Source organism: Gymnodraco acuticeps, unplaced genomic scaffold (genome assembly GCF_902827175.1).
Source record: "Gymnodraco acuticeps unplaced genomic scaffold, fGymAcu1.1, whole genome shotgun sequence".
NCBI classification, from domain to species: Eukaryota; Metazoa; Chordata; class Actinopteri; order Perciformes; family Bathydraconidae; genus Gymnodraco; species Gymnodraco acuticeps.
Window position 1 is genome coordinate 128,064 of NW_022990957.1, and position 142,651 is coordinate 270,714.

At 41.0% G+C, this 142,651-nt stretch overlaps 5 protein-coding genes across 7 annotated transcripts; 2 read left to right on the forward strand and 3 right to left on the reverse strand.

The window, feature by feature from the left end:
* The first annotated feature begins 3,383 nt into the window (after positions 1 to 3,383).
* LOC117558763 (cohesin subunit SA-1) lies at positions 3,384 to 91,810 on the forward strand. 2 transcript variants are annotated; one of them, XM_034235148.1, is made up of 32 exons: positions 3,384 to 3,569; positions 55,214 to 55,445; positions 55,789 to 55,909; positions 56,104 to 56,259; positions 58,213 to 58,309; positions 58,404 to 58,480; positions 60,366 to 60,570; positions 61,453 to 61,604; positions 64,642 to 64,715; positions 64,931 to 65,054; positions 65,719 to 65,817; positions 65,935 to 66,014; positions 68,076 to 68,183; positions 68,339 to 68,453; positions 68,661 to 68,778; positions 72,007 to 72,110; positions 72,732 to 72,824; positions 75,110 to 75,403; positions 76,010 to 76,080; positions 76,198 to 76,366; positions 77,177 to 77,269; positions 78,130 to 78,304; positions 79,167 to 79,306; positions 81,469 to 81,570; positions 82,327 to 82,475; positions 83,787 to 83,915; positions 84,469 to 84,671; positions 85,316 to 85,484; positions 87,098 to 87,214; positions 88,609 to 88,723; positions 88,844 to 88,924; positions 90,417 to 90,440. In XM_034235148.1, the coding sequence occupies exons 2-32, from the start codon at positions 55,417 to 55,419 to the stop codon at positions 90,438 to 90,440; spliced, it is 3,783 nt and encodes a 1,260-aa protein (XP_034091039.1). In that variant the 5' UTR covers positions 3,384 to 3,569; positions 55,214 to 55,416. The 2 variants fall into 2 exon arrangements, with proteins under 2 accessions (XP_034091039.1, XP_034091038.1); XM_034235147.1 differs by lacking the exon at positions 3,384 to 3,569 and having other exon boundaries at positions 55,417 to 55,445; positions 90,417 to 91,810.
* A 1,625-nt stretch (positions 91,811 to 93,435) lies between these two features.
* On the reverse strand, positions 93,436 to 102,007 carry pccb (propionyl-CoA carboxylase subunit beta). Its single transcript, XM_034235161.1, has 15 exons — positions 101,721 to 102,007; positions 100,537 to 100,656; positions 100,372 to 100,440; positions 100,220 to 100,276; positions 99,733 to 99,846; positions 98,942 to 99,052; positions 98,007 to 98,115; positions 96,911 to 97,031; positions 96,743 to 96,824; positions 96,533 to 96,656; positions 96,325 to 96,432; positions 95,802 to 95,902; positions 94,631 to 94,729; positions 94,444 to 94,543; positions 93,436 to 94,316 (listed from the first exon to the last, which is right to left on the reverse strand). Exons 1-15 carry the CDS (start codon positions 101,961 to 101,963, stop codon positions 94,195 to 94,197), a joined length of 1,680 nt encoding a protein of 559 aa, XP_034091052.1. The 5' UTR covers positions 101,964 to 102,007; the 3' UTR covers positions 93,436 to 94,194.
* Positions 102,008 to 103,297: 1,290 nt separating this feature from the next.
* Positions 103,298 to 109,342, forward strand: LOC117558766 (E3 ubiquitin-protein ligase MSL2-like). 2 transcript variants are annotated; one of them, XM_034235152.1, is made up of 3 exons: positions 103,298 to 104,332; positions 105,700 to 107,111; positions 107,475 to 109,342. In XM_034235152.1, exons 1-3 carry the CDS (start codon positions 104,191 to 104,193, stop codon positions 107,775 to 107,777), a joined length of 1,857 nt encoding a protein of 618 aa, XP_034091043.1. In that variant the 5' UTR covers positions 103,298 to 104,190; the 3' UTR covers positions 107,778 to 109,342. The 2 variants fall into 2 exon arrangements, with proteins under 2 accessions (XP_034091043.1, XP_034091044.1); XM_034235153.1 differs by lacking the exon at positions 103,298 to 104,332 and adding an exon at positions 105,308 to 105,323.
* A 136-nt stretch (positions 109,343 to 109,478) lies between these two features.
* Positions 109,479 to 115,712, reverse strand: LOC117558767 (tumor necrosis factor ligand superfamily member 10-like). The gene is made up of 6 exons (XM_034235154.1): positions 115,517 to 115,712; positions 113,287 to 113,427; positions 112,749 to 112,794; positions 112,529 to 112,636; positions 111,291 to 111,520; positions 109,479 to 110,597 (listed from the first exon to the last, which is right to left on the reverse strand). The coding sequence occupies exons 1-6, from the start codon at positions 115,628 to 115,630 to the stop codon at positions 110,388 to 110,390; spliced, it is 849 nt and encodes a 282-aa protein (XP_034091045.1). The 5' UTR covers positions 115,631 to 115,712; the 3' UTR covers positions 109,479 to 110,387.
* A 12,599-nt stretch (positions 115,713 to 128,311) lies between these two features.
* Positions 128,312 to 133,479, reverse strand: nceh1a (neutral cholesterol ester hydrolase 1a). Its single transcript, XM_034235156.1, is given in 6 exon segments — positions 128,312 to 129,027; positions 129,498 to 129,669; positions 129,854 to 129,923; positions 130,304 to 130,559; positions 133,307 to 133,324; positions 133,326 to 133,479. Coding segments are annotated over 6 exon segments (1,260 nt in total). The 5' UTR covers positions 133,449 to 133,479; the 3' UTR covers positions 128,312 to 128,406.
* Between the last annotated feature and the right edge of the window lie 9,172 nt (positions 133,480 to 142,651).

Below are 142,651 nucleotides of genomic sequence, written 5' to 3' on the forward strand. Positions count from 1 at the left end.
TTTCTCAATAAATGCATCGGGTTATTTGGGGGGGAAAACTCAAAATAAAACGACGTTATAACATTATTTTCATGGCGTGTGGTGCAGTGGGATAGTGCGTTGGGGGTTACAGGTTCAAACCCCACAGCAGTCAGCATGTCGTTGTGTCCCTGAGACACTTCACCCCAAATTGCTCCTGTGGGGATTGCCCACAGTATTGAGTATGTAAGTCGCTTTGGATAAAAACGTCTAACATGTAATTTGGTTTGTCGAAATATACACATAATTCAAATTTTACAGAATGCTTCTCTAGAAGATCATCTGGAGGGAGTTTTAAATGTTTTTGTTTTTCACGTTGATGTTGTTTTGGTACACATGGCACCAAAATGATTAGAAAATAATTGTGTGTGTGTGTGTGTGTGTGTCTGGTGTGTGTGTCTGTCTGTCTGTTTTTGCAAAACAACCCTGAGGGGGGGCTCTGGCGGCAGCTTTTGTGGGGAGGACGTGCTGTTGCTATGGCGAACAACAATGTGTCCATCAGATAAAACAGCACCAAGTACATTTGTGTGTGTGTGTGTGTGTGTGTGTGTGTTTGTGTGTGTGTGTGTGTCATTGCTTTAGCTAGTACAGATTCTTTTTTTCAACACAAAATCATTTTCTTTTAGTTTTTTGCTCTCTCTCTCATAGATGTAATGCAGGAGTTTGATTTCCTCCTAATGACTCTCAAGTGGGGCAAATGTAATTAGCTAAACCCTTTCCCTTTTCTTTTTTTCCGTCTCTATCTCTATCTCCTGGCAGTAGTGAGCAGGAGTGAGTAATGTGAGCACACCGCGGCTCTGTAATTGGGTTTATGCACGTCCAATCTCAGCCCAAGGACCTGATGGAGACAAATGGCATAGGAGTTTGTCCGTGTGCACACACTCACTCTTCCTCTTCCTCTTCCTTTGTGTAAGCTAGAGAGCTGGAGATTTAAATAAAAAGTGTTTGAGAAAAGCAGGACAAGTTCAAAGGTCACTAATGACTTTCAGTCTGATTGGTGTTAAGTTATGCATACATGTCATTTGTTAGACGCTTTTATCCAACAATTTGGGGTGAAGTGTCTTGCCCAGGGACACAACGACATGCAGTGAGTCTCGAACTTGCTACCCCCTGAATCGAAGTCCAGCACACTATCCACCGAGCCACAGCCTCCCATACATGCGCTCCACAGTGACTTTACTAAGAGCTAGTTGATTTAAATAAAGTTTTGATGATCACATTTGCATTTTGAGGCAAAAATATCAAACATTTTCTGGTTTCCAATGTGAGGTTTTGTTGCTTTTCTTTGTCGTATACAGTATGATAGTAAATACAACTTATTTTGGGTTGGATGAAAACAAAAGATCTTTAAATTAAAATATTTTATGTGTTTTTCAACTACTTTTCAATGTTGAATTGATGAAACAATTAGGAAATAGACAAGAACAAAATTGGTGTAAATGTTAATATATATATATAAAAGCTTAAATGAATAAGAAATAAAATAAGCAATACACATTTAAATATTATATAACAATGTATATTGTAAACTCCTATGATATTGCTTAAGGATTTTGTTGTGTATTTTACCTCATAGTTGTTGCATTTAATATATATTGCAATGTAGAAAGTGTGAAATAATGTGTATAGTATATATATATATAGGCCTATACATAGTAATTAATTTACATGTTGTTTTTAATAATGCATTTGTTTTAAATCTAAAAGTTTATAAATGTTTTGATGTCGCCTCGTAGGTTGGTCTGCTATTCTAACGTATTCCATATATGTTATGTTGCATGTATATATATATATCTTTCTAATGTTGAAATGGATATTTTGACAATTTCTAAACATTTTTTAAATTTGGGATCAATTAAGTTAACCCTGAGGAACCTTGATAACCTTGACAATAACATCTCCCTCATACAGACGCCCACTGTTTAAAACACACATCACATACTACATGCCACACACACACACACACACACACACACACACACACACACACACACACGCACACACGCACACACACACACATACCATGTATACATCACTTCAGGGGACATTACATTGACTTACATGCATTTCCTGGAGACTTAGGAACTCCCTGAGTAACAGAATCAGTCCAGGAGGAAATAAAAAAAACACAGGACACTACTCATCACCGCAGACAATTTATAATACATACGATGAGGTAAAAAATAAATGTGGTCTTAAGTAGAATATTCATTTCAACCTTTTTCTCGTCTGAAGTAATCTCTGCATGAATTAACCAAATGATAAAAGGATTTTTAATGACTATAAACACTGACAATTCCTAAATGAAGTTAAAACAAATGGGATCCTTGGACAATAATTGTCTGTGTTTTAGCTGCTGGCACAAGCAGGATAAATTGTAAACAGTGTTACGGTTTGTATTTTTTGGTGGTTTACCAGGAACTTTGTTAGTTGTACAGTTATTGTGTCTATATGGATATTTGTATTCTAAGCACATCTTTACTTCAACTTTCAAATCTGACTCAAACCTTTACGTCTCCTGTAGCAGGGATATTTAGCGTTGATTATATGAATATTTGTATCATATATTATTTAAAACAACCTAATTCACCCCCATGATTTAAAATAAAGTATTTTGATTATCTCTGCTCTATGCACGTACTCACACATATTTACACATATACACACATATTAAGCGGCAATAAAGTTTAATAAAAGTACATTTTAAAAAGTACACACGTCATCCATGGTCAGCAGCAGCAGCATTTACAAAAGTCAGTGAACTTATACAAAGTATTATTGTTTCATTTGTATTGCACATTTTCACTTTCAAATCTGATTCAAACATCCTTTATGTCTCATGTAGATGGGATATTTACAGCATTGATTATATGAATATTTGTATCCTATATTATTTAATAAACCTAATTCACCCCCACACCTCTTGTTGTTAAATACCAACTGTGCAATATGTGCAATATATATATATATATATAGCCTATGCCATTAAAAACTGGGCAATATATAGCTGGCTGCTAAATCCTAAGTATTGTTATAGGATGTGTATTTTGTCAAATGTAACTTTTTTCATTAGGCTATCATTTCTTTTTTATCTTTAATACTTTTGTATGCATGCTTATTAAGCTGTCTTTTGCTCTTTTCTGCTGTAACAATGTAATAGTCCCCTCTGTGATACAAATAAAGGTATTCTGATTCTGATAAATAAAGTATTTTGACTCTGATTATCTCTGCTCTATGCGCGTCCCCGTGAGTGTTGTGCTGGCGGGGTCTCGCGGTCCCTCCCCTCCCCTCCCTCGCCCCCCGAGGCGCGCGCCCACCTCTCCCCTCCGTGTCCGCGAGGGGGCGCTGCGTGTCGGTCTGAGGCTGCGCCGCTCGCCCTGCATCACGAGAGGAAAATACCACCAGATGGCGGTTTAGGATTGCTGCTCTTCTCTCAAGGCGCGGTTCCGCTCGCACGGCCAATTTTCAATATTAAAATACGCACTATATTAAAACGATAATCGATTTATTATTTCGGAAGGTGATAATCGATTCGGCGATGTTCGTTAGAGGTGAGTGTCTTATGTTTTTGTCGTGTTTTGTGTGGTGGGGAAGGGAGCACAGATTAAAGATGGTGGACACAGACAGGGAAGACTGGTTAGATGGGGGGATGGGCGTTAGCGGCTAACGGAGGTGCTTTCTCTCTCTTCCTCACTCTCACTGTAGCCTAGCAGAGCCATTAGCTTTGTGAGCTAGCCACACAAAATGTCGCCAAGACAACTTGCTACAGGGTGCAAGAGGCTGTCGCAGCTCCAGCTTCCAATTTCTATCCGGCTCTTGAGTTTGGCTTGTCAACAAATAAAGAGCCATGCGGTGTGACGTGTTTTCTTGCTCCTTGCAAGACAGGAATCACCTTCTCTCATTTGCACAGCCCTATTATGATACAGTATTGCTCTGCTGTCATTTATGCAAATTCCACGTTGACTTTGTTGTTATCATCCCGTGGTAGTTTGTCGTTTTTGTTTCATGTACAATGTGATGTATGAACCTAGGAGCGACTTTTCCCCCTGTGTCAACATCGCCACCCCTTTCAAGTTTCTTAGGAGTAGTGGTGACTTTTGACACGGCTAATAAACGTGTTGCTTTTGTAATGAATGACAGCTGGTGGATGCTTTTTAATACGTTTGCAAGGATCGTCTCTGTGCATGATAAACAATATTATTATGGCGCTGCTTTCCCCATCTCCGCCCCCTTCTGTGCGGGAAGCAGGCAACACTGAGCGGGGAAACATGAGTCACATTAGGGGGGATGGGCTCCAGTATCTCCTCCATCTCTAGTACACAGTCTTCAGTGCTGGCTGTCACTCCTCTCTGTCCTATGAGCAGCTCAGCCTGTGCAGGATAGTCAGTGATAGTCGATAGTGGGTCAGAGAGCCTCCTGCAGTCTGCATGAATCTCACATTGTTGCATAACCGCTTTGTTTACAGTCGGCCATGTGATTGTCTTGGATTGCAATCTGCAGCCTGCTCGCCTGCCAACCTATCTTCCATTATCACTCACTGTTTCCACTTCATACTGCACAGGCCATATTTTATACATCCCTCAGAAGCTAGGCAATACATGGTTGAGATTGTTAGAATTACTGTTGTATTGATTTCATTTGTGATGGCTCTAAACCAGGGACTTGGTTAGATGAACAGTTCTTGTGTTTATATGAATATTTGTATTCTGTTTGCACATTTTTACTTAGACTTTAATATCTGAATCAAACATCCTTTATGTCTCTGGTAGCTGGGACATTTACCGCGTTGATTATATGAATATTTGTATTCGCCTGCCAACCTATCTTCCATTTTCACTCACTGTTTCCACTTCATACTGCACAGGCCATATGTTATTTTATTTTATTTTATTTATCCTTTATTTATCCAGGAATGTCCCATTGAGATACAAGATCTCTTCTTCCAGGGAGTCCTGACCAACACGGCACACAACAAGTTTCAACATAAAACAAGGGCATTAAACAAAAAACATACAATTCAAATATAAATACAGAAGGCCATTTGTGCAGTGGCAAGAAGCATAATCACATCAGCAATAGCATCAGGTAAAACAGTTACATGTTTCATGAAGGGCTAATCGTAGCATACCTTTAAAAGCATTTTTTTTAAAAGCAGTTATACATCCCTCAGAAGCTAGGCAATACATGGTTGAGATTGTTAGAATTACAGTTGTATTATTTAATGGCTTCAAAGAGATCTTATTACGAGCTATTGACTTTTTCTGTGTGAATGGAAGCGGAAATGGTTGGGTAGAATATTTGACCCATAACCGTATTTCGAAAGCACACAAACATTGAAGCCTCTTTGTATTAAATACATTATTGTTAGAATTACAGTTGTATTGATTTAATTTGTAATGGCTCTATAGAGATCTTACTATTGACTTTTTTTGTGTGAATGGAAGCTGGAAGTTAAATATGTGTGAGTATTGTTTGTTGGGTCGAATGTTTGTCCTAATGAATGGAAAACATTCCCATAACCACATTTTGAAAGCACACGATCAATGAAGCCTCTTTGTATCAAACGCACCAGAAAATATGCAATCTTCATGCATTTCATTTACCGAACATTACCGGGAAAAATGGTAATATACAAATTATCCGTCCTCATTAAGAACATTTTAATTGATTGAATAATAACAGGTGTGCATATCTGCTTTTGGCAACGCTGTAAAAGTTAACATATTGAGTACTTGATGCAAATATCATATATAATTATATTTTGAGTCATTGATTTGCAGCATAGCACACAGAGACGTTGAATTCAAAGGTCTATACTCTGACACATATTGTCTTTTAATCGACATATTTAGAATATCCCAAACCTTGTATAGAGATTAGTTTTCATGCCTGCTTATTTTTATATATGTATTCCACACATTAATGTGATTTACACTAACAAATGGTCGGGCGCAACTACTGTTTTGCATGATTGTTGAAACAGATCCAGTTTTTATGGGAGTGTTAAAAAGTTAAGAGCATGCAGTGTTTAATTTTTCCATACATACATTTTATTTTGGTGACCTGCCAAAAGAGATATTTTCCTCTCCAAAAAAACACATTTTCGGTGTTATTATGTCTTTCAAAATGTAGCGTGGAAACGCAATTGAAGGTGTGAGTTTATTAACAACTGTTTGACTGGAAAATATGACTTCTTAGAGTAGACCTCCACATGACTTTGTTAGCTGATCATATCTAGTGTGCTCTTTTATTACAACTTATCAGATACTTTGTAGTTTTATGTATGTCATTTCATTTCTCCCACACACATTGTGACCTTTGCCCTTATTCTATGCAAGTAGGTCGGACTTGTGTTTTAATGCTAGAGCACGGGTTGCTCAATTAATCGCAATTACGATTATGGCTTGCAACGATTACGAAAACAACGTAATCGAAATAAAAACGATTATTTTGTTATTATTATAAAAAAAAAAGATGTTTTTTCAGATGAATTGTTCTTAAAGTTCAGGGTAATCAACTGTTAAAACATTTTTTCTCCAATAAATTGACGTTTTCAAAGTAAATGGATAATCGTTTTTAATAATCGTGATATCAATTATTGACCCAAATAATCGAGATTATGATTTTTGCCATAATCGAGCAGCCCTACTTACAGGTATATTATAGACATCCACCATCTATTCTCATGTACTATTTTATCAGATGATTGTGTCGCACTGTTGGAGGAGCCTGTGACCTAATCATCGTCATATCTACACCGTGGCTATGCACACATGACAATAAAAGCCTTGAAACTTGAAGGAACACAAAGGTCGTTTAGCTTGGAAATCGCTGGTTTAGACATATCCACGTTAACAAGAATGTATATAGTTAGTCTGACGCCCAACAGAATCGCTCTGTGTTTTGTTTTGTCATAGATACACATATCTTTGGACCAGATACCTGAATGTAGCCCAGAAGAAAAGATAACCACTTTGAGAAATGTTCGGTAATCTACCACACTGTACTTTCCTCAGGTGATGAAGCCGTTGACATGCAGTCCCATTTCTTGTACACTTTTTTAAACAGTTACTGATGTAAAGACCATTTTGTTGTGTAATCCTTTTCGACAACATTCAGGGTTAACAGAAATGGTGAATAATCGCCCTGCTAAATTGTCTCTTTCCATAATAAGCCAATAAAAGGCTAAGAGTCACATCACGTATCATGCTAGTAGTGTACATACTGCACTGTGTTGGGTAATGGACATACAATAGTTGTTTGTTTTAAGGTAATTGCTTTCAGGCAGTTAAGCAGGCCTTTCCCCATGTTGAATAGTATTGTTTGACGATGAATCCAATATTAAAGAGCAGACCTGGACTGTGTTATGAATCGTGCCGTATAGTGGCGACTTAGCTGGAGGCGCTCAATTGTAGAAGGCTTTTGTCCGAGCTATACGCTTATAAGGATACAGCTCAAGAGATTATGTAATGGGGTTTGACATTTGTCGAAGCCCATTACACGGCAACTTTGATTCAAGATGTTGGCCGTAGAAAGACAATATTTCCTGGTCGTATTATTGGCTTTTTGCACCACAGTGAGAGGCATGTCAAAGCAACATTAAATAGGCCTTCATTAGTTTGTTTTAACATCTAATATATTTAGCATTTCACGCATCTAAAAACAACAAAACTCACTTTTGAAAAGCAGATTGATGAGTCCACTTCCTTCATAATGATGTTGTTAAAAATATGGAATAAAGCAGATTTACTAAATGCATTCAATCAAATGTTCTTGACATACATTCCTAGCAATCTCCCTTTTTAATATATTGGTCGTATTGAGCTGAATGATGTGTTTCTACTACTTGTTAAAATGACTCAAGTATATGAGTGAGATCATGTAAAACAGTAGTGCGATCTTTGTGGGTTTGTCTTCTTCAGGATAGCCCTGCTCGTGTTAATATGCAGAGAGAGCTGCGTAACACTTTCTGAAATAGTTTTGTCACCCGTGGCTGAGTTGAGGTTTTCATTGTGATGTGGTTTCCTGTTATGTAATTAGCTGCATAGCTGGTGTCAGCTGTTGTCTGTCACTTTGTTTTACACAGGGCAAGTAAGGAGTTAGATAACCGTAAAGTCAAGTGGATTTAACTTATCATTTTATGTATTTGTACTGCTATGTTTGTCATTTTTATTTTCTTAATGTTTTATGTGAGGGACTGCGGATGGAAAGTAGCTCAAAGCTAAATCCGGCATATTTACACTTGGCATATTTCATGTTTTAAGGGTTCATTAATGTCCTCGCCAAATAAACAAACAAATACAAAATAAATCTAAAGGCTGTTGAGATGAGGTCCTTCAGGGTGCGTTCACACTAGGGTTGCCAGAAACTGACCATGATCAAAATCGATTATTCGGCAGCCCTGCCGAATAATAATCGATTATTCGACCGACCGTACCTGCCGCTTTGTTCATCTTTAGTCGCACGTGTGAGGGAGAGGGGGGGGTGGGGGCGGGGTCGGTGTGTAGCGTGCTGCAGCAGCAGTCTCCTCTGCACGCAGGCTTCCTCCAAGTTTACAGTAAAACAAACTGGTGGTGTAACCAATGGCCATTTACAATTATTAATACTATTACTATTATTAGCATTAGTCTATATTTTGGTTGAAACTAAGCCAGAAAAAATAATAAAAAACATAAATAATAATAAAACAATATATAAATAAAATCGATTTTTAAAAATAATATTCGATTATGGAGACTGTAACGAATAATCGAATAATCACTGGCATCCCTAGTTCACACCAGCCTTGTATAGTCCGGTTGAATCGAACCCTGGTGCGTTTAGCCGCTTGGTGCGGTTCGTTTGGGTCGGTGTGAACGCAATCCGAGACCTCTGAGGTGAACTAAACAACCGGACTCTGGTCCGCTAAAATAGGTGGTCTCGGAGCGCTTGCTTGCGAACTCTAGAGCGGTTCATTGCTGGTGTGAACGCAGTCCGCACCAAAACATAGGAAGCGTAGTATTTACGAGTCACAAGAACGCGGATGTCTTCAAAATCTTTAGCGAAAGAGTCTTTCAAGACATCCGCGGTTGTTCAGTTAAAGAGTGAAGCAGAATGAAGTGTTGAACAGTGTCGTGTAAAGTAAAAATTCTCCGTCAGCTACATAAAAGTAAGAACCTCTGTCGTCTGTGAAACGCCCCTCCTTACTGCAGAACGTCTCTCATTATGTTATAATGTTTTTAACGCACGTTGTCTGATTATATAATAATATGCGCGGGCCGCTAGAGTCTGTTGATCTCCAGATTAACAGCAGCATGAGAAGAACCTGCCGAAAGTGCCGATGCTCCATGGCGGAGGCTCCGGTAGAAATTGCCGGGATTCGCGTTTTTACCCCCTTAATGTCTGACCAATGGTTGAACAGCATTTCCGTGCACATGACTTGTGTTTAAAGTTTATAGTCCAGTGATGACCATTAGGTGTGAATGCACCCTCAGTATTTCTGAGCATTTGCTGCCTTTCTTTAAGCCCGTAATACGGTGTAAAACATTTGTAAAGAAGATGCATTGCAGGCAAAATAAACATGCACGAATAAACACAATATAACATGATTTTAAAACACTTTATATACCATACAATTATTCTAAAAAAACTACAGCATTCGCGACTTTTAAAGCTGGACTTATCAATTGTTGACAAAGCTCTTGGTTTTAAAGTTTCACAGTGTAATTTACAGATTAATTTACAATACAAAGGCAAGTTTATTTATATAGCACATTTCAACACAAGGCAATTCAAAGTGCTTTACAAAAATGAAAGAAATTAAGAGCATTAAGAAACATATTATGAAATGACATTTAAAAACACTAATTTAAAGGCAAAGATACATGAATAAAAGTTACAGTGCAGTGTGAGATACACACATCTGAACAAACAGCCTCATGACACAGCATTAGAGTGATGTATGTTCCTGCTTTAGCCATTACACTCACACAGAAAGCTCAGGCACCAGTCAGTTAAATATTGATTAGTGTAGATGCGATCCATCTGGTCGTTGAGTAACTTTCATCCCAGTGTATCGCATACATTTTAAAAACATTTTTTTTTTTTGGTTGTCTGATGGATAGTGAGGTGGGCTGATGATCGGAAGGTTGCGAGTTCAAATCCGCCTGGAACACCACCACTAGTGTGTCCTTGAGTAAGGCACTTAGCCCTCAGTCACGGCCCGTCCACACAGCGGCGTTGGAAGAAGCTTCTGCCCATTCACTTTGAATGGGGTGACGTCACTTTTTGCCGAACTGCATTGTGGGAAGCAGAGCGTATCAAATCATATGCCAGTACAAGCTCTAGCCAATCAAACCGCTGATTGTGTGTCAGGGGCGGGAGATTCATGTGATTGGTTGTTGGTCGAGCTTCAGACACGCCCAGCTCCAAGCTTTTTTTGAAGCTGTAGTGTGGACGGGCCGTTACTCCAGGGAGAATGTCCCTGTAATTAGGTCATCGTAAGTCGCTTTGGAATCAGGCGTTTATGCTAAAAGCCTGAATTATATCTTTGGGAGAATAAAACAGATCCTGAACTCCGGTGTGTCTCACTCATTAACAACGCAACACAGAGCAACAAGAACGTTGTCTACAGTAGCCATGAACTCGCATGTATTTTGTTATGTGAGGGGGGGGGGGTGGATGCGTGGGCCACCCGAATAGGTTAAGGGGCCTTTGGCTTTTCTTGCCCCCACAAATAGAATCAAATTCTGTGGGAAACACTGCATCTATTAGGAAAAGTGCATATTTAAGGGAAGGAGATGACCGTCACTGTTGAAGTTTTATCCAAGTAATAACATACTTATGTGCAATGCCTTGTTTTTTTAGCTGCTGCGACGCAAAACTGTTCCAATTCGGGATCAATAAAGTATATCTTATCTTATATACGCATACAGCTGCATTATAGTGTGATAAACTCCTTATGATGTGCTTCTTAAGTACAGCAGAACCATATAAACACTCAAATGATTTGAGATCTTGCCAACAAGAAAGAAATAAAAACACTATGATGATAAAGTGAAATAAATACAGTTACATTGACTAAAACAATGGCACTGAATACATCAAATGGACCAATTAATGGCTATATAACATTTGAATCAACAGCTATTTCTAAGACATTTATTTCTCAGTGTGGAACTCTAACAGTATGTAAGTGTTTATTCTTAATGAGAAATGTGAATTGTATTTGTATTCCCAGAAAGTGCAGTCTCAGAGTCTTGTAACAATGGAAAGTTGACGAACAAAGCCCTTAATTGTTTATACAAACGTTGTTACGGTCACAATAGTTTCAAAGTGCTCAAGTATACGGTGGCAGCATGTAAAGAAAACTTGATCATCGTAGATTTACTGCATTCAATACAAAAGACTCAAAAAGGACAACAAGGTTACAGTATCAGCTGGCGAGCGCTGGGAAGTAAATGTTTACTCACATTTCACAACGGAGGGATTTCCTGCCTTACTGCAAGAGGTTGAATTGTATGTGCTAAATCAGGGGTGTCAAACTCAGTTTTATCGCGGGCCACATTAGCATCATGGACTCAAAGGACCAGTTAAGACTATCTAAAAATACATATATAAATATTTAATATATATTAAATAATGTATTATATTACATTATTGCCTCTGCATTGGATTATTATCAGATAGGGTAAACACTTCATAATTAACTACGCCTGAAAGCAGAAGTCTAGGGCAAATAATTGATAGTCTCTTCAGTGAGAATGTCACAAAATGATTTTAAAAAGTAAAGGCAAATTCTGGAAAAAAAGTCAAAATCAAAAAAAAGAAATGACATTTTTGTTTAATTTATTTTTTTGGGGAAAAAGTAACATTGAGACGAAAGTCAAATTCTAAGAAAAAAGGCATATTTTGAAGATTTTTTTTCAAATTCTGACTAAAAAGTCAAATTTGAGATGCATTGTGGGACATGTAGTTTATGGGCGATGTGCTTCTATAAAGCGGCATGTAACCGTTTAATAAACATATATTCTTTGCAAGCTCTTGTGGGGCCGCATGAAATGAAGTCACGGGCCGGATTTGGCCCCCGGGCCTTGAGTTTGACACCCCTGTGCTTTATGCTAGCTGATGGTTTGCGCATGGTTTAGTGGTGTAATGATGCAGCATACATCTAGGTTGGGTAGGTTAGAGATAGAAAGGCTGTCTGCAAAGTAAAACTGCATGTTGTCAGATAACATAGTGAAGCATTGTTGACATAATGATGAGTCAGAATCAGAAGAATCACACGTACAAGGAATTTGACTTGATGTCGTGGTGCACACATAAAAAAAAAAAAATGACAAACACAGATAGAGAACTAGAAAAATATAAAAAAAATTATAAAAATATAGTAAGAATATAACAGTATTTACATAGGAATGGAATGGAATACAAATATGGAATAAAAATCGGCAGTCAGATAACATAACGACACTCAACGAGGGACCAAGATGAGTTGTAGGTTGGTTTTAGTTTAGGTAGCCTAATGATATTCAGCTGTCAGGTTGAGCAATAATTGTGTGTGTGTGTGTGTGGGTGTGTGTGTGTGTGTGTGTGTGTGTGTGTGTGTGGGTGTGTGTGTGTGTGTGTGTGTGTGTGTGTGTGGTGTGTGTGTGTGTGGTGTGTGTGTGTGTGTGTGTGTGTGTGGTGTGTGTGTGTGTGTGTGTGTGTGTGTTGTGTGTGTGTGTGTGTGTGTGTGTGTGTGTGTGTGTGTGTGTGTGTGTGTGTGTGTGTGTGTGTGTGTGTGTGTGTGTGTGTGTGTGTGTGTGTGTGTGTGTGTGTGTGTTGTGTGTGTGTGTGTGTTGTGTGTGTGTGTGTGTGTGTGTGTGTGTGTGTGTGTGTGTGTGTTCTCCCTGGTTCTCCTTCACGGCTCAGTGTTTTCTCAGCTGAACAACCTGCTCTACCTGCAGCTGGCAGCTAAACTAACACCTGGCAGAGACTGGTACTAGTCTTATAAAGAGTAAAGAATGGAAAGACAAACTAAGCCTTTGACTTTCCGAAGTAAAAACACATTGACTACTGCCTACATTTAAAAAAACATGCTGCTTCTTTAGTGGAATTATAACCGTTAGCTTCTTGAGCTAATCCTTGGTTCCTTGTACTGCTTTAAATGAGGCTGATTGCACTCTTGTAGAATTGAACATGTGGTGTGTACTACTGTAGTTTTACACTGATCTCTCTGAAAATATGTTTAAAGTATCAGTCTGACTGAAATTAAATGGATTTATTTGACTCAAATAGGATATGTTCTGCCCTGTATATCACTCTAGGGTCGCAGCGGCCAGTTTGAAGAAATACAATCGTATGAAAGTGGATAATTGTTTATGATAATTTGATATGGCCCGCAAGAGCTTACAAAGAATATAACACGTTTATTATACGGTTACTTGCCGCTTTACAGAAACACGTTGCCCATAAACTCCATGTCCCACAATGCATCTCGTTTTGTGACATGCGCACTGAAAGAGACTTGCAATTATTTGCCCCAGACTTCTGCTCTCAGACGTAGTTAATTATGAAGTTATTACCCTATCCGATAATAATCCAATTCAGAGGCAATAATGTAATATAATGCATTATTTTATATATATATTATATATTCATATTTATATAGTTACAAGCAGCCCTTTGAGTGCAACCATAATGCTAATGTGGCCCGCCATGAAATTGAGTTTGACACCCCTGCCGTAAACAATTGCTTTTTCTCTGAGATTTATATCGTACCTTTTAAAATGTCCCTCTGTTGCATCCCAAATAATCTTCGGTTAATTTCTTTAAAAGACAAAGGTTTCGGTTTTAATATCAGGGATCTTATTTCAGTAGACTCAACAACACAAGTCACAGATTATTGCACAAACAAATCGGAGCTTACCTTCTGTATTATTCCTCTTAACTAACTTATAATTATTGTTCCTATTGTTCTGCACCTAAGCGGGTTGAACATATTTTTATTATAATACATTTTACAGAACTATAAAACCACGCAATTGTATTATTATGTGGGCTAAAAATTATTATTCAAGTATTTCAACCACAATCATGGCAAGATTTTATTTCTGGACTTTTACAATTAATGCAGAATTTTTTATATCTTGTGTTAGGGCTGTGCAATTAATCGTATTTACGATTTTGGCCTGCCACAATTACGAAAACAACATAATCGAAAAAAAGGATTATTTTGCTTTGCTAGGTTGTGACAGTGCTGCAACATATTTGATCTAATTTATTTGAGTCTAATTTATTTTAATTGATCATATTTATATGTTTAGTAGCTTGTGGAAGTGCGCTCCAAAATATTTGTTGATCTTGTTTATTGGTATTTATTATTTTTGATATTATTTATTTAAATGTATCATTTATTTTTGTATTGGTTTTTCAGTTGAATTATACGTTCAGGGTAATCAACAGTTAAAAAGATACTGTTCAAATTATTATTTGTATTTGTTTTAAAGTTCAATAAATGGATGTTTTCAAAGTCAATGAATAATCGTATTTAATAATCGTGATATAAATTATTGACCAAAATAATCGTGATTATGATTTTTGCCATAATCGAGCAGCCTTATCTTGTATTTAAAAATACCCCCCCCCCCCCCCCCCCCCCCCCCCCCCCCTTGCCTGTTCACTCTTAAAAGCATATATTGAAATCATAAATCTCGACCACACAATGGCTCAATGGGATGTGAATCCATAGCGTAATGCAAGAGCACAAAACAACGTAATTACTGTTATTCTGAAATATGTATTTTGTGATATTATTGCTTCATATTTTTCAAGTTGAATGCAACCACCATCTTTCCTCTCACTGGGAGAATAGGAAGTGAAACATGACTGTGTTGTTATTTCCACTCTTGAAAGTCATCCAATTAAAATGCTGAAGGCAGGAGTATTTTTTCACTCAACAATTCTGTCTATAAAGGAATGAAATCACGGCTAAAATAAGCTCATAAATGTGATGGTATTTCTGGAAGTGTTTCTCCACATGAAAACAGATGGTGTGAACATATTGAAAAGCTAGTATTCATCGAAAAAAATCCTATTGTGTTTTTTGGCATTTATTGTAGAAAAACTCAGTGAACTTAATTGTTAATCTCAAAATATGTTTGTACACACAGAACGATCAAAATACTATTTCCCACAGTCCCTATGTATAAAATAAAAGGATATACAATATATATAACATACCTATACCCCAACTTATTTACATAACTATATATCCATACACATTCAAGTACAAGAACACTCAATAATTACAAAAAACACTGTTTACTTTAAAAGTAAGCAGGATATATATGGAAAAAGATGATGCAATGAGAGTGCAAATTGAACTAGTTTAAGATGGATGTTTTCTTCCCAGCTGTTAGGACAGTGAGGAAGGCTCGCTCTGAGAGGTGTTACTGACAGCGTTTAATTCTTTAACTTCAAAGTGGAGCTTTGTGGGCGAGAACACCTTTATTAAAGAGCTCAAAGGACAGACTGCCACCAGGGCTTCACTCAAATTAATCTCAGGGGAGAGCTTAAGGTGGTCCGAGCAGTAGGTCTCTGTGTGAACTATACTCTGTATATTATCCACATATTAAACTGCCGGCTTCTGTCAAATATGCTTTGGAAAAGACTACCGAGACTGTAAATAAAACATTTGTTGCCTAACACTTTAATTAATACACTGATTGTTTACGACATGTTATAATTTGTTGTCTACAGCAATTAGTGTTTATTGTCTTAAGAACTATAACGTCACCTGTGAGGCATATATAAGTGGCTGCTGGTGTTTCTACATATGTGCGATGCCTTGTTTTTTTAGCTGCTGCAACGCAAAAATGTTCCAATTCGGGATCAATAAAGTATATCTTATCTAAGCATACAGCTGGATTAAAGCAGAACCATATAAACACTGGAATGATTTGAGATCTTGCCAACAAGAAAGAAATAAAAACACTATGATGATAAAGTGAAATAAATACAGTTAAATTGACTAAAAACAATGGCACTAAATACATCAAATGGACCAATTAATGGCTATATAACATTTGAATCAACAGCTATTCCTAAGACATGTATTTCTCAGTGTGGAAATCTAACAGTATGTAAGTCTTAATGAGAAATGTGAATTGTATTTGTATTCCCAGAAAGTGCAGTCAGTCTTGTAAGAATGGAAAATTGACGTTATGATAAATTATTGATGTATTTTGGGGGCATTAAAGAGTTGCCTCCAGTTTCAGAGGTAGACATTGATCTCCTGCTGATAGAGTCTCTAGGGTTTCATGTCTGCAGGATACATCCATTCTCACCTCTGCTTCGGAGGGGTTTGACTTATGTGCTCTCATAGCAGCCTGATCTAAATGTGGCACAAAACGAGACCCGCAAATCCTTCAGGTTTCCTTTATACAGTCGCGGTAAACAAACAGCTTGAAGCATTGGTTGTGTGTGTCTTGGCGGTCAGTGTTATTTGTACACACTCCTTACTTAATATTGATTTACTGGTCTGTGCCAAGTCAATTCTGTGGCTCTAATACAGAGTGGGAATGAAGTAAGTGGTCGCAGAATGAGGGAAACATCTGGGCAAATTAGCTACTAGACAGGGCTTACACGCAGATCAGGAAGTATGTGTAAAATGAGCTGATCAGATTTGAGCCACTTTATGATGTCATAACGATTTTTTGTCTTGTGTAACCATTAGCCAATCACCAACCAAGGTAACCCCCCCCACCTTATCACCTGAATCTCCTCCTAGAGCACCATTGTGTTCTCTTTAACCAAATGTTTCTCAGAGGGGCGTGGGGAGGGGCTCCTTATTTTCATCTAAAGTCACAGACAGAGAATCAGCACTTTGGAAACGGGGCTGAAACAGAGGGGATTATGGGATGCTGCAATGATATGTTTGGTGTTTGGAGCCAATCAGAGACATGTTCTGTATATATCTGAGACCTATACAGGGGGTCCGCGGGGTCTTAAAAAGTATTAAAAGTTGATAAATAAATTTAGCGAAAATGAAGGCTATTAAAAAGTATTAAATGGCATTTTCCAAGGTATTAAATGTTGTAGCTTGTTTTCAATAAGTATATAAATGGTCCAAAGAGGTTGTGTTCTACAGTCTGCCTGAATGTAATCATTGCGTAGGTGTGTAGTGTGATTCTGTGTAGTTTATTGATGGCATCCCGTTGGATTTGACGTCATCTGAACAGGACATCGCACGCTCACTGCTTGATAGCGCGAAGGTCCGTTTACGCCGGTTGCTAAACAACATCGTTATGGGGAAATGCAAGTTTGCGTCCAAATGGTTGGAAGATAAGGAGGAAGGACAATCAATACTGTATATAGTAAATGTGAGGTAAAGTGTGTCGCCAAGGTAACCGGTTAAAACTCAAAGTGGCGATGAGGTCTTAAAATGTATGGAAAGGGTCTTAAAAAAGGTCTTAAAAGGTTTTACATTTGACTTCAGGATTCCTGCATATACCCTGAATAATATATTGATGAAAAACAGTATAATAGGGGACCTTTCAAGTGGTACTGGAAATGTTTTACCATGTTAAAAAAAAAACGTCTCTGCATAAAAATCGAGGTCTTGAAAAGTAATTTAAATCCTGAAAATGACTCTAAAGTTACTGCGGCATCTATGTTTCCATGGATTTCAGATGAATCCCATCGAGGTCTACTACAAGTGGAGATGTGGCGGTAGATTTGCTCACTGCGCCGCCCTGAGACATCATTAGTTTGTATCACTCAAACCCGATCTGCTCCTTCGGTCAGTGTGCAGAGGATTAAGGGTTTTCCCCATCTGCACTGTCTCACTCCAGCAGATTATTTACCCGTAAACCTCTCCCCTTATTCCCCACTGACTGCGTATTATCATGCCAGCGTTATCCACCACATGTAAACAAAACACAGAGTCAGACAATCCCTCGACTTAAAGCGGCTGGAAACTGTTGACGCTTGTAGTCAAGCTTGGACGGATGTTTATTGAGCACCATCTTCAGCTGTCGATGGACTTTAATAGCGCTTAGAAAAAGATGAATGTTCAACTAAATGGGATTCATCATCAAACCACTGCTATATGTTTCATTGATTGATTTAGCAAGAGGAGAAAATGTCCTTAAATCAACACAAATAGTATAATCGTGTAGCCCACATGCTTCTGATATATTTAATTAAAAAAAACTGTGTCTTGCAGCGTTTCCGCCAGGGGGGCGTCTTGCCGTCATTTGACGCCCTTATTCAGCTCGGAACGCCCTGAACTCGAGCTGAGAGAAGATCGAGTTTTTATCGCTTGAAATGACGAAAAGGAAAAAGGACAAGGACCCCTCTGTTGGAGGGGCAAAGGAGTCTGGTGGGATTCTTTTCGCCGCCAGCAAAGCGTGTTCCTGTGACGGAAAGTGTACTGCCGGCTAGGGTTGGGAACCGAAACTCGGTTCCAGATGAGAACCGAGAAGAAAATGCCGGGTACCGGGTACCCTTACAAAATACACTTTTGGTTCTGCTTAACGGTTCCTAAACGCGGTAGACGTTGAATTCCACCGGGTCCGTCTGCGCTGCGGTGACCCGGTGGAATACATAGCGGACTGGCCATCTGTGTGTTCAGGAGAATCACAGAACGGCCGGTCGTCAGCGGGCCGTTGACGGCCGGCACCGCCCTTCATTTTTTAAAACGGCATCATGTAAGTTGTGCTGACAGGCGACAGAGGTCCACAGTTGCCCCGCAGCGAGGCTCCCCCGCCCTCCAGTAGACAGTTCACGAGCTCAGTCACTTCATAACACCAAAGATGGGTCGCGGTAAACGCTCTGAAGTGAGGCTCCACTACACTAAAAAATAAAATGACAAGGCAAAGTGTAATGCCTGTGGCAAGTTAATAGCTTGCCAACAGTCATAGCTCAGTTAAAATAAAGCACAGCTATTGTGCAATACATTTGTATTGCATGTATATTTTTTTATTTGTAAAAACGTCAGTTAAAGCTTAAAAGAATAAAGATATTTTTGTTATCTAAACGTTTTTACAATTTTGGAATCGAAACGGGGAATCGATAAGAACCTGAATCGATAAGCAGAATCGGAATCGATACATTTCAAACGATACCCATCCCTACTGCCGGCGAGCCTTGACGGGGGGTGCTAGTGAAGCACGCGCGTGAACTGCGAGCGCCGGAGCCTCGCAGCGGCGAAACTGAGGCTCTGGTAAACTGGTAACATGAAGAGGCTCTTCTTAGTGAGCCGAGCCAAATGATCCGACTCACTAAAAAGAGCCGGAATTCCCATCACTAATACGTAAAGAGATATTATCTATACGGGACGGCTCAATTCAAAATTCAAGTCAAGTGACACAACGTGACGTCACATTTTATTGCTTATAGATTATCAGAACATTTCAAAGGGGACACAGTCACATTGGATATTAACCTATGGATTAACTACATCATCGTTTTTTATCGTTGTAATGCCATTGAAGACCAGACAAAGACCAAGGTAAGCCATGTTAGCCTAGCACATGTTAGTACCTAAAGCCACTTGTCTTGTTTTGATGTACGTTTTTGTTGATAACGTCGCGAGTTTGTATCTTTCAGTGTTGAGGTGAGCACAGTTAGATTCTGTGTCTTTACGATCATAAACGATGTGTTGGATATGCAGCTATGATTAGTAATAAGGGAGCTAGGAGTGATTTTCGGTGCAGTAATAGGTTAGCATTTTTCGCTCGGGGCTAATTCAGAGGCTCACTGTTAGCATTGTGTGTTTTTTTTGAAGAAAAAAATGAAAAAGATCAGATAAATTAGTTTTTTTTCCCGTTATATGGATATAAAATATTCATAGTTTATTAAATAGTAAGGTTCCTTAGACGTTGTTTCCTGCAAATTACACAATTTCGGCCCCGGAACCGGGTCCGTGGGGCCTAAGAGGATAACAGAGTATGTTTTTTATTTTTTTTACAGTTGTATTTGGATGGAATGAATACCTATAGTGATAATTCAAAGTAAGTCCGCCTGGACTTTATTTTTCTAAACTTCTTCGTCGGCCGACGAGTCCGAACTCAAATACTCCGCCATGTTTTCGTTGTGTGTTTACAAAGTGAACGCATAGATGACGTCACGACCTAGTTTTTCGGATCATGTGACTACTGAAAATGGCCAAAATGGCAGCTGCCTGACGGAATATACAGGTTTTGATAAAAAAGAGCTATAAAATCATTATTTACCGGGGAATATCGCTGATTTCTTCAGGGTATGGTTTACACATAATGTTTCACTAAATACTGAAGTTTTTAAAAAAAATCTAATGACTGGAGCCTTCCTTTAATGTCCCTACAATATAACCTTAATGCCTCACAGAATAATGCATATTCATGATGTTAACAGACTGTTAGTGCAGGATAGGAGGGCAGCTAACAAATACCTATCAATTATTCAATATCTAGAAAAAAAAGTGCATTTTGAGGAGACAAGGCAGCATCCTGAAATGTCTTGCTTTTCCAACATTTAAAGTTATTTAATTTGAAGCAAACAACCAAAACAACCCACACAGTGTTGCCTTCGAAAAGCTGGTAGCAGACATGTTTGATTTAAAAACTCTTACAGTTAACGCATCCCTTTAAATGATTATCATAAACACACATTTATATTTCTGCGAGTGGAGGACCTGTAATACTTTATGTAACATTTTACATTTATATATTTAATATGTAATATTCCATCCCTCACATACTTATGTATATATAGTACCTTGCTTTATATTTTGTTTTTGTTATTGTTAATTTGTAAATTCAACATGTATATTTTCTACTTTCTTGTTTATTTCTAGTCTTTTCCATTTGTATTGTACAATGCCATTTCAATCAGGACAGACTTCATTTTGTTTAACGAACATTTATTGACACATGTCATATGATAAATGTTAAGTCTTTGGCGATTAGACCCCGATCGTGAAATCGTATATCTAAAGGGGGAAATGCAGCCGTGAGCATATAGGGAACCCCCCGGGGTCTAGACACTGGTGATGATGATGAAGATCTGGATTTGATGAGGAGATGGGATGAAGAGGGGGTGTGATGAGGTCTTTGGATTAGCTCTCCTGGATGAAAGGAGGTGGATGGGGAGGAAGCGTGACAACCTGGAATCACAGCTGACTGCAGAGGAGAACCATTTTAAAGTTTGGCTGCAGCACGCTGATTGGCTGCTGGGGAATGAGGTGAAATGTAATAGGTTAAAAGAAAGCCCGTGATGAGCTGATTATAAGCAGCTGCGGAGTGAATGTATCCCAGTCTTCCTGAAAGAACTTGCGCTGAGCTTCATGTCTTTTATGCTGCTGAAACACAAACATTTCCCAAATTGGGATCAATAAAGTACTATCTATCTTAAAAAAAAAAAAAGATTATCATGATAGCGTTTTCCGGTGATCACATTACATGTCACTTGTTAGACGCTTTTATCCAAAGCAACTTACTGTGGGCAATCCCCAAAGGAGCAATTTGGGGTGAAGTGTCTCAGGGACTGCTGACTGCAGTGGGGTTTGAACCTGTGACCCCCTGATCCCAACACCAACGCTGAACCCACTGCACCACACGCCCCCACTCATGCAGTGATTCACATCCCTAATCTGCACTCATTATTTACCTTTCTGTTGATTTCCCTCAGCTCAGCAATTTCCAAAATCCACTCAACATTCAACAGAGCAAGCAGCTTACAACTATTTCTATTACTTTTCATTTTCATTCCTCTCTTTATTAATCAGTCGGTTTAATACATGTCCTTTTACAAGCTTGTACAGCCCAAGGTGATGTTTTCAACGGTCCATGTTGTTCAGCATTCTAAAACCCAAAGGATATTCAGTTAACCATCTCAGCTCACAACAGAAAGAAAAGCAGCTAATACTCACATTCGAGAAGCTGTAACCAACGAATAACTGGCTTTTTTGCTACTTAGAGGATTATAACGACTAATATCTTGCATCTAATTATCTTTCAATGTCAAAAAAATAATTAAAAACTCAATCCAAAGTCAATATAAGATCAAAATGTTTTAAAAATGCCTTTTTCTGTTTGAGCAACCGTGTTAAAAGACACGCTAGAACAGTGGTTCCCAACCTGGGGGGCGCGCCCCCATTGGGGGGGCGCCAAAGATCGCAGAGGGGGCGCCAGGCCTCAGATGATTTGAGGCCAAATATCATATTTAGACTTTTTTTTTTTTTTTACATATAATTGTAAGGCAATACATGATTGTGACTAAAAGCCTTGTCTCTACATTACAATAAAATATAAAAAATGATTGATTAATTAGAATAATAATTCAAGTTAATATATTAAAGGCATAAAAAGACAGAAATGTATAATTCTTTAATATAAATGTTTCTTCTGCCCATAAAGTGTCCAAACCGGGCTTTTCTGGATAAGCGCATTTTTAAAACAGTCATTGTCCATGCCGGTTTCAGTTGGATTATTTGTCAGTTGCTCCAATCAGATCGGTCTCCTCCATTTTGTAGATTATTTACGACTTTTGAATCCACATAAACACATCGGCAAAATCCGGCTTACTTTGAGCATGTGTTTTAAACACTTTAATCCCTTTGTGAATTGTTTCCACTTGCGCCGTCCTTTAATTACTTCATTCAGCGGGAATCCAAATGAATTAATCCTGAGTCTAATAACCATCAAAGTCACTCAATAGTGCTCCTTCATTACGCTTTCATCCTCCTTTAACAACATACTTCACATTCATCCAGTTTGTGACAGTAGTTGTAGCATTTTTGAGACTTTTAAACTTTAAATACCGCTGTTGCGCCCCCCCCCCCGTGTGATGGGGGGGGGGGCGCAACTTCCAACAGGAGTCATTTGGGGGTGCTCTTGGGAAAAAAGGTTGGGAACCCCTGCTCTAGAAGTCATGAAACGATTATTAAAATGTAGTTCATTACATTTTCTGAAAGCTCTCTAATTGCTTAATCACATGTGTAACGATGTGTTGTCTGAAACAGTCCACATTACACAAAGCTATTTGAAGGAGCGATGAATCCCAACACATTACTGAATGCTCGTCTCACTACGAATCCAGCCTGATATATTACCTCTCGTTGTCTTGCCGTTTGTTTCTGACACTTGGCTGAGATTTAAATTCACTTTCTCCTTGAAGCACAGTTTTAAATGAACCATCTGCTCCCGTTGCAGCTCTCGAGCCTCTTCTTCTGATTCCCTCACTTTATACCAGGAGGGCCGTCATTATTCCCTTCAGCTGTCCGTACATTATTGCTCCACTTAAAATCACCTCGCTTTGACATCTGCCGACACCGATATGACGGATTCTCTCGTGATCTTTGATGTGCCGCTAGATCATTAGCAAGTAATAATGGGTTTAGGGGTAATGGCCTCCGCAAGTGTGTGTGTGTGTCAGTCTCTTGTGTGTGTGTGTCAGCCTTGTGTGTGTGTCAGTCTTGTGTGTGTGTGTGTGTGTGTGTCAGTCTCGTGTGTCTCGTGTGTGTGTGTCAGTCTTGTGTGTGTCAGTCTCGTGTGTCTCAGTCTTGTGTGTGTGTGTGTCTCAGTCTCTCGTGTGTCTCAGTCTTGTGTGTGTGTGTGTGTGTGTGTCTCGTGTGTGTGTGTGTGTGTGTCTCAGTCTCGTGTGTGTGTGTGTGTGCTCCCTCTTTCTCCCCCGTTATTAGGAGGGAGGCAGACTGAAAATGTGGGCCGAGGTGAGGGAAGCAGCCCAGACGGATGAGAGAAGAACAAATGAGTCTCTTTTTCTGCCCCACTCCCTCCTGCTGCTCTCCCCCTCTGTGCTGCTGTCACACTTTTCTCCCCCATCGTTCCCCCTCCTCACCCTCCTCCCATTCACCCCCCACCATCACCACCACCAACTCCTCTTCTTCTCTCGGCTCCATTTTGCATCAGCTGCAGCCGAACAGGCAGGCAGCCATTGCACAGACACATGGCTTGTTCCCTGCTTTATCCTCCTCTGTTATGCCTTTCCACAGCCTAGCCCTTTTTTCTTATGATATCCCTTAGAGGTAGTACTCGGGAGAATAGGAAAGAAATCTATTTTTCAAAAGAAATCTTATCGGTTTGTGCAGTTCACACACAAGCATCCTTCCCCCTCCCCTCCCCTTCGCTAGGATCAGGCTTTGAGCTGCAGAGATTCCAGCGTACAGTACTTTGTGGCTATAACAGATGGCTGTGTGTGTGTGTGTGTGTGTGTGTGTGTGTGTGTGTGTGTGGTAATCTCCCGTGTGACATAATCTTTTTAATCATAATCTCGTTAAACCAGACGACGACCACAGTTGGCCTCGGGCGGTTCAGCGTTACAGGGCCGAGGCTCTTTGGTCTCAGTTGGTATGGAAGCTGGCAGCATGATGATGAAGTGCAATTATTGTCTTGGAGGTTTCGCTCGTAGAGACGGACCAGAGCGACCAATTGTGGTCAAAACTCACGAGTTAAGTTACTGGTCGGCGTCATAGCGGGGAGGTTTGAGATGTTTCTCAGATTCCTGTTGTTCTGTCTTCAACGTAGTTCAGAGTTTTCAAGCTTTTTTTGCTCTTTGATTATAAGTCAGCATTTATGTTTCCAAACTCCTTTGACGCAAAAAAAGGGAAATGTATTTGCATTTAAAACACACAATTTAAATTATGAATGAATTGATTGTATTTATATTAAAGTATTTGCTTTAATAAAACAAAAATCTAAGCATTAGTTAGCTGCTTAGACCTTGTGTTAGGAAGTTGCAGAAGTTGTTAGCATGTCGTTATTCCCTTCCTATTGCTTTGAAAACAACTATTTATTTGTGTTTCATCGCCAAAAATGACATTGAACAATATTACATACAACATGATAACTTGATGTTTTACTGAATAAAGCTTGAAACATTCACAATGAACCTCAACAGAAACTTGTTCTGTTCACGTTAGGCATTTTGTATTTAGCAAAGCAAGCCTGAGCTGCTAACAGCTAATGCTAACTAGCTCTCCTCGTGTCAATTCAAACACAGATTTGTTGTAGCGTTATCAGGTGGTTAATAAACAGGGTGTGGCCTCTCAGCTTTTGAGTGTTTTCTTGGCTCAGGTCTCAAACAAAGTAAAACATGATGCAGCGTGCACGTGGAGTTATGTTATTATTGTTGGCATGCCAAAAACAACAGAAAGGCCTCTTGTATTTCTTGGAGCCTAACCACTTCCAACAATACAGAACACACTGCAACGACAGGAGCACTTTTATTCGATTGCACCCGGTGACAGCGTTATCGTAAACTCTATGCATTACATTAATTGCATTAATTGCTTACTGCACATATTTCATATTCTATAATTACTTTACATTACATGTCATTTGTTAGACGCTTGTATTGGGGTGAAGTGTCTTGCCCAGGGACACATGCTGACTGCAGTGGGAGTCGAACTTGCTACCCCCCTGATTCCAGCGCACTATCCACTGAGCCACAGCCTCCCCCTAATTTATTGCATTCTATTTCAATGTAAATGACTGATTTATTTTATTACTATCTTACTATATTTACATTGCAGTCTTCTTAATATAGTTTGCTATCTGTGTACTTTTTTACATTTTTGTTGTTTATTTTTATGTATGCACCACGACACCAAGTGAAACTCCTCGTACGTGTCAACCTACCTGCTAATAAACCCGTTTCTGATTTTGATAGTTGCGTAAAAGTGAGGCTTTTAGGGAACCGATCTAAACGCAGGTGGTTTCATATATTATATAGTCGACACATTGTGCAATCAACATTGACATCATAGTTATACAGGAAGTAAAAAACGTTTTAGTTCTTCTTTAAATAAAGCTCTGCAGTCAATGGCGTACACGTAGACATTTTCAGGTGCTTGTTAAGTCAAAGTCAACTTTATTGTCAATCTCAAAATATGTTTGTACACACAGAAAGATCGAAATACTGTTTCCCACAGTCCCAAGGTATACAAAAACTCACACATTAAAATGCAAGAACACAAAAAAAAAACGCAAAAATAACCGTTTACTTCAAGTAAGCAGGATATATATATAAAACAAGATGATGTACATAGTGAAAATGGGAGTGCACACATTTCCATAGCAGCGTAAAAGTGATAAAACATCCTTATTTCTTCCTTGTTGAAGTCCGACACCTTTTATATCAGTAATGACACATTCTCCCCTTCCGGCGCCTCTGGCTGTAAAGCGCAGAGAAAAATATATTAAATAATACACTGTCTTTATGTGATGATGTCGAGTTGAATGAGCCTCTCGTGCTGGTGGAGTTCAGTAAAGTGCACACGATATAATTTAATTATGATCACCACCCATGGCTGATATGTCACCCGTCCTTATGTCTGCCTTCGGACTTAACTACATGTTTCTGAATTGTCAAGGGCACGTATTTCATATAGTATTAGTCCACGGTGGTAAATGCGTCACTTTATTGCCATTTTAATTCGAGCCGACACGATTCAACTCCCAGATCCTTTCTGTAACACTTGATTCAACCTACAGTAGAGGCATGATAGGTAAGTATGCAAGGCTTCGTCTAATTTAAGTTGAGATGTGCAGATAAATCGAAGCTTTTGCTCCGACATGATGTAGGGGGCGTGTGGCGTAGTGGGTTGTCCGTAGGCGTTCGGATCAGGGGGTCACAGGTTCAAACCCCACTGCAGTCAGCATGTCGTTGTGTCCCTGGGCAAGACACTTCACCCAAAATTGCTCCTGTGGGGATTGCCCACAGTATTGAGTATGTAAGTCGCTTTGGATAAAAGCGTCTAACAAGTGACATGTAATGTAATGTAATGTAATGTAGGAATTTGTGAGTTACAAAGACGCCTACATTTCCTGTTTGTAGTTTTTTAATAGTCAGGGTTCATACACGTTTTCACCAATGATTTTCATGACCTTTACCTAATTTTCCATGACCAAATAAATGACTCTTTCTCAGCGGTACCACTGAAAATGTTTTATTTGAACATGGAACAGGAAAATAAGGTCTGCATCTGAAACATGTTGTGCCTATCTAAAACAAATCAAATAGTAGGCTTACTAGCTTCCACACGCTAAAGCCACTAAAATCTCTCACCAGCAAAACACCTCGTCAGTTAAATGCCATTTTACTTTCATTACTATACGATACAGTATTTATCATCATTATAGTATTACTATTTCGGCGATTAGATAAAATATAAATTATATTTGATGCAACTTTAGTTACATTTCCATGACTTTTCCAAAACTTTGTGAAAATTATTGTTTTCCATAACTTTTCCAGGGCCTGGAATTAGCATTTCCAGGTTTTTAATGACCGAAAGAACCCTGAATAGTGCATCTACAGATCAGACAGGGTATCACCTCTGTATAATCTCCCAGTGTGTCATTACTTCTTGGTTTCATCTGTCTCGATATGTCTTCTCTGACTGCCTCTTAGTCTCAAATGTTTCACTCAGTCATTTCATATGAAGCCTTTTCCCAGTTTTATTTCACACATTGACAGTCTGAGTTGCCATCAGATTATTTTAAAGGCTGCAGCAGCTAAAGCGGACAGAGAGAGAAGGAGAGACACTAAATGCACATTGAATAAACTTAGAAACCTTGTGAAAGAGCCAATTTAAGGCGATCTTCTCGTATTAGATGAGTGTGTAAACACGATTTTCCTCTCACAGTGCACCCGGCAACAAATCCTCTCATAATAAGAAGATTTACAGTCTCTCCGTGTATTTACAATGTTCATTCATGCCTGTCTGGATGTTTGAAATGAATAGCCGGCAAAACGTTTTACATACCGCATGTGGGCAGTAGGGATTATCTCAACTCTTACATAACTATCATTCATGGTTTGTTGTTCTGCTATTCACGACATACCAGTCACGCATGTTTGAACAACAAAATGCCCTCACTTTAACAGATAACAAATCGACGACAACTCGACTTGAACCTGAAAGTGTTAATGAATATCTTCCGGTTTGCTTCATTTAGAGTCATTATGTATTATAATTCAATTAAAGGAACTACTCTGGTTGTTCGTGGCGTACCCTATCTTTCTCCGTCATTTGTTTAAACTAAAATGTGCATAGTCAGTTGTTCCAGGCTGCAAAGAACTGTTTTTATTGTCGATTAATTTGCAGATTTTGAAGGTAATGCCTTTTAAAAGTATTTTGTTATCTGATATAAAACAGTAAAAGCAGGAAATCTCCACCATTTCAGACGCTGAAAACATTTTGACATGAACATTTGCTTTAATAATTAACCAGTTATTTGTTATTGACTTATGATTCCAGCTTTTATGTATGTATGTAGTTAATCAAGGAACATGCGGTGAGGTGACGTACAACAACAACAACAACAACATTAACTTTTCTGTTGGTCGCTTGTGAGCAGACCCTTCACGCGATGGCAGAGCGAACAGGTACAGCCAGGGCCGGACCGAGACAATAAGGCCCAATCCCAAACCGCCCCCTACCCCACTACCCCTCCGTTTGCGCGTTCACGCGGAGGGTCCGCCACATTAAGTGCTGTTCCAAACCAACGAGTGTGGAGCGGTGTGGAGGGGAGTGGGCTATCAAGCCCTCAAACAGCAAGTCTGCAGCGGTGCTGACTGGAGACCGGACTCAACGCTGTGTGTGTCCGTCAGGAAACACGCTGTTCACAAGTAGTTCCAGCAAACATCCACTGATAAATTGCGATGTTAATAACCTCATATGTTTCAACACAATTAAAGATGTTTAGAGTTTTATTTGAGTTATTAATTTAAAAAATATTGTCTAAGAGATGCTGATTTGAAACCGTTGTTACATACAGTTACGGCATTTCCTGTTTCTGCCGGAGAGAGGGGAGTTTGTCCCAAAGGGAACCTGACGCGAAGCGGAGGGATCTTGATGAGCCTGAAGGGAAAACACCAGGCTTACTAATCTACCCGCACAATTTTTCTCTGGTGTCGGAATGTCTCACGACGCTAGTGAATTCTTAAAAAACAAAACACCATTTAGTTTCGGGTTAAAATGTGTTGCAACTGCGTTACTGAGAATTGTAACGGGTAATATATTACCCAAATGTCATTAGTAATGCGTTTTGCTGTAACGAAGTAATGTAATACATTACTGTAACTCCGTTACTTTTGTAACGCGTTACACCCAACACTGGATGGCTCACGCCGGATGTTTCCAGACACAACCCTGAAATATTTGAATTTGGCCTGTTTTACTTGTCGTACCATTGAATGGACCTTGTTGGTGTTCAACCCCAGTAAAATAAATATTAGTCCAAACTGAGAAACGGCTCTTATTCAAAGTTGAACTGCTGACTGGATGTTGGCCGCTCGTGTTATTGGAACAGAAACATCCTTATTTCCCTGCAGTAGTTTGTGAGTACAGGGAAATTACTGTTATATTTAATTACTGAAGTAGATGGATAGATAGATGGATAGATAGATAGATAGATAGATATAGAGATGGATGGATAGATAGATGGATGGATGGATGGATGGATGGATACATAGATGGATGGATGGATGGATGGATAGATAGATGGATGGATGGATGGAGAGATGGATGGATAGATAGTAGGGGTGTAACGGTTCACAAACATTTCGGTTCGGTACGTACCTCGGTTTTTTTGGTCACGGTTCGGTTCGGTACGTTTTCGGTACAGCAGAATTTTTTTTCACAAAATAAAACATATATATATATTTTTTTTAAATTATTATTAAACTGTGAATAATGTATTCACTCAAATAAATACAAAATATAATAAAATAAACATTAAGGTGCAGCATTTCGATGAACTGAAATAATCTGTATTTGAACTTTAATGTAGGCTACTAGTACTCACAAAACATAAACTATTAGATTTGGGTTTTTTATTTTTTATTAAACTGTGAATCTTCACTACAAAAAATATAAAATAAAATAAACATTAAGGTGCAGCTTTTCGATTCACTGAAATAATCTGTATTTGAACTGTACTGTACCTGAGCAGCCAGGTTGACATTAGGACTTGCTTGTCATTGTATTTTCATGTTTTTTTAAAGAAAGATGAACTTGTCCACATTGCTTGCCGAAAGGGCAGATCTGCTGGCACTAACAATGTCTCCTGCTGTGGAGAACACCCTCTCTAGGGACAGAGGTAGCCGATACAGCCAGGTAGCGCTTTGCTAACATGGCAACATAAGGATATTTGGTGTTTGTAACAGCTTTGGCTCGGTCTGAACTCTCTGCGAGTGGTGGAGGCTTACATGCTAGCGGGAGTTGGGTTTGCACTTCAGTCTTTTTTTCTTTTGGTACCGGTGATATTCACGTTCGGGTGATGCCTTTTCAAGAGTGTGCTAGCTTGATGTATTGCCAGCCGCGTAACCAATTTTAGTTGAACAATGCCGACAAACAGCTTTGGTTCGGTCCACCTGTCTTTGTCCTTCATCCTTGTACGTAACTGCGAAACCAAAATGTTCTCAAACCGGAGACTTCAATGATGCTGGAGGATTTTCGAGCTCAACTTTATCTGCGTTTGCCATTAATTTTCGACAGTTCCTCAAATTACTGACTACATTTGAACGCATCCCTCTGACCAGCTCTCATAGTATGCCTCGCATCCAATTAAATGACTTGCTCGCTCTATGACGCGTTGAACCCAATGTGAGCAAATTACTCTGAATGCTGCGACGCAGCACCTGAGATTACTTCCAAAAAGTTGTTCACGTTCTCAATTTTTTACGTTTAACGTTATATTCGTTCGGTACACTTCGGTACACACCTGTACCGAACCGAAGGGCCCGTACCGAATAATTTCGGTACGGGTACGTGTACCGTTACACCCCTAATAGATAGATAGATGGATGGATGGATGGATACATAGATGGATGGATGGATAGATAGAGAGATAGATGGATGGATAGATGGATGGATGGATAGAGATAGATGGATAGATAGATGGATAGATGGATGGATAGATAGAGAGAGAGATGGATAGATAGATGGATGGATAGAGAGATAGATAGATGGATGGATGGATGGATGGATAGATAGATGGATGGATGGATGGAGAGATGGATGGTTAGATAGATGGATAGATGGATGGATGGATAGATAGATAGAGAGATAGATGGATGGATAGATGGATGGATGGATAGAGATAGATGGATAGATAGATGGATAGATGGATGGATAGAGAGAGAGATGGATGGATGGATGGATGGATGGATAGAGAGATAGATAGATGGATGGATGGATAGAGATAGCTGGATAGAGAGATGGATAGATGGATGGATAGAGAGAGAGATGGATAGATAGATGGATGGATAGAGAGAGAGATGGATGGATGGATAGAGAGATAGATAGATGGATGGATAGAGAGATGGATAGATGGATGGATAGAGAGATGGATAGATAGATGGATGGATGGATAGAGAGATAGATAGATGGATGGATAGAGAGAGAGATGGATAGATGGATAGATGGATGGATGGATAGAGAGATAGATAGATGGATAGATAGATGGATAGATGGATAGTTAGATAGATAGATAGATGGATAGATGGATAGTTAGATAGATAGATAGATGGATAGATGGATAGTTAGATAGATGGATAGATGGATAGTTAGATAGATGGATAGATGGATAGATGGATAGTTAGATAGATAGATAGATAGATGGATGGATAGATAGATGGATGGATGGATGGATGGATGGATGGATAGATAGATAGATAGATGGATGGATGGATGGATGGATGGACCTTTATTAATCCCCGCAGGGAAATTCAGTAGTTTAAACAGCAACAGGGTAAGATTGAAAAACAGGACAGCACAGATTCACACAAGATTAAAGATTAATACAATTAAAGATACAACTAAACTGATAGACAGTTAAGTATCTTTTTAAAATAAGAAATGAAGTACATCATAGGTTAGTAACAACCAGTGATTGATGTTCACTTCGATCTGAAACCATTTCTCTGATCGTTCTCTCTGGGTTTTACAGCCTCTCACTGAGTCTCACGGGCATAATGGAGGCGACCTTGGCTAGCTTATAAAATGTAATCTATAATATTCAATCTTAATGTAGCTGTTAGAAACTGTCTGAAAAATAATCTGTTTTTGATTGCTTTCTCTTTTCTTGTGCGAATAAACCTCATTAATTTACATTCTGTCTCGAGCTCAGAAACATAGACGTTTACAGAAGCTGATTGATGTACTGAATTCAGCAATACCAACAGTTTACCCCGAGATATATTTGATAAACATGCTGCTTGTTTCTTTAATAAAAGATTACAGGTGTATACTCAACATTACATTGTTGTTAAAACCCTACTAGTCGCAGTTGGTTAGCTTAAGGTCGTTGACTGTCTCTCTACGCTGCATTTTTTGGAAATATAGCATGAATTTAAAGAATATAAATTGAATAGCAGAATAGTTGTTTCCCCTCTGTGTTGAAAGTGTAGATCTGAGTGTTATATAAACACGTCATTATCAGAACACGCCGTGAGGAAACTGGCACTTCCTGATTTTTTGCTTCATTTCAGATCTACACATGCAGCTGTCTGACAGTTTCTATAATGTACTTTACACCTCTCTCATTGCAGGATATGTATGTAGGGCAGGTGGTTGAGACAGTTAGACATCCCAGGAATCAGCACGACCTCAGCTGATGATATGTGTCACTCATTAGAGACTTATATACACTCTAATAGGGGATATTTGCCCATAAATTTAAAAAAACGTCACATTAAAATCAAGCAATACAACAACAATCACACATTAAAAGCCAGATTGAAGAGGTGAGTTGTTGTACGTGTTTTGAAGGTGGTGAGGTCAGTGCAGTCTCTGATGGGTTGAATACATTAATTGGACAATGGGATAAATACATAATTGGGATAAATACATTCATCTCAGAAAACAAAATAGATGTTTTATGCCAGATTTGAGCTAATGGCTAATTTCCATCTGCACTCCTGAGCCAGGTAACAATCAATAAACACTAAAAACATTGCATAATCTCTATCTCACAAACAATTATAAAACAACATTAAAGTACTTGTAGCTTGATCGTGTAGTTTGAATTTTCACAAATGCTCCAGAAGGATCCTTTATTTCTTCTCTTAGCACTCCACGTATTATACTCCTTGTAGACATCTAAAAAAAAAAAAAAACGGAGCTTGAATTTTTTTGAGACCGCAGAAAAACACACTTTAACACCTCAGCCTGATTTGATTCGATATACTTTATTAATCCCCGTGGGGAAATGGTTTCTCTGCATTTGACCCATCGTAGTGTTAGGAGCAGTGGGCTGCCATTTTGAACGGCGCCCGGGGAGCAGTGTAGGGAACGGTGCCTTGCTCAGGGACACCTCGGTAGCACTTGGTCTTGCCGGGACTTGAACTGGTGACCTTCCAGTTGCCAAGCCAAGTACCTATCGACTTCGCCACCACCGCCCCCTAAACTTCGCCACCACCGCCCCCTAAACTTCGCCACCACCGCCCCCTAAACTTCGCCACCACCGCCCCCTAAACTTCGCCACCACCGCCCCCTAAACTTCGCCACCACCACCGCCCCCTAAACTTCGCCACCACCACCGCCCCCTAAACTTCGCCACCACCGCCCCCCCCTAAACTTCGCCACCACCACCGCCCCCTAAACTTCGCCACCACCACCGCCCCCTAAACTTCGCCACCACCACCGCCCCCTAAACTTCGCCACCACCACCCCCCCCCTAAACTTCGCCACCACCGCCCCCTAAACTTCGCCACCACCACCGCCCCCTAAACTTCGCCACCACCGCCCCACCTGTGCACATTTGATTGTTAAATAGAGAAAGAATAATACCTTCCCATTGTCTTCCAGTTGAGTTTCTTTTAGCCCAGCTCTTACCCAACTTGAAACTGCTTCAAGGACAATGTTTTAGCTGAAGACCTGAGATAGATCGACACATGCATCTGTCTGACTTGATTGCAGGTTATTTACCTTACTTTGAGTTTCTATAATGTACTCTACACCTCTCTCATTACAGGAGATGTCTGTAGGGCAGGTGGTTGAGACATTTACATACATTATTATCTATTTCAAGCTTTCTTCCTTATGGCATTTGCAGAAAACGGCTAATTCAGCCCTGCCAGATATCATCATCAATCAATTTATGGATTTTTTTTCATCAATCCTTTTTCCACTCAGTTTTATGCACACTGTGCTTACGAATTGATTTCCCTTTAAGTGAAGAGCACTCGAACTAGACATACAGTCAGAGTAGCGCAGGATGAGGCGTTCCAGGCGCTTTGACCCGCCTTCTGGGGGCTTTACCGTCTCATCTTGCAGTCATGGGATGATCCCTGAGGCCAGCAGGTCCAACTTAATTGAATCCACTTAAATACACCCGGGTTAAACTAAACCTCTACGAGCAACCGGCGTTCGCCCCTGACACTGCTGCACTGCTCTTAAAGGTCCCCTATTATATACTGTTTTTCATCAATATATTATAGGTCTCAGATATATACAAAACATGTCTCTGAAGTGTTTGGCTCCAAACACCAAACAGATCATTGCAGCATTACCCATAATCCCCTCTGTTTCAGCCCTGTTTCCAAAGTGCTGATTCTCTGTCTGTTACTTTAGATGAAAATAAGGAGCCCCTCCCCACGCCCCTCTGAGAGACATTTGGTTACAAAGAACACAATGGTGCTCTAGGAGGAGATTCAGGTGATAAGGTGGGGGGGGGGGGGTTACCTTGGCTGCTGATTGGCTAATGGTTACACAAGACAAAACATCGTTATGACATCACAAAGTGGTCAAAATGTGATCAGCTCATTTTCAGACAGGTTTTTATAGAAATGGATCAGGACAAAAAGAGAGAATATTTTTTCCTGGAACTTTCAGAGTCTCTTTCCACAAAGGGGACACATGTTGATGTAGAAGAGACATGAAGAAGAGGGGACACATGTTGATGTAGAAGAGACATGAAGAAGAGGGGACACATGTTGATGTAGAAGAGACATGAAGAAGAGGGGACACATGTTGATGTAGAAGAGACATGAAGAAGAGGGGACACATGTTGATGTAGAAGAGACATGAAGAAGAGGGGACACATGTTGATGTAGAAGAGACATGAAGAAGAGGGGACACATGTTGATGTAGAAGAGACATGAAGAAGAGGGGACACATGTTGATTGTAGAAGAGACATGAAGAAGAGGGGACACATGTTGATGTAGAAGAGACATGAAGAAGAGGGGACACATGTTGATGTAGAAGAGACATGAAGAAGAGGGGACACATGTTGATGTAGAAGAGACATGAAGAAGAGGGGACACATGTTGATGTAGAAGAGACATGAAGAAGAGGGGGACACATGTTGATGTAGAAGAGACATGAAGAAGAGGGGACACATGTTGATGTAGAAGAGACATGAAGAAGAGGGGACACATGTTGATGTAGAAGAGACATGAAGAAGAGGGGACACATGTTGATGTAGAAGAGACATGAAGAAGAGGGGACACATGTTGAAGTAGAAGAGAACATGAAGAAGAGGGGACACATGTTGATGTAGAAGAGACATGAAGAAGAGGGGACACATGTTTGATGTAGAAGAGACATGGAGAAGAGGGGGACACATGTTGATGTAGAAGAGACATGGAGAAGAGGGGACACATGTTGATGTAGAAGAGACATGAAGAAGAGGGGACACATGTTGATGTAGAAGAGACATGAAGAAGAGGGGACACATGTTGATGTAGAAGAGACATGAAGAAGAGGGGACACATGTTGATGTAGAAGAGACATGAAGAAGAGGGGACACATGTTGAAGTAGAAGAAACATGAAGAAGAGGGGACACATGTTGATGTAGAAGAGACATGAAGAAGAGGGGACACATGTTGATGTAGAAGAGACATGGAGAAGAGGGGACACATGTTGATGTAGAAGAGACATGAAGAAGAGGGGACACATGTTGATGTAGAAGAGACATGGAGAAGAGGGGACACATGTTGATGTAGAAGAGACATGGAGAAGAGGGGACACATGTTGATGTAGAAGAGACATGAAGAAGAGGGGACACATGTTGATGTAGAAGAGACATGAAGAAGAGGGGACACATGTTGATGTAGAAGAGACATGAAGAAGAGGGGACACATGTTGATGTAGAAGAGACATGAAGAAGTGGATTTTGCATAATAGTGGAAGAAACCACAAAGGAATTCACTCCACTGTAATGGGGATTTTCATAATAACCATCAACTGACAGATTAATGCTAAACACACAAAAACAAAAACTGCCAGAGGAGCGTCCTTTAAAGACATTTTAAATATCAGCCCTTCTTATTTTATCACTAACTGTTTTTGTTTATCTCTTTTTGTATTTCTTTGTTTTTTTGTTGTTGTTTTGTTGTTTATTTTATTGTATTTATTCTTTGTCAAAGCGTCTTTGAGTTTCCTGAAAAGCACTATACAAGTCCCATGTATTATTATCACTAACTTCGTGACTAACCTTGAGTACTTTAATCAGCGGTGGGTAAGCAAGACACAGCTTGGTTTGAGTTTTGAAGAGTTGAGGCGGCAAATAAACTACACGACACACACTGCACACAATGTTCACAGCTATAACATCGCTGCTAACTTTATACTTGCACTATTTTATCTGTTTTATTGTTGGAGGAGCTTGCGACCTAAGATTTTAATTGTCATAACTACACTGTAGCTATGCACAAATGACAATAAAAGCCTTGAATCTTGAATCATGCTCTTACACTCCAGGGGATGAACCAACTGGCTTGTTAGGCAAGACACTTATCTAGTAGGTAGTAGTAGGATTGATGTTAATGTTCAATTACTTTTCAGACATGTTCTTCTGTGGTGGGAAGAGTATATTAAAGCGACCACAGTCGGCCTGGTAGGAAAGGAGCAAGGTTTACAGTTACAGATAACAGCAGAGCGTGGATCGAATGCACCACAAGCCAACCGCTTCAAGATAAATAGTTTTTGAGAAATACTAAAAGTGGTAAATGGCTGTGGAGCAGAAAGTCCTTTATTTCAGGTCTCTCTGGGCATGTTGCTGCAATCTTGTAAAGACAAGTGCTTCACACGGGCTAACAACTGTTTTTTAAATATTCAAGCCTGCCAAATAAGTACACCGACCACGTCTGAGTGCAGCCACAGCGCGAAAGAGAAAGTGTAAAACGGAAACCTCTCCAGCCAGAGATCACTAACATCAGCAGGTCAGCAGTGTTAACCCTCTGAGGCCCACATAGGACATTTCCATTTTTGTATATATTTTTGTTTTGCCTTATAAATTGTCATTTCTTTACAGTATAATCAAGTTTGACACATCCCAGAAATCAGCACAACCTCAGCTAATGATACATGTCACTCATTAGAGACTTATATACACTATAATAGGGGATATTTGCCCATAAAGAAGGGTTTGAATTATTTTGACACCGCAGAAACACACCTCAGCATGTGCTCATTCGACTATTAAATAGAGAGAAAATAACATTCCCATTATCTTCTAGTTCAGTTTCTTTTAACCCAGCTCTTACCCAACTTGAATATGCTTCAAGGACAATGTTTTAGCTTTGTTTATTATAAGTGTACCACTGTTGCCTGAAGACCTGAGATACTGAGGAGTGTTGTTATCTTTCTGACTGCACTCTTCGCTCAAAGAGGTTCTTTATTATTTGTGCAGATACGTTGAGTATTGGAGGTAATGATGCAGGGTATTTGCGGTACAAAGCATAAAGAGGAAATGCTTCTAAGCTGAATGTTCATTTATTTATATCGTAAATATGTTGTTATCCATTGCACAAGATGCTGCCAAGCGATGCTCCATCAGTCTGAAATGGGTCATGCTGTAACCACAGACGATCAATTTTGTGTAATTTGTATTATGAACTATCGCTCTTGAGACTATCATGCTCATTCCTGGAGAACTCTAGACATTACAGAGTACTCCCATGCATCTGCTACTGAAGCTTGGATACAGTTAATAAGGACATTGTAATTACACTTCTCCAGTTTGAAGTTTCTCAGCAGACTGTAGATTTTGTCTCTCTTTAACGTGTTTTATTAGTCATGCTTTTTGCTGAACTGTTGATGCACTTGTTTGAAGTCCTCTTGACTCTCTTCCCTCTTGTTTCCCCCGCAAACACTTTGATGTTTTGTTTTGTGCTGCAAACCTACCTGAGGGGACACAAACTCTGTTAAATCACCCTAATTATGTATTGTGTCTTAATTAACATGACAATAAAAGCAGTGTATGGTATTTTAGCTCTGAGCGCAGGATTAGCTGAAAAGAGTCCAGGAAACGTATTTACAAGTTAACAGCGTTTTAATTAAACAATGATACGGTGATACAATGAAATTGCAAAGATGGTGAACAGCTGTGCTCCTCCTTCCTCTGTTGGCGTGGGATCAGAAAAAAGACTAATTTCCTGTTTCCATCACATGTTAAAGTCTAAAGTCTTCTCCAATTGGTCAGCGTCGACGGGGCGGATCCAAGGCACGTCCTGTCGTTCTCTGATGGTCATTATACAATATTCTAACATCTGTTGGTAATTTAAAGGGGACCTATCATGCAAAATCCACTTTTGTACGTCTTTTAGACATGAATATGTGTCCCCGGTGGGTCAGGGAACTCACCAAGTGTCAGAAAACACAACCCTCTCTCTTTTCCTCCATACCCAAATCTCTAAAAACGGGGCTGCAACGGAGCTGATCCAGACTGATACAGATTTGAAATTGTTCTGACGTCAGAAATGGGGAGCTCCGCCTATATGGGCAACTCTCCACCTATCAGGGGAATGGGAGGTTGCGTGGCATGGTAACAGCATGGTAACATGACGCTCGTGCCTCACCCCCCTCCTTTGCAGGGCGGCGTGGTCAGCTGCAGCTCATTTGCCACAGAATCAGCCCTTGTGAAGACAGGGCTGGAATAGAGCGAAATGAGGCATGGCTAAAATGCATGATCTGTGAAAAAAAAACTTCACAGACATGTTTTATATAGGTATGGCCCTACAATATATTATTAAAATATAGCATGATAGGTCCACTTTAAACATTCCCTAATAATAGTATTGCAGCGTCAATAAGTGAGGCTTAAAGACAGTGTGTTTAGTGTGCAACACCACGTGTCATTTCTCCTTAAATTCACGTACACAACACATAATATTAGCTGCATGGCAATGCCAAACGAAAGTTGACGATATTTACTCGCAAAAACTGGAAGTCGAGTCAAGTGTGAACATCCGGTTTTCAGAATAAAGCAGCTTTAAATTAGAACAGTGTATTCATTTAATTAATTACATAATATTGATTTTTATTTTTTTACAGCAGTGACTCGCAAACAGCTGTTGACTGTCTACACAACACACTTGTTCTCCGTGTGGCCTTTACACAGCAGCGTAGTGAAGCAAATTAATATTATTTAGTGGGTTTAACTGCATGAGGAAACATTCATCTCGGCCAGGTTGTCTTGTCTAATTTCCCTAAACATGACTAATATATTATAAAATTGTGTTTTTCTTCTCAGGAATTATTATTCCAGTTAATTTTTACCATTATTTACTGTTTTTGTCGAGGCTTCCTTCCTTGTTTATCTATCAAGCCACTAGACGCCTTAAACAGACATGTTCTAACTCGTTTTCTGCCTTTATATTTGTGTTACTTACAGTTTGAAGAGTTTCTTGGCGTCCGATGGTTTGGATGGTATTAAGCGATGTGTTTGCTCAAAAATTAAATAACAAGCTTTTACATGTGCAACAAAGGCAAGAGGCCTTTACAATATTCAAAACAAATAAGCTAAAATAACAAACAACTTAGGTATTCTTTCTTCTTCATAAGGCTTATATAACTTAATAACTTAAAGGGTAGTTTAACGGTTAAAAACTGTTCCTCGACGGCGTCTTTCTAGCAGATTGCTGCCATTCACTGTCCCTTTAAAGGAGGCGCCGTGGGATTTGTAGTCTTTTATAGTGCGTTGACTACAGACGTCACAATTAGGTGGCCTTTCTTATATACTGGCTCTAACAGTTTTGTTTTGCTATCTTTCCACTTGTTTTGTCCTAATCCCATACATATTCTTGTATATTAAGTAGCCCAAGTGGGAAAAGCTATATTTACTCCGTTTGCTGTAGCACCACTGTCTCATATCGAGGAATATTGACTGTAGAGACAGAAATAGCACAAAGTTTTGATTGGCTAAATCCATAGAAACACAACCAGTAAGACGTAAGACTCTGAGAAATCTTTTTTAGTCACGGACGTCTGGATCTTAAGTTATCAGAGCAACAAGCTGAGTTAGCTCGGTTAGCAGCGCCGAACTGCCTTGGAGAAACACATGAAACTACTTTATTCAGTGGTTTTACCTTTAATCACCGGGTCCGTTTGCTTTGGAGATTTGATTGTGATTGGTGGTTTGCTGTGCATGTAGAGCCTGTGTAATAGATATGAGAAGTCATGGTTGATGACCTTCCGGGTCTGTCCAGCATATGGCGCTTGTTGCTTGCCACTGGTGCATAATACATTGGACTTGAAGCAAACCAGCGCCATATATCTACAGTGTTTCCCACAGATCTGAAATATACTTGGGCGGGTGGTGGCAGCGGGCGGGGGGAGCGGTGCGCAAAAAAAAAAAAGTTTTCATTTTGTATAATCATTTTGCGTAAAGATGGCACTCAAGGGCACACTAGTGGAGGTGTTCCCGGCGGGATTTGAACTCACAGCCTTCCGATCTTCAGCCCACCTCACTATCCATTAGATCAATCACTACCCTCTCAAATGGAAATATGTGTTTACATAAATGGTGACCACACCGTTTGAGACCCACTGAGAACTTAAACTAAGTTAACTATCTAAACACTCAGAGAGTCCTTAACCTCACCTGAGCTGAGGTTATCCCGAGCTTGAATGACACACAGAGACCAATCAAGGGCTTTGATTTATGATCTGTATGACAGTGGCCATGTCGGCAGGCCACATCATGTGGACAGCCAGTCACCCTGTGTGAGGCAGGCCACTTAACGAGGCGAGATCAGAGCAAGGGAGCGAGGGATCATTGTCCACAAGTTAATCGATCGCAGATGGCGTCGTGGTCACGGACGAATAAATACAAAAAAAAATTATTTAAAAAAAAAGAATGGGTCGCGAAATATACTTGGGCGGCCGTTAATATACCTGGGCGGCCCGCCCAAGTATAGTGTATGTGTGGGAAACCCTGATCTATATGGCGCTGGTTTACTGTGTGTAATATTAATGTGAAAAGCACACTGTTGGCGTGATAGTTGTTAGAGGGTATTTTTGGAGGGGTTTTCTGAGTTCTCTAATTGTTGTAGCTAGGGATGTCCCGATCACCTTTTTTTGCTCCCGATCCGATTCCGATCATTTGATTTTGACAATCTGCCGATACCGATTTTTTCCAATCTTTATGCATTAAGAGAAAACAAAGGTAACAGATAACGGCTGGCCATCTAACGCGATGAATTCAGCTATCTTGGCTGTTATTTTTTTGGCCTTTTCACTGTTCTGGGGCAGTTTCTCTTTCCTTTTAAAAGTCTCTGAAAGTGTCGGTTGTTTCTGTGCCGTTACCTGAGTGGCCGCTGTGTACTCGTCATGTTGTTGTTGGTGTTTGTTTCTCAGGTGGCGTATTAGATTGGTCGTGTTGAACGTAGCTCTGTTCTTTCCACCACGCGGAACCTCCGCCTTGCAAACATTGCATCTGGCTGTTACACTGCCTTCGCTTTCAATTTTATAATACTTCCAAGCTCCTGACATTTTCTCCGTCCCGACTCCCGAGTCACCAGCTGAACGTAGCCTCTCGTTAGCTTACTGCTACTATTAGACACTGCGCCCACTCTGTTTCCAGATTTGAGAGAAATAAGCACTATGAAAACAAGCCCAAAAGAAGCAACACATACATGATGTTGTGTAATTTTAAACCAAAACTAAGGCCTCAGGATGACTTTAAGACGTGAACATGGTCATTTTTGTTTTGTAACATTAAATTAAAAAAAATTATTAAAAAAACAAAAAAAATCCCGATCCCCGATTTTTTTCTCCCGATTCCAATCTTTTGAAAATCACGTGATCGGCTCCGATCCCCGATCACGTGATCGGATCGGGACATCTCTAGTTGTAGCTGTGTATGCTAGCTTTGCTAGCGCCGTTAGCTATGCTAGTGCAGCTAGCTATGTGCAGTTTAGCTCCAAGAAGGGGATTTTGTGTGTTAAATTGGATGTATGTTTGCAGTACGTGCATTGTTAGTGGTTGTTTTATGTCAAGAATCTATGTTTTGTATTATACAGTGTGCTATGTGTACCACGTTGTGATATTTTCCCCATATTAGGGGCATAACACCTGCATGTCACTCACTCAAGTACCCCTGACATGAGAGCCGTGCGAGTTTTCCTTTTGTAGCAAGCAGCAAAATAATTGTAACATGACGCGTTTGAGTTAATTTGCCTACTTAATATCGCACGTCCTGCGATGTGCATATCGCGCATGCGCATATCGCGATTATCGTCACGCCACGATATATCGTGCAGCCCTAACGTAGATTCCGTGACGCCCCGAGGGCCTGAGGCCTGTGAGTGTGCAGGTGTGTTGCAGGTCCTGTGATGGGGTGGAGCTGAAGAGGTCAATCAGGGTGATCGGGGACACCTGGCCGGAGCCGAGGTGCTATTTAAGCCCAGCTGCCCGGAGTCACAGGGCCGCCAGGACTCTCTCCAAGGCTGCTGCAGAAGGACTGCCACCGTGATCCTTTCCCCTCGTCCATCCTCTCCTGTTTTTGGTGTTGCCAATAAAGTGCCGTGGTTTTTGGAAACTTTGAGCGTCTCTCCTTGTTTTCCTGTTGTGGCCAACGGGCCGGTCATAACAATTCTAAAAGTACAATATAAACTTCTCGCTAAGAAATGTAATCAAAAAGCATTATAACGGCCAAACTATCCTACAATTTAGGATTTTCCACTCAAAATAAATCGGGTGTCCGCCTTTTTTTTTTCTTCTCACTGGGTAAGTGTTACAGCCTGGCTCATAGGCTGCAACAAAGATGGGAGACTCGACAAGTTACGTGTAACAAAAAGCATATTTATTTACAATACCACAAAAACCAAAGGTCTTCAAAGAATGGTTGCGTGTATGGGTGTGTGAAAATGTGCAGAAACAAAGACGCGGCCGTGTCCAACAGAAGAGTGAGAGGGCCGTATGGGTTGGTGTTGGCCTTTTATGTAGACGGCCCAGTTGTGGCTCATCAGGTTGATCACCTGAAACACAAACAAGAGCCAGCAAGCAGAACACACGATCAGGTGACATGGACACTGCTCATTAGAAATGAATAGGAACAAAATATTGTATCCATGTCGCGTCTTGAGAGGGTTATTTGTGAATATACTTTTTTGTGAGACTGGGTTGCCTCTGGAGATAATGACCAATTATAGCAGTTCAGGTTTTTACTCGCCAGAAGAAGCGTCCTGCAGGGACCGAAACAGCAGGAGTCCATCGGTGCTGTGTGCACATTCATGTCCTATTAAAGCATCGCTATGAAGGAAGCAAGAGTCTCTAGCCCCCTGACATCCACCTTGCAGAAGTGTCATCATTAAAAGTGATGTTGAATCGCAGCCAGCCACAGTGGCTCTGTAGTGGGATCGACCCTGCAGAAGGAGGGAGAGAGCATCAGTTACACAACACTTTAAAATAACCTGTGTTCTTTTAAGATAAGATAAGATGGACCTTTATAGAGTGGTGTAATGACGAGTCCTAAAACCCGGAAGTGAGTTAATATTTTACCACTTCCTGTTCCCTCGTCTCAGAGCCAATGGGTTTTCTCCATAGGATTTTGGAAAATAGCTGGAAATAAGGTCTGTGGTTGACACAAAGTCAAGAGACGGATCACGTGTTGTTCTACGATATTAAATACATCAGCAGTGACCCCACTGGTGATTTTTGAAGAGTTGGCGTGTCTGAAAAACGATGGTTGTTAACATGTGGCTGAATAGGACTACAGAAGTTGTCCAGGCCGTTTTACGTCATTACACCGAACACGTAAACACTCCCGCTAAGTTTGTTTGCCCTGTTCTACTTGAAAGCAAGTCCCTGCCTCCTGCAAACTGTTAAAACAAACGCTTCAACTTGTACAATTTTGAATCTGTATTTTTGAATATGGATCTTGAGTTGGCGTGAAGTTGAAGTCGTGCGACCCTGCTGTAGTTCGTTTATAGCATAACGTTAGCATTTTGCTTCTGGCGATTAGATTTCTGATTATAAAATTATAAAAGTAGGATAGACATGTGGAGATTATCCGGCTGAACAAAACGTGCATTTATCAAACAGGTTAGTTTTCCACAGACCTTATTTTTTTTTTACAATATTCCAAAATCCTATGGAGAAATGTAGGGTTAGGGTAATGTTGTGAATCGAGTGGCCCATGGTGGTGGTGGGGTTATGGTATGGGCAGGCGTATGTAATGGACGACGATCACAGGCCACTCAATTCACAACATTACCCTAACCCTAACCCTACCCCTCACACCAGATACTGCCTGGTTTTCAGACCCCCCCAATAAAGCAAAACTGCACGTTTCAGAGTGGCCTTTTATTGTGGCCAGCCTAAGGCACACCTGTGCAATAATCATGCTGTCTAATCAGCATCTTGATATGCCACACCTGTGAGGTGGGATGGATTATCTCGGCAAAGGAGAAGTGCTCACTATCACAGATTTTTTCAGATTTTTGAACAATATTTGAGAGAAATGGTTATTTTGTGTATATAGAAAATGTTTTAGATCTTTGAGTTCATCTCATGAAAAATGGGAGCAAAAACAAAAGTGTTGCGTTTATATTTTTGTTCAGTGTATTTACATGAATGTGTGGAAACAATATTTTATGTCCAGTAATTTTAGTGACCATCTTCAATGTTGCCATAATAGTGTAGATATTTTTAGTTTAGGGCTGTTAAGATGTGTCGAAATAAAGTGTTAGTGCTGCACTAATTGGTCATTTCCTTTTAATGAGATTGCTCTATTTTTAACCCAAGACAGGAGTAGTGTTTTTATGGAAAAGCCAGATTATTTTACAAGAAAAAAAGATGTATTTCACATTTGAAGGATATGAAGTGACCATGAAAGACACTCACTCTGTAAAACAAGATTTATCCCTTTCTGTCCGGGTGTTTGAACTCACCATTTCCTCTGGCACTGGAATTGATTTATTACCTTGAATACATTTTCATGTGTAGATTGTGATGGCACCACTGCATCATAGCTGGATGTGTCCTCCTACAATATCTGGTTGCGTCACACTTTCACCATCCCTAAACGCAATTCTGTGTACACTCTATAATTAGCTTAGAGAGACGGCCTGATGACAGAAGTTTGGCTTTAGGAAAAGGTTTTGGCTGCAAGCTAAATGTGTTCAGCTCCTTCAAGAGGAGACCATTGCCATGCAGTCTTTCTTCAGCAAAAGTAATCCTGTTTCTTTATTTAACTTCTTAATTGTGACACAAAAACGTCTCACTTGAGTGAAGAAGCAGGAAGAAAAAAGGAACTCACCTTGTGGTATAACCGGCAAGAGAGAAAGCCTTTGAGCTCCAAACTGTTTCAGAAATACTCCTTGATAATCCATGATATGGCGTTTCATCACGGCAGCATTTAGTTTAGACAGTAGCTGCCGGGTCCCACCTTTTTTTATCCATTTCTTTATTTTTTAAAGCTTTATCCCCCAAATCAGCACTTTTGAAACAGGAAGTGAAATAGAGGGATATGAGGCATGGCTAGAATGATCTGTTTGGTATTTTGAGCAAAACACTTCATAGACATGTTTTTTTTAAAAATATATTTGTATATATCTGAGACCTATGCTATTGCCTAAAAATAGCATGATAGGTGACCTTTAACTTCTTAATCGTGACACAAAAACGTCTCACTTGAGCTGGCTTTACAAGAACACAAAGTAATAAGTTGTGGGACATCACTAAAGTAACAATTACTGTGCCTGTTTTTTTACTTTCTATCTCAATCTCGATCTGGTGGTTGATAAAGGGTGTTGCAGTTTCAATTAGATATCAAGCATAAATGATCCAGTTTAAAACCCTTTTGAGATTAAATGAATAGACACCAAATAGTCTGTAAACCACCTGGACTTTCAGGACAAATGTTTTGAAATGATTAAACTATGAAGCTGCCCTCCAAGTAGAAAATAGCTATAAAACTGCACTATCGAAATAATTAGGTTCCTCTGCAAGCTGGCATTCATACCTGTTTTTGTTGAAGTGTCACTTAGTAAGAACATGTTTTTCAGTACAACACAAGCCCTGTTTTGTTCTCCATAACAACACATTTGAACTTTTACACACTTTCAGTGTTTAATGACACTGCAAACCATGCGGGATTTCAAAATGGCAGGAAACCGTTTTAGATTGTGTGGCTTTCCTTTTAACGTTTTGCATCGCTTTAGGAAAGGTTTTGGCTTCAAGCTAAATGTGTTCCGCTCCTTCAAGAGGAGACCATTGCCATGCCGTCTTTCTTTAGCAAAAGTAATCCTGTTTCTTTATTTAACTTCTTAATCGTGACACAAAAACGTCTCACTTGAGCTGGCTTTACAAGAACACAAAGTAATAAGTTGTGGGACATCACTAAAGTAACAATTACTGTGCCTGTATCTCAATGATCTGGTGGTATTGAGTTGTTCATGCAGCTGCTGAAACACCTTGATGCACGAGGCTTTCAGAAAATAATAATGCGTTGGACAAGCACAAAGTACTACGTTGATAAAGGGTGTTGCAGTTTCTAACTTTGTTCTCTTGTCAGGACAATTACAAGAAAGTTGTAGAAAGTAATGCAGGGTTTTTCTGGATGCTTCTGCATTGTGGCAACGTTTATCAAGGTTTAACTTTATTAACACCTTTATTCGTCCCACAGAAGGGACATTTGCATTTGTTGCAGCAAGAAAAGAGCCAAATACGGCTTAATATTAATCAAGAAGCATGCATACAAAATATTAAAGATATTTTCGCTGGATAACAGTTTTTCCAAGCACTCAGCCTTGAGGCCCAAATGAATGCGGGTCTGTGCCGTTGTTTTATTTATATTTCACACAGTGCTGTCATGTGACGGGATATCGCCCTAGGGCAGTGGTTATCAAACTTTTTCTGTCTCGCCCCCCCCCCCCCCCCTTTACTGTGGCCCCTCCCGTCTCTCCCATCAGCCAATCAAATATGTCGGGCTTATGACCCACAACAGTTGCTATAGTAACGCCGTCCTGCCTCCTGGAGAACATGTCATGCATGTTAAGTGTTCCTCCGATGCTCACTCGTTGTCTTGCACTCTCTCAAGTACACACACACACACACACACACACACACACACACACACACACACAGACGTTTTAAGGTAACTCCCAACCTGGTCCAGGAAATACTTAAAATTAGTCAGTAAGTCTGACTTAAAACCTCTCAGTTTTGCACTTTGAAATCTAATATGTTGCTGTCAATTTGCTAAAGTTGCAGGAATTCTTGAGGCCTTTATTTATCATTGGACATTTTCTGCAATTTTAAAATGTTTTCTTGGCTTAGATTTATGTAACTAAACTGTATGGCATGTTAAATAATTTATAATAGTTTTTTTCTTGTAGTATTTGAGATATTTAGCTGAAAACCAACAGATATCAGCCTGCTCGATTAAGGTCAGGGGATCGTAATTGGCTCTTCACACACACCACACACCACACACACACACACACACACACACACACACACACACACACATGATAAAGTGACCCGGTGGACCAGATATAGTTAACATACATAAGTGCTTGTTCTGAAGAAGCACGTGTGTGTGTGTGTGTGTGTGTGTGTGTGTGTGTGTGTGTGTGTGTGTGTGTGTGTGTGTGTGTGTGTGTGTGTGTGTGTGTGTGTGTGTGTGTGTGTGTGTGTGTGTGTGTGTGTGTGTGTGTGTGTGTGTGTGTGTGTGTGTGTGTGTGTGTGTGTGTGTGTGTGTGTGTGTGTGTGTGTGTGTGTTCTAGCATTACTATACTTGTGGGGACCTAAATCTGTTTACATAGTCACGTGTGGGGACTCGCCTCCCTTATGGGGACAAATTGGAGGTCCCCATGAGGGGGATCATTCATTTTAGGGTGAAGACTTGGTTAGGATTAGGGTAAGGTTAAGGGTTAGGGTTAGGCATGTGTTGGTTAAGGTTAGGATAAGTCTCCAGGATATGCATGTAAGTCAATGTAATGTCCTCTGAAGTGATATGTCCGATTTGAACCTGCAGATTTACTAGTTACAGCAGTCAGATACATGTGGTAGATATAGAGGTCTTAAATAGTAATGACTAGCATTACATATTATTCAAGTAAATTATAACACCTGCAAATTGTGTGACTGAATGCATACATTTCACAACTTGGAAACATGGAAAAAGAACGGGGCTTTTGAGCCTTATGTGATTTTAATTTGGCTAGCGCACTGACATCACTCCAGTATATTCTCTGTGTGTGTGTGTGTGTGTGTGTGTGTGTGTGTGTGTGTGTGTGTGTGTGTGTGTGTGTGTGTGTGTGTGTGTGTGTGTGTGTGTGTGTGTGTGTGTGTGTGTGTGTGTGTGTGTGTGTGTGTGTGTGTGTGTGTGTGTGTGTGTGTGTGTGTGTGTGTGTGTGTGTGTGTGTGTGTGTGTGTGTGTGTGTGTGTGTGTGTGTGTTACAGGCTGAATATCGTATCACAAGATTATTTTCTCTCAACGTTTTATTTTAACAGTATACCATTGTACTGTTCTTTAACGTCCCAGCAAATAATGTACTACCTTTACTCCTGTGTTGCCCACTTTTTCCAACCTATACAAATCTTTATTTACATATCTGGTATTCAGTTTCTGGGCCATATTAGTTGAGATTTCAACTAACTAGGGAGGCGTGTTGTGCGTTGGTGTTCGGATCAGGGGGTCACAGGTTCAAACCCCACTGCAGTCAGCATGTCGTTGTGTCCCTGGGCGAGACACTTCACCCCAAATTGCTAATGTAATGTAATTTCAGGAGCTCACAGACTCCTGTGTCAAAACAAAATAACAGATTTAGCTCCAAACAAAATAGGCTTTATTACCGTTTTATAGGCTTTTATCCTCTAACGTTCCCCATAAACCAGACGTAATTTCTGTGAAGCTTTCTGACTCCAACTGGGCTGTAATTTATGTTTGGTTTGTTTTGGGATTATTACGTTCAGACGAGGTGAAGTTTCTGAACACTTCAATTAGAGATCAAGCATACATGATCCAGTTGAAAACCTTTTTGAGATGAAATGAACAGACACAAGATAGTCTGTAAACCACCTGGACTTTCAGGACAAATGTTTTGAAATGATTAAACTATGAAGCTGCCCTCCAAGTAGAAAATGTATTATCTTTTCAATTTACACACGGCATCTATTGCACGTCTGTCCGTCCTGGGAGAGGGATCCCTCCTCTGTTGCTCTCCCTGAGGTTTCTCCCATGTTCCCTTTAAACTGTGGGTTTTCTCTGGAAGTTTTTCCTTGTACGATGTGAGGGTCTAAGGACAGAGGGTCTAAGGACAGAGGGTGTCGTATTGTCATACTGATATTCTGTACACACTGTGAAGACCACTGAGACAAATGTAACATTTTTGATATTGGGCTATATAAATAAACATTGATTGATTGAAAATAGCTATAAAACTTCACTATCGCAAGAATTAGATTCCTCTGCAAGCTGGCATTCAGACCTGTTTTCCTGTGTCACTTAGTAAGAACATGTTTTTCAGTACAACACAAGCCCGGTTTTGTTCTCCTTAATAACTTTCAGTGTTTAATGATTTGATTCAAGGCTTTTGGGATAACCACTGCAAACCATGAGGGATTTCAAAATGACAGGAAGCAGTTTTAGATAGTGTGGCTTTCCTTTTATCGTTTTGCAACGCTTTTCTGGTTCTCTCAAGCTCTGCTTTTACCTTTTCTCACTTGCAGTAGTGGATCAATAGTGAATCAGACATTAAGTTAGGTGACTGCCATCTATCAGAATAATTTCAACCTCACCTCATCTGTCTATCAATCTATTTTGCCACTTTTTTGAAGCTAAAATCGTCTTTCTAGCTGCTTGGATGTGAATACTTTACTTGATTTTACTCTTCTGTGTTGGTAAAGATAATACCTACTAAACCTGAATGACATCACATGTTGATCAGGTAACACAGGTGACATTTTTTTTCATTTTTGCAGAGCCATTATATCATTGCTCAGTGCAGTTATTTTATTGTTATTCCCATGTCAAAGTCACCGTGCAGCCAAAAGGTGCGTAGCTGAGTGAAGAGTAAATGGGCTGTACATGTATTATTAATTATTCTGCTTGTTGTTTTTAAGATAGTGGGTTTATTCTTTGAGTGAGTTTGTTTTCTTTCTTGCAGTAAGAGTAAATGACATTGCGCGAGAGAGGTGGAAACATTCGGCAGCTCCTAGCCTGTCTTCCAAAATTGAAGAAACAGTTTGGGAGCTCACTGCAAATTATTCATAGCCTTCTGTTAAAGCTGCTACAATCTGTGTGTGTGTGTGTGTGTGTGTGTGTGTGTGTGTGTGTGTGTGTGTGTGTGTGTGTGTGTGTGTGTGTGTGTGTGTGTGTGTGTGTGTGTGTGTGTGTGTGTGTGTGTGTGTGTGTGTGTGTGTGTGTGTGTGTGTGTGTGTGTGTGTGTGTGTGTGTGTGTGTGTGTGTGAAAACAAGAGAGTGCCAGTGTTGAGAACACGAGGAAAGCCAATGTGCGTCAAGGATTATTTAGTTGTTGGTCGATAGCGGGTCGGAGTTTTATGCTTTTTTCCTTTCGCTCTATCGCTGAGGCAAAAACTTTCCTTAAGAGTTGATTCAGAGGAAGTTAGCTCCCTTTTCTTAGTATAAGTATAATCTCAACAAAAACCCATTATCTCTATTACTGGGGAAAACACCAGAGGAAATACAAAAATGTGGTAATTAGAATAGCGATCATCAAACAAATTACAAGGAATTGGCAAAAAGATAATAACTTATGTTTACACAAGAACGTAAACGGTGTATCTGCTACTTTTCTCTCGCGTATAGCCCGTTCGTTCACACGAGGCCGTAACGGAGCCGAGGAAACGGACCCCACAAATGATAACGGGTCCCAAAGTGGATAGACCTGCAACCGGAACGCTCTGGGGGCCAAACGGCTCTGTGTGTACGCCCTATACGATAATTTCCTGATAACGATGAAGCCATAGCCCCGCCTCTCCCCACCTCTGCTGCTCACTGCTGTAGCATGGTCAGTAGCTACTGACCATGCTACAGATGTTAGTGCAAAATCTACAGCTCCTCCAGGAGAACTACATGAACAACATGTTGCTAAATCCAACGCGGAGAATAAACAGAAGGGCAACCATGCTCGGGGGTCTTCTTCGCTGCTTTTGGTGTATTTTGTGGCGGAAGTACAGCGCCACTTACAGGCCCGGCATATGTACTACAGCGTCTCCAGCGGGTCGAGCGGTCTCGTGTGAAGGGACACGTTTATTGAGCCGTATCCGTGTGAACGGAAGACTTTTTTGATATCGAATTCGGTTCGTTTGCGTTCCCGTGTAAATGGGGCCTTAGTAAACTCACAATGGAATAACTTAGTAAATGAAATCTGTGTAATATAGAAAACAACTGTGAGAATTAGAAACCACATGCATATCTTTGAGGAAAGGTGGGAAAAACTGGTCAAGTGTAGAACAATATAATTAATGTATACCTGAGTATTAACAATATATACATTCTTTTATTTGTAATATTATTATTACTATTATTTCTTTTCGTATTTGTTATCTGTTATGTAGTTAATCTGTGTACCTAGATGTGTTTATTTTGGTGTGTATGCCTTGTGAATATTTTCTTAAAATGCAAAGAAGAAAAAAAAGGAAAAATAATTAAAGGGATGAATATTATCGTTGGGGGAAATGATGCAGGTGAGATGTTACGGGGTGTGAAGGTTAGCAGGTGGAACAATGGTGAGATGACATAATAAAATAATCCCAAAGCCGCACAACTGTGGCTTTAATCCAGTTACATTACATTACATTACATTGCATTTGGCTGACGCTTTTATCCAAAGCGACTTACAATAAGTGCATTCGACCAGGAAGACACAACCTTGAAGAAAACAGAATCATATAAGTACATCAGGTTTCATAGAGCCAAACATTTCAAGTGCTACTCAACTGGCTTTAGGTAAGCCCGTCCTTTATTAGTATAAAAGTGCTTCGTTAATCGTTCTAACGCTCGAAGTGGAGTCTCTACATCTCTACATTATGAACTGCTCATAGTGTGATTAACAGTCTCAAGTGTCTCAAGCTACTGGAGGAGCATTATCATTTTGTTTTGAGTATGTTGTCCTGCTCCATCTTGATTATTATCATCTCTCTCAATGAGGTGAGATGTGTTAGTGGGATTAGTCTGCTAATTAAATTCAATCAAGCTGATTACACAAGATGAAATGAGGTGATTATTCATAAACACAAGTATCTTTGGTCATTATCCTGTCAATTACAGCAAGGCAAAGCAAGTGTGTTTATATAGCAATACAAGGCCATTCAAAGTGCTTTACAAAAATGAAAGACATTAAGAAAATGGCATTTCAAAACAGTCATTAAAAAAGCAAATAAAATAAACATTAAGCAGGACCTACATAATTAAAACTACACATAGCATGTTTTATCATGTACAATTTTTGAAAAGTAATCTGTTGAGACTTTAACGGGTCTCTTTGTTTACCTTTTACTATATTTAAGTATCAAAACTCATCCCTGTGTCCCAACTCAAATGAATTGGTTTGTTTGTTCTTTATCTGTGCGTCTTGCCTTAGTGGGTGGACTTTGTAGAGTACAGTATAGCCAGTTGGAGGGAAACTAGTCTCTTCTAGGCTTCATTTATGATGTACTGAAAAGCTGGTCTCTCCATTACAATTGTTACATGATTTTTTAAATAATTGTGATTTTTGTGTGCAAGTGAACTATCCATTTAGTTAACGAACATCTTAACGACTTACTTACATGTAGCTAAGTAATCTAAATCTAAAATGCAGTGTTTAAAATGATTCGATGGCGGTGATAATTGCATTATAAAATCCTAAAAAGTAGGCCAAATATGTGGACTTACGGGTACTTAAAGAAATGAGAGATGAAAGCGGAGATATAGCTTTTTTTATGTAAGGTTATTTTACTTTCTTGTAGAATTCCTGTTCTTTATTTTTAGTAATTTTCAAAAGTATTTGACAATAATTGATTTATTTGAATGGAGAAAGGAGAGAATAAAGCTTCCCATGTATTGGCCAGAGGTGCACACATCTCTTTTTCTCTGAGTTTAAGTATTTGCTTCTTTATACTCTTGTATTCTCCTTTAAGTTGAACTGTTACTTTCCCATTACTCCACGTCCTGCCTCGTTCCCCTGAACAAGCATCGATAATAACTTTTGCACATAAGACGTTATAGACCTACAGAATCGTAGGGGCTGCTATTTAAGCCTCAGAGTTTGTTGTATTCTGACTTTATTTACCTAGATGTCAGCTTTGCACACAACTCATTTGTTGAAATATCGTTTTCTGATACAGAGCGTGCACGACAACATATAACGTGACATCTAAAGGTTTTTAGAAGCTGCTCGATCTCTCATGCAAGTTCAAAATTCATCCAAATGTACGACAGGATTATTTCTCTCTCCATGTCTGTGCAGCCACGTCAGGCCTCTATATATTATCTTTGTGTAGTTTAACCATAGAGTTTAACGCAGGTGCAGCGGGAATATCAAGTGTCAAAATCGTTCAGACGCTCATGTACGTGCATGCGGGTCAAATCAAGTCGAAACTCTCCTGTCTCTGTGAGCGCTGCCTTTTGAAGTTCTAAGTTGAAAGTAAGAAGAGCAATTTAAACCTGCTAACAACAATACAGGTGTGTGTGTGTGTGTGTGTGTGTGTGTGTGTGTGTGTGTGTGTGTGTGTGTGTGTGTGTGTGTGTGTGTGTGTGTGTGTGTGTGTGTGTGTGTGTGTGTGTGTGTGTGTGTGTGTGTGTGTGTGTGTGTGTGTGTGTGTGTGTGTGTGTGTGTGTGTGTGTGTGTGTGTGTGTGTGTGTGTGTGTGTGTGTGTGTGTGTGGTGAAACAGGGGGCTCTCCTGCCCATGCTGTTCCTCAGTACAAACACTGTGTGGATGATAGTATTTAAATACACACTCTCTTAGCCTGCCCCCTACTGTTGCCCAGACCTACTTTCAAACACACACACATACACTCACACACACTCTGGGGGAAATACACCCTTTAAACACTTTGTAGATTATCAGAACTGGACTAAATATGAGCTGTGAGCTAAATGAGTGTTGGGGGATTTTTCTCAACCGACTTCCCATCAGTTAAAACTCAATTAAGCACTTTGAGATAGACTTTGGCCAGAGGACTTTGTGGATCATACTGCCTCTTGTGGTGAAGAGGGGTGTTGCTTCTCCTCTGCTCTTTGCTCTCATTAGCTTATGAACAGATCAGAAACTAATGTAATAATTAACTTAGCGGCTTGTCTTCTAACGGAGAAATTGCCAACACGCTGAGCTCTTGCTGCAAAGCATGTTGGGATTGTTTCATTGAGTTTGCATCATATGTGCCACCTGGGAATGTTTTGCAACTCTGGGAAGGATTTCTGAAATTCATACGAATCCCACGCCTCTTACAAAGACTTTGTTTCATTTTTTATATATATATACCAAAAGGCATTACGTTATAGCACTGCTCTTCCTTCTATATAATACTTTAACACAGCTTAAAAAGGTGAAATGTAACGATAACAGGATTTTTCTCTTGAGTTAATACAGAAAGCTCATTTGGTTTCTGTACTTTATCAAATCTCGAATTATTCCCAGTGGATTACTGACATTTTTTAACAATAACAACACTCGTGTGCACAAACCTTCACTACACACCCCTCAATATTTAGCTGTTGTAGTTCTCAAAGTGTCCAGTTGGTGTCCTCCTCTCCCCATTTCCCCTCCACATCCTGAGTGACAGATGGAAGTGATTCTCTCTGCTGTGACACTTAGGAGAAGGACTCCACCCATCTTACAAACTGTCCCGTGTTGCCTAATGTTAAAAACAATGAGAACATATATTTATCACAGTTTAAGTAAAACAAAACAAGCTTCCCTTTGACATATTTCAACCAGGCTTGTATGGCACATGTTTAAGAATTGCTAAACACTTCTTCTTCTTGTTTTTGACATTAATGTTTTAATAACCATCCTTCCTTCTTTCTGTGTGTTTCTCTCCAGGAGCTGATGAGAGTTAAGTGCCGTTAAGTCGAGTGCAGTCCGTCCTGCAGCCTCTCCTCCCTGCCCTTCCACATCTTTCCCCCCCAACCGAGCTGCTGTTTTGTGCCTCCATCTTTTGGACCTGAAACACACTAGGTCCTGAAGTCACACACACACACACACACACAAAGTTACACACCTCACCGCCAGCCCCACTAACCAGGATGATCACCTCGGAGCTCCCCGTCCTACAGTAAGTGAAACACACAAAAGAAACAGTTACAATTCACTCTTCTAAAACGGTTCTCTACGTAATTTTGTACTGTAGATAAAGTTAATATTTTAAAGTAGACGTTTGTGTGACTTCATGTGTGTCTTCATAAACAAACAAGATGTTATTGAGTGTGTTTCATAGAACTTCCTGAATATTTGCCCTGTGGACGAATGAAAGCTTTCAAATGCAATTAAGTCTTATGTGTGTTGTGTTTTCTCTATCTCTCTCTCTCTCTCTCTCTCTCTCTCTCTCTCTCTCTCTCTCTCTCTCTCTCTCTCTCTCTCTCTCTCTCTCTCTCTCTCTCTCTCTCTCTCTCTCTCAGGGACTCGTCCAATGAGTCTGGGGCAACAGACGCAGTGGGCTTAAGTATGAGCATCAGTGAGATTGAAGAACCAGAGGTCAAAGGCAAGAAGAAGAGAGGGAGGCCTGGAAAAGCAGCCCAGGTATGAGCCTCTGTCAGCAGAGTGTGTGTGAGGAAAATAATGAGAAAAGCCTTGTTAACAATCAGACTGTTTGTGTGTGTATTTGATTGTTGAATCATTGAAGAAACAAGCCGTCTCAACCCCCAGTTATCTGTTTCTCAAGTGAATAAAAGTGGTTTTTCTTACCTGTGTTATTGACGTCTCTGCCTCCACAGTCAACCAATAAGAAGCCTCGTAAGCCGCCGGCGGAAAAGTCTGTGAGCGTAGCACGAGGGCGAGGAAAAGCCAACGGTGTGGTTCAACATAATGGAGACGGAGGAGACCCCGTCACGCTGTTTGAAGTGGTCAGAATGGGGAAGAGCGCCATGCAGGTGGGTGGGATACAAGCTTCTGAAACACATGCGTTAGTCAAAGTCAACTGTATTGTCAATCTTCAAGTTTGTGTGTGCAGACAGAGAGATCGAAATACCGTTTCCCACAATCCCGAATGTAAAAATATGTGTGCAAATATGTATATATACACAGAAGAAGACACATTTTGACATGTGCACACATTAAGAAACAGGCAAACATGTAGACACACTTGGAGAAATCATTGAACCTAATAGACATACCCAAAGCTGAGTTGAACAGGAGAGATTGGATCATAAAGGTGGTAGAACTAATAGGAAGTGTCAGGTTATTTACTGGAATTTATCCAGGGTAGCCTTATGACACTGATTATTCACACACACACACACACACACACACACACACACACACACACACACACACACACACACACACACACACACATAGAGGCACATAGAGGCACATGAACACACCTTCGTTTCCCCATAAAACCCCTGAGGGAGTAGCATTTTACGATAAAGTATCCCTGTGGTTCTTTACTTAAGGACACGATAAAGTCAACTTTAATGTCAATCTTTCAGTTTGTGTGTACAGACGGAGAGATCGAAAGGACGTTTCCAACAATCCCGAATACAAAAATACAATTATACAATATACAGATATGTATACAAATATGTATAAAAAATCCTGTACTCTTTAGTCAACTGGACGTCTTTATCAATGCGCAGATCACTGCACTGGTACAAACTCATCTATACCGCTATGCTTGGACTGCTGCCCCTCTACATATCACACAAACAGTACAGCTATAGCCTACGATCTCAAAATGACATCACTCTGTCCGTCCCCTCAGTACGCACGGTGCTTGGGAAAAAAGCCATATCATACTCTGCCCCCTCGACCTGGAACACACTTCAGCAGGAACTTAAGTTGACCAGTTTGATCATCACAGATTTTAAACTCATTTAAAAAAGCTGGAGAAATCATCTGTGGGTGTTTGCACCTGCTATATCTGACTACTTACGATGTTGTATTTTAGTGTTGCCTCTGTGTTTAGTGTCCTGTCTGTAACTTTGTGTGGTAGTGTTACCACTGAACAGGTCTCTCTTGAAAATGAGACCTTGTGTCTCAATGACATTTCACACCAGTATAAATAAAGGCTAAATAAAAAAATAAATAGACACATTTACACATATGCACACATTAAGATGAAAAACACAACAATATATCAATATATTTGTATTTAACCTTTATTTAACCAGATAAAAAGCATTGAGATAAAATCTCATTTACAATGCTGACCTGGCCAAGAAGGCAGCAACGTTACACGTTCTTACACATAACACAAACATATAAAATACAGAGAACACAACTCAGTAAACAAAAGACGAAAAGCAGTCACTACATTGTGCACATTTGGGACAGTAAGAAAGGTACACTACTTATTACTGCAAGAGCAGCTGGTGGTAAGGACCTCAGACACCTTCAATTTAAAACAGGCTATAGGGACAAGAGCCATCAGTTTGAGGCTTGATTGAAGGTCATTCCAAGACCAAGGACCATAATGAAAAAGACTCCTTTTTCCAGCCTCAGTCCACACGGCAGGAACCTGGAACCGTATCCAGGCACTGGGTCTGAGGTTGTAAGAGTCACAAACTGGAGCAAATCTGGCACATATATACAGTGGAAGCTTACCTAAAATGGCTTTATACAATAATAAAAACCAATGCTGCATACTACGCATACTATTCTATATACAGAATAACAGTCACTTCATTATCTTGAGAATGTGCATTAGTGCAAGATTGTCCATAGCAGCGTAGAAGTGTCTCACAAGATGCTTAAAAACACCAGTATTGCATTTCCAATTCTAGTACAATTTGGCTGATCTCATGTCACCCTGTACTGCGATTTGTAATGCTGTGAATTGAACAACTTTGTTTTAACAGATGTTTGTGTTTGTGTTTGTTCAGTCTGTGGTGGATGAGTGGATCGAGTCGTACAAACAGGACAGAGACTTGGCGCTTCTGGATCTCATCAATTTCTTCATCCAGTGCTCGGGGTGCAAAGGTAGGACAAAGCAAAGCTATTAAAACATCATGTACACGTGTCAAATAGAAATGTGAATCTGATTTAAACCCTGTCCATATTTCTCTGTGACCAGGCACCGTGAGGATCGAGATGTTCAGGAACATGCAGAACGCAGAGATCATCCGCAAGATGACCGAAGAGTTTGATGAGGTAAGTTCAGACGGAGAATAGTTCAAGTGAAACGGTTATCTTGAAGGATGTGTTGCTGTATTTATCATAATTATTAGCATATCAAATATGTTGCCAGTAGAAGCGATACACAGTGGCTGTTTCTCAATCGCGAGGATGCTGGCTTGGTAGTCGCGTACTTCCAAGTCACTTCCTTCAGAAACGAAGCAAGTATACTTCCAAGCCACGGCTACGGAAAACGAAGAAGAATGGAACAGGCTAACAAGTGTGCCACTCTCTCTAACGGTTTCAACATAAACTGTACCGAAAATAAATACCTCACGATGTCTATCTAATTATGAACTTGCTTTACTTTCACGGAACACTTTTATGGTGATAACAAATGTAACAAAGTAACATATTTCCCAACACATGTTCTACGCCACTATACTTACATTTAAATGTGTGCTGCGTCGGTTCAGCCATTCTCCGCAAGGGTTTTTTAAATTGGTCCGTGTGCAAAGCATTGTGGGGATTTTAAGGACGCGAAGTCTACCCATGTGCAGCCTCGACATTTCCCCCAAACCAAGGACGCGGCCTCTGTGGAATTCCAAGTATGCTGGAGATTGGAACAGTCCTTCGGCGGCACTCGATAACGTAGCATCCTTGAAATATTGGCTTGGAAGCCAGTCTCCTCGAGATTGAGAAACGGCCAGTGTGTCCTCTTCTCACGTTCAGGGATAATATGCCACTATATACGAAACATATAGAAATAAAATAAAAAACTTATATTACTAATATTTAAAAAAGCTTGAAATAGAATACATAGGTAATGCGTTATACAGAATACATAGAGGCATACTATGAGACCAAATCAAAATCCCACTGATAAATAATATTATTAAGATCAAATCAAAACTCACCTTTTCAAAACTGCTTTTAATCTGTAATTAATGATATTGATATACTTTATTAATCCCCGTGGGGAAATTGTTTCTCTGCATTTGACCCATCCTATCGAGTGCCGCCGAAGGACTGTTCCAATCTCCAGCATACTTGGATGTTAATGTTGTGTTTTAACTAAGTTTGAATGAATAAGTGTCTTTGAATTTCAAGAAATCACGCTCTATAAATAAAATGCATTATTATTATTATTAAGATCCTTACCTCTATTTACATCAAACACTGCAGCAGCATAAATGGCACTATAAAAGGTACTCTGACCACCCACCGCCCACCTCAGTTATATATAAATCACACCGCATTGCACAATAACAACAACAACAATAAGATAACAAACAAGATCTGATATGGTGTCTTGAAAAATATAACACAGTTGACAGTAAAGCTTTGTGGGTTGTGGAGTTCGCCAGCTGAAGAGAGGGACACTATTTCTCCAGCACTGAAGTAAGCGATGGGATATTGTTGCCAGCAAAGAGGTTTGAACAAGATACCTCTGATAAACGATGATGAAGCCGCTCTGATCAGGATGTTTTGTGTTAAGAAAATATCACTCGTCCCCGGCTTGAGCTTCAATCTCAGGATCCATGTATCTGTGATCCTCTCCAGAATGGAAGTAGTCATCACATACAGAGCATCAACTAGTTCCTGAACAGTGTCCTTCACATGCTGATATCCAAGAGAGGGAGTTACACCATCACAAGATGGAGGAATAGAAAGCAGTCTTCAATGTTTACTTCAGATTAGCTCCACGTCAGAAATGAGCATGCTTGTCATATGTCTATCTGCATAGAGGCTGAATCATCATGTTAATCACATAGCTATCATATGCCTCAAACAGTCCTGATGCTCTTCTAGGTAATCACACATCCTGTCATGTTCACAGCTACAGTTGATACCTTTGTTACCATGGGGACTCTGATATTGGAAGAGTACATTCAGTATTTTCCCAACATTTTGTCAACAGGACAGCGGGGATTATCCTCTCACGATGCCCGGGCCGCTGTGGAAGAAGTTCCGCTACAACTTCTGCGAGTTCATCAGCGTCCTGATCCGCCAGTGTCAGTACAGCATCATCTACGACGAGTACATGATGGACACGGTGATCTCCCTCCTCACCGGGCTGTCCGACTCTCAAGTGCGAGCCTTCAGACACACCTCCACGTTAGCAGGTAAGGACGGCAGCAACAGAGCTCGTCATTACAATGAGACATTTTGTTTTGACAGTGTTTTCTGAAGAGTTCTGTGAGTTACACACCTCCTAAAGCAGGGGTGTCAAACTCAATTTCATCGCGGGCCACATCAGCATTAAGGTTGAAGTCAAAGGGCCGGTTGTAACTTTAAGACTATATAAATATATATAAAATAATGTATTATATTACATTATTACCTCTGCATTGGATTATTATCTAATAGGGTAATAACTTCATAATTAACTTCGTCTGAAAGCAAAAGTCTAGGGCAAATAATTGCAAGTCTCTTCAGTGTGCATGTCACAAAACGAAATGCATTGTGGGACATGTAGTTTATGGGCAACGTGCTTTTGTAAAGCGGCATGTAATAATATATACCGTATAATAAACGTATTATATTCTTTGCAAGCTCTTGCGGGCCACATACAATGAAGTCGTGGGCCGGATTTCGCCCGCGGGCCTTGAGTTTGACACCCATGTCCTAAACAGCCAGCAGTGAATGACAACACCGCTAGTGTTTGTTTGGTCGTGCAACATCTTACAAGTGGCATGTCATTACAATAAAGAAAGGTTTAAGTGAATAAAGGAGTTCACTAAAAGTAGGATTAACTTTAGAAATGCCACTTAATGCTTGAAAGTTGTTTGATTATTAAGATATGTGACAACAGCTTCACTTTTATATCTTAATGCTTCTGATTATCGTATTTGCATCGGACTGTTATACCTGGAACATAAACAAACAAGATTAATTGGTTGTAAACTTGGTTTTGTACAATTTACAAATAGTTTCCTGCGATGCAAGTCTGAGGCCTTTACGTATATATTTCTGATCCTTAAATGTGCCTTTCTGCGTGTGCGCAGCGATGAAGCTGATGACGGCGCTGGTGAACGTGGCGCTCAACCTGAGCATTCACCAGGACAACACGCAGAGGCAGTACGAGGCCGAGAGGAACAAGATCGCCGGGAAACGAGCCAACGACAAGCTGGAGCTGCTGCTGCAGAAGAGGAAGGAGGTGGGCTGATGTTAAAGGGCACCTATTATGCAAGATCCACTTCTTCATGTCTCTTCTACATCAACATGTGTCCCCTCTTCTTCATGTCTCTTCTACATCAACATGTGTCCCCTCTTCTCCATGCCTCTTCTACATCAACATGTGTCCCCTCTTCTTCATGTCTCTTCTACATCAACATGTGTCCCCTCTTCTTCATGTCTCTTCTACATCAACATGTGTCCCCTCTTCTCCATGCCTCTTCTACATCAACATGTGTCCCCTCTTCTACATCAACATGTGTCCCCTCTTCTCCATGTCTCTTCTACATCAACATGTGTCCCCTCTTCTCCATGCCTCTTCTACATCAACATGTGTCCCCTCTTCTCCATGTCTCTTCTACATCAACATGTGTCCCCTCTTCTCCATGTCTCTTCTACATCAACATGTGTCCCCTCTTCTTCATGTCTCTTCTACATCAACATGTGTCCCCTCTTCTACATCAACATGTGTCCCCTCTTCTCCATGTCTCTTCTACATCAACATGTGTCCCCTCTTCTTCATGCCTCTTCTACATTAACATGTGTCCCCTCTTCTTCATGTCTCTTCTACATCAACATGTGTCCCCTCTTCTTCATGTCTCTTCCACATCAACATGTGTCCCCTCTTCTTCATGTCTCTTCTACATCAACATGTGTCCCCTCTTCTTCATGTCTCTTCTACATCAACATGTGTCCCCTCTTCTTCATGCCTCTTCTACATCAACATGTGTCCCCTCTTCTTCATGTCTCTTCTACATCAACATGTGTCCCCTCTTCTTCATGTCTCTTCCACATCAACATGTGTCCCCTCTTCTTCATGTCTCTTCTACATCAACATGTGTCCCCTCTTCTTCATGTCTCTTCTACATCAACATGTGTCCCCTCTTCTTCATGTCTCTTCTACATCAACATGTGTCCCCTCTTCTTCATGTCTCTTCTACATCAACATGTGTCCCCTCTTCTTCATGTCTCTTCTACATCAACATGTGTCTCCTCTTCTTCATGTCTCTTCTACATCAACATGTGTCCCCTCTTCTTCATGTCTCTTCTACATCAATATGTGTCCCCTCTTCTTCATGTCTCTTCTACATCAACATGTGTCCCCTCTTCTTCATGCTTCTTCTACATCAACATGTGTCCCCTCTTCTTCATGTCTCTTCTACATCAACATGTGTCCCCTCTTCTTCATGTCTCTTCTACATCAATATGTGTCCCCTCTTCTTCATGTCTCTTCTACATCAACATGTGTCCCCTCTTCTTCATGCTTCTTCTACATCAACATGTGTCCCCTCTTCTTCATGTCTCTTCTTCATCAACATGTGTCCCCTCTTCTTCATGCTTCTTCTACATCAACATGTGTCCCCTCTTCTTCATGTCTCTTCTACATCAATATGTGTCCCCTCTTCTTCATGTCTCTTCTACATCAACATGTGTCCCCTCTTCTTCATGCTTCTTCTACATCAACATGTGTCCCCTCTTCTTCATGTCTCTTCTACATCAACATGTGTCCCCTCTTCTTCATGTCTCTTCTACATCAACATGTGTCCCCTCTTCTTCATGTCTCTTCTACATCAACATGTGTCCCCTTCTTCTTCATGCCTCTTCTACATCAACATGTGTCCCCTCTTCTTCATGTCTCTTCTACATCAACATGTGTCCCCTCTTCTTCATGTCTCTTCTACATCAACATGTGTCCCCTCTTCTTCATGTCTCTTCTACATCAACATGTGTCCCCTCTTCTTCATGTCTCTTCTACATCAACATGTGTCCCCTCTTCTTCATGTCTCTTCTACATCAACATGTGTCCCCTCTTCTTCATGTCTCTTCCACATAAACATGTGTCCCCTCTTCTTCATGTCTCTTCTACATCAACATGTGTCCCCTCTTCTTCATGTCTCTTCTACATCAACATGTGTCCCCTCTTGTTCATGTCTCTTCTACATCAACATGTGTCCCCTCTTCTTCATGTCTCTTCTACATCAACATGTGTCCCCTCTTCTTCATGTCTCTTCTACATCAACATGTGTCCCCTCTTCTTCATGTCTCTTCTACATCAACATGTGTCCCCTCTTCTTCATGTCTCTTCTACATCAACATGTGTCCCCACTTCTTCATGCCTCTTCTACATCACATGTGTCCCCTCTTCTTCATGCCTCTTCTACATCAACATGTGTCCCCTCTTCTTCATGTCTCTTCTACATCAACATGTGTCCCCTCTTCTTCATGCCTCTTCTACATCAACATGTGTCCCCTCTTCTTCATGCCTCTTCTACATCAACATGTGTCCCCTCTTCTTCATGTCTCTTCTACATCAACATGTGTCCCCTCTTCTTCATGCCTCTTCTACATCAACATGTGTCCCCTCTGTGTAAAGAGACTCTGAAAGTTTCAGGAACAAAGATTCTCTCTCTTTTTGTCCTGATCCATTTCTATAAAAACCTGTCTGAAAATGAGCTGATCAGATTTTGGCCACTTTATGATGTCATAATCACCAACCAAGGTAACCCCCCCCCCCTTATCACCTGAATCTCCTCCTAGAGCTCCATTGAGTTCTTTGTAACCAAATATCTCTCAGAGGGGCGTGGGGAGGGGCTCCTTATTTTCATCTAAAGTAACAGACAGAGAATCAGCACTTTGGAAACAGGGCTGAAACAGAGGGGATTATGGGTAATGCTGCAATGATCTGTTTGGTGTTTCAGCCAATCAGAGACATGTTTTGTATACATCTGAGACCTGTGATATATTGATGAAAAACAGTACAATAGGGGACCTTTAAGTAACTAAAGCTTTTCACGCAGAGCTTTTAACACATAGTCCTGAAACCAACCAACTGAGTATTTTATGGAGTGTTTGTCGTAACCTACACATTTTGTATTTTGGTTTTGCAGCAATATAACATGTTGTCTTGTGTGATCATTACTTGTCATGACGTTGGTAGTAGATGCCAACATTTCCTAAGATTTTCTCTTATGTTTTTCATCACGCTCTTGTAGTAAAACTTTGTATTTTTATCGTTGCAGCTTCAAGAAAATCAGGATGAAATAGAGAATATGATGAACTCTATCTTCAAGGGAATCTTTGTGCATCGCTACAGGTACATTTGATTTAATTTGATGTATTTATTTGTTTGTAACTTCTAGAAGATAATGCTACTTATATGTTCAAATGAATCACTAACCAGACATCAGCTTTTGTCATATGTTGTCTATCATAGCAGTTCGGAGACTTGTTTTTCACCGTTATAAATGTAATAACAATTCTTAAACTGATAGTAATAATAATGTTTTTGTGCTACTCTTGGTTTTCTAGGGATGCGATTGCTGAAATCCGAGCCATCTGTATTGAAGAGATTGGAGTGTGGATGAAAATGTACAGCGATGCTTTTCTTAATGACAGTTACCTGAAGTATGTTGGCTGGACATTACACGATAGGGTAAGAACACATCCATGAAACCTGACTGAGCTATTTCCCCTCGCACTTTTTTAAACAAGGTTAATGCACCACAAACACTCGAAATCTTGCCAAGTGTATTCGTCTAATACCTAGTCAGAATATGTCTCTACACCTGATATAAGACATAATAACTTCAGAAGTAACACTGCAGTGAGATATAGGGTCTTGTTTTTAGACGATGCATCATCTTGTTAAGTCCAAAAATCTTATTTTGAGTTGTATCTCGGATGAAACACAATTTTTTTTTTACATATTTATTAGAAAATCACTAACTTACATCAGAAAACCTTTGAGCATTTGCGGCTTATAGACAAGACATTTCCTGATTCTGGTCAAATATAGGTCAAAAGTAGTTCTCCCAGCTAATTACAAGATCTGATACATCTTAATATCCCTTCTTATTTTAAGAAATCTTACCAAGCAGATTTTCCCTCGTTCTATTGGCCGATTTTTTTTACTTATTTGAAGTGAAAACGGCTTGTTTTCAATATTGTTTAACTTGTTTTTGGAGCAGCATTTTTTCCCAGTGTGTTTCAGAGCTGGTTCTGAACACCCTGATGAACCGACACTAAACTCATTCAATGGTTTTTCTAATGTTCACACAAAGAAAGAATAGCCTTTTAATGGCCGCTCTCTCTTTCAGCAAGGAGAGGTGCGTCTGAAGTGCCTGAAGGCTCTGCAGAACCTGTACACAAACCGAGAGCTGTTCCCAAAGTTAGAGCTTTTCACCAACCGCTTCAAGGTAACACACAACGAGAAATCCTGACTGCTTTTACATACTCAAGAGCAGAACTGAGCAATGCTTAGATTGTGTTGCATTTCAGTTGACTCATTCCTCTATTTCTCTCTGTTTCGACAGGACCGTATCGTCTCCATGACGCTGGACAAGGAGTATGATGTGGCGGTGGAGGCCATCAGACTGGTCACACTCATCCTGCAGTGAGTCACTTCAATGCTTTCAACCTTTTTCCCATAACTAAACAGACTGTATTTTTAACAAGATTCATTTATAATTGATCAAATAACGGTCAAGTCATTAAAAGCACACGTCTAAGGTCACAAGTCAAATAGACAAGATGCTTCAGATGGGGATCAGGCTGCATGTATTTTTTCTTTTAATGTTTATTTTATTATCTTTGCTGTTTTGAAATGCCATTTTCTTAATGTCTTTCATTTTTGTAAAGCACTTTGAATGGGCTTGTGTTGAAAGGTGCTATATAAATAAACTTGCCTTCAGTGTTTTAATAAACAAGGAACTAGGGATTGTTCTACAGAGCCAGTCTACTGATCATCACGTTTAGCCTCACAAATATTCCTTTATAGATTTAACACATTTAGTTTCTTGCAAATGTTGTCTATTCACATAATTTGTTATTCTGACATCTTCTCATCTTTTACCAGAGATGGCAAAAGTACACACATCCTTTACTCAAGTAGAAGTACAGATACTCGTGTTTAAAGGTACTCTGGTAAAAGTAGAAGTACTGACTAAACTTCTTTACTCAAGTAAAAGTAAAGAGGGCTTTGAAATGTACTTCAGTAAAAAGTACCCATAACTACCAGCTGTTTTAAAGAGTACCTGACCTCCCTTCATATTAATCGAACAATAATGTCATTGTTAGCTAATGAATGTTTCCATGCTGAACAACGGCAACATGACAACGTTTCCATTGGTCCCTCTTCTTTAGAGAAGACCAGGAAATGATGGATACACGGATCGTGTTCAAATCAATAGGCACGCAATGACTCTAAATAATAATGATCACGCACCAAACACACATTCAGACTAAAGGAACCAGCTGTTTGGAAAATGTAAGAAGTAGAAAGTACAGGTATTTGAGTTCAACATGTAATAAGTAGAAAGTACAGGTATTTGAGTTCAACATGTAAGAAGTAGAAAGTACAGGTATTTGTGTTCAACATGTAAGAAGCAGAAAGTTCAGGTATTTGGGTTCAACATGTAAGAAGTAGAAAGTACAGGTATTTGAGTTCAACATGTAAGAAGTAGAAAGTACAGGTATTTGTGTTCAACATGTAAGAAGTAGAAAGTACAGGTATTTGGGTTCAACATGTAAGAAGTAGAAAGTACAGGTATTTGAGTTCAACATGTAAGAAGTAGAAAGTACAGGTATTTGTGTTCAACATGTAAGAAGTAGAAAGTACAGGTATTTGAGTTCAACATGTAAGAAGTAGAAAGTACAGGTATTTGTGTTCAACATGTAAGAAGTAGAAAGTACAGGTATTTGTGTTCAACATGTAAGAAGTAGAAAGTTCAGGTATTTGTGTTCAACATGTAAGAAGTAGAAAGTACAGGTATTTGAGTTCAACATGTAAGAAGCAGAAAGTACAGGTATTTGGGTTCAACATGTAAGAAGTAGAAAGTACAGGTATTTGTGTTCAACATGTAAGAAGCAGAAAGTACAGGTATTTGTGTTCAACATGTAAGAAGTAGAAAGTACAGGTATTTGAGTTCAACATGTAAGAAGTAGAAAGTACAGGTATTTGAGTTCAACATGTAAGAAGTAGAAAGTACAGGTATTTGTGTTCAACATGTAAGAAGTAGAAAGTACAGGTATTTGAGTTCAACATGTAAGAAGTAGAAAGTACAGGTATTTGTGTTAAACATGTAAGAAGTAGAAAGTACAGGTATTTGTGTTCAACATGTAAGAAGCAGAAAGTACAGGTATTTGTGTTCAACATGTAAGAAGTAGAAAGTACAGGTATTTGAGTTCAACATGTAAGAAGTAGAAAGTACAGGTATTTGTGTTCAACATGTAAGAAGCAGAAAGTTCAGGTATTTGTGTTCAAAATATAAGAAGTCAAAGTAAAAAGTCGTCAGCAAAATAAGTAGTGGAGTAAAGTACTGATACCAGAAAACTTTAGTACAGTAACGAAGTATTTGTACTCCACTACTTCCCACCTCAGTCTTTTACTGAGGAGAAATAAAGGTCGGTTTGTGTTCTTGTGTTGAGTGTAACTCATTTTGATGATCTGTTGCAGGGGCAGTGAAGACGCCCTATCCAATGAGGACTGTGAGAACGTGTACCACCTGGTCTACTCGGCCCACCGACCTGTGGCAGTAGCTGCCGGAGAGTTCCTGCACAGGAAGTGAGTCCATCTCCTAACTCAACCTCAAACAATTCTGACTTGAAATAATGTTGAGATTCATTTACGTCGGATCTATTTGTCATTTTATAGTGATTTGAAGATCTGCCTTTCTCCATTTTGTTCACTGATACATCTCTCTTCCTCCTCCCTCTCAGATTGTTCAGTCGTCATGACCCTCTGGCGGAGGAAGCGTTGGCGAAGCGCAGAGGGAGGAGCAGTCCCAACGGAAACCTCATCCGCATGCTGGTGCTCTTCTTTCTGGAGAGCGAGGTAACACAGGATTCCAACACGATGGATGATATGTACTAAGCATGCACTTATTTGCAGTTAAAAATATATGTGTTATTTTATTGGTGAGATGGTGTATTTTTTAAACTGGCCCACTTGCAACAATATCAGTTGTGAATATGAATTATAAGAATTCTGATCATGTACTGTGTGTGTGTTTGTGTGTTCGTGTGTGTGTTGTGTGTGTAGCTTCATGAACACGCAGCATACCTGGTGGACTCGCTGTGGGAGAGCTCTCAGGAGCTGCTGAAGGACTGGGAGTGTATGACTGAGCTTCTGCTGGAGGAGCCTGTGCAGGGAGAGGAGGGTACGACACACACACACGCACACACACATTAAACTGTTCTCTCATTAAACCCTGTGAAACAGCTTTAGGCCTCTTCTTCACGTCAAGCACAACATCACAGCCATGTCAGCTAGAATATTAAGAACTATTTATATTTTATTTGTATTTACTTGCTCTATTTTATCTGTCTTATCTCCCCACTGGTTTCTCTGATTCTCTGTATTGTCTCCCCACTGGTTTCTCTGACTCTCTGTCTTATCTCCCCACTGGTTTCTCTGACTCTCTGTCTTATCTCCCCACTGGTTTCTCTGACTCTCTGTCTTATCTCCACACTGGTTTATCTGACTCTCTGTATTGTCTCCCCACTGGTTTCTCTGACTCTCTGTCTTATCTCCACACTGGTTTCTCTGACTCTGTATTGTCTCCCCACTGGTTTCTCTGACTCTGTATTGTCTCCCCACTGGTTTCTCTGACTCTCTGTATTGTCTCCCCACTGGTTTCTCTGACTCTGTATTGTCTCCCCACTGGTTTCTCTGACTCTCTGTATTGTCTCCCCACTGGTTTCTCTGACTCTGTATTGTCTCCCCACTGGTTTCTCTGACTCTCTGTTTTATCTCCCCACTGGTTTCTCTGACTCTCTGTATTGTCTCCCCACTGGTTTCTCTGACTCTGTTTTATCTCCCCACTGGTTTCTATGACTCTCTGTCTTATCTCCCCACTGGTTTATCTGACTCTCTGTCTTATCTCCACACTGGTTTCTATGACTCTCTGTCTTATCTCCACACTGGTTTCTCTGACTCTCTGTCTTATCTCCCCACTGGTTTCTCTGACTCTCTGTCTTATCTCCCCACTGGTTTATCTGACTCTCTGTCTTATCTCCACACTGGTTTCTATGACTCTCTGTCTTATCTCCACACTGGTTTCTCTGACTCTCTGTCTTATCTCCCCACTGGTTTCTCTGACTCTCTGTATTGTCTCTGACTGGTTTCTCTGACTCTCTGTCTTATCTACCCACTGGTTTCTCTGACTCTCTGTCTTATCTCCACACTGGTTTCTCTGACTCTCTGTCTTATCTCCCCACTGGTTTCTCTGACTCTCTGTCTTATCTCCACACTGGTTTCTCTGACTCTCTGTCTTATCTCCACACTGGTTTCTCTGACTCTCTGTCTTATCTCCACACTGGTTTCTCTGACTCTCTGTCTTATCTCCACACTGGTTTCTCTGACTCTCTGTCTTATCTCCCCACTGGTTTCTCTGACTCTCTGTCTTATCTCCACACTGGTTTCTCTGACTCTCTGTCTTATCTCCCCACTGGTTTCTCTGACTCTCTGTCTTATCTCCACACTGGTTTCTCTGACTCTCTGTCTTATCTCCCCACTGGTTTCTCTGACTCTCTGTCTTATCTCCACACTGGTTTCTCTGATTCTCTGTTTTATCTCCCCACTGGTTTCTTTGACTCTCTGTCTTATCTCCCCACTGGTTTCTCTGACTCTCTGTTTTATCTCCCCACTGGTTTCTCTGACTCTCTGTATTGTCTCCCCACTGGTTTCTCTGACTCTCTGTATTGTCTCCCCACTGGTTTCTCTGACTCTCTGTTTTATCTCCACACTGGTTTCTCTGACTCTCTGTCTTATCTCCCCACTGGTTTCTCTGACTCTCTGTCTTATCTCCCCACTGGTTTCTCTGACTCTCTGTTTTATCTCCCCACTGGTTTCTCTGGCTCTCTGTATTGTCTCCGCACTGGTTTATCTGACTCTCTGTATTGTCTCCCCACTGGTTTCTCTGACTCTCTGTATTATCTCCACACTGGTTTCTCTGACTCTCTGTCTTATCTCCCCACTGGTTTCTCTGACTCTCTGTCTTATCTCCACACTGGTTTCTCTGACTCTCTGTCTTATCTCCCCACTGGTTTCTCTGACTCTCTGTCTTATCTCCCCACTGGTTTCTCTGACTCTCTGTCTTATCTCCACACTGGTTTCTCTGACTCTCTGTCTTATCTCCCCACTGGTTTCTCTGACTCTCTGTATTGTCTCCCCACTGGTTTCTCTGACTCTCTGTCTTATCTCCACACTGGTTTCTCTGACTCTCTGTCTTATCTCCACACTGGTTTCTCTGACTCTCTGTATTGTCTCTGACTGGTTTCTCTGACTCTCTGTCTTATCTCCCCACTGGTTTATCTGACTCTCTGTTTTATCTCCCCACTGGTTTCTCTGACTCTCTGTCTTATCTCCACACTGGTTTCTCTGACTCTCTGTCTTATCTCCCCACTGGTTTCTCTGACTCTCTGTTTTATCTCCCCACTGGTTTCTCTGACTCTCTGTCTTATCTCCACACTGGTTTATCTGACTCTGTTTTATCTCCCCACTGGTTTCTCTGACTCTCTGTTTTATCTCCCCACTGGTTTCTCTGACTCTCTGTCTTATATCCACACTGGTTTCTCTGACTCTCTGTATTGTCTCTGACTGGTTTCTCTGACTCTCTGTCTTATCTCCCCACTGGTTTCTCTGACTCTCTGTTTTATCTCCACACTGGTTTCTCTGACTCTCTGTCTTATCTCCACACTGGTTTCTCTGACTCTCTGTCTTATCTCCCCACTGGTTTCTCTGACTCTCTGTTTTATCTCCCCACTGGTTTCTCTGACTCTCTGTCTTATCTCCACACTGGTTTATCTGACTCTGTTTTATCTCCCCACTGGTTTCTCTGACTCTCTGTTTATCTCCCCACTGGTTTCTCTGACTCTCTGTCTTATATCCACACTGGTTTCTCTGACTCTCTGTATTGTCTCTGACTGGTTTCTCTGACTCTCTGTCTTATCTCCCCACTGGTTTCTCTGACTCTCTGTTTTATCTCCCCACTGGTTTCTCTGACTCTCTGTCTTATCTCCACACTGGTTTCTCTGACTCTCTGTTTTATCTCCCCACTGGTTTCTCTGACTCTCTGTTTTATCTCCCCACTGGTTTCTCTGACTCTCTGTCTTATCTCCCCACTGGTTTCTCTGACTCTCTGTCTTATCTCCCCACTGGTTTCTCTGACTCTCAGTATTGTCTCTGACTGGTTTCTCTGACTCTCTGTTTTATCTCCCCACTGGTTTATCTGACTCTCTGTATTGTCTCTGACTGGTTTCTCTGACTCTCTGTCTTATCTCCACACTGGTTTATCTGACTCTCTGTCTTATCTCCACACTGGTTTCTCTGACTCTCTGTATTGTCTCTGACTGGTTTCTCTGACTCTCTCCTCCTGTGTTTGCAGTGTTGTCGGACAGACAGGAGAGCGCTCTGATAGAGCTGATGGTGTGCACCCTCCGTCAGGCAGCAGAGGCTCACCCACCGGTCGGCAGAGGCACCGGAAAACGGGTAGGTCGAGTATACACACTGTACTACCAGCATTCACTTTAACTGTACACATATTGACACAGTTGTGTGGAGATAGCAGTCCGATGCTGTTGTCCTTGGTTACAAAATAAATGTCTTAATATGCCAATTTCAAAGAATAGATTTTCACATGACTTTTTTTTTACAGATGGTTTTCTTCATGTTTTCAGTGTTTCAGAGTAATACAATTCGCCCCCCCCTTGGTTCGGACACCTTCTGTGTTGTTGTATTTATAATCCTTATATACCTTTATTGTTTATATTTACTGTTTACTCAGCCTGCACTCGAATTCATTCATAGATTAATTCAGCGTTAAATTGATACAATTTCTAAAAAACACCACATGTGTGTAACTGCCGTAAGTGTTCAATTCAAGTGCTCAAAATTAAAATTAAAACAGCTGGATATCTAACGGAGTGTGTATTTATTGTCAGCAAGCTTCGGCACATTTATGAATACATGCTGAGATTGCAAAACAGATTTATTTGTTCCATCCATGAATAACCTTCTTGGTCACAATGAAAGAACAGAAGACTCAGAAAAGCACTGTTTATTTCCCTTTTTGATGCATTTTTTTACACATTTGACATTCTGCTTGTCCAGGTGTTGACAGCGAAGGAGAGGAAGACGCAGATAGACGATAAGAACAAACTGACAGAGCACTACATCATGGCGCTGCCCATGCTGCTGTCCAAGGTAAAACCTCTCTGAAGCTCATCCTGCAGCAGACACTGATTAACGAGCGGTGGAGTGACTGTTTGTCGAAATAATTGATCAGGGTGTTATTTATATAGCCATGAGAAGTGTTATTGAATGAAAGCCAATCTGGAGAGGTGTGCTGGCCAAATACTTGTCTGTTTTATTAACTGGGAAACAAAAAAAGAGATTGATGGGTTTGTTTTTTGTCTATTCTGCCTCTGAATGTCGGCTTGTGACTTTTTTTTCTGTATAGATCCGGGTAAATAAAGCATCACAGATATCTATTTCTTAGCTTTTCTGTACTCTGTTACAATGTGCTAACTTATCTGATGCACTAGTAGTGGTGCTTCTGGAATAATTCACATAGTCAGGACGCTTATATGATTCATTATGTAATTAGAGCCCATTCAGTCTTTTACCAAAAGCACCTCAAAGCTTTGTTATTTTAAGATGAAGAGTTGAAAAAAACTGTAAAACTCCATGTTTCCTGACAACTCATTTGACCTTAAAAGAGATATACAACTATGCTACAGAAGGCTTTTTATGAAGTATTATAAGCTATACATCATATTGATTACATTACAGTACATTGTGCTGACTCTTTGATCCAAAGCGACTTACAATAAGTTCATTGTAAGTCGAGAAACAAACTCAAAAGCAAGAATACTGCAGGTGCATCTCCTATCTATAAACCCAACCAGATTAAGTGCCACTGCATTAGCTTCACTTAAAGCCAAACCTACGTACAGACAGTGTTGGGACTAACACGGTACAAAGTAACGCGTTACTGTAACGCCGTTATTTTTGGCAGTAACTAGTACTCTAACGCATTACTTTTTTTATTCAGTAACTCAGTTACCGTTACTACATGGTGCGTTACTCCGTTAGTTTTTTTTATATAGTCAACAGCCAGGCGAACAGAGATGAGAACTGTACTTAAGTACTTGAGTAAATGTACTTAGATACTTCCTGTGTCACATGCGGAGACGCGCTGTGGGCGTGTTTGTGTTGTTTACTAACAAGACTATCATGGCGGCGGCGGAGCTCAAGTCTAGTTTCTCCACCTGCAGATATTCTCACTATTTCACTTTTGTCGAGCACAAAGAAAAGAACGTTTTAGTTAAATGTAAGTTGTGTCTTGGCGGGTCAAAGGTCCTATCTACTGCCCAAACCAGTAATTCAAATCTCTTAAAACATCTGCAAAAACAACATGCTGGGACGAAGCTAGTAGCTAAGACCACAGAGACTCAGCCGACGCCACTCCACCTCCACCTAAGCAACAGCGGCTGGATTTTAACCAAGGGACTGCTAGCCAGGGAAAAGTCGATAAAGCCATAAACGCATTACTTTTTGGCGTAAGTAACTGAGTTACTTTTGAAATGAAGTAACTAGTAATGGTAACTAGTTACTGGTTTTCAGTAACTAGCACAACACTGCGTACAGAAGATAATGTTTCTTGTTAAATTATTGTTATTAGCAAAGATACAATTCAAATGTAGTTATATATATATATATAGCCCAATATCATAAAACACATTTGTCTCAAGAGCGCTTCACAAATCAACGAACATGAATGATAATGTAAGATGCAGTGGAAACAAGTGAGTTCTCAGCAGGGCCGTTTCTAGCTTTTTGGGGGCCCTATGCAAGATGCTGTTCGGGGGCCCTTTTTCTTCAAACTACAATGGGGGGATTCCGAAGCCTTTAAGATGATCTGTGGAGATGCTTCAATCTGTTACACTTTAAGAGGAAAACAGGCTAATTTCACAAAAACCAAGCAATTGAAACTTACAACTAATTATATTAAAAAGGTAAACAATAAGGCTCCTCTACGTCAATAAATGCAAGAGATGCAGCATTTTCTCAACAACGTTTAGTATACATTTTTCATCTTCCTCAGACGCCACTCATTGGGTGACAGCCCAGTAATGATTTGGACGTTATTACCCCACAAACACAAGCCACAGCTTTGCTATCATTGCAGTTTAGTTGTGTTTATATCCTATCCTACATTTGATTTTAAGCATATAATGCTTCACCGAACACAGGAGGGGGCTTGGCTGTCTACAAATAAAGACGGCTAATTTTAATCCTCGCCAAATATATTGAGGCTGAACCTGAACTTTCAGCTTGAGGGCCCCCTAGTGGCCGTGGGGGGGGCCCTATGCATCCACATAGTCCGCCTATAGGAAAAAATTGCCCTGGTTTCAGTCTGCGATGGAAGGTGTGTAGACTCTCTGATGTCCTGATTATCTGTTTCTCACCTCTCCATCTCCTCACAGTACCAGGCGGACTCGGAGAAGGTGGCCAACCTGCTGCAGATCCCTCAGTTCTTCGACCTGGACGTGTACAGCGCCGGTCGGATGGAGAAGCACCTGGACGCCCTGCTGAAGCAGATCCGCCTGGTGGTGGAGAAGCACATCGAGATGGACGTGCTGGAGGCCTGCAGTAAGACCTACAGCATCCTCTGCTCCGAGGAGTACACCATCATGAACCGCGTGGACATCGCCCGCTCGCAACTCATCGACGAGATGACCGACCGCTTCTCTCACTCTGTGGAGGATCTGCTGCAGGAGGTATGAGTGGATGTGGATATGGGGAGGTATGAGGGAAGAGAAGCAGGGGTTGGTGCAGTAGTGACTGGTGAAAGAAATGATGCAGGTGTAAAAGTAAGCACTTAATGTCTTTGAAATGAAGCCGCAAGATGCACAGGAAGTGTGGACAATTAGAGGTATGGCATTTTTAAGTATAAAGGTAGTAACACATAACTAGGGATGCCTGATATGATTTTTTTATTATCTGATATAATGAACCATTCATTAGATATTTAATCCGTCATTTCACATTTTGGTGAAATTCTCTTCAGAGAATATGCGAGTGATCAAAGAGAATATATGATCGCAAAGCTCTGACCTAACCAAATGCAATTGACATTACTATTGTTAACAAAACACTTCACACTGGCTAACATGGTCATTTTAATTATGTTTTATTCATCTAAAGTTGTGGACTAAACCATTTTGAAGGTGCTTGTTATGTCAATGAAAGACAATTATAATAATATTTATTTTAATAATATAACATTTCCCATAATTCATCAGACCAATTTATATCCAGCATCCTCGCATATGACCCCAGCATCCGTAGTCTTTGTGCACTAACAGGTGTTTGTTATTCTGCAGGCGGAGGAGGCCGATGACGACGATATCTACAACGTTTTATCTACGCTCAAGAGACTCACAGCCTTCCACAAGTAAGAGAAGAGAAACTGTAATGTTAACTGACTGAAAGCACTGGATATCACTTAATTAAAGCTAAATGCCAGATACTCTATGAATGTGATTTATTGACCTCTTGTTTCCTGTTTCAGCGCCCATGACCTGACCCGGTGGGATTTATTTGGGAGCTGCTACCGGCTGCTGAAGGCGGGCATCGAGCAGGGCTCCATGCCGGAGCAGATCGCCGTGCAGGCCCTGCAGTGCTCGCAATACTCCGTCCTCTGGCAGCTGGTGAAGGTCACAGAGGGCTCTCCCAGCAAGGTGACACATGGATCCTGAATAATACTTACCTGTAGATACATTTTCTGTCCTTAGCTAATCAGTTATTTGACCAGAGGTGGGAAGTAGTGGAGTACAAATACTTTGTTACTGTACTTAAGTACATTTTTCTGGTATCAGTACTTTACTCCACTACTTATTTTATTTCCACCTTTATTTCAAACATATTATTTAAAAACAGAATACTGTATTGGTAGAACACAACATTTTTTGTGTCAAACAATATTTATATATTCAACAAAAATAATAATAATGAATCATAAGTGTCCGAAAAGGAGCGGGAGGAAGCATAATGTTTAATAAGATATTTACTAAGGCAAAATGCTGCTAGTTTTACAATAACAAAAACACATTTTAATAATACTGATAACCTAGGTCATCATTTGTTGATTGTCATTGGACTAGATCTTTGCCTGACCCGACCAGCGTCAGCACAAAGTGAATTGATTCTTTAATAGAGTTAGCAGTTGACTAAATTATATATTTTAAGTTCACCCGCATTTAGCCATGAAACATGTATCCTGACTGATGCTGTTTAATATCGATTTCCTTTAAAGTGCTCATTGTGTGTGTGTATGTGTGTGTGTGTGTGTGTGTGTGTGTGTGTGTGTGTGTGTGTGTGTGTGTGTGTGTGTGTGTGTGTGTGTGTGTGTGTGTGTGTGTGTGTGTGTGTGTGTGTGTGTGTGTGTGTGTGTGTGTGTGTGTGTGTGTGTGTGTGTGTGTGTGTGTGTGTGTGTGTGTGGTGTGTGTGTGTGTGTGTGTGTGTGTGTGTGTGTGTGTGTGTGTTTGCAGGATGAGATGTTGGCTCTCAGGAGAGTGGTGAAGTCGTTCCTGGCTGTGTGCCAGCAGTGCCTGTCCAACGTCAACACAATGGTCAAAGAGCAGGTAACAAAACACATCTGAAACAAGCTGCGCACACCTTTAGTGAAGAATAGATGTGTCTTGGGAACAGGTGAACAATTTTAAATTATAAACAGTGTACAGCTTTCTTTACAATTTATCAAGTCAAAGTCAACTTAATTGTCAATCTGTCAGTTGTGTGTACAGACAGAGATTGAAATACCGTTTCCCACAATCCCGAATACAAAAATACAAATATGTATATCCTATATATACACAATCAACAGACACATCTATACATATGCACACATTAAGATACACAACAATCAATATATACAAAATAACAGTCACTTCAATATCTTTGGGAATATACATTAGTGCAAGACACGACTGTCACAGTTTGTGATATGATATGACAATTTAAGGTTTGATATGTAATCCTGGAGAGGATATAGAAGGATAGACAGATAGCAAAAATAATTGCAGTGTTAAAAAATCATTGAAATGTTTCCCTGTATTTTCTTCTGTCATTTTTCATATTTTGACATTTGTTGTTGAGTTACTCTGGAAAATAGTTTTTTGTTTCAATGGTTTTCAAATGTATTATTTTTCCCATTTGTTAATGCTCAAAGGTTAGTTACTAGTAAAGGAATAGGTAGAATAGACAGTAATAATAATAGATTACATTTGTATAGCGCCTTTCAAGGGACCCAAGGCCGCTTTACATGGTGAACAAACAGACAAAAGGGTCAAATAATAAAGTACAACATTAAATAAATAGCAGTAGGAGTGGAGGCAGGGGGACTGTGATGGGTTAGGGGTCAAAGGCCATGGTGAGTTTATAATGATGACTTGAGGTAGGTTTTTTTAATCAAATCCCAACCCTTCATTTGCTCCTGCATCAGGCGTTCATGCTGCTCTGCGACCTGCTGACGATCTTCAGTCACCAGCTGGCCTCCGGCAGCAGAGAGGGGTTCCAGCCGCTCGTCTTCAACCCGGACGGCACTCTGCAGAACGAGCTGCTCAACTTCGTCCTGGACCACGTCTTCATCGACCAGGACGAAGAGAGTCAGAGCATGGGTGAGGGTCCAAGGACGTTTAAGGAAATACATAAGAATGAAATACTCTTAAAGGTCACCTATTATGCAAAATCCTCTTTTTCATGTCTCTTCTACATCAACATGTGTCCCTTCTTCTCCATGTCTCTTCTACATCAACATGTGTCCCCTCTTCTTCATGTCTCTTCTACATCAACATGTGTCCCCTCGTCTTCATGTCTCTTCTACATCAACATGTGTCCCCTCTTCTTCATGTCTCTTCTACATCAACATGTGTCCCCTCTTCTTCATGTCTCTTCTACATCAACATGTGTCCCCTCTTCTTCATGTCTCTTCTACATCAACATGTGTCCCCTCTGTGGAAAGAGACTCTGAAAGTTTCAGGAACAAAGATTCTCTCTCTTTTTGTCCTGATCCATTTCTATAAAAACCTGTCTGAAAATGAGCTGATCAGATTTTGGCCACTTTATGATGTCATAACGATGTGTTGTCTTGTGTAACCATTAGCCAATCAGCAACCAAGGTAACCCCCCCCCCCCCACCTTATCACCTGAATCTCCTCCTAGAGCACCATTGAGTTCTTTGTAACCAAATCTCTCTCAGAGGGGCGTGGGGAGGGGCTCCTTATTTTCATCTGAAGTAACAGACAGAGAATCAGCACTTTGGAAACAGGGCTGAAACAGAGGGGATTATGGGTAATGCTGCAATGATCTGTTTGGTGTTTGGAGCCAAACACTTCAGAGACATGTTTTGTATATATCTGAGTCCTATAATATATTGATGAAAAACAGTATCATAGGCGACCTTTTTAAAGATCAACTCACCTTTTCTCTTCCTCCCGCTCCTTCTTCTCCTCTTCACTTCTAACTTCCTCCCAACTGCAGAGGGAGACGAGGAGGACGAGGCCAATAAGATCGAAGCTCTCCACAAAAGGAGAAATCTGCTCGCAGCTTTCTGCAAACTCATCATTTTCGACATCGTAGACATGCCCGCTGCGGCCGACATCTTCAAACACTACATGAAGGTGACTGTACCTTACATAAACACTGAAATAATCAATATAAAATAAAAATAAATTGCAATATGAAACCGATACAAGTTGGAAGTCGGCAGATTATGAGTTTAGGATAAGATTATAAATGTTAAAAGACAGTGAAAGATTTTTATTCTCGAGTCAAGATACTCAAACTGATTTTGCCGCATTGTCCCTTAGCAAATCTTTGATGTCCTAACAAAGGGGTCTGCAACCTTTTTGACCAAAAGAGCCATTTTGCACCCGTTTCCAACACTTGTTTTTGTCTGGAGCCGCAAAACATATTTGAAATAAATAAAACATATAGCTGCACCCTAAAAAGAGTTAAAGGTAGGGTATGTAATTTATTTCAGAAACACTTCTTGTTATATTCCATGGAATGCTCTTAACATCCCGTTAGCAATGAATACATTAACTGCTTTGACAATAAATACATAAAATAATGTAATCTGTGGAAGCCGTGGCGCTGTAAAAAGCACGACCAATCATCTGAGCCGGCCCGGCTAAAGTAACTGGATGGCCTACCTGCCTGTCAGCCTTCCATCTGTGCACAAACTTATCTCGTGCCCTCATTGGTCATGTGCACGTTCGTGTGTGTTGGAGGAGGGGCTCTGTAAGGAAGTCTGAAGGAAGAGGCAGATTTTTTCCGGCTGCGTATTTTCAAATTCTAGCGCACTCGAGCTGGTTTCTCCAAAATGACATACTCCACCTTTAACTGACTGAATTATGACTGAAGATCGTCAGCGGTCTTCCTCTTCCTTTTTTCCCCTCGATACGTAAAGGCTGCAGCACCTTTGACAACTCGGATCGTTTGCTGTGAAAGCAGATAACTCTGTCCACGCAGAATTAAACCCTCTGTGTTCCTCCCATACTTTTCTTTTCTTTGATTTATCCATAGTTCGCTCATCGAGCCGGGGGTCAGGTTATTCACCTGCAAGAAAAGGCACTGGCGCGGGACCGTAGCAGGATGTGACGCATATTTTAGTTGACCTAATTAAAACCGTTTTGTTTTTTATTTATGTGTCACAGTATCACCTCAAAATACAAGATACGAAACATTTTCAACCATGCAACAAAATATAAATAGTCCTACAAATACTTTTATTTTATTTCCTTCTTATTTTTGTCTAAGCTCAAGGGAGCCAGAGCAGAGGGCTTAAAGAGCTGCATGCGGCTCACCGACCCCTGTCCTAACATGATATCATTATAAAATAGTGTAACATTTTGGGGTCCTTAACCCTTGTGTTGTGTTCAAAAGCTGTTACCGTTCATGGTGTTCGCGGGTCAATTTTGACCCATGATTTATCTCAGTCCAAAACACACAACAAAAATTACTATCATCCAATATTGTTTTAACTACATCATAACTAACTTATAATTCATTCATAACCGAACAATCCTGTTGTAATTTAATGTCATGGCCCCAAAACACATTGCACCACATATTGCACACGTGCATGTGTGTGTTCAGGTTCAAGTGTTAGTGTACATATTCTTTGAGAAAGGTGGAGTTCCCGTGGGGGGAGGGGGGGCAGAGGGAGGGGAGACCAGGTGCATGTTGCGAACAATTATTGTTACAGTGGATGAAGGGGGCGGGGGAGGGGTGTCTAAAGTCAAAGATGAATCTTGATTGGGCCAAATTTGACCTCGAGTCACCCAAAACAATTCTGCTGGGTCTCCCCAGACCCGAACACCAAATTCTACACTTTTTTTTTTAGAGACCTTCAGACTTGGCAAATATGGTCAAAATCAGTTTTGTAGTGTTTATATGGCTGTTGTGGAGGATATCATGAAGCCTTGTTCCGATACAAAAACTAGAGCGTAGTTATTATATCATTTTAACTTGGAACGGGAGACCCGAACACAACACAAGGGTTAAATGTGAAAAATATGACTGCTCTCGGATTTATCTTTGTAAAAATGTGTTGGTTTGCAGCGAGATAAAAGCATAGAAATTAATGAATGCAATAATGACAAAATCAAGGAGTTTTTACTCAATGGAAATAAATAAGAAAATCAAGGAAAACAACAAATCAACCTTAAATTAAATCATTTCAGGTTGATGATGTAAACCTGTAAATGACATCATAATAAATGCACTAAACTGTCCCCTTGCTTGTTGCTAACTGCCTGTTTTTTTTCCTCTGCTTCAGTATTATAATGATTACGGCGACATCATCAAGGAGACTCTGAGTAAAACAAGACAGACGGACAAGATTCAGTGCGCCAAGACGCTCATCCTCAGTCTGCAGCAGGTGAGGCTTCAACAACATCACATGACAACATATCGCATTCTTTAAAGGTCTCCTATCATGCGAAATGCACTCCTGTCCTTTATACATATGTGTCCCCGGTGTGTCGGGGAACTCACAAAGTGTAAGAAAATAAAACCCTCTCTTTTCCCCTCCGTACCCAAATCTCTAAAAACGGGGGTACGACGGAGCTGATCCAGATTTGTGTCCGATATGACGTAATATCTGAAATGTGGACCCACGGCCCAATCAGAAACGTTGCTATCAGAAACAATGCCCGACTGTTTTGGACGTAATATGGTCTTTGTTTACATTAGCATCGCTAACACTCAGAGCTAACCTGTACTGGAGAGCATGTGTGTGAAGAAGCAGGAAATAAAAAGGAACTCACCTTGTGGTATAACCGGCAAGAGAGAAAGCGTTTGAGCTCCATACTGTTTCAGAAATAATCCTTGATGTGGTTTAGAACATGACGCATTTAGCTGAATCTGCCGGGTAATTCTGAGCAGGCACAAGCTCCCCCTCTTCCGCTAAGGACCCAGAATCAGCACTTTTCTAACAGGGCTGAAATAGAGGGGTATGAGAGATGTCTAAAATGCATGATATGTGCAAAACACATCATAGACATGTTTTTTATATATTTGTATATATCTGACACCTATAATATATAACTTAAAATATCATGATGGGAGATGTTTAAGTGATGAGAGCTTTCATCAGTGCAAACCCACAAACACTGTGTCGTCTTGTGTGTTCCAGCTGTTCAACGAGCTGCTTCAGGACCAGGGCCCCACTCTGGACCGCACCTCCTCTCACGTCAGCGGGATCAAGGAGCTGGCCCGCCGCTTCGCCCTCACCTTCGGCCTCGACCAGATCAAGACCAGAGAGGCGGTGGCCACGCTGCACAAGTAAGACCTGAGGCTGTGTTTGGACTCACAGCGTTTATCAGACGGAAAGAACGTGCATGAGATTAGAGAAACAGTATGTTCACCAGAGATGGCAAAAGTACACACATCCTTTACTCAAGTAGAAGAACAGATACTCGTGTTTAAAAATACTCTGGTGAAAGTAGTGACTAAACTTCTTTACTCAAGTCAAAGTAAAGAGGCTTTGAAATGTACTTCAGTAAAAAGTACCCATAACTACCAGCTGTTTTAAAGAGTACCTGACCTCCCTTTATATTAATAGAACAATAATGTTGTTAGCTAATGAATGTTTCCATGCTGAACAACGGCAACATGACAACGTTTCCATTGGTCCCTCTTCTTTAGAGAAGACCAGGAAATGATGGACACACGGATCGTGTTCAAATCAATAGGCACGCAATGACTCTAAATAATAATGATCACGCACCAAACACACATTCAAACTAAAGGAACCAGCTGTTTGGAAAATGAGAGAAGTAGAAAGTACAGGTATTTGTGTTCAACATGTGAGAAGTCAAAGTGAAAAGTCGTCAGAAAAATAAGTAGTGGAGTAAAGTAGTGATGCAAGAAAAATGTACTTAAGTACAGTAACAAAGTATTTGTACTCCACTACTTCCCACCTCTGATGTTCAGTCATGAAAGTTGATATCCTCTCAGCTTTACATCAATTAGAAAGTGTACAGATGACTCGGCTGCAATTTAGTAATGCTGATTCAAATCTATGTAAAAATGTCGTATAAGAATTTACAAATTACCATATTTTTATTTCGAAATTAAAAAATTCCTATCACGATTCTTAAACGCAACTCAAGTCAGAATTAATTAGCAAAATATGTTATAACCTTTTCACAGGTGTAAACAAATAAATAATCTGGAGTTCATTGAGAATGAATCAAAATGTCTGTATCTGTTCGGTATTATAGCCTCCATTACAAACATAGGATGCTGTGAGGGAGTGGCCTGAGTTTCTTCTATCCTGAGGGAAAAAACATATTTTATTACGGCCTTGGAAAAGTCTGAAGTCGAGCTTTCTTCAAAGGTTTTATTTGTCATACACAGGAACAGTGTAGTTGTGCAATTCAGATCTCGGCTCAAATGCAACATAAATATGTATAAGACATATTTATATAAGACAATAATAAAATAGTGCCAGCAATTTAAAAATATCTTTTGGTGTCAGACGCTCATTTTTCTTTTGCCTTCCATTTATTTTTTACTTTCCTTCTTTGTCTTTCCCCCTCCTAATGAATTGTTCTGTCTCCACTTTCTACCTCTTCCTCTCTCTTGTATCAGGGATGGAATAGAGTTTGCATTTAAGTACCCGAATCCTCGAGGAAACGAGTTTCCTCCCCTCAACCTGGCCTTCCTGGAGGTTCTCAGTGAATTCTCCTCTAAACTCATCCGCCAAGACAAAAAGACGGTGTAAGTACTCCCTTTCATCTTTCTGTTACGTCAGGCAAACCTCAATAAGTCACTGAACACATCCATAACTCAGGGTTCGTACGGTCATTTCAAACCTGGAAAAGTCATGGAAATTCAAAATGATAATTCCAGGCCCTGGAAAAGTTATGGAAAAGTCATGGAAATGTAACTAAAGTTGGATCAGATATAATTTATATTTGAGCTAATCGCCGAAATAGTAATACTATAATGATAATAAATACTGTATCGTATAGTAATGAAACGTAAAATGGCATTTAACTGACGAGGTATTTTGCTGGTGAGAGATTTTAGTTGCTTTAGCGTGTAGAAAGCCTACTATTTGATTTGTTTTAGATACACGACATGTTTCAGACCTTATTTTCCTGTTCCATGTTCAAATAAACAATTTTCAGTGGTACCGCTGAAAAAGAGTAATTTTTTTGGTCATTAGGTAAAGGTCATGGAGAAGTCATTGAAAATCATTGGTGAAAAAGTGTATGAACCCCGATAACTACATTTCAAATTAAATGAATCGTGCTGAAATGCTCCTCAGCCACTCATACCTGGAGAAGTTCATGTTGGACTCGATGTCGGAGCGCCGGGAGGACGTGTGGCTGCCGCTGATCTCCTACAGGAACAGCCTGCTGACGGGGGGGGACGAGGACCTCATGTCCGTCACATCGGGCTCCAGCAGCAAGGCCGCCTCCGTGCGCAGCAAGAAGGCCCGGCCGGTGGTGCACAAGAAGCGCATCGAGGGTGAGGAGACACACGCACACAGATTTGTTGTGACTGGCGAAGCCACACACAGTCTAGTATTCGACATACTTATCTCATCTTATTCTCCTTCTTCCGCCACAAATGTCGTCACGCTACTCGTCCGGCAGCGTTGACACGAAACACACAAAACACATCAAAACGTGCGGAATGATTGGGTTGCTATGTCTTTTATAAGAGATTCGCCTAGCCGTTGCACAATATTGTCAATACATTCTCTGTCAGGGTGTCTCTCGTTCACTGGCAGGGCGTTGCCGTGGAAACGCTTTGATCTTTGAACACACCTGTCGGTCGTTAACTAAATCCAGTGGTAATCTAAAGATGTTCAGAAACGATGCAGGAATGTGGTTCAAGAATCCAAAAATGTAATAGATAAACAGTTAAGATAGTCAGCTAAAAGTGAGCGGAAATTAATGGATATTCTTTGTTGTACCTTAACAATATAACTAATGCTATTAATTCTTACAAAGCGGGGGTAATGTTAGCATCTGGACGTGCTCCCAAGTTTCAGTCACTGTATTTTCTAGTTCATTATACCGTGTTTAATCTGTTTTGGGAAATGAGACATGTTCATGGTTATCTGCTGTTGTGTTTATGAGCTCTCTGTGTTTGCGTACATTTTTCAGAAGAGAGTAGTGTTGACAGCTCGTGGCTGCTGCGTAACGACACCCTGCCGACACCGGGGGCGCTGCAGACGCCTCAGCTCACCTCCCCCGTGCTCAGAGAGAACAGACCCGCAGAACACCTGCCCGACCCGGACTCAGAACCCGGCTCGGAGAACGACTTCGTCCACAAGTGAGTGAAAACACATGATAGAAGTACACTTTAACATCAAAGTCAGGGTTCCTACGGTCTTAAAACAACTGGAAAAGTCCTGGAAATAGCTGTTTTTAAGCCTGGAATGTTGCTTGAAAAACATCAAATCCAAAAGGTTTGGGTTCACTTCTATCCCAAAGGGTACAAAAGGAAGACAGGTTATGTACTGTACATACACTTATTTACCAATAAGCATAAATAATAGTCTGGAATTATACACCATAACTACATTTATACATACATATTATATAGCACTTTTGTAAGTACTGAAAGAAAAAAAATCTTTAAATCAAACAAAATTCATGATTTACCGTTTTCTCATCCACCCACTTACAAATACACCTGACTGTGTAAACGATACGACCAGAGTTGGGTGTAACTCGTTACAAAGTAACTCGTAATAATATTACTTTTGTCGATAACGGAGTAGTGTAACGCGTATAATAATTTATATATAATAATTTTTTTTTTATAATTCAGTAATTAGTAGTTACTAACATTGCCCCGACACGCGTTACTTCGTTACTTTTATAAAATAATCACACTCACTGACAGACAAGTGGGGTTTCCGCCGCAGGTTTATTTACATGTAGGCCTATGTTATCTGCGCGACTTGCGAGACCACATCTCCACGTGCAGTGCTGCATAAACATGGATGAGTCTTCTGTAAACTCCCTCACGGGGCCGCTCGCTCTCTTTTGTCGATCGCCCTCTCACGGGTGAACAGTTCAATGTCCCGCTTCATTGTAGGAATTCTGTCTCTACCACTTTAGTTTGACCATCTCTGTTACTAAGTTATGGAATACTAAATAAATAATTAGATACCTTACCGTTATGCGCTCATAAAGAATGATAATAGAATAATGCGTCTTGAACTGGTTTCATTAATTAGTGTCTTGACGTTTCACAGACTGTTAGCTTGTTGTGTGGCTGGTAGCCTATTTTAGAGCATATCAAAAGAAAGACTTGTGTTATGTCTTCCTTAATGCAATAGTAATTGGGGTGCAAGTGCAGTCTCGCTGAGGCAAAACTGTGGCACGCTTACACTGTAGGTGCGCCGCAGTCTGCGTGATCTGCCTGTAGGGAGGGGCCGGCCCTGCGAGTAAAGTAACGAGTAAAGTAACGGGTTACTTTATGTAGAGAGTAACGAAGTAGTGTAATATATTACTTTTTTTTAAAGTAATATGTAATATATTACTTTTTTTTAGTAACGACCCCGTCTCTGGATACGACATACTTTATTGTCCCCGTAAGGACATTTGTTCTGGACCCCGTCTTGCAGTTCCGCATGTACATATACAAACATAGTGGACATTAAGAGACATACACATAACATCAGTCATACACCGTTTGAACAAACACAATACACAGACGCACATACTGACAATGGCGACCTATTGCACAACCCTCATGGCCAACATTTAAAAAGTACATTTCATTACATTTGACTACATTTCATTTCATGTGAATGTTAAGAAGCTTAATGGACATAGGTAAACCTGTTCATCACTGATGTAGCTCCGCCTCCTTGTTATACCAAGTTCATCGAAGCCTTTTGAAGGTACAGTATGTTGACCCTGTGTTGTCTCCAGTCCTCAGATGCAGATGTCGTGGCTCGGCCAGCAGAAGATGGAGGAGGTGAACCGGAAGGACCGGACGGGCATGAACTACATCAAGGCGCGCAGCAACCAGGGTGTCCGGCAGACTGTGTAAGAATCGAACCGGCTAGAAAACTGATGACGTTTGATGCCTCCATTACTAGTTCTTCTTTAAAGGTCCCCTATTATACTGTTCTTCATCAATATATCACAGGTCTCAGATATATACAGAACATGCCTCTGAAGTGTTTGGCTCCAAACACCAAACAGATCATTGCAGCATTACCCATAATCCCCTCTGTTTCAGCCCTGTTTCCAAAGTGCTGATTCTCTGTCTGTTACTTTAGATGAAAATAAGGAGCCCCTCCCCACGCCCCTCTGAGAGAGATTTGGTTACAAAGAACTCAATGGTGCTCTAGGAGATTCAGGTGATAAGGGGGGGGGGGGGGTTACCTTGGTTGCTGATTGGCTAATGGTTACACAAGCCAACAAAACGTTATGACATCATAAAGTGGCCAAAATCTGATCAGCTCATTTTCAGACAGGTTTTTATAGAAATGGATCAAAAAGAGAGAGAATCTTTGTTCCTGAAACTTTCAGAGTCTCTTTCCACAGAGGGGACACATGTTGATGAAGAAGAGACATGAAGAAGAGGGGACACATGTTGATGTAGAAGAGACATGAAGAAGAGGGGACACATGTTGATGTAGAAGAGACATGAAGAAGAGGGGACACATGTTGATGTAGAAGAGACATGGAGAAGAGGGGACACATGTTGATGTAGAAGAGACATGAAGAAGAGGGGACACATGTTGATGTAGAAGAGACATGAAGAAGAGGGGACACATGTTGATGTAGAAGAGACATGAAGAAGAGGGAACACATGTTGATGTAGAAGAGACATGAAGAAGAGGGGACACATGTTGATGTAGAAGAGACATGGAGAAGAGGGGACACATGTTGATGTAGAAGAGACATGAGAAGAGACATGAAGAAGAGGGGACACATGTTGATGTAGAAGAGACATGAAGAAGAGGGGACACATGTTGATGTAGAAGAGACATGGAGAAGAGGGGACACATGTTGATGTAGAAGAGACATGAAGAAGAGGGGACACATGTTGATGTAGAAGAGACATGAAGAAGAGGGGACACATGTTGATGTAGAAGAGACATGAAGAAGAGGGGAAAATGTTGATGTAGAAGAGACATGAAGAAGAGGGGACACATGTTGATGTAGAGGAGACATGAAGAAGAGGGGACACATGTTGATGTAGAGGAGACATGAAGAAGAGGGGACACATGTTGATGTAGAAGAGACATGAAGAAGAGGGGACACATGTTGATGTAGAAGAGACATGAAGAAGAGGGGACACATGTTGATGTAGAAGAGACATGAAGAAGAGGGTTTTGCATAATAGGTGACCTTTAAAGAATAAAGAGCTTGAGATAAAAAGATTGTAAACGGTGTGTTTTGTGTTTTCTCTCTTAATGACTTCCCGTCAGGCGTGGGTTGATGGAGGATGACGCAGAGCCGATCTTCGAGGACGTGATGATGTCATCGCGAGGACAGCTGGAGGACATGAACGAGGAGTTTGAGGACACGATGGTGATCGACCTGGTCAGTGATGCCTCTTTCTCCCAGGGCCTTTAATTTAGGGCAAATAAAGATAGGAGCATTGTGTTTAGTCATTATCGTCTTTTTAATTCAATGTCTTATTTTGTCTTTCTTCCTACCCAGCCGCCATCGAGGAACAGACGTGAAAGAGCAGAATTAAGACCAGACTTCTTTGACTCTGCAGCGATGATTGAGGACGAGTCGGTGAGTAAAACTTTCACAATTTGACTCAGGAAAGTAAGAACAGCTCAAACAATTAGGCCGTTAATTGATTAGCCGACTTATACAAAATAATTTTTTACAAGCTAAAATGTAAAGATGAATTACTCCCAGGCATAACATGTGAGCTTTTGGTTTGTTTGTATTTTTACCGTCAATGAAAGTCTGAATATTTAAAAATGTAATTTAAGGCACTGGAACATTGTAATGGACATGTTTGACTTAGAAAAGATTAGTTTAAACTAGGGCTGTCAAACGATTACAATTTTTAATCAGATTAATCACAGCTTAAAAATGAATTAATCATGATTAATCACCATTCGAACTATGTCCAAAATATGCCATTTATTTATGTATATTGTTGTGGGAATGGAAAGATAAATGAAAGAAGGCGGATATATCCATTTAACATACAGTATCTATGTTTATTATAACATTTTTCTGCGTGTCAAAATGAAAGACAACCCACACACCTATCAATCATCAAACCGTGGGGTCTTAATTCATTACGTGTTGATTTCTATCAACGGGGGAGTACTTCAGGAAAGTCGACGGGGGGCGGCGGCTAGTGGAGTACTTCGTGACCACAGAGTGTGAACGTGTTTTAGCGCAGTTCTCCAGTGAAGGGGGGAGTCTCCCTCCGCAGCCGGTTGGCGTAGTTTTGGCACAATTCCGTTGTACAGACCGACGTTAACAGCAGCCCTGTCTGTGCACACGGAGACCGACTCTGTCGTCCGGTGATCTAACCGCCTTCTGGAAAAGCTTCACAAGTACGTCGGTACGCAAATGCGCTTTGTGACACAAGTGACGGTACGCATTTCAGAGAGATTACGCACATAACCTGCGTACCAGTTATGTGCACCCCTGTACTACAGCAAAAGTATTCTCCGTCGGGACTTCCTGCAACAACACCACGCCGTTATCAAAGATGTTCTATTGAGAAGACGATCACTACGTGACAAAAAGTTTTCAAAACCGTGGCTACTGAAATCAATCTTACTAACTGCTGTCTGTGCAATTTACTCCGCGCGAGTTGGCAGACTTTATTTTGCTTCCTTTAACATCATTTTTCATGGTGGGGCTAAGCCATTTCTTGGTATGGGTGTAGCCTACCCCAGCCATACCCTGGCGCTGCCACTGGTGGCACGTATGGGGCGGGCCATTCTGCACATGCGTTAAATGCGTTAAATATTTTAACGCAATTAATTCAAAAAATGAATTACCGCCGTTAACGCGATAATTTTGACAGCACTAGTTTAAACAATTGTTAGTTTCAGCCCAATGTGCTAATCAGTCATCTAAAATAAGTTTCATACCATCAGTGATTTGATTCTGTTTTAAAGACACAATATGTAGAATGTGAACTTTTCAACTCTAGCGCCCCCTAGTGGTAGAAAAGAAAAGCAGCCGTGAAAGTCTGAGATCTTTTCCATTTAAGATCGTCTGACAGTCTCTCTCTCTCTCTCCATGTTTTTAGGGTTTCAGCATGCCCATGTTCTGATCCAGGAAGAGGCAAAGATCCTGAGCTCAGGATCCACATCAGGAGTCAACAGAAGGGAGGGGTCTGGGCCGTCTCACCCAGAAAACCTGCCAATCAAACTCTTAAGAATAGGAAACAACATTGTTGAAACACTTTTCTCTTTCTGTAAGACGGGATGGAAGCATTGTTTGTCAGGTGGATCTGCTGATGGACGTGGAGTCAGCCGGATCTCATCTGGAAAGTGAAGCGAGGATCGGCTCTGTTCTCACAGGCCGGAGGATCCAGAACCGAGTCCGGATTATTCAAGAGCTTTCGTCTTCTCTCTAAATCTTCCTCCTCTTCCTCCTTTTCCAGCCTGTTGGTTTAGCTCTTGTTAGCGGTAGCTCGGATGGCCGACGAGCACTTGCAGTTTTTACGGTTCCCTGTTACACAGATGTACAGTTGTTTGGTTCAGAGCAGCCCTCCCCCCACCCCTTATTTTGGTGTCGCACTTCGAATCCGTCTGGTAGAATCTGACATAGAGAGGATATCAATACTAAGTGTTCTATATCTTTGCTCTTATTACCACCCAACGACCCCTCTCCGCTCTCTGTTCGCCATCAGAGTCCTCGTGTGTCTGTGTGTGTGTGTCTGTGTGTGTCTGTGTGTGTGTCTGTGTGTGCGGTGGTGATGGTTGAGTAGTTGCGTGACGTCAAAGCAAAAGAGAGTGTTGTCGTTTGAAGGAGAAGCCACCCACCCCCCCCTCTCAGATCTCGGATAAGTTTTTGAAGTTTAAAAAAAAAAGAAAATAAACATATTTTTAATTCTGTAGCTTTAGTACTAAAGTTTTAAATCAAGTGTGTCTTTGTTTTTGTCGGATGTTTGTACAGCTTTTTCTCGAATATGTATCTTGTTTGTTGCCAAATTGTGGCCTACATACTTACGGTATATTCCAGCCCCTTCCCCTACACCTGTGTCTCATATCTAACGGTTACCAAGCTCAGAGTGTTGCTATGGTTTCTCTTTAAGCGCTGTATGGTCTGATTGTAGTCGTTTCACAGTTCAGTATTACAGCAGACTATCTGTTCATTTTGTTCATTTTACAGGTTACATTTCTACGCCTGCCTCAGTGTTATCTGATCCAAGATCATTTGTTGTTATTCTGACAGATTTGTTTGAATGTGTTTTGAATGTTTCCAGCCATATCGTTGTTCACGCTCCGTCGGTTAATCAATCATCCACCTCTCCCCCTGGCTGGCTTGGCAGTCCTCCTGTAAATATCAGAGACAATTGGATCTTTCCTGCAGTGCAGTTGACATCAGTTGCACTTAAATGCTCTAAACGCCTGTTTTTTTTTCTGTGAACCTAAATTCTTTTTAATAAAATAAAATCTGTATTCGATTTATGGACAAGTGTTTGAGTGTGCCTTTTGTTTCACAGCCCAGAGTTCAACACTTTGCCAACGTTGACCCATTACTGTGTAGCACCTCATTTTCACCCTGGATACAGTAACTTACATTTCACAAAACAATCTGAACTCAAGTCTCTCCGTGGTTTTCTGTGCTCCTCTCATCCATGATGTCTGAACTAAAGTTGGCAGAATCGATCTCCTGATGAAGACTGATACAGTCCAAAGCTCCAGGGAAAGTAAGTGAACCTCGAGGCAAAAATATTGTACAAATAAACTGTATAATACAACATGTTAAGTTGTCAAACCTCACTTTTCCTTTAGCTCCAAGGAACTGCAGTGAAAGCATTAAAGGATTTGTTTAACCTGATTTGTTTCTCGCTCACTGTAGAACATCTATTAACAGACTCAAGCACGATTCATCAAGCTAGATATCTCTCTGCAAAAAATCTTAAAGGTGGGGTAAGAATGGAGAAACCAGCTCGAGTGCGCTAGAATTTGAAAGTACGCAAACGGAAAAAATCTGCCCCTTCCTTCAGGGTTATGGCTAGAAAGGCTCCGTCTTGTGTAAAACTCTCGCGAGAGTTTGCAAGTCACGTGGCTGAATGTTTACGTTTGGCAGGCAGCCTTTCAGTTACGATCGTTAACATCAGTGGGCCACAGCAAATGATGGTGAGAAGCTAAACTATCTATTAATTATGTCAATGACAAGGAGTGTGATTGTTGAAATAGGGTGTTAGCGGTATTGCTGTTCAAAGAATGACAACACTGTAGATCACCAACACTATGGTTTATTTTTTATTCACAGGCAAGTCAACGTTGTCGCAGTAAAAGTCCCAAGATAGCTCCTGGTGCAATAAAATGTTCCCTTTCAGTGTTTTACTATTATGTCTGTTTCTCTTAATATTGCTTCTGCATTCATGTTACTGCTGTAGATGTGTTTCCGAGCCGCTCCGATTACAACGAGCACGTGACGTCATATTCACACAAGACGGATCCTTTCTAGCCATAACCTTCCTTCAGACTTCCTCACAGAGCCCCTCCTCCAACACACACGAACGCGCACATGACCAATGAGGGCACGAGATAAGCTTGTGCACAGATGGAAGGCTGACAGGCAGGTAGGCCATCCAGTTACTTTAGCCGGTCCGGGTCAGATGATTGGTCGTGCTTTTTACAGCACCACGGCTTCCACAGATGACATTTTTGTATATATTTATTGTCAAAGCATTTCATATATTCATTGCTATCGGGATGTTAAGAGCATTCATGGAATATAACAAAGTGTTTCTGAAGTGAATGACCTAATATGATGAATTGGAAATGGGGGACCCTGATGTAAACAAGACGAAAGTCTTTCTCTGGTCTGCATCCCCTTAACAATTGTATGTTTTGAGCTGTACTGTACTGTACCCAATATACAAGCTGTTAATAAACTTTTCAATCAATCAATCAAACCCACCGTTAAGTGTATTTCCCAAACTCTTACTTCTAATTCGTTGTTTTAACATTTCTGCCCTTTGTGAATTTCTCTTACACTCTCAAAAAACAATATTATACACACTCTTGTAATTTCTGCAGATACAAATCCTTGCATTGGTTGAAGTGAACAAAAACAGAAACACGATATTGAGTCCATGATTTATTTTACAAATGGCAAAGGCTGCCAGAGAAGAAAGGCACAGTTCCATGTTGGGAGGATGACCTAAACACAGGGAGTGTCTAACACACTACGGTTCACACCACAAACTTCAACAACTAAATACAGAACATAAGCAACACTATTGTCATGAACAGACTGCAGCATGTTTGCATTTCCACTCTACGACCATGTGACAGTTTAGTTGCTCGTGTCCGTTCAGCTTCTATCAGTGACACATAATCTACTCCTTTTAGGTCAAATCAAACAAACAGTAGTGTCCAATGTGGTCACTACTGACATACAAGTATCTCGACTGTGTATAACCACTTGTATCCTGGTCAGCTACTGGAAATGAGTTAGGGTTTCCATATCAAGGGTAGAGTTGTAAAGATACACCTGCTGATTTTGTTGACAGAGCCAATATTTTCCCCAAAAACTTGAAACCGACACTACTAATGCCATATTACAAAATCTAGAATGATATTTAGTCTGATGTCCTGATATCGACATACTGCCCTAGTTCAAAACATAATCTGATTTTATTGGGATGCAACCACGCACTAACAGAATCAGGTATCTTTAAGTGCTGCTTCAGTAGAGTGGTGAATGAAACACACATGTGCTTACAGGCTACCCAAGTCCTAACCACGGGAACTAGTGCAGTTCATTCGGATGTGAAGTCAGTATCAGTAAACTCCCACAGCGAGCCTTCAGAGGGAGTTAATGTGGAAACAGTTTGTGTTGGATCACAGAGGAATGTTGGCGTGTTTCTTCCAGGGGTTCATCTGCTTCTTGCTGGCCAGCACCTCCAGATCTCTGCAGATCTTCTTGCGAGTTGTTGCCGGTTCAATTATGTCATCCACAAAACCTGAAACAAACCATTTCAGCTCAAGGTCAGTACCAGGTGTGTATGCTTTATATTTGTGTGTGGAGTGTAAGCACAATCAGGGATGATGGCGAGAGATTTTGCATCGCTATAAAGCCGTAAAAGTTACCTCTGACAGCAGCTGGGAAAGGGTTGGCGAACTTCTCCACGTATTCAGCCTCTGCCTCCGCCTGGTTCTCCTTTCCTCTGAAGATAATCTGAACAGCACCCTGAGAAAGAAAGAAAGAGACCATCATGCACACGGTCAAATCGAACAAAGGACCAATAGAAAGAACGGAAACAGTGACTGTTCGTACCTTGGCGCCCATGACCGCCACCTCAGCTGTGGGCCAGGCGTAGTTCATGTCTCCTCTCAAGTGTTTGGAGCTCATCACGTCATACGCTCCTCCGTAAGCCTGAGAGCCACACACACACGTACATACTCAATACTGTGGGCAATCCCCACAGGAGCCATTTGGGGTGAAGTGTCTCAGGGACACAACGACATGCTGACTGCAGTGGGGTTTGAACCTGTGACCATCTGATTCCCAGACCAAGGCTCTCCACTGAGCCACACGCCTCTATCCGTGTGGCGCACGCACACACACACACGAAAACAACCAGAATATGTTCCTAATTTGCCAGGTGTGATTTTGCAATAGCTGCAAACATTGTATTGTATACAATGCCGTTGTATTCTGAAACATTCATGCCTTAAAGTTATTACAATACTTGTAAAATGTATACTGTAGAGGAAACTTCTGTGTAGCAACGCAGTGGGAGTCACCGACTCAGGAAGGAGACACGGTAGGAGCAGTAGCTTTGATGTCAAACACTGATGGTTTATTTGGAGTTACGGCCGGAGGATTCACATCACAAGTCCAAGAGCCAGAGGTTCTGACTTCACGGTAGAGTTGCCACGTCAATTCTGGAGAGCCTCTCTCTTGCCAGCCCATTTAACTGGTTCCACAGAGAGTCATCAACATGTTTTGATAAGATAGCTTTAGATAGTTTGGGCACACTAAGTTACCAGCTTCCGCCACTTATGGCCTTGCATATGTCATGCCCTGGAGTCCTCAGACAACAGAGAAGGAAGTGTCCCAGTGTACCCACAATACAGACCATCTGTGACCCAGTATTGACCGGTCACAGAATGGGAACAATAACATTATTGTCTGAAGCAGCCTGTGTCCTTAAAGGAGGTAAACAGACGTCAAGGTTTGTCCTGTATGTCACATCTTGGCGTCTATGATCATTATTTCCCTAACATATACTTTAGTGTTGAGCACCGGCAGGAAGTGTTACAATAAAGTCAGTAGGGCTCACTCAGCATTCAAAAATCAGGTTTCAACTAAGTTTAATAGTCGCTCTTATTCTACATTTTGGTCAGCGGATTAGTTTTATTCATCAGCACTGCTCAGGCAAAGAGCTACAAATGCTTCTTTAGCAAACCTTTAACTTTGAGCATTTCTCATGTTGTTCACGCACCTTTCTGGTGATGATGGTGATTTTGGGGACGGTGGCCTCTGCGAAGGCGTACAGCAGCTTGGCTCCGTGTCGGATGATGCCTCCGTACTCCTGAGCGGTTCCTGTGGACCCCCGGCACAGCAGTTATTACATAATAAGCATAAGGTGTGACAGTAGCTCTATTTCAATGCAATAACAATGTCTGTGCACATGTGAGGTAACCCCGTTTTTGTCTTGTGTGTATAGTTGACATTATAGCCTGGATAGATCCCTGACTTTATCCCTTATCCAAACTGTAGTGTGCGTTTCCCTTTACTTTATCAATGATCTTGAGATTACTCTCTACTGAGCTGGCAGCTAAATCTCTTTCTGCTTTTGTGCAGACTAAGACTCACCTTGCAGACGAAAGCGTTCTCTTGTATAATTCACAGCAGCAGAGACTCACAACAAAATCCTTGATACATTCCTAACCAGATTAAGATGTAAACTGTATGTATGGCCAATTACTGGATTACTCCATGCATTGTACATTTTCAAAGAGTACCTGGCAGGAAGCCCGGCACATCCACAAAGGTGATGATGGGAATATTGAAAGCGTCACAGAAGCGTACAAAGCGCGCTCCCTTCACTGAGGAGTTGATGTCCAGACAGCCTGATGAAGGAGACGGACATTAGGACTGAATAGCAAGAATATTCCCCCCCCCTCATCCTATTAACCCTCTAATTGTTGGTCCTTCAATTATTTTACTTACCAGAAGCTACTTTGGGCTGGTTCCCCACAATGCCTACAGTGCGTCCGTTCATGCGGGCGAATCCCACCACGATGTTTTTGGCGTAGTTGGGCATGATCTCAAAGAAGTCGCTCTCATCCACGATCTGAAGAGATGCAAGAAGAAAGGAAGCTTTTACTACCGGAGGAATTTGAGTGAGATGTGGTTTCATATTTCAGAGTGTGCACGTACTGCATGAATGATGTCCAACATGTCGTAGGCTTTAGTCGTCTCAAACGGGACGATGGTGTCCAACGAATGTACAAGACGATTGCTGAAATGGACAAAAAATACATATATTTCCTATTAATGATCATTTCCTTTTTTCTTCTTGTAAGTGAAGGTCAGCTGATTGGCTACCTGCTGTCGTGGCACTCCCTGATGGGGGCGGGGTCCTGATTGCTGAGCGGCAGGAAGTTGAAGAACTCTCGCATGTTGAGCAACGCTTCAACGTCATCCTCAAAAGCCCGGTGAGCCACTCCTAAAAACATCATGACATTTTTGTTCAGACTTTGAACACATTATTTCGAACTAGGTTGAAATAATCACTTTTTACGGTGCTATGGACAATCTTGCACTAATGTACATTCTCATAATATTGAAGTGACTGTTATTTTGTATAGATTGATTGTTGTGTTGTTATTTAGGTCTTAATGTGTGCAGATGTAAAAATGTGTCTTTGACTGTGTGTGTGTGGGGAACCAGCCCAAACACATTTGCACACATATTTTTATATACATTTGTTTTTATATTCGGGATTGTGGGAAACGGTATTTCGATCTCTCCGTCTGTACTAGGGCTGAACGATTAATCGATTTTAAATCGAAATCGCGATTTTAAATGATGCGATTATCAAATCGCAAAGCCTGCGATTTTCTTTAAAAAACAAAATAAAAAGTCTCTCTTGTGCGTCAGTCACACCAATCAGTGCTGTGCTCCACATGACCCAGCCATTGTTAACCAATCAGAAGTGGCCCATGATAGAAGGTGATAGACAGATTGATCCAATCACCTGCCAAGTATTTTTGAAATACTTTTCCAAATGGAGCTTTCCTAGATGCTTTGGTGAAACAAAGCATCTGGGTCAGGCTAGTAATGCTCCATCACATGTTTCTATTAAAGGGTGAATCTTAAACTGAAGCTTGACTTTAAAGCAACCCAACGGAAGTTTCATGTAAGTTTAGTTCTTTCACTCGTAGCTCGGGCTGCGGGGGTGCTAGAAACGGGAGCACATTGACGCGACCTTCCTAGCCGGAGATATGGCCGCATTTTACAATAACCTTCCGTCGGGTCGCTTAAAAACAAATATCCCAAATCGAATCGCAATATCTGTCAGAAAAATCGCAATTAGATTTTTTTTTTCAAAATCGTGCAGCTCTAGTCTGTACACACAAACTGAAAGATTGACAATAAAGTTGACTTAATGATGTGTGACACAGAGACATCAGAAGCTAACCGGAGACGGTGGTGTGAGTTTTGGCTCCGCCGAGCTCCTCTTGGGTCACGTCTTCATTGGTGACAGATTTCACGACATCAGGTCCAGTGATGAACAGGTATGATGTGTCCTATATACACACACACAATGGGGAGAGTGAGGAGAAAATCTTTTATACTGCATCATTTATTGTATTTAATATTAATATCATATTTGTATATATAATATCTTGTCAAATTCAACATTATTGAATTATCTATTTTCTTTTCTTTCTTGTTTATTTCTAGTTTTGTTTTATTGTAAAATGCCTTTTTTATGCTGCTGCAACACAAAACATTTCCCAAATTGGGATCAATAAAGTACCATCTTATCTTATCGCCTTAAACTGTGACTTTTGTGTCCACAATTAACTCAAATTAGAAGAATGCTACTCTATGTATGTAAATTCACTGAGGAAATGATTGCAAGTGACAGATATTTGATCAAAATCCTGCTTATATCCAGCAAGAAAGCTATCACTAGGCATTGGGGTAAGGAAGCAGCACCAACGAACAACCAACGGGTAACAATTGTGGAAAACATCTTTTTGATGGAAAAACTGACTTGTGAATTGAGATTGCAAGAAACTCAACAGAAAGTGGGAACAATTGACTCTTCAAGACTCAAAACAAAGACATTTGACCGGAACAATAGCTAATAGCTACATGTATCTTCAAGACTAGAATAACATGAAGACATATCCCTAGCCTTTTATTTTGTATTGCCTTGCTGGCCTCTTGATACATGATTGTAATGTTGTTGTAACCAGCATGTTATTGCCATGTATAATGTGACAATAAAGATTTAAATAAAACAATTAAAATGTTTTGAAGAATGCTGACACTTTAATAGTTAATAGTTTAATGATGGATTGTTATATTTTTGTATATAAATGGATATGTGTTTTAGCTGCCTACCTTAACCATGAAGGTGAAGTCTGTGAGGGCGGGGGAGTAGACGGCTCCTCCGGCACAGGGCCCCATGATGAGAGAGATCTGAGGCACGACTCCTGAAGCCATCACATTCCTCTGGAAAAGTTAAAAATGTTGTTTCAATTTTTCATTCGTAGTGCCCAAAAACCCTTCACCTCCAGCTGTGTGGATTTAAGAAAACTACTAAAACAGGAACAAGGACATTTGACCCCGGACTAAGACTAAATAAAAAGAAACATAGCTAACAGATGTAATACTGATTTGTAAATTCAACCAAGTATTACATTCAGCATTATACAGAGATCTTGAAGCAGTACCACAGTACTACCTGGTACAAGTGTTTGTCAACCGCTTTAAAATCAAAACTGCTCCACTTGTTAAAAATGTGCTCAAAGATTGTTGGTCCACCCTGTCAGAGACTTCATGACTCAGCATACCATAATAACCTCGTGAGGCTGTCCAACAACATCCTCTGGGACCCAAAGCATGTTCTGAACAGAGAATATGAACCGCTACCATCTAATGGGAGATCAATCAAGTCAGACTGAAGCATCCTTTGTGCTCCAGTCACTGTTATGTTAAATGTTTGTCATTCATGTACTGTGTCTTGATATCCGTCTATGTTGATGTTACACATGGAGCTGCTGTGATGCAAGTTAAATGTCAGACTTGATCTGATCAATAAAATATTATCGTATTATAAGTATGATTTGTGATATCACGATTTAAGCCAATGAGCAGTCTGATGCAAAGGCTCTTTAACAAAATGACCATACCAGGAAAATATCTGCATATCCAGCCAGAGACTCCACTCCTTCCTGGATCCGAGCTCCTCCAGAGTCGTTCAACCCGATGACCGGCGCTCCAACCATCATGGCCTGGTCCATTATCTGAGCACAGAACATTTAAACGTTGTTCAGCAAAACAAAAAAAGATTTATAAAAAGGTCTGAGAGCAAACAGAGAAAACCCAGATAAACCCACAGACATAAAGCAATTCCTTTGATGAAGTGAATGTTTGCTGAGGGTATAGACATGTTGAAGAGGCCTCCAACAGTGCAACACAATACAACAGTACAAGTAAATAAGTCAAATATAATATAATAGAAACTGTGCAGAATAGTCTATATACAGTAATTGGAATATTGATATATATGTGAGTTGCAAAAGTTCAGGTGTTTAACATTCTTATGGCCTGTGGGATGAAACTGTCCCCGATTTCTATTTATTGAGTGTTTGGTTCACACACTGAATTTGTGTTTACCTTACAAATCTTCTGTGCATGGGCTCCAGACAGACTGCCACCAAACACCGTGAAGTCCTGAGAGAAACAGAAAGAATATGAAAACAGGTGAAACAAAGCTTACATATGTTTGCAACACTGTAGGATAATTGCAGTACAGTTAAACATTGTACCTGACTGAATACATAAACCAGCCTGCCGTTGATCCTGCCATGGCCCGTCACCACGCTGTCACCCGCGAACTATGACAGAGATAAAGACAAATAGGTATATTAAACCACAGAGGAGGTATCGTCTCATCTCCAGTGGATAAAACACGACGCTGATGATTTGTGTACCTTGTTCCTATCCTGCTCCATGCCGAAGTCAGAGCAGCGATGCTCCACGAACATGTCCGATTCCACGAAGGACTCGGGGTCCAGCAGAAGCTCCACTCGCTCCCTGGCTGTTAGCTTACCCTGCAACACAGAACGCCAAACACCACATTTACCCAGAATGCACTACAGTAGCCTGCTTCGACAATACACACCATGACACCACCCATTCATTGATACATGTCATTCATAATCAGCCACCAACCCTTTCTACTTCTTTAAGGTCATGCTACTATTTACATGCCCCCCCCCCCCCCAGGATACATGACTATTATATTGTTACTCATATCATTTTAATTATAATTGTGTCATTTATTACTCTCTTCTTGTCTAATCCGTCAAACACACATTTTGTCTCCATGTATTTTGTTATTTGTCTTTACTTGTAAATGCTCCTTATTGTCTTCTGTCTATATGTGACACTACTTGTATGCACTTGTCTTGTAACTCCTATATCACTCAATTTTAAATTCAACATTTAAATTGAAAATAAGAATCATTTAAAAATAGAACTAGATATATATCTATATAACTAAATACATATTAACTTATGCAAACGTATCAATAATAACAAAGCAGCTATATAATCCAATGATTCAATAGATATCAATATTGTCTAAATTAGGAAGTAAAAAAGGAAAACTAATATTCACAAAATAAATGATGTGCTATAGATTAGTTATGTAAATAGAACAAGTTGGTTCTAGTAGGAATAGGTGTTTGAAGACATTATATGGAAATATGTCTCAATATACTGTATTTTATATCTAATTGTTCTTGATAACATTGGACACTGGAATGTTATGGCACCGGCATCTAATGCATTAACAACTGTGGGAATATTTAGGATTTGTCCACATTAAACTGCTGCAGAACTTGCAAGGGGGAAAGTAAACTACTTAGTTCAAGATGTTGTTAACTAGGATAATTGGAAAGTTACTGAAGAACCACTGAGTAACTGTTAACCATAGCAACGTTAGAAAGTTGGTTTAGCCCAGAAGCAACCATTGACTTTGAGCCTTCGGGCCAGGCAACTCAACCACTTCAACAACCAGTTTCAGCGCTTTAAGTCATAAAAGCAGCACACATGTTTCCTTAAAGGCAGGCTAACATGTATAGGATATCAAATCTATGTTAGCTTATTTTACCTTTTTGTGTTGTGCGTCTATTCTCTGTTGACCTCCCCCGAGCAGCGCCGCCGACCGTTTCTTGTCAATCCTCTCTTTAACGGACAGGTGGCTGACAGAATACCACCGGCAGTCCCGGTACAGGCTCGTTTGGGGCATTGCGGCAGCGACTGCGCCATGTTTCACGGGAGTCAAACTCCTAAAAGATGTCCTCAACCCGTTTAACAGACCGCAGCTTCTTCGAGCCACACTGAGAGCCGCCATCTTTGCGTCTGCGCTCTCGGGTGACAGTTCGGGCAATTTATGAAAGGCAGACTTTTGGGCCAATAGGGAATAGGGGGCGAGCCTTCGCAGCCAATAAGATAGAAGAAAGGTGTTCCTAAGGTTGAGGGGCGGGACTTGGAGAGGATCCGGTTTGTTCCTGTGATGTATCGTGGCCGGTAACCATGCCTGTAGCCAGTCATCTGAAAGTAGTTTATGATATTTATTTTTGCAGAATTTTGCTTGTTCGGTAGAGTTTTGGTCATTTCGGGGCCCCTCTCACTGCTATCCATCCTTGGCATTAAGCAAACACCAACATTGTCCCTATATCCCCTTACAAAGCACTATAACTCTTCTTTTTGTGTTTTATCCCAATTTAATTCACATAGGCTGATTGTTATTTATATTCTCGTGGTGAATCACTTTGACTTGTTTTTTAATTGTGCCATATGAATAACCTTCCCTTGTAAAGTATGCATTGGAATATTATGATAATACTTATTGGGACCCGGCTGCATGACCTAAGGTAAATCCCCTTATCTTACATGTCCATCATTCAGTTTTTTTGTTTTTTTGTTTTAAAATACGGTTAAAACCATTTGACTGCATGCTTATTGTTGAGCTGGACTGTATTATGTTTAAGGGGGTTACTAGTGTGTCCAACCAATTCAAATACATGAGTGGGATAGAATATTATTATTGAAACAATTAATTAATTACACATATAAGTTATAGTTTTTGACAGTGTATAAAAACTGGATAATTATTCTTTGTTAAGGTTGTATTTAATTAAAAAGTAGCAATATGTTTAACATGTAAGGCACTTGCTTGTGTAACTACCCAGAGAGAGTACATTTTTGCACAAAAATACATTATTTGTATCCATGAAGTAGGATTATTTTCGGCCTTTCTTCTAAAACTGGCAAGTGTTGTACCGTGGACGTATCTGTATGTACATTCACCTGATCAAAGTTGAACTCGTGTTATATAATTTCTTCATACTGTTACTACATGTTTATAATTATGATTATTTATTTTATTTACTCTTATTATCCCTGTGTATATTTTCATGTGTATCGATGTTTATTCTGTTAAAACAACATCTGAATTTCCCTACGAGGATCACAAAAGGTCCATCTTATTTTATTTATGTTTTCTTTTTATAATTCTTACTTTTTATAATTCTCGCCCTCTTCTTGAATTAATGAATGAATTGCTAATGCCAAATGTGAAGTTGTTGATGACAGACAGTGAAGAAGGTGAATGAAGCAGCAGAGAGGCTGTGTACCTCCGCTCCGTACACTACGGTAACCAGGGCAACTAGTAGAAATCTCGCGTGATTATCATGTCTGTGGAGAGGGGCTGATGAGAGGAAAAGTGGCAAATCGAATGATTGATGCATTTGTAAAACGGATAGTTAGCTATGTTTCGATCGCTGCTTGCCAAGTATTATAGTAAAACGTATCAGAATTGTAAGATTCCAATTTATACCTTGCATTTCCCTCCTACGCCGGAGGCATAAGGCGGCCCTAGGGGGGGTTATTGATACGGTTACATTTTCGCTAGCTATTTTGGCTAGCCATGCTAACGCAAGCTGGTTAGCTTTGTTTACATCAAGTGCGCGCCTGGGATATGTTAGCTCATTGCTAACCAAACAAATGTGAGATATTAGGAGCAGCTCTCCGTTCATTTATCTATCAACTGGAAGACAGCGTTGGATATTAAATGGGCTCTATGGCTATCATCTACCACCTCTCTTGTAAAACGTTTGGCTGAAGTCGTAAGCTAACTCGAGCTACATAATGCTAACATTTTGATCATGGATCGTCTGATCTTTTGATTCAGTGTTAGCTGTAAGGCAGCTTCGGAGATAATGTGAGTAATTATAAGCTAGGGTCTTATTGGTCCTAATAATCAGGAACTGAAATAGTGATTAGGAAGGTCTCATTGGTGTATAGTAACTACTATTACCGGTGATGCTAACTTTAGCCAGCCGCCCGCCAAGCTAACTTGCGCGTTCAGTGATAACCGCTTCAGCATGTTCGTTGTCTGTTGTTGTGTCTATTATTAATTCATGTGCCTGCATTGACACACTGGAGTGGCTCATTGTTGCTCCTCCAGACCAGTTTATATTTCCTCCATCCACCCTGAGACTTGCCTATCTTTAGTTCCGTCTGGCTGGATTTTTTTTTGCCCAGGCCGTGCATCACCGAGGCTGCGGAGTACCGCTATGAACCCCGTTAATGCTACCGCTCTGTACGTGTCCGCCAGCCGGGCCGTGCTGCAGTGTGACCCGCGGCAGCCTCACACCTTCGCGGATATGTACACGCTTCTCCCCTTCTTCCGACAGTCCCTAGCATGCCTTGTCTGTGGTAAGCATCCTGTAAATATCAGGGTATAATAGCAATGCATATCACTTTAAATGATGTTGTTTTGTGTCACCTCACTGCAAGATGATCCAATTGTTCGTGATGCAACATTTGTTTTTGATCCTGAATTAAATCAGTGTTTCATAACCTTACTTTTCATATTGACTGTGTGACATGGGCGTGCGTGTGCTCGCAACAGTTGACACGATTTGTGGTGCTCACAATCGTGGTTTCCTTAGCAACCGAGCCTGAGCAGCAGTCATCTGTCCTGTTGTCATGATAGATGACTCCTCTGTTGTTGTGTCTGCTCTTCTGCAGAACCATGTGTTTCCTATTCATGCTTTATTTACTCGGCTTAGCTAGAGGAAAACCAACACTGGCACAGCTTGCATTTAGAGATGAGCGATAGGGACAGAATGATATACTAGTTCTGACCTCAGCCGATTATGTAATGGTGTTTCTGTCATGATTACTTCTGCTTTCATGCAGTATTTAACTAAACTACATGTTTGGTGATCTAAGTGAAAAACAATACATGATGTGAACATGATGATTATGTAGATTGGAGCCTACTTTGTTCATATCAATACACTGGGACAGATACATTCAGAGAAGAACATGCAAGAAACACAAACATGTAAGGTTTAGAAACATACAATCCCACATTAGGATCTTGGTATCAAATTTTATTTATATAGCACATTTTCAAAACGATTTTTGGTCGAGTCAAAGTGCTGTACATATAATAATTACCTTACAGTAAGGACACTATACAGTAAATACAACAGCACCGTTTGTGCAGAATATCAGTATGACACCCTCTGTCCTTAGACCCTCTGTCCTTAGACCCTCTGTCCTTAGACCCTCACATCGTACAAGGAAACACTTCCAGAGAAAACCCACAGTTTAAAGGGAGCATGTGAGAAACCTCAGGGAGAGCAACAGAGGAGGGATCCCTCTCTCAGGACGGACAGACGTGCAATAGATGCCGTGTGTATGACATTTATTAGTTTCCTTTATTGGCTTGAAATGCACTAGTACTGAAAAATAATTTAACATCTAATTTGGATTGTTGGTCAACAAGCTATTTGAACAAGAACCGTAAGTTCTGGAAAAAATGTGAAATGACAATTCTAATGTTTTAAATACCAATGTGTTAGAAAAATAATTGTCCGATAATCATTCCAATTGGTAAAACGTTTCTATAGAGGTATATATAAATTCACCACCCTGCGGCAATAACAAAGCATTTTAAATGATGGTGAATGTTGATAACTGTAGTCCAGCTTCTTAAATGTGCCATAGTTGCTTCACATTCGTGCAAAGTGGATAAACACATGGACTAACATCTCGTCCTGTTTTTGTTTTAGGTCAATTGCTCCAGGATCCCATTTCCCCAACACATGCAGAGTGTCAGCATTTTGTCTGTTTGGGCTGTAAAGGCCAGAAGATGCAGTTAAGGACGCCGTGCAGCCGCTGTAAAGACTATTCCAGCTTCCATGAGAACAATCAGCTCTCTTTGCTGGTACAATGCTACAGGAAGCTCTGCCTCTATGTAACTCACTCGCCGTTGCTGCAATCGATCAGCACCCATCTGGGAGGCTCTCCAGAGGTTATGGCCTTGCTGGAGGAGGTGCTTATGTCACATGAGGAGGAGATGGAGACAGATGACCCGAGCCTAGCCCAGGAAGATGTGAATCCATCGGCCCCTGAGTCCCTCACCCCCACAGAGGCACCACCTGCTCCTGCAGAGCTCTCAGCTGTGCCCCAGAGCTCCTCCTCTGACCCTCCCCATTCAAATGGACCACAAGAATGCAATGGAGAAGTGCTGGAGGACCTGGGTCCCTCTTCTCCTGAGCTGGAAGTATGCGAGCTGGTAGAGGAGCAGCCACAGGCAGGCCTATCTGTGTCCAATACTGGTTGTGGTGGTCTGGAACTGAATTTGACCACTGGACCTTTAGCCCCTACTCCAGGCACTGTGTGCTCACTCAGGGACGGGGAATCTAGCAGCAGGGAGCTGGAGGAGGGGGAGGTGTTGCTCCTCAGTGTGGAGGAGGTGTTACAGACTTTGGATCCCCTCCAGCCCGGTCGAGATTCTCCTCATACACAGCCAGAACATATGCACACTCACACACGCATCACAACGGACAGAGCACACGCTCAAATGTACATACAGCTGGACGCCGCTCACAATTACACACAGATTCAAACAGACAGGACTAACACAATGGCGAGTCATGGCGCTCACATACACGCATCCTCTTTTGTTCCCCCTCTGACCTCCAAGCCCCCGCCAGTCCGCCTTAAACGTAAGCGCTCTCGTTCAGAGAGTGACAGGGAAAAGGTGAAACCCCTTCCCATTGCCTCCATCCTACAGGGCCCCTCCTCACATTCACACACTCCAGTCCCCTCTCAGACACTGTACTTGCAACCGCCTACACCCTCCCTAACTGTACAAGCACACTCATACTCGTCCCTTTCCAATGGTGCGCCCCCTAAACCCAGTCGCCCTGCGCCAAATAACAATAAAGCTGCCAGGAAGCATGTCGAAGCTGGCCCTAAAAAGCCCCATCCGAAGGCCCGCAGCGGTGGAGGCTCCAAAACCAAGGACGGAAACAAAGAGCAGAGGTTGATGTCTGGCTGTCATGTGCCCCCTGCGCCTGTTAGGCCTCCCTATAAGAAGCCAGTGGAGAAGAAGGGCTGTAAGTGTGGCAGGGCTACCCAGAATCCATCTGTGCTGACCTGCAGGGGGCAACGTTGTCCATGCTACTCAAACCGCAAGGTAAGAGTCATCTGGGCCTATTTTTAACACTAATGGCATCATTACCTTATTGGGTGTAGATTTGTGTAAGCTTTAATTTTATAAAACTATAATATTTGTTTTATATAAGTAGAAAATGTCACCTGAAAACCAGTCTTTATAATGTCACCGTTTGTTTTACAAATATAGGATTATTGCTCGACTGAAAAACACATTTTGAGAAAATGTGTCTTTTGCTCATTTATCATACGCACAACTGCTGTTCTTCTTTAAACCTGACTACCTCCTCAAAGTTACGTGGCTTTCGATCAGTCATTTGGCAGCCTATCAGACACTGGTGGGGATGGAAATAGACCAAACACTTTTTTTTATCACCTTTCTCAGGCATGCTTAGATTGTATCTGTCGAGGTTGCCAGAACTCCTACATGGCCAACGGGGAGAAGAAGCTGGAGGCCTTCGCCGTGCCGGAGAAAGCCTTGGAGCAGACGCGGCTCACGCTGGGCATCAACCTCACCAGCATCACGGCTGCAGCGGCACTCCGAAACCCGGCGACCACCAGCATCCGCACTAACACCCTCCTCAATGTCGCCACGGCAACAGGGACCCCTGTTACCACGGCCTTCCTGTCCCCCAGCCCCCCACAAGAGCCCACCTATGAGGACAGCCTGGAGCTGCTGATTGGATGAGAGGCTGGGACTCCAAAAATAGATGGCTCGATGCTGATTGAATGTGATGGCTGATCATTGTTTCTGTGACCCCCCCCCCCCCCCCTCCCCTCCCCTTCCTCAATCTAAGGCAGCTATGGGTCTGTCCTGTTCTGTAACCTGCTCTTCTTCTGTGTTGGAAAGTAGTAAGACTAGCATGGGTGTGCCAAAGCCTCCTGTATTGTGCCTGTGTGCCGGTGTGTATTGTTGCCTGTCTGTAGTTAATCACCTATACTCGGTTCCCAGGCTGTCCTGTACTCCAGAGGTGCTTTTTGTTCATAAACCACAGACATACTGTAAGAGGCAATAGGAACCCATAATACCAGGTTTTGTGTTTGTTAGTGTGTGCGCCGCTGTGATGATACCTGCATCATCTCAGTCACCTGTTCAGTGCTTTCTCACGTGTGAGTGTTACTCCATGTATGTTAAAGAAATGCATTACTGGTATCAGGATGGCCCTTACTAATCCTTAACCCCTGTGTGTTCACAGCGTAATGGTGAATGAATCTTGTGACTAATCTATGGAGAAGTTATGTCCCACACAAGTCTCTATGCCTTTTCTATCTCATTAACTCACTCAATCCAAGTACTGTCGGCCGATAACGAATTTGTCTTAATGAACTTGACTGATGCAGGCATTGTACACGCAGCGAGATAATGTCAAAGCACTTGGCTGGCTCCACGGTTTCTGTGAGAGTGTGTGTGTGAGTGTGTATGCGCCTGCTGAGATTTACTGTAATGTCAGTGCGGAGGCGGCTGGTGGGTTGAAAGCACTTAGTCTGATTGATCGGCCAAAATAAAACTGAAACCATTCTTGGTAACCATAGCAATAGGAGCATCAACAAGGAGCCTCCCAGCTCTGGTGCACACATGCAGTTGTTTACAGTATTGCCATTAATATAGACTATACCTGGCTATCTTCTAAACATATTACACCATTATGGATATGACGTGCGTGTGTGTTTAGATAAACTGAAGCCATAGATTGTCATTAACAAGACAAAGTATCCTCTGCGTGTGCATAAACCCACCCCCAGTTGTAGTGTCCTGACTGATTAGTGACCAACTCAGAAGCTATTTTTGATACCAAGTATTAGAGATTTGGTAACACTTGTCTTTTTTGTGTTTTGGTTGAAGCACCTTGAAGCCCTCCTATAACTCGAGGCTGTGTTTTGTCTGTGTTTGTGTTTACTGTCTCAGCTGTAACTACAACATGTTTGTCAGTCCAGTCACGGCAACCAAAAAGAGACTGAAGGAGAGAGCGGGAGGACTCAGGCTGACCAAACTTACACCGTGGTCCTCAACTCATAGACCAGGAAGTAGCAGGAGGATGACAGTACGGTCAGAAATCTGATCTATCTTCCTGCGCGTGTGTATGTTTCAAAATGTATTTCTTTTGGGCATTACTTGAACCCTGATTAGTTTTTGGTATTGTTTTTTTTAATGTAAAAACTCTTGTTTGAGGAGTGACTCTTATTCTTGCTGAAACATTCACTGCCATAATATGGAAACATGTAATACAACATGAATTAAATGATAGTTTTTTACTTTTTCAGTATTTTGGCTTTTTTGTGCAGCAGGGACATTTATGGGGATTTGTTGTTCAGAGCTACAAATAATGGTGTCAAGAAAACACTCTTGAAACAATTTACAGTATTGGAGAGTCACATTAATCCTGCCAATGCAACATCTCTCCAATTTCTATTAGCCTGATAAATATGACCGTCTTCAATACTATACATTATATGATCATCCCTAAAGTTGATCTTTTCCTCACCTCTATAACCATAACATATATAAGCGTCTTTGAGCGTTAGGAAAAGCGCTATAAAAATCCCATGTACTATATCACATACAACAAAAATCTTCAAATTAGTCAAAAACACCTGGAAAAAGCTTTAAATTGTAATCTTTATAGCAATCATGTATCCAGCATTCAAAAATATATTGGTATCCCTTGGATACAAAGTGTCAATGCGTAAGAAAAAACTCAGTCCATTGATATTAGATCAGTGCTTCTCTTTAAGGCCGCAGGACATCACGATCTGCGTTAACATTAAACAAAAAGTAGTGTAATCAAAAAGGAAGCGTCACTGAAAATCTTCTTTGGCATGTTTGAAGCTTAAGTGTAAATTCTTAAGTGAGGATGACAACTTGACCGTTTGACCTGCAGGCGAATTAGCTTTCTCAGTCCTCAAAATAAGTCCTTCTCACATTGGAGCCCAGCTTTGACTGCCTCTATTGTCCTCCAAATCCCCTGTACTCCGGAAGCACTGCATAATCCATGTTTGCTCTGTCAGACGGTACATCCCGGAAAACAGAATTATTTACCAGCTCTGGCTCTGCAGGAGTGAAAATACAGCAATGGCTCTAATTCTTTGCCATTTTGGGCCACTGGAGCTCCGTCTGGTCATATCCTTGGTCCAGAAGACATGCTTTGCACTCCTCAGAGTCCTTCCTTCTCAAATCCTGAACCCTCGGCAGCTGCTCGTATCATAAAGCACACCCATTGGGTCTCCTTCTGATGATGATGATTTCTAAATCAAGTCATCCCAGTCCCGGACACTTCGATCCGGGAGTTTTTCCCCCCCTTTATCCCACAATGAAGGCCCCAAAGTAGCTCGCTCTCCCGTCCATCTCCATGGCGCTGGTGTTGCTAACGGTGATGAAGAGGCGGTCAGCGGGCTGAAGGAAGGCGGTACCGGCCTGATGCAGCGAGAAGAGACCGGGCTCCGGACCCCGAGGCCAGCAGGCGCTCCGGGACGACTTCATCAGCAGGATGGGCACCGTGTAGGAACTCATCTGTGGGTAAAATACTAAATCAAGATCACATTTCTCCTAACAAGTACACTAACATAACCTTGTACACATCGTATGGTTGTATTGATGATTGCATGATATATTTTTGATACCAGATTCAATGGTGAATTCAAATACACCCGAGACATTTGATGTTTGATTTAGTTAATTCTCTATTTCACTTTTTAAGTATTTGTATTTTAATGTTGAACACACTGATTCTAGAACTAAATAATTTCCAAATTGGGATCAATAAAGTACATCTATCTATCTACCTACCTATCTATCTATAATGACTCATAACAAAACCATGCACCACGTTAAATAGACAGGAGTGGATGTGGCTCAGAGTGAAATAGGCATCGACCAATCAGAGGGCCAGAGGTTTAATCCCCAGCCCCTGCAGTTAACATGTGGAAGTGTCCTTGTGCAAGCTAATAAACCCCAAATTGTTCCCTTATGCATGAAGTCAACGGCAGTGATGTGTATGCAAGTAGCTTTGGATGCAACTTAACTAGATGTGAAAAGTTGTTTCACTTTTACAGTGGGACATTAGATCCATATATAAATCTAATTTGTTGTCAGGGGCCATTTTGTTGTGCTCTGTGCTGCTGATGTTATCTTTAGCTGACACTTGTAGCCCAACAGGATCTGTAGTTGTTCTTCATGCCAATCGATTATTCAGCAGAGACGTACCTTCTTGTAGATGTACTGGACAAGCTGTGCTCCCTCCTCCTTGGCCTCCCCCTCTGCCTCCCCTGTGGAGGGCAGTCTGAAGTATGTCTGTCCGTAGATGTAGTAGAGGCCGGCTATGGGCACCAGCAGCTCCCCCCCCCTCAGCTCCATGTTCTGCAGGAAGGACAGACCTCTCCGTCCCTCCCACGCTCTGATTCGCTCTCCCAGGTACCCTCTGCTGCTCCGTGGGCCTGCAGCAGCACATATGACATATTATGTTATTATAGTTTTCTTTAAATAGTTCTCTATCTGTGTTTTACATTTTTGTTTTACTTTTATGTATGCACCATGACATCAAGTCAAATTCCTCGTACGTGTCAACCTACTGATTCTGATAACCACAAGAAAACACACACATCAATTAAGGCCATTCACTATGATGCAAGATAATTAGATAATACCGGAGTCTTATGGATTACGAGCAGTCAATTATTTTCAAATAAGAAACAAATGTTAAAAGAAATTCTCAGTGTGTAAATAATGCTCACAGATGTGCTCAAAGACCACCGGCTTTTTTAAATTAATTGACGACAGCCACATGTTTAAAAAACAAAAAGGCAGAAAGAGATTAAATCCAACCACCCTGAGGAGTGTGTGTGTGTGTGTTTAACGAGAGAATGTGGGCCAACGTTCTAGTTTTATGACATTCAGATATTTATTTAGGATGTTGTTTTTTTTGTATTGTCCTCAAATCCAGTAAACAAAAGCATACAAGCTCAACACGATTTGAAAAATGCTTTGAAACCAAGTGAAACCAAACTAACTAACCTCTGCTGATGTAAATCTCTAATAAGAAGTGCTAATTTGCTTGTATTTAGGGACTTAAGTTATATCATTTCCCACATATTATTAGAGGTGCATGTTTCCAATAAACGTTAATTGTTGACAATCTGAGCAATTGACAATCACGGAGACAACTAAAGAACATTTTTGAAAAAGATAAGGCAGCTGCACATCTGCATGTCCTGACAAACATTTAGGTGTGAAGACGTTACTGAATCCTGGGAAGCCTTGAAGCACATTCCTCACCTCTGGCCCTGGAAATATATCAGGGAAGCAACACAGCACTTACTGCTGTTTGAACATTGTGAAATTCTGTCGTGAAATTCAATATGTTTAAGTTGTCCGTTATGCTTTCCAGGACTCTTACTTAGTATACACTCTGGATATCATTCCTGCACTACTTTTAAAGTCCTCACCATCTGCTGTTGAAGGCTCTGAGGACGAGAGGACACCCGTCACATGGGCCGCAACTTTAGGAAGAGGGACCCCCGAGCTCAGGAATGGCAACACTCCTGTTAGCTTATCTGTGAAACCAAAAGTAGATAAGAAACACATACAAAACGTTTTTTTTGTGGGGGAAAAAATTGTTTACTTCTATTAGTAGCAACTGATAGTCAATGGAGGCATTGTTCTCACTTGTCATGGCTGTAGATATCTCCTTCTGGAATCTGTCAGCCATCGTCTGAAAGAAAAACACCCAGAGACAGAAAGGAACGAGACGGGGGGAAAGAGAGGGTGAGTAGGCGGCAGGTTACAAGCATCTTGGGTCTCATGAAAGGCGCTATATAAATCCAAGCTATTATTATTATTATCTTGACCTCTTCAGTTATGGATGTTAGCTATCTTTAGATCTTAATTGGCAACACCGGGGACCTCGTCACCCCCATGAATCATCCTGTTCCCCCTATGGATCAACAAATAGTCATCAGTAATAGCGATATTCCCCTTAGGGTGATTTCTAATGTGGAGTTGCATCATTATTCAAGTTAAAGGTCAAGTGATTAGTCAATCTTTCTTAAAATGCTGTAACATCTTGGACAGAACGTGCTGTGTGGACAGCCCTGGAAAAACGTTGCATCTGGTTTAACTAAATATGCTAAAAATAACTTTCTAACACATCTTGTTATCAGGGAAGACAAATTGAAGTTAGATAAAACATAAATAAATCAAAAACCTTCTCTATGCGGTAGTGGAGCTGTTGCAACACTTGCCAGCAGGGGTCGCTCTTCTTGTCCTCGGCTGAATCTTCGGCCTCTGAGCGCAGATTTGCGTTAATCAGACAGGAAACGCTACTGCGGGAGAAACTCTCTTGCATCTGAAAAGAAAAAACAACAATTTACCCATCATTACTTTCATTCTCGATAGTTGTTATTCTTGAGTAATTTATGAGTTAGTTTCTATCCTACACATGGAGATTCCAAAACAGAAAATCTAATTACGTAACAATTAATCACATTTTTTATTAACTTATTGTTTCAATCCGCTTGTTTTTGAATAATTCATTGAGGCACAGTGCAAAATGTTTCATGTGGCTTTTTGCTTTGACTTTGTTTGCAACACATAAATGTAAAAAAAACACAGTTTCAAAACACATTTTAAATCTTGTCCAATTAAAAAACCTTTGCAAGAGAAATACAGTATAATCTACGGAGCCCCCTAGGGGACATGGAGAAGAAAAAAAGATCTCGAGATTTTTCATTTAGCCAAGCCCCCAGGAAGTGCGCTGGACTCTGAGGAAAATATTCGTTGTGTCCAAACGGCGGTACTACAATTTTCGTATCAGTCCGTGACGTCACTGGGCCCAGAAATACTTTTTCCCATTGACTAACATTGGGAAAGAGACGTCTGAAAATCAGTGGATACTTTTTTTTAAACTAAATAAACTACCCAGTAGGAACTATTTTATAGCCCTCATTAGAATCATTAGGTCCTTAAAGTTGTAAAATGCACTAAAAGCCGAATCTAGATTTATTTTCTGTCTCCATTCATTCTAGTGAGCCGAGAGTGGGTGCTTGGGGGGCTTAAGGGGCGCATGCTCTGTGAGCGCACATACGTCTTCTTCTGCTCTGACAGCCAGGCATGACGGGTAATCCGTGACGTTTCGCTCTCTCAAAAGTTGGGCCATTTTGTCTTCATGCGCCAATGAGCAGCTCTCATAGGAAAGAACGAGACCCCCGCCTCCGACGCTGTATCCAGTTCTTATTATTCATCCATGCAATTTGACTGGGGGGGGGGGCTGGGGCCAGTTATTTTCTGAGGGGGGCACAATAAATGCAGGACGAAAAAGGCAAAGACAGTATGAAGTAATTGCGCATAAGAAAACAATGCAATACAGTTATTGGTATTTGTTTCAGTACACATATTTATTTCAGATACTTATAGTTACAGTTTTTACGCTCTAATGGGTCCGACTAGAATGATAAATAGCGTTAGTCAACCAATAAATCGTTTAATCATAAACTTTTTTTCCTTTTAATTTTCAGGGGGTCCACAGGGGGGTCCAAAGTCAGTGTTAGGGGGGCACTGGCACCCCCTGCCCCCCCCCCCCTAGAACCACCACTGCTTATGTGAAATCCGTGCCTATTGCCAAGCACTGATGTTATCTTTATATTTTAGGCCAAGCTGAAAGTAAAAATCGATGTCCCGGTCCATTGTTGTGGTTTTCTTGGGGACTCAGTAATAATCTCTTGGTTGTTCAGCCAAAATACAAAGTGATGGTACAGGTGGATGACAATTAGCTAATTTACATGCAATTAGCTCTGAAGTGGTCACAGGTGATGTGGGCGTTTTTTTAATAGCTTCTTATTCAATCAGAGCTCAGCACCAGATCTATCAGCTCTTTCTATTTGTCATAATATCAGCTCAATTTTAAAACATCTTACTTATGGGTGTAAACACCCCCATAATCCTTAGTAGTCTCATTTCCTGCCCTTGTCTTCTGTTATCTACTCTTGCAAATATCTGCCCTCTCATTGTCCAGCTTCATACAGTTGCCAGTAAGCTGCTTTTTACCTCATAAAACCCAGTTACACAACTTTAAAATATGAAGCCTGCGATGTTTAGTCCCTTAGATACAGGAAGTAGTAGATCATTCAAATTGATGACCACTTCATGACATCATTTATTATGACAAGATTTTCAACGTTCAATACTGTTTTACCAGGTTTGCATAATTAGTCTTCGTACTATATGGTGAGTGATACATTCAAAGTCACATTGCTATGCTATATCCGTAAGTGTGTCACTTGTTGGTATCACTGTTAAATTCATGGTAGATTATCATGAAGTGTATTTGGCCTCAGTAAACAAGTGTCAAATCTCCCCTATACCCTGTAAAATGACAGTCAGTTAGCTGTTATCATTATCATTTAGAGATAAAGGAGGAAGACAGGGTCCCTTCTTACCGTGCTCAGGACTTTGTTGAAGTAGACAAAACTGACCGAAACCGCGATGGTCTGCAGGAGGATCGCTGCGAGCAGGATGAGCCCCAGACTCTGGAGGGAAACAGAAACAGCCATATCTCAGCCTGAGTGTTGCACTGAAATCAGTTTCCGAGAGGCAAGAAAACACTTCCAGCAGCAAGGACAAGTCAGATCAGGCTCTGCTGCATTTCTGCTCTGGAGAGAGAGAGAGAGAGAGAGAGAGAGAGAGAGAGAGAGAGAGAGGAGAGAGAGAGGGAGAAAGAGGGAGGGAGGGGCGGGGGAGTTTCGCAGGATTACAAAAACCTCAAGATGTCACTGTTATTAGAATGAAATGAGCTGGGAGCTTAATCCTGCACATGCAACTTCATGTCACCTTCAAGTGCTCTTAGAAAAGTGGAAACTTGTTTAAAGTGCATGTATAACACAAACAAGAGAATCATTTAGACCTTTATTTTCTTCTTAAATGGTTGAGATATTTTACTTTGATTTTTTATTCACATGCCATTAATAATGAAAACCATTATAACAGATAATTTATTTAGAACTAGTTTGGACCGTTTTCTCTCTGCAAGGTCCATTCATAAGTAAATAATCTGGAGTAATAAATCATATAAAATGCCATTTGCACCCGGGTGTCTATAGTCAACAATGCTATTTGCACCTAGGTGTCTATAGTCAACAATGCTATTTGCACCTGGGTGTCTATAGTCAACAATGCTATTTGCACCCAGGTGTCTATAGTCAACAATGCTATTTGCACCTGGGTGTCTATAGTCAACAATGCTATTTGCACCTGGGTGTCTATAGTCAACAATGCTATTTGCACCCAGGTGTCTATAGTCAACAATGCTATTTGTACCCAGGTGTCTATAGTCAACAATGCTATTTGCACCTGGGTGTCTGTCTATAGTCAACAATGCTATTTGCACCTGGGTGTCTGTCTATAGTCAACAATGCTATTTGCACTAGGTGTCTATAGTCAACAATGCTATTTGCACCTGGGTGTCTATAGTCAACAATGCTATTTGTACCCAGGTGTCTATAGTCAACAATGCTATTTGCACCTAGGTGTCTATAGTCAACAATGCTATTTGTACCCAGGTGTCTATAGTCAACAATGCTATTTGCACCTGGGTGTCTGTCTATAGTCAACAATGCTATTTGCACCTGGGTGTCTGTCTATAGTCAACAATGCTATTTGCACTAGGTGTCTATAGTCAACAATGCTATTTGCACCCAGGTGTCTATAGTCAACAATGCTATTTGCACCTAGGTGTCTATAGTCAACAATGCTATTTGTACCCAGGTGTCTATAGTCAACAATGCTATTTGCACCTAGGTGTCTATAGTCAACAATGCTATTTGCACCCGGGTGTCTATAGTCAACAATGCTATTTGCACCTAGGTGTCTATAGTCAACAATGCTATTTGCACCCGGGTGTCTATAGTCAACAATGCTATTTGCACCTGGGTGTCTATAGTCAACAATGCTATTTGCACCTGGGTGTCTATAGTCAACAATGCTATTTGCACCCAGGTGTCTATAGTCAACAATGCTATTTGTACCCAGGTGTCTATAGTCAACAATGCTATTTGCACCTGGGTGTCTGTCTATAGTCAACAATGCTATTTGCACCTGGGTGTCTGTCTATAGTCAACAATGCTATTTGCACTAGGTGTCTATAGTCAACAATGCTATTTGCACCTGGGTGTCTATAGTCAACAATGCTATTTGTACCCAGGTGTCTATAGTCAACAATGCTATTTGCACCTAGGTGTCTATAGTCAACAATGCTATTTGCACCCGGGTGTCTATAGTCAACAATGCTATTTGCACCTAGGTGTCTATAGTCAACAATGCTATTTGCACCCGGGTGTCTATAGTCAACAATGCTATTTGCACCTGGGTGTCTATAGTCAACAATGCTATTTGCACCTGGGTGTCTATAGTCAACAATGCTATTTGCACCCAGGTGTCTATAGTCAACAATGCTATTTGTACCCAGGTGTCTATAGTCAACAATGCTATTTGCACCTAGGTGTCTATAATCAACAATGCTATTTGCACCTAGGTGTCTATAGTCAACAATGCTATTTGCACCTAGGTGTCTCTAGTCAACAATGCTATTTGCACCCAGGTGTCTATAGTCAACAATGCTATTTACACCCGGTTGAAAATAGTCAACAATGCTATTTTCATCCCGGGGTGTATACAGCATGCCAGAGAAACGTGCACACAGGTATCCATTGTATACTCTGCTATTTACACCCGGGCATACATTTGATTATGTATGCCAAAACATTTAGTTTTCCTAGTTACAATGGAGTTATATATATTCAGATGTCCACACTTCAGGGACAATTGATCCATGTTTTGTATGAACATTAAGATTTAAAGTTCATTTAATTAGGCTTAAAATAACTACACAAAATATAGGCCTATACAAAATAGTTATGATCTAAAATGTTTACTGTAATTGATGTCTTGCATCTAATCGGAGCGATTTGTGATACATTGGGAATTGTCAAGCATATAGAAGTTTTGCATTTATAGCAAATGTAAATGGGCTTTCTATCAAGTAGAACAAAAATAATTATTCTGAAGTTTCATCTTTAAAGTGTCAAATCCTTTGAGTTTTGTGTAGCAGATGCAGACTGTATATAAAGAGCAGATGTTGATAAAAGGCAGTGGTTTCTCGGTATTTGAAATTGTTTCCTTTCTGTTGTTCGGAGTATCTTTGTTCCTCTTTAATGCCTCTCCCAACTTCTGTTGCAATTTGGAACTTGCCTAATTGTATTATTACTTCCAGCCGAAAGGATTTTAATGTAGAACAAATTGTTTTTACTACTCCCAGACTTCTTATTTAAAGCCACAAAGGTAGCTGGCTTGTTTCTGACGCATTTGAGGTGAGCATTGAGGCTCTGGAAACACTCAGTGATGTCTTTTGAGATATTGTTTTGCATTTGTTCTCCATTTGAATGGGTGTCGCTAAAAAAGATAAAACAATGTCATGGTGTCATAGGACCAAAAGCACTTAACTGGCGTGCAGACAGCAGATAATCAACATCTGAAAACAAGATGAAAAAGGCTTTTCTCTTCTCTTTCCTGCTATTGTGAAGTGATCTGAGAGCACGCTACTCGATAAGTGCCAAGTGACCCGCCATTGTTTTGGTTATGTGTAGCCCTAAGTAGTGTTTGTCTCCGGGGAGTCATTCAACCTGCAGAGCTTAACCTTGAGTGATTCCTGGAGGTTCCTTTACTTTCATTCCTTCACCTCTAACCCTGCGCCATTGTCAGTGTGAGGAAGTGAGAGTAGAGCTGAAGGAATTCACGGCTCCTGGATGTGCGCGACCCTCCCAACAATCAGGACCAGTGTTAAAGCATGTGCCGCTCACTCACACTGGCACACATGCAGCTGTTAAATTCACACAGATAGTAGTGCTGTACCAGGTTCAATGACTTTGTTGGCATGGTAAGCAAGTACAGGAGGAATTTAAGTATTTGGTTAGTTTCCTTTACTGATTAAAATCTCAAAAAACGGAAGAGACAGTGATAAAAGGCTCTTGTGTTCCCTCAGGTGCGTCAATTCCCAGGCTTGTCAGAGAGGAGAAGGTGAGTGATATCTGAAGACTGGCTGGCCTCGGGCATGGAAGATGACACCCTGAGAGACATGCCTGTCTACAGTCCCATGGCAAACCAACACAGACAGACCAAGAAGGTATGTGTGCAGAAGTGAGTCATTTTAAGCCATGTTTAAACCTTTTCCCCCCCATAATTTGATTAGTAATTATTCCTCCTATCAGCCAATCAGTCATGACTTTTGCCCTCTGTCAGACACGTCAACATGCAGCAGGCCCCGACTGGCTTTAATCCTCAGGTGTTTTAAAGCTTAAAGTTAATGGAACAACATTTTGGATAATGTGCTCATGTATTTTATTTAAGTAAAACGACAAGGTTAATAATAATAATAATAACTTTATTTGTATAGCACCTTTCATACAGGGGATTGCAGTTCAAAGTGCTTTACATCCATAAGAAATAAGACATAAAATCAGTGTAAAACAAGCAGCAAGAGCAAAGCATAAAGTGGGATAAAATAATTAAAAATAAAAACATGGGGAATAAAACATAGAGAAATAGTGCAATGTCAATCACAGAGAATAGTGCAGCAGTTTAATAGTGTAAAATGCTTTGGTAAAGAGATAGGTTTTAAGCTGCCTTTTAAAAATGTCTAACGTATTGGCTTCCCTAATATTGTTGGGTAACGTGTTCCACAGTTTTGGGGCGTAGGCTGCATCACCGATCTTCTTATGACTCTTTCTGGTGACCTCTAATAGACTAATAATCTGATGATCGCAGTGTTCTGGCGGGTGTGTAGTTCATTAGAGAGTCAGCAATGTAGCTGGGTCCTTCTCCATTTAGAGCTTTGTATGTGAGGAGAAGCACCTTAAAATCAATTCTAGAAGTTACAGGAAGCCAGTGTAGAGTAGCTAAGACAGGACTAATGTGTTCCCTCCTTTTGGTATTCGTTAGTAGTCTAGCTGCAGAGTTTTGAATGAGCTGGAGTCTTCCAATAGCTTTCTTGGGGAGACCAGTGAATAGTGCATTGCAGTAGTCTAGTCGGCTAGATATAAAAGCATGAATTAGCTTCTCTGCATCATTTTGATTTATGAATGGTCTTACCTTCGCTATGTTTCTGAGATGAAAGAAAGCTATTTTGGTCACTTTGTTTAAATGGGCGTTGAAGTTCAAATCTGAGTCCAGGATGACACCGAGACTTGTCACCTCCGGTTTAGATATAGATATAGATCTTTATTTGTCATTGTACAGGTACAATGACATTACAATAGACTCAAGGTGCCAGCACGCAACAACAAGACAATATAAAAACAACAAGACACTATAAAAACAATAAAAACAATAAATGGGACTTAAAAAAGACATGATAGGGAATATGTACATAAATAAATAATTAATTAATTAAATTGCACGATTCCCCTCGTATTGCACGGAAGACTTATATAACTTAAATATTAGCAGCGTTTAGTGCACATATGGCCCTGGGAAAAAAACTGAACTTGAGTCTGTTTGTCCGGGAAGACATGGTACGGAAGCGCCTGCCTGAGCGCAGCCGTACGAAGTGCTCGTTACCCGGGTGGTGTGGGTCCTTGAGGATTTTGACTGCCTTCTTAAGGCAACGAGAGCTGTACAGCACCTCCATGGAGGGGATAAATCCAAGTGGTTACATTTCCTAGATTATTTGTTAGCATCTCTCTTTTTGATTTGGGGCCAACAAGTAGGACTTCAGTTTTGTCCTCATTCAATTTAAGAAAATTATCGTTCATCCATTTGTTTATTGCTGTCAGGCAGTTGGTAATGGAGTTTATGGCTGTCACATCATTTGGTTCAGCGGATATGTACAATTGTGTATCATCCGCATAGCTGTGGAAATCTAGGTTGACAATACAGCTTTATTTATAGAGCACTTTTATTTATAGAGCACTTTAAACCTCCAGAACAAAGTGCTGAACAGTCAAATAAACAAAACATACAAAAAGTAACACAGCTCAGCTCACACACCATAAAACAAGTACACGTAAAAACAATAGATAATTTAAAAGCAATAAAAGCAACACTCTAAAAGTTGTTAATACGCTAAGGAGAAGAGGTGGGTTTTAAGAAGCGATTTAAAAGCAGGCAGTGTGGCGGCCTGTCTGATGTGCGGGGGCAGATCGTTCCACAGTGTGGGAGCCGCTACAGAGAAGCAACAGCCCCCTCTGAGCTTTGACTTGGTTCTGGGCACATTCAGGAGCAGCTGATCCGCTGACCTGAGATGGCGGTTGGGCGTGTAAGGGTGTAGCAGCTCAGAAAGATATGGTGGGGTCATGCCATTTAGGGATTTAAAAGCAAATAAAAGGATTTTGAAATTAATCCTAAAATGTTTTGGCAGACAATGGAGCGAAGCCAAAATGGGGGAAATGTGGTCATATTTCCGTGTGCCAGTTAAAAGCCACACATAAGAAGTTACAGCCCCCAGTTAGCTTAGCCTAGCATAAAGACTTAAAAACATGGAGAAACCAGCACCTCCAAAGATCATTAATTAACATGTTAAATCGTGTTTGTCTAATCATGACAACCAAATCAAACCACAGTGTGTTGCCTTTAAGCTTGTTTTTTGTCACATATATTTATATTAATCAGCTGTGAGGAGGGAAAACAGTAAGGTGATTGTTTTTGTGAAACTTCCCTGAGTTTGAAGGAAATATAAATCAATTACTTGAATAGCAACTAATCATGAAAACCAATGTTTATAAAAGTTAACTAAACATATCAATACATTGCGTAGCATTCACTATTCATGAAAATGTGCAAACTGTAAGCTTAAAAAAACTGGAACTAATTGTGTTCCATCATCAAATACCTTCTCTTTGGTTACCACGCAATACACAAATATCTTTAGACTCATGATGACACTTTTTTGCCAAGCCTTTAGATCTGAAATCAGATACAAAAATTACTTGGAAACAGAGAAGCAAAGGGGAGCTGCTGATTTTCTGGAAAGCAGCTTCCCCCTTGAAGTTAAAAGTTTAAAAAGACCCTGAAGACTAATAATGGGTTTAGAGGAAGGATCACACTCGGTGCATCACCCTCTGTCCTCCCCTCTTCACTCCCCCATGCTTCTCCTCCCAACGTTCCTCTCCATAAAGTCATGGAATCTCCCTAAATTCCCGCCTGAGCATTACAGCTGCTCATTGTCTCATTTATAAAACAAAGACTATATGCTGCAGCAGCACAATTGCCAGTGTTAGTGAGCGTGTCAGTGGAAGGGTGTTTCCCTGATAGGAAACTACTGTATGTGAATGTGGAGGCTTAGAAACAGAGCCAAAACAGAGGTTAATATTCAACTCACAATACTTCATTTCTAATATTTTACCTTGATCAGTGGAGGAATATCTAATTACAAGTACCACATTCAAAATGTTACTTTATTTTACTTAAAGGGGTTTATTATTGTTCATTTTTATATTCACATCTGTATTTTGTTCCTCTACTGTGACGTGTCTCCATTAATGTTCAACAAGCTCTTTATTTTTTCTCATACTGCCTGTGCTGTAGCACCTCTTTTCACCCTCTGTCTGAAACCAGAGCCCAGTCCACTCTGATTGGTTAGCTCAGTGTTTTTCAAAGTGGGGGCCCCGACCCCCCGGGGGGCCGCCAGAGGGTCACGCAAAGTTTGAGAGAAAGGGGAATTTATTTTTTTATTAATAACTGCATATCTATCAATCTATGTGTCCTTTGATGCCAATCTTTTAATATTTTTTTACTTATTCATATATATATATATATATATATATATATATATATATATATATATATATATATAAATCAAACGACCGCCCTTCAAGCCAATCAGAATCGAGCTGCCGCTACTGAGAGTGAAACTGAGTATCTGCTCAGCTTTTGGAGCAAGCTAGTGAATATTTCGCTCTGCAGCTGGATGAGAGCACGGATGTAGCAAATATTGATGTTTATATATATGAATATAAATATGTTTATTGTTAATATTACTGTTGAATATTATATATAATATTATTAAGGCATAAGTAGCTTTCAAAAATGCTAAAAATATGTTAATTGTTCATATTACTGTTCAAAATTATATAATATTATAAAGACAGAAATCACTTTAAAAATGCTTTAAAAATATGCTTACTGTTGATATTACTGTTTAATATTGTGTTAAGAATGTTTATAACAGAAGGCACAATCAATGTAATGAATGACAAACAAAAGATAAATAAAAAATTTTTTTAGAAGAATAACTGATTATTAATTATTAATACAAATATATATTAAGAAAATGTATTAAGATGTATGATTAATTTGTCATATTTTCCATCATAATGTACTCATCATTTTTTTTTTAAATTGCAAAAGGGGGGTCCCCGCCAGACGATAATGCTATATGGGGGCCCTTGGCATGGCAACGTTTGGGAACCCCTGGGTTAGCTGACCGGCTCTGTTGTGATTGTTCAACCGCTTATGGCGCATTTCCACTGCAGCGTGTGGAGTCTATTTTGATATAACATTACAAGATTCTTACTATTACATTATTTGCTTATTGTGCTCATTGTATGTGCTGTGACTTTGGAATAAATGGACCCAATCACCCCCCCCCCCCCCCCCCAAGTTTTGATGGGGTGGACAGGAACGTAGGGAAAAGTTACATGAGAAAGTGTTTAGCTTGCAATATTGAAAGTAGCAAGGTCAGGTGCAGAGACTGAGAGAATACAAAGAGGTAGTTAGAACAGCACATCGCACCGGCCTTGACTCTGTATGGGCCCGCGCTCCCCCGCAGAGCTAGGAAGCACCATTATGGTTTCCGCTATATCTGAAGAAACGCAAGAGAAAACAAATGATGTGTGTTAGAGACAGAGTAGGGAGGGACCTCGCCAGCCGGCCGAATGATGATTGGAGGATCGTGTTGCCAAGAGACTCTAGGCTTGTTTGAGACGCGTTGCGGCTCGCCTCGAAAGTAGACGAGAATAGCCGATCGCAGCCGGGGGAGGTTTCAAAAAGCTCGCCTGAAGTCGGACAGCTCGGAGTCGGTTTCGTCTTCTTCTTCTTCTTCTCTCGGTTTTTTGGCGGATTACAAACAGCTTGAAGGTGCATACCGCCACCTCCGGAGTCGGCTTGACTCGGTTTGCATTTATAAAGAATGCACACATGTGTTTAATCGTTAATGTCAGATATGTACTAAGTAAATACATTTGTTCCTGCTCAAGATTAGATTCAACTTTATTGTTATTGCACATATTACAGGTACTGAGACAACGAAATGCAGTTTAGCTTCTAACCAGGTGCAACAAGCAGTGAAGTGAAAAGTAATGTACACAACCTACAGAATAAAATATAGAATGAATTGAATGATGAATAAACAGTGAGGGGTATGAATACACTAGATATCAGCCTGAGAGCAGTATGAACAGTGTGTATGAATATGCTAAGATATATAAAGTATGAAAACGGTAAGCAGTGCAAGTATAGTATAACATATATGGATATTAATTTCATGATGATAAATATTGTGGAACAATGATGAAAAATGGGAATGGATGTGGCGACGTAAAACTGACACAAAACAACAACAAACTTTTGCCAGCCAATTGGAGAGTTTCATCAGCAGCATGTGGTAAAACCCACCAATGAGCGCTCAGCTCGAGATACCAGCGAGTCGTTTCCCATCAAGCATTTCGCTTCCGCAGCCCGTGGAGAGGAACTGCGCCGCCGCGCCTCGCCCTCAAGGCTGCGGGCGTCTTTGTCCCGCGAGATTTCAACGTCTCATGAAGGCGAGCCTCCAGAGCAAGTCGGACAAAATGACTAACCATCATGCAACGCACTAGCAAGACGTTGATCGCAACTGCGCAGGTCTCGCTTGTCTCAAACAAGCCTTCTATCTGAGACTGTGCACCAACCAAAGAGAACCAAGTCTAAACCGCGGTATCTCTTCAGCTAGTCTTGACCAATCATAAATATACGGGCAACGCCCTGTGTAATAAAATGTATTGTCACACGAGGTTCGGGGCTCTTTACGGATTCGGTGGTTACAGATTACAGTTTTGCTAGCTGTGATTTCCGAGACGTGACGAGTCCTTGGCCAAGTGAATATATATTTTGCTCTCTTTACAATAAATAGTTAAACTTAGAAGTTGTCTGTCTTTTCTGGAATTCTGAATCCAACAAGCGCGTGGCACGGTTTAAGCGTGCCGTGCCAAACCCGGCCCGTTTTTTGTTGCGTTTCCACTAGGGGTAGTTCCGGCTAACAGGTACTTTTTCACAGTTTTTCTGGCCCTCCAAAATCGTGGTTCTTTCCGGGCCAACAACCAGGCTGAATATGCTAAACTAGTGACTTGAGTGGCTACAACTACAACACAATGAACATATTTTACCGTGATTTAGTTGTAATACACGTTTCAAAATGATGCCGAAGTAACAACATACCGATACCGGTTAGTAAAAACCATGAATTAATGCTTTGACAAGTCTGCAGACAGACGGCAGGCGAAAAACCTTTTAAAATGCGTGTTTTCTGAGCTAAGCTAACGTTGTGTATGCTCCGACCGTCCACACTCACAACAACGGCCTACACAGACATAAATAAACCAGCGACTGTATTCGCCATGACACAGGTGTGGTTTGTACTTGTTTAGCTTTTGTCTAGTTTCTGAACAGATATGAGGAGCTGTGAGCTTGAGTGATAAGAGCTAACGGCTGTGTTGTTTTTCTGGGGCTCTCATTGAAGATGACGTCACGGCTCCGCGTACACTGCGTTACTATAGTTACTGCCCCAGCTACTAAACTGTAATGGAAACGCAGCATAAAGTGAGCCTGGCCTACCAAGGCCTAACTATACAGTGGAAATGCGCCTTTAGAGATGTCCCGCCCCTTAGCCTATCACGTACAATGTGTGGAGCGCTAGCCAATAGAAGCGCGAGTGTTGCATTGTGATGTCCTTATGTCATTGAAGTTATAAAAGGATTCCAATTGTTGTGTTTCCTGCAAGGGGAGTGTGTGGGAGAGAAACTCCCTCTCGAGGTAACTTTTGGATTTTAGCCTTTGCAGACCATATAACACACTACACGAGAGGGAAACTATATAAAAAACATAATAGGGCCACTTTAAATTTAACAGAAATATCTGACAGGCCTAAAATGTTACCCTGAATGTTGAATCACTATAGGTTTTTATTATTCGATTGATGTTACTAATTAATTTAAGTAGCATTTAATTTTTGTAGATGGTTTAGGAGTAACGCATTTTAATACTCTTAGTTTAATCTATAATGATGTGTCATATTTTAGCAATCACAGTATGCTTATATCAGTAGTAGTAGTAGTGGTAGTAGTGGTAGTAGTAGTATAGTAAAAGTACAATATGCTTCTGAAATATAAAGTAACATTAGATCTCAAAGTGTTTTTATGAACAGTACTTAAGTAAGTGAAGTAAGTTGCAGCAGTAGTTATTAAATGTGTGTTTGATGAGGCCGAAAAGCTTCATGATGTTTTCTGTCCACTAGAGGGCGGTGATGCATTGATAATGGCTGCTGCTGGATTGATTGACCCAGAGATTCACCCTGAACATCAGAAACATGTCTGAACATGAACATGACTGCGAGCTGGTGCAGCTGTTAGGGCTCGGGAGTCGATACATGCCCTAAAATAGCAATGAGGGCACCATACATGATCTATGTTGCAGCTGGATAATCAAAACCACCCTGTTATTAAAATCTTTCTGCTGTATCGACACATGTGTATGAGTGTGTGTGTAGTGCTATAGGAACTCCTTTCCTCTTTGTTAGTTCTTATTAGGGTTAGATAAACAACTTATCACTTCTTCTGCAATTTTGGGACTGCTTCTGCCAAGTAAACCATCAACTACAGTGATTCATTCAAGTTTAATAAGTGCATTCAGGCATTTCAATCAGAAAACATTTATTTTATTGTAAGTGCATGGTCCGATACAAAGTACAACACAATGTGAATGACACCTGGGATGAAGCTAAATAGTGCATTTTATCAGTGATTGTCAAGGAATCTGTAAGGAAAAACACGACTTCTTGTATTGCAGGGAGCACAAGATGAGTTTACTACATTTCGAGAACACAGAAAAACCACAGAAGAAAATGATTCCCTGTTAAGAAATATATATTTTACAAATGTGTTATGTGTCCCATGTGAACTCGTTCTTTCCTACTATAACAAAGGTATTCAAATGAGTGCCAATAATGACAACACTGAAGTCCTGATGCTTAGCAGATAATGCTCTCCCTGTAAACAACCTGAGTTTAGCCGGTTAGCATGCTTACATTCAATAAGTGCTTAAAATATAAAGTACTGAGGCTGATGGGAATGTCATGCAGATATCATAATATTTTTTGTTGGGCAAATCCACATTTTAACCCGATAATATAAAGTAAGGGGATCGACAAAGTTATATGAAATAATTCATGACGGTTGATAGTTGTCAACACATTTAACTCAAAACCACTAATGTCAACCTTGTGGTGCCGCTAGAGGAAAGGTCAGAGAATCAGTCATTAGGATTTATCCTCCAGTCTTTACAACATTTCATAGCAATCCATATAATAGTTTGAGATATTTCAGTCTGGACCTAAGTCAATGTTACTTGTTTGGACCCCTAATTAAAAAAAATTCGGGGGGGGGGGGAGTGCATCAAGCAGTGTAAATGAAAGTTACATAAAACACGAATTACAATCCTTGTGAAATATATTGTTAAAGTCTTTGTGGTGTGGCTTAAAGATCCTCGTAAAAGCTTGTGGCTGTGAATCTATTAAGTATGTTTGTTAGCTGGTCACAGTGTTAGCCAAGTTAATAAACATATGTGCCCTTCTCCGCTGTCAGCAGGGTTAGTCATTACACTGCTAACAGAGCTCAAATAGTGTGTGTATCTGCAGGAACAGGAGGACCTTGAGCTTAAGCTTGAATATTTAAATCAAAAACGAGATGCGTTAGCCCTTGTATGATTCATAAAGCTAAAGGACTAGTGCGTTTGACACACACACACACACACACACACACACACACACACACACACACACACACACACACACACACACACACACACACACACACACACACACACACACACACACACACACACACACACACACACACACACACACACCACACACACAACACACACACACACACACACACACACACACACACACACACACACACACACACACACACACACACACACACACACACACACACACACACACACACACACACACACACACACACACACACACACACACACACACACACACACACACACACACACACTCTTACAAGTTCTTCTGCAGCCAGTCGAGGTAACCTCTGACCGCTCTCTTCCCTACTTCAAACTCCATCGGCCAGGTAACAAAGCTGAAACACCCGTGGAAGCCGTCCAAGTAGTGGTCGACGGTTACCGTGACACCCGAGTCCTGTAAGCGCCGTGCGTACATCAAACCGTCATCCCTCAACACGTCATGCTCGCATGTCAGGATGTACGCTCGGGGGCTTTTAGCCAGAACCTCGGGTCCTGCTAACAGAGGAGAGGCCCTCACATCCAGGAGCCCCGGCACCTCCCTCGCCCCCCCCTGGGAACCTTTCTCCACAATCACAGGCTTGTAGTTCTTCTTGTGTTTCGGGGACAGAAGGACGGTCCAGTCTACGCGCGCCCGCAGCTCTGGGGTGATGTTTGAGTGCTGTAAGGAGCTGTGGTTGTTCGACAGCAGCTGGGGCAGCAGGGAGAGGTCAGCACCGAAGTACTGCAGCCAGAAGCGGACCATGATGGGCCGGTAGAGGATGGGAATGTGTTGGTTCTGCAGGTAGGAGGGCGTGTTGAAGTCCAGAGCCTGGAGCACGGGGTAGATCAACGCCTGGACGCTGAATTTCACACTCATAGTGTCATCTGTGGAAATCTGGGAAAATGCAAGAAACATAAGGCCTCAATCTCTCAATACTGACAGAACGTTAACTAAGTTACTTTACTCAATCCTAGTTAATGGTTTTACAAATAAAAACACATGATATGCTTACATAGGATGCAGTAATGTAGTACCCAGTATTTTAAAAAGAAACAAAAATTGGCCTCGAAGTGACAAACTACAACATCAGAATGCTCTTAAAACAATTTTTTTCATGCAATAAAAACAGGATAAAATAATGTACTGTGAAAAGTGCTGTTTTGCCTTTTGAGTACTTTTACCTTTGATATTTCAAGTCAATTTAGCGGATAACCCTTTTACTTTTACTTCAGAACCTTTTTGTATATAGAAATGTACCTGTCATGGAGAATCTAAGTATTTCTACTTTTCATGAAGTAAAGGATCTGAGGACTTCCTCCACCTCTGCATGTTACACACATTTTCACAGGAGATCTGGACCGTACCTCCTGAGCGACCGCAGCAGCCAGGTTTCCTCCGGCACTGTCCCCGGACACAGCGATACGCTCCGGGTCGATGGCATACCTGGCCCGAACCCCTGCAGACAGGAAGTGTTTGGCCGCAGCGAGGCAGTCTAGATACGGCACCGGGAAGTTCACCTCTGGATACAGACGATACCTACACAGACAATGGTTGCAAATTACAAGTTACTGGAGGCATAGAAGACTTTAGAGAATATGATTATATGGACTCTTTCTGTAGTTATGGGGTTGTCATCATTTCTACAGTGTGAGTTAACATAACAAGTGTGTTTCTTTCTCTATGAGCAGAAACAAATTGTAGATTAGTGTTGCACACTTACTCAACAGAGACCACAACGGTGTTCAGCTCGTCCGACAACATCCGGTTGATCACATCATACGACCCCTTCTCTGAGGATGTGATAGAAAGATGGGGAAAGGAACAAAAAAAATCGTTGCTGAAATATGCATTTTGTTTTTTAAGATTTACAGCAAGGCACAAAGTCAAAAGTTACTACACAGACTCATTTTGTGAAATGTAGACAATCTAGAAATGTCACTCCAAGCAGAACATTTTACATAAAACAAGTCAAGTCTGAGGAGCTTGTTATTGCATTTAGAACCTCTTTAGAACACAACAAGCTAACAAAACGCCTTTTGCCAACTTTAAACAGTATAAACCATCACCACCATTTGTAGAGCCGAAACATCGAAGGAAATACTTCTTCGGTCTTTTTCTGTTTCAATTTCCTCTATTTGCCCTGAAAGGCGAGAGGAATGTCCAAACTCACTGGTAGTGCCGAGGGCCCAGCCTCCTCCGTGGATAAACATCAGCCCTCTCCTCAGATGACCCTCCCCTCCAGCCGGTGGCTCGTACACACGGACAGGGACGCCGGCGAAAGTGATGTCGCAGACTTTAACCCCCGGCATGACCCCTCCTTCGGACTGAGAGCTGCACAGCCCCTGCATAATGTCGTCAAAACCTTCTGTCGACTGCCTGAGGGACTGGATGTAATGATCAAAGCCTAGCCAAGCTTTCAATGAGGCCTGAGGAACGAGAAGACATTTAAAGAGGACATGTTATGATAATGTTTAGGTATCAGATTTTTATTTTGTGTCTCTACTGTGACATGTTTACATGCTTTAATGTTCAAAAAGGCATTTATTTTTCTCATACTGCCTGAGCTGCAGCACCTTTTTTGACCCTCTGTGGGAAACCAGAGCCCATCTCTAATTCAACCGCTTAGAGATGTCCTGCCCCTTAGCCTATCACGTACAAATGTTAGAGCTCTAACCAATAGAGAACCGCAGTGACGCGTCCTAAAACCCGGAAGTAAGTTAGCATTTTTACCGCTTCCGGTTCTCTCGACAAAAAGCAATGGGATTTCTCCAGGGTTTTGGAAAATAGCTCGAAATAAGGTCTGTGGTTGAGACACATTTAAGAGACGGATCACGTTTTGTTCTGCGACATTAAACACATCAGCATGACCCCACTGGTGATTTCTGAAGAGTTTACGTGTCTGAAAAACGATGGTTGTTAACATGTGGCTGAATAGGACTACACAAGTTGTCCAGGCCGTTTTACGTCATTACACCGAACACGTAAACACTCCTCTAAGTTTGTTTGCCCTGTTCTGCTTGAAAGCAAGTCCCTGCCTCCTGCTAACTGTTCAAACAAACGCTTCAACTTGTACCATTTACAATCTGTATGTTTGAATATGGATCTTAAGTTGGCGTGACGTTGAAGCAGCGACCCTGTTGTAGTTCGTTTATAGCATAACGTTAGCATTTTGCTTCTGGTGACTAGATTTATGATTCGAAAATTATAAAAGTAGGATAGACATGTGGAGATTATCCGGCTGAACAAAACGTGATCCGTCTCTTACATGTGTTTCAACCACAGACCTTATTTCCAGCTATTTTCCAAAATCCTATGGAGAAATTGCATTGGTGTTTGACGAAAGAACCGGAAGGAGTTTACATCCGGGTTTTAGGACGCGTCACTGCGGTTCTCTATAGGAGTGCTAGTGTAACATAGTGATGTCGTTATGTTACGGTAGTAACGAAGCACTCCAATCACTGCGTTTCAGGCAGGGGGGAAGCGTGTGGGAGAGAAACTCCCTCTGGAGAGAACTTTTGGATTTCAGCCTTTACAGACCATTTACATCAATCTATATAACCCACAACAGGAAAGGGAAAACGCCCAAAAGCACAATATCTTTAAGGTGTATTCAAGCAAAGAGTGAAAAAGGAAAATTGGGGAAAGATCAGATGTGTTCCTCTCTTGGCATGGACTTGAGAAATAGCTGTCTCCCCTAGTCACCTCCCTCCTCCTGCACTTTGGGTTACTGATGTGTCTCAGTGCGTCTGCCCTCCTCCCCACATCTCAGACTGTCTCAATGCTCAGGTTCAACTAAGGCCAGTAGACACAGCTGTTTGACACATCGGGGGCTTGCAGCCATGCAGCCACACTGAGACATGTTGCCTTAGGAGATATTTGTTGTTGGATTTCCAGCCTCTGACCCTGTACCCTGCCCCTATCTGTTCCTGACCTTGATCTCTACCTGCTTGCCCGTAAGCTTATGAATCCTCGCTTCCTGAATAAATCACTGAACTGTTCCTGCCTGGATTTTCTGCATTTGGGCACTTTTTCTTCTGCATCCACAGCTGTTTCCATTTTGATTTTCTTTTAAAAATGTTTATCGTAAAAGCAGCAATGTTAGTTCAATGCTGTAACGGTGGAGTACTCGATACGTCCCTTATTTAGATGTATTTTAGTAAAGCTTGTTTCGGAGCAAAGGCCTTCATTGCAATTGCCATCAGCCTTTAAAAAAACAGAACAAAAGCACTACTACACACCATGCTCCACAGTATTTCATTGAATGTTTTAATACTTTGTTAATGCTCTGTTTTAGGGTTCGTTTTATGGTTTATTGAATTGTTTTGTTTGCATTTGTTGTGTGTCTTGGTGTGGCTGCAATTTTAAATCTAGTGGACAATGAGGTATGATATTATCAAAAACACCTTCACTCTAGTTTTTAAAACTCCCTCATCCCCAATGATAGTTGTTAATGTTATATAACAAGACATTATATCACAATGGTCAGTATACTGTGGAGCTAAAAGGGCCCTATAAGTAGAACATTAAGCTCCCTCTGACTATAGTGTCAAATGTAGAACAAAGGTGAAGTGAAGAGCATGTTGTAACCAGAACAAACTCTGATGGCTGCTTTGCAACACATGAACAGTGTGGAAACAGCTTCATTAACTGTTTGTCCTGAAAAAGCTCTTTCACAAGGTTTGTGCTTTTTCTCCCTGCTATTACTAATGAGCCTTAACTGATTTAAGCATGACACGACAACGAGAAGCACTGTAAACTACCCATAACTTAAATCCATAACAGAGCATAATGCTGGGGTTTTTACAGGGAAATGTACTCAGTGTGAATCAATACATGAAGGTTACAGGTCATGACATCTAAACTGAAAATACACTGCTTAACTAAAAACAATTGTAAGACATGCGATAATAACTCAACTGATCTAAAGGCAGTCATTGCAGGGTTAATATTATTCAACACATGGCATAGTGGGTAGGATCAAACTCCGAGTGTGCACACAGACTAAGTGTGTTAGGTTGTAACGTGCAGAACAAGCAATACAGATTTTTTTATATCGGGAAAACTACTGCTATAGCATTTTATGTGCAGATTAGATCATAATCATAGCTGAAAATGCATTACAGCACATATAGCACAATGCATTCCCAATACAAAAAAATCTCCCATCTCTCACCAGGTGCATCGTTGTTCGGGAAACCAACATCCAGCATCATCAGTCTCCAGGGCTCCTGGATGGTTTCAGGCAGCGGGATGTACACATAGTAAGCGAGGGCCACCGTCAGGGACAGAGAGACAACAGCTGGCAGCAGCCTCATGGTGTGTGTGTGTGTGTCAGCTTCAGTGTCTGCAGACTGACTGCCGGCTGCAGCTCGTCACTGCACGACAACCTGCCTCCATAGATGGCACTAGAAATGACTGTATGGGACCTTTAAGAAAAAATACTTCCGGATAAAATCCTTCAAAATAAAACCTTTATTGACATCCGTTTGACGTTTAGTCTGAACTAAGCCGATCAATTAATTAATGTATTGATTGCTATGTGATTGGTCATTGGGCTTTAATCGATTCAGGTGTGATCTTTTTATAGCAAATATTTCGCCATAAATAAAGCATATATGGTAGATATTTTTTATTTGAATAGCCCCGCATGGTATATGAAATATATATAGTTTAATTTTCCCTTTTTATAATTACATTAACTTACTCATTTTATAGTAAATAGGTAGCCGATACCACCAGCAAATATCAGCCTATAGAGATAGTTTTGTTTCTTCGAGATTTTTCGCTAGTTAGCTCCAACAAGCCGTGTAGGACAGCGAATGAATACACATACTATACAGAGATGCTGTATGAGAAACCAATGTGATTTTGCAACATTGAACAATGTAAATCTATTCTAGTAGACCTCAACAATGGAATTATGATCAGTAGAAATGGCCATGTCATGGGACCTTTAAATCCAGCTGTAGTTTGGTAAAAGGTTGTATTACATGTATGTGGCCACAGAGAGGCACAAGAGAGCTGCAAAGGGGACTCCATAGCTCCATACAAACACAGGACACAGTACATAGCCCACATCTTGGTTTGTCTATCAGTTTTACCCTACATTGCAAGAGGAAAATGTTATCTTTGAAACAAGTAGTTGGCTAGAAAACTGCTTTAATCATTGAGAAACATTACTTGAATGCAGATCTAATCCAATTGTTTTGCTGTATTTTTTTCTATTTGAAAGAAAGACAATTATCCCTGAAAAGATACATATTTATCTTAAATGTATAATCTCAAATCACATTGATTGCTGACGATTGATTGTTTCGAGGCACTTGTGGGTCTAATTAAACCATATATACGATTAAACCAAGTTTCTGCTCCCACTCAAGCTTGTTGTATATCTTCCAGAAAGAGAGCAGTCTGTTGTTTGAAAGTGCAGCAAAGACAGGTAAATGCATGCCCTGTATATCAGGTAGAGTCAGAAGTGCAACTGACTATTGATGTCTTTTATGTGCACAAATCAATACTGGAGCGAAGTCTTTGGACAGAGAAAAGAGATCAGACTCAGCGTGATTGTTCAAAGGCTATTGATTCTTACACCTCCAGTTTTTCTGTCTGATCAAAGGTTTTTCGTTTGGGTTTTTGGTGTGATTGTAACAGCCACGATTTAGCCTAATATCTTAGATTTTTTGGGGGTTAATTTTGCTGTCTGACAGAGTGCAAAGAGAATCGGGGAAAGATGAGTTCAGAGAGAGACAGGGTTTCATCAGCAAAGGTCCCCGCCGGCCAAAATCAAATCAAGGACGTTGCAATTAAACACCATGCAGACCAACGGTCAAAGAGTGTCAGTGTCACTGTCTCACTCTCCCTCTGTCTCTTCCCACGGTTTGATTTTTAAATGAACACTGGCTGTCCCTGGTGGCCAGGGTGGTGGTGGCAAAGTCGATAGGGACTTGGCTTGGCAACTGGAAGATCACCAGTTCAAGTCCCGGCAAGACAAAGTGATACCGAGGTGTCCCTGAGCAAGGTTCCCCACACTGCTCCCCGGGCGCCGTTCAAAATGGCAGCACACTGCTCCTAACACTAGGATGGGTCAAATGCAGAGAAACAATTTCCCCACGGGGATTAATTTAAAAAAAAATATTATGTGGGAATATGTAAACATCAGAGATGTTGAGGATCTGGACTGGACTGGTTTTCCAAAACACAGCAGCTGGACCACCAGACCATGTCAGATTAGCTCGTCTGAAGAGCTGTGGGTGGTTCTCAGGAGAAGACATGGAAAGACTGTGGAAGGTCAGATGTCTTTACTTTAGAAAAATGTAACCACCAAAGCTTGTAATATTATAATTCATGAATTGAGTAGATTGTAAATGCAAGAGCTCAGATGTTTGACCCAATTCTCTATTTCCAGATGGATTTCAAGACCTACCCGTCCTTTCAAAATAAGGCTATAGCTTCTTATGACTATACAGACAATAGAAGGGTGTCTATCTTCTTATCTTACTCTTGGCATAAAATAACTATTGTAAAGGATTTAATTTATGCTATATGCTATTTTAGGTAAGCACACAGTATCGGTATAACCTGTTATAGAGAGAAGGAGAAATGGTGTGAGGATGAGCAGCAGAAGGTGGATTGTTTTTATGTTTTTCCCTTTACTGCAATCTAAACAGCCACTACACTTAAATCAGACCACAGCTGGTGTTCCTCATGAGTTACTCGAAACTACAACTCTTTGAGGACATGTTGAAATCCTACATCCAGCTGGGTGTCGGTGTTTCACACTTAAAAGATCACTTTTAGTCCGACACGAATGCCATACTCGCTCTCTTTCCAGAAAGCTGTATGAATGAGGGCGTCAGCAGAAAGCTTAAATTGTAAACGTTAATGTGATATATGTGCTTGAGTGAGTGTGTGTGTGTGTGTGTGTGTGTGTGTGGGGTTAAGAGTGTGCATTAAAATTCCCTGTTCCTGCCACCCCCCCTTCCCCCTGTGTGCTGGCGTCTCCCTGCAGTCTGTGGTATGGAGGGCAGAGCGAGGGCCTCTCTTGTGTCGCCAACTGGAATTACACTTATGGTCATTTAACATGACTTAACGCATGAAGATCAATGGAGGTTTTCCATTTCAGGCAGTCCTGTCTCGTTGTTCTGCTGCTTTCTTGACACTGCCTCTACATGTGTTATAGCATGTACAGGCAGTGTCCATGGCAAACTCCCCCCAGTAATGTCTTAATAATGTCTGTACGGTAAAAGATTGACTCATAAAACAGGAACTTGAAATAGCTGCTCTGCATCTGGTATTCTGATTTTCTTGGGGAGATGTGAAGCAACAACTGCAAGTAGAAATGAGAGAATGCAAACTAAGCATTTATTTGTCACAAGTTGTTAAGTCGATTAACTTCAACAAGACGTCTTTGTCTTCACTCGTTTTTCATCTTCCAGATCTGTTTCAGCAGTGACCAAAACACATTTGCACAGTTTCGTTGACATTATCTGGATAACGTGCATGCAATAGCAGGAATGTTCTCGCTGCACATGAGAGGGAGAGACCATACAACTGGGATGCTGACGGGGTCTAGACGACTGCAGAGGGATGATTTCACGTCAGGACATTTGTCAGCCTCAGACCCATGAGGTAGAGCTCTACTTCAAGTCCTTCGTGTCAAACGTTTAAACAGAGCACAGGTCCCTGTAGGAAAAGTGTAAATAATTTCAAAATAATAGCTCAATTACCAGCCAAACATTGTCAAACTGTCTTGTCTGTCTGGGACCCTTATAACGATGACATTATCAATGTTAGTAACACCTGATTTGTCTAGGACAAGTCAAAAAGGCCTGTTTGGAGTTTCATTGAGCAGTCCATATCCTCACAGGAACCCTTTCATGAGTATAGGTGACTGTGGGTGTAACCTCCAACCAGTGTTTCATGGAGGATGAAGTGATTTTACACCTCAAAATGGCAACTTGAAGGGTTTTCCACAGCCACTGTTCTTTGTAAAGGAGGAAGCTACCAGCCACCTTTCCTGCTGACAGGAAGTGAGTCTTTGTTCTAAATATGGAGGCCGAAGTTCGGTGGATTTCCTTTTCTTTCTTCTCTCTTTTGAAGCATCACTGATACAGATTGACAAGATCCAACAAGATAGATAATTATCTACATCCTAACACATTTAGGCTGTGGCTCAGTGGGTAGAGTGCTGGACTTCGAATCTGGGGGTACGTAGAAAATTCGAGTCCCACTGCAGTCAGCATGTCGTTGTGTCCCTGAGACACTTCACCCAAATTGCTCCTGTGGGGATTGTCCACAGTATTGAATGTATGTAAGTCGCTTTGGATAAAAGTGACATGTAATGTAATGTATTCTAATGTAATTTTCAAACCAGAGATGTGGGCAGTGATTCAAAGGAGCCAGACTCTTTATCTTTGAAACAATGTTGTATATGTTGCCATTGTAAAAGCGTTAGAGGAGCGGCATTGCTGCTTACCTTTTATAAAAAACAATGAGAACCTGAACCAGTGATGGAAAGTCTGTTTTGTACATTCCCTGATATACTGTACCTAATCTGAATTTTGAAGTATTTCGCCATTTGCTCAGAATTTCACATTTATTCAAAGATATGTCACAGGAGATTATTGTAGTTTTATTGTCTTCCATATTGTCATTAACCTTCGTGACTCTGGAGGACTTCTACTTGTTATTGAGTCTTTTAACACTCTTTATTGTTGCACAGTGTGGCATCTGTGTGGTATAGAAAACACCCTTTCTTTGGCACAATTAGAAAAACATTGGTTGATCATGACACACACGTCTCACATATGGATATGGGGCATTGTCTGCTTGTGTTTGTTGACACACACACACACACACACACACACACACACGCACGCACGCACGCACGCACGCACGCACGCACGCACGCACGCACGCACACACACACACACACACACACACACACACACATTGTGGTATTCAGGAATGTCATGGACAGCAGGCCAGTTGGTGTGCTTCATCTGCAACACAGACTATTTCTGAAACGACAAACCTCTGCCCTCTGCAAAGCAAGGTGTCCCGTCAAAAGCAGGCTCAGTTTTGTGCTGGGTGTCAGGCTGTCGTCGGTGTGAAGTTCAAGTGCTTAGTGGTTGAATGCTATTGGCTCTGCTGCTGCTTTATCATCTATACATTGTCAGCAATAGCATCATGCTGCTAATCTGTTTCAGAATGGCATGAGTAGATTGTTTACATTATCTTAAGGGTATGTGTGTGGTGGCATGCTACAGAAAAGAGAGGTGAGCACCGACTCACTAATTGTTCTCATAATCATCATGTTTAAACACCTTGTGCTTGGCTATTAACACATTAGTAATGAGAGTCTACTCTGCTATGTCTTCTCTGTCTCATACTGTAGTACAAACTCTAACCAGCTAACAACAGGTTGGAGAGACTTTCCGAATCTCATTTATTGCATTGAACGCCCACACAAAATAGCCAAAAGCAAAGAAAGGCTCTGACTAACAGTTTCTTCGGGATTTAATTCAAGTCTTTGCATTACTGTAAATGAGAGGAGGAGATAGTGAAACTGAAAACAACATCTGCTATGATCTGGTCTCTGCTTGTCGGAGAGACAATAATTCATTCAGATGTAGAGGTTGGAAACGATTTCACCTGCTCTTCATCACCGGTTTCACAATTTCCCTCAGCATTTTATTTCCAAACCTTTCCACCACCAACTCCAGCTCATATCTAGCTTCTGTCAGACTCATGTTTTCCATTGAGACTGTTCTTGTGTTTCAAATACATGGGCCAGAAGCAGCCATCAAACAGGCCCGGGGGGGGGGGGGGGGGGGGGGGGGGGTTGGCACTTTAGAAGACTGATGGTGTAGCTCCGTTCAGTGAAGCCAACAACAGATAGCACATCAGTTTCCTCAGTCTTTGCATCCCACAGTCTGGAAAAAGCATCAGGCTGGCAGCCGGCCTTGGCAGGGAGCGAGAGGTCAAAGGTGAAGTGTCAAACAAGGCCTGATGTGGACAGCCACATGCCTCAGCCCTGACCTTTAACCCCGCAGTGCACGATGACAGTGCTTCAGTGTTCTGCTGCGGAGATCTGGAGCGCTCGCACCCCCACAAACAACTGCACCACGACGACTATAAAAAGCGGCAGATAAAAACAACCACATTAAACACGATCCAGCAGGGCTCCGACGGCTGCACAGATCTAACAGAGCAGCCATGATTAAACATGCATTCATAAAAACTCATGCAGATGAACTCGCACACTCACATGACCTTCCTCTTCCTCTCATGGCATACTCGGCCGACGCCCGTCCCACTCCCAGGAGCCTCACTCCGGTCCAAATAGGATCCTGATGTGCTGTTAACCCACACTCCCACCCCCTCCCCGCGTTCCCTTCAGCCAGAACCGAGGCTGTTAAACGCGGTTTCGCACTCCGCCCCTCGCCTCAGCTGCTGCCCTGCAACGATGACAAGAGGCAGCTGTTGTGGCGGTGAGAGGGTGTGATTGATGCAGTAGGCAGCAACCAGAGCAGATACACATGGGCAGATACTCACACATATGGCTGGGGGTGACTTTCAGAATGTACACTACAAATATGCAAGTGATTGCCAGTTTATCAGCACTTGAATCTGTGGTTGTTGGATTGCTTTGAGCTCATTTGTAGTTTGAGTGCCTCCTACGGGCTGGGATGAGAGCATTTGGACACAGGAGCTGCAGCGGAGGACTATGAGATGTTGAGAAGCAGCTGAAGAGTCTGGCGGCAGCTTGAAGACCGGAAGATAGCCTCTTGGTCTGGAGATGGCGGCCAGTTTAGACAGCTGGTTTCATGTAACACTAATAAAAACTCTTCTCCTTTCACTGACATTTCCCTGTGGAGAGAGAACCAAACTCACAGGGTGCTCAAGCTCATAATGAACACACACACATCCGAGGCGAGAAGGCTCACCTTGTGAAAATGCACGGGCAGTCGAGGGTTTTATTAACTGTGGCTTCATAATAAGCTCGCCTCTGTCTGCCAGATTCAGCCCGGATAGACTGTGTTGTATATGTGTGAAAGTGTGAGTGACCTCTTTGTCCTTGGCTCTATACGACGCTGTATTTCTGACATCTGTAGCTTTCAGCAGAAGCTTAGATGTAGGTGCAAGCTCTCATGTACAGCATATATACGTATGTGTGTGTGTGTGTTGGTGTGAGAGGTGTTGAGTGAGACGCCCTGTTCCATTTTGTCAGGATGTGTCAGCACCATCATCGCCTTTCTTTTGACCCCTCCAGCCCTCTGTCCTCCACCTCTATCTTCAGCTCTCACCAGGATGGCTTGGTCTTTTTTTAAATTTAGACAAGGTGTTTTTTTCTGAAATAAAGCTCATACTCTGTGTTACGTACCAGGCAGGCTGTACTTGTGTGGTTTTCCTTCCCTCCTGTGTATCTCTCTTCTCCCTGTCTTCTGCACAGCTAATCAGCAGCTGATTGGTATCTGCCTGTGCACCTGAGTCTGATGGCTGATTGGATCCTCTCACCCTCAGCTGGCCTATCAGCAGCCAGGGCCGACCATAAAGGAGGCACCCAGGAAGTCTTCTCGCTCTCTCACACCCTGGGCCTGTTGCTGATCGAGGAGCCTGAAATTGACTGCCTTGTTTAGAAGCTCATTCTACTTTGTTCTAACCTTTGTTAATGTGTGTGTGTTGAGAGGTGGGGGAGTTAGGTAAGTCTGGGGTACCCTGTACATTTCTCATCATGTAGGTAACTCATGTTAATACACACTAGGTTAGCGGATTGTTGCCACCCCTGTATTCTGTTTTGTCCAGTTCTGAGTAGTTTAGTTAGTGAGGGTTTTTGTTTGAGTTTTGGTTTCAAAGGATATATGTAGAGATGGGCCTGGTTTTGTTATGCTTATTTCTTTTGTTTGGCACAATCTCCTTTGGCTCCTCCTCCTCCCACGAAGAGTATTTCTGTTCAATTTATGTTCAGTTAGGGCTTAAGAAATAAACCTTTACTCTGACTCCCTCATAATTATTGGTTGTTGTGTGTTACTGTCTCCAGGTCCCCTCGACCTTAGTGGGGACGTAACACTCTGCTCCTCAGATTTCCTGTCACAAAGGGCTTGTTAACACAAATCTAGCCTTCAGCTGTAATTGGTTTCACAAAGTAGTGCTAGCAATTTATTTCTATTAAAACAACTGACTTAGATTTACATTTTCTCTCCTAATGTTACAAAATGAGCTGGATAAACTGACTAAGCTACCATCACTTGCAAGTCTAACTTTTTAGCTACCATTCTTAAGACTTCAGTTTGGTTTTGTCTGATCTAGTAAGGAAGTACGCTAAGTTTATACGAAACTGTGGTGCTAACAGCATCTGACAACATTGAACAGCAACATGTCTTTCAAGGAACAAACTATTTCTGTTACTCTGGATAAACCACAGCCTTCACTGTCCAATATTATAAAGAGTAACTTAAAAGTATTTCCAATGAACTGTCAACGATGAGGTCTGAGGATCAGCGGGATCCACCAGGAAAAATATTTCTGGACAGTTATGTCACTTCATATCTTTTATTTTTACAGTGACGTTCAATGCTCTGAGAAAAACAATATGTATTAGTAATGGGGAAGAAACACAAACCAGAAAGATAGTGCATCTAAAAGCTGTGCAAAAAAATCCAATTCACTCTGAGAGACCTTACCACGAGTGGTAGTGTGGGTTTTATGACTGATTTGGGGGAACTGAAGCTGTAATGTTTCAGTTTACAGCTGCTCTTCACTGTGTTCAATACATGTGGTAATGTATTTGTGGGATTGGCAAACTAAATGAGATGCTGGGTCATATCGGATTCTGCTCTCTGCTGCCATCAGGGACTTGTTATGTATCCTAAATGGGGAGCTTCTTGTTATCTCGTCCTCTTTCTGTAACTCCTGGACAGACTCCTCCACTAATTGGGTGTTAGTGTTTATTTTTAACATGCGAACACACGCACACGCGCGCGCGCATCCAAGAAGTATATACAAACGGAGCCTTCTTGTCATGTGATGTGGGCCTCGTGATAGTAATGTTATTATAGGAGACAGGATTTGGAGGGGGATCCTAGGTGAGTGTGTGTGAAGAGCTGGGGTGCTTTAAATCAAATCCAGCGCACATCGTTCATCAGCAGGTCTCACTCTCACTCATCACAGGCATGGTAACTTCACACAACCAGCGATGCAACCACAACCCATACCCTCTTTTAGCTGCCCCCCCCCCCCCTTTTTAGGTAATCCGTTAAAACTGTGGTTTCATGACCACGATCAAGCGGCGCCGGGGCTCTCATCCCCTCTCAAAACATTGATGGAAGACACAGGTCATGCATGTGTAATGGGATAATATTTCCATCACTTTCTCTTAGCAAAACATACAATAATAACAAGCCAACCTGCAGTATAGGCAGCGTTTCCCCCTGAAGTCATTGCTGCTTATTCTATCCGTTTTGAAGCTGCATGAGGATGTGCTGTCTGTGCTTTTACTCCACTGTCTGGTCTCCAT

Bases quoted from the DNA above. Each gene is read 5' to 3' on its own strand.
- LOC117558767 (XM_034235154.1), bottom strand. From the start codon at position 115,630: ATGGCTGTTTCTGTTTCCCTCCAGAGTCTGGGGCTCATCCTGCTCGCA. The intron at 112,795-113,286 runs GTTTTTGATTTA...TTTTTCTTTCAG, and splicing joins TCCACTACCGCATAGAGAAG to ACGATGGCTGACAGATTCCA. The intron at 110,598-111,290 runs GTACGTCTCTGC...TTTTACCCACAG, and splicing joins TCCAGTACATCTACAAGAAG to ATGAGTTCCTACACGGTGCC.
- pccb (XM_034235161.1), bottom strand. From the start codon at position 101,963: ATGGCGGCTCTCAGTGTGGCTCGAAGAAGCTGCGGTCTGTTAAACGGG. The intron at 100,277-100,371 runs GTACAATGTTTA...TGTTTCTCTCAG, and splicing joins TGGTTTATGTATTCAGTCAG to GACTTCACGGTGTTTGGTGG. The intron at 96,825-96,910 runs GTAGCCAATCAG...TGTCCATTTCAG, and splicing joins AGGGAGTGCCACGACAGCAG to CAATCGTCTTGTACATTCGT.
- LOC117558766 (XM_034235152.1), top strand. From the start codon at position 104,191: ATGAACCCCGTTAATGCTACCGCTCTGTACGTGTCCGCCAGCCGGGCC. The intron at 104,333-105,699 runs GTAAGCATCCTG...TTTTTGTTTTAG, and splicing joins CCTAGCATGCCTTGTCTGTG to GTCAATTGCTCCAGGATCCC. The intron at 107,112-107,474 runs GTAAGAGTCATC...CACCTTTCTCAG, and splicing joins CATGCTACTCAAACCGCAAG to GCATGCTTAGATTGTATCTG.
- LOC117558763 (XM_034235148.1), top strand. From the start codon at position 55,417: ATGATCACCTCGGAGCTCCCCGTCCTACA. The intron at 65,818-65,934 runs GTAACACACAAC...CTGTTTCGACAG, and splicing joins TTTTCACCAACCGCTTCAAG to GACCGTATCGTCTCCATGAC. The intron at 78,305-79,166 runs GTGAGGGTCCAA...TCCCAACTGCAG, and splicing joins CGAAGAGAGTCAGAGCATGG to AGGGAGACGAGGAGGACGAG.